Source organism: Mobula birostris, unplaced genomic scaffold (genome assembly GCF_030028105.1).
Source record: "Mobula birostris isolate sMobBir1 unplaced genomic scaffold, sMobBir1.hap1 scaffold_282, whole genome shotgun sequence".
NCBI classification, from domain to species: Eukaryota; Metazoa; Chordata; class Chondrichthyes; order Myliobatiformes; family Myliobatidae; genus Mobula; species Mobula birostris.
The window spans coordinates 676,983-802,470 of NW_027275875.1; the positions used below are offsets into that span (position 1 = coordinate 676,983).

The window sequence follows — 125,488 nt, forward strand, 5'->3', positions numbered from 1 at the left end:
AGTGTAGTGTCGTTCCATTCCCGTGACATGCAAAAATGATTCCGGAGATGAGAGGGTTACTATGAGCAGAGATGGGGGAATATGCTCACTAGAATTCAGAAGAATTGAAGGGATCTTATAAGATTACGAAAGGGATATACAAGATATAGGCAGAATAGTTCCCCCCCCCCCCCCACCGGAGTCCCATATGTTCTCTTAAGGGGTTGTCTGTTGGTGTGTCCTCGTTTAAGTGTAGAGGGAGATCCAGGATCATATATTCTAGTGATGTGAGTAAGAGTAAGTGGTAGATTCAGGGGACTAGACTTAGAACGGAGGTGAGCAGAAACCGCTTTTCCCAGAGATTAATGAATCTGTGGAATTCTCTACCCAGGGAAGCTGTAGGAGACACCTTATCAAATACATCTAATCCACAGTTCGATTGATTTTTGCATAGCAGGAGAATTGCAGGTTCTGGGGGAAAGGCTGCTAACGGGAGCTGAGGCCAACGCCAGATCTACCCTGGTTTTATGAATGGAGGAGCAGGTTCAGGGGGCCAGGTGCCCTTAGTTCGCATGTTGGGCAGGAGTAATTAACGAGACCACGGCCGATCTGATTGTAGCTCCAAACCTGCACCTTACCAGCTCTCGGTACTCTTTCACCCAACACCGATATCAAGTATCTACCAAAGCCTTCCTTAAAAGTATTCAGATGTGAGACCGAGAGATCGACAAACCCTCAGAGGAAAATAAAGCTTTATCCCTGTATGAAGTGACCTTTATTTATAGATCTTTCCACAAGGGGATAACGTGACCTCTCCCCATCTCCTGTCAAGAGCTCACGGATATGTTATCATTCAATGGTGACAATAAGCCTTTCTGGTGCCGCGCCCGCTCCCGCCAACAATCTGTAAACCTCACCCTGTAGAACCTATCACTTGCCAGCTTGTACTCCTTCTCCCATTCCCACCCCGAGTTTATTAATCTGGCTTTAGTCCTCTTCTAGTCCAGTCCTGATGAAGGGTCTCGCCCCGAAACACCCATAGATGCTGAGTAGCTGCAGTATTGTATACGTGTCCCTCTGGCTTCCAGCATTTGCATAATCGCTTCTGTCTAGAATCTCAAAGTTCAACGTGAATTTATTATCAAAGTATTTACATATTGCTCTCAGTTTCATTTCCCTGCAGACATTTACAAGAAAAACAATTAGAATTTTATGAACAAACTACATAAACCGATGGGCTGCCAAACAACTGTGTAAAAGACGACACACCGAAAATTAAAAATAAATAATACCCAGAACAGGATTTGTAAAGGGTGTTGAAGGTGAGGCTGCAGGTTATGGAATCATTTCAGAGTTGTAGCAAAGGAAGTTATCCACACTGCTCCAAGAGCCTAATGGCTCATGAACTTGATGTTAGACTGTGACTGCTGTACCTCCTTCCTGATGGCAGCAGCAAGAAGAGAGCATGGGCTGGGTGGCGGCGGAGGCTCAAAGAAATTTTGTTATCAAAGTACACACACGCTCTTGGCTCCATCCCTCCCCCTCCTGTCGTCTTCTATCATTTTGGATCTCCCCCTCCCACTTTCAAATCTTTTACTAGCTCTTCCTTCAGTTAGTCCTGACGAAGGGTCTCGGCCCGAAACATCGACTGTACCTCTTCCTACAGATGCTGCCTGGCCTGCTGCGTTCACCAGCAACTTTGTGTATTGCACACGTCCCCGAGATTCATTTTCTCGCGGGCATTCACAGGAAACAATAGAATCACTGGAAGACTGCCCCAAGGGAATGAACAAGTGTGCAAAAGTCAAACTGCAAATACAAAAAGGTGACAATAATTCCTGACGGTGGGTACGCCCTTACGGATGTGCTTAATGGCTTTTCCTAGGATGCTCTGTGTTGTATCCGCGACTTTCGGCGGCCTTTTCTGTTCCTGGACATTGGTGTTTCCATACTCGACCGTGATGCAACCAGTTAGGATACTCTCCACTGTACATCTACAGGCGCCTGTCAAGGGGGGGGGGGGGCAGAGAGACTACTCTTCCCAGCTGCTGTCCGCATATGCTTCAAATCAGCCACCATCATCCGTGTACCAAAGAACTCGACACCTTCGGATCTTACCCACTGCCGCTCGATGGCATTGACGCCAATTGCCACGAACGGTGCATAGAAAGATTCCATTCCTGTCAGCCTGGACACCCAGCAATATGCTTATCGCTTAATGACAGTTGCCAAGCATCTGCCATGCACTTGGCTGCCAGGTGTGGGTAAGCGTAAGCGCACCCGACGAGGGCCACCAGACAGACGGCGAGCCGCAACAGCAGTTAGTGCAAAGGGATTTTATTCAGTGCCAGGTGAAAAAAACAAAAGCTGCCTAGAAGTTGTGAAGAAAAAAGTATTTACGAATAGAGAAATGAAAACATACAAATAAACAGAAACACGAGGAATTCTGCAGATGCTGGAAATTCAAGCAACACATCAAAGTTGCTGGTGAACGCAGCAGGCCAGGCAGCATCTCTAGGAAGAGGTATAGGCCGAGACCCAAAACTTTGTTAGCCCTGATGGAAGGGTCTCGGCCCGAAACGTCGACTATATCTCTTCCTATAGATGCTGCCTGGCCTGCTGCGTTCACCAGCAACTTTCATGTGTCACAAATAAACAGAGGTTTTCTCTACGTCACACTGTCGTTAACTTTCCAATATAGCTATTCACCAGCCGTCAAATCCAATCTCCACACCTCTCTGCAAAGCCAGACTGAGGGTTTAAATCTGTCTGCTCCCATTAATCCCGGCATTATTTCAGAATGCCCTAAACTGTCGCTTGGGTCTTTTGGGGCCGTTCGGCTGTCTACAAACCGATGTCACCAATGAAACTGTTTGGAATGCCTGTGTCTGGGATCCTTATTTTTATGAGTTATGAACTAGTAGAGAACTTTAACTGAAGGGATTGCTTTGATTAGCCAAGCTAGTAATTGTTTTACTGTTGGGCTGTGTAAATGGTGAAAGGGAGGGCAAAGTTGGAGAACAGATCCGTATCATGAAGTATCTGAAAGACAAGCTTATTATATAGAATATAGAGAATGCAATTCTTTTCCCTGCTCCTGTTTATCCAACGGTCCACACTCCAGTCTAGCAACTGGCGGTAATGCACCTAAAACCTGGTTTGCCAACCGCAATAAAACACCACAAGCAGCAAGTTGGAGAACTACTGGGGAAACTTGACCATGGACAGTACGAGGAGGGACTAGCCGGGCAAAGGGGCAAGGTTAGCGGGAGAATTAGCATTGCCAGCCTGCTGTCGCATTCAAACACACCTGGAAAACAAGAACCCTCACTGAATGCCGTTTCTGGATTTCAGTTCAGCATTAGCCTACAGACCTTGGTGAGCAAACTCCTCTGTGCATCTGGGTATTGGACTTCCTAACCAACAGACCTCAGGTAGTGACACTACAAAACCGCTCCACCCTCCCCATTACCCTCAACTTGAGCGCCCCCCGCCCTGGGTGCTGGGCCCACTGCTATATGCTCTACTCACCCGCGGCTGCACAGCCAGGCCCCGAGTTACCAAGTCTGCCGATGGCACGACGGCGGTAGGACTCATCAGCAACAAGATGGCCAGCAGAGAGAGGGGGGGGGGGGGTGGAAACGCTCGAGGCTTGGCCCAGACACACAATCTCTTCCTCAATGTCAATAAGAGGAAGGAGATGGTTGTTGACTTCAGGAGAACTCACACCACTCACTCCCCACCTCTTTACTTTGGCGGCCCAGAAGTTGTTCCTTAAGATTGTTATAGCCGGAGATGGTAATGGAATAAGCTCCCATTACCTATTAAATGCTCCCAATGACGCGCGCCTCAAATAGCCTCTGACAACCAAGTCCAGCTCCTGCCCTTCCCGTGCGGCTTAGCTACTAAAGCCCTAGCGGAACCATTTCTCCTAACCGGAGACGGGTTACTGGCGCTTTAAAACCTGCTGTTCCGGGCAGAGGGGGCTCGTCAGCCGTGGTTAGCAGCTCGTCTAGGAGAAGGAAAACTCTGATCCAATCGCAGACCCAGTACTGTGCACACAGTGATATTAACTGAGTAACACATCCCGAAGTACAAACAAAGTCGGCGTCAAAGTTCAGGCAGAGATCAAAACATCCAGAGAAATCCAAAAATCAGAATCGGGAAACAGGCAGAGTCGACATTCAGATCGACAGAGCACAGATACAAATACTGGAAAGGCTCAAGAAAATTCACTGGCACAATCTGGTAACAAATAGGTGAAAACACAGGACTGAAATACACTGAGCAATAAACAGAGAGGCAGATGATAGGTGGAGCACAATGAGACACAGGTGGCAGCAATACAGGTAATAATGAGAAACAGGTGAGGGACGGAGTACTCAGTAATACAGGGGCCGGAGTAGAGCAGGAGCAGGGACAGGAGCACATGGCAATACAAAACCACAGACTGACAGCTAGGGTGGGGGAAACACACAAAAAGACAGAGCTCAACTGGAGGTATTGACTTGCACCTATACCTGCTGATGGGGAAGGCTTTGGGAGTAAACCCTGAGGGAAAAATCCGGAGCTGGAGTCCCTGACGCAGTCCTACATTGAGTTCAATGCTGACTGACAACTCCTGCAACGCTGCTGGTGCCAAACTGTATCGGTCTCTGCCATTTCTCTGGGTTCATCAGATGTGTGGAGAGGGGGAGCCTGCAACATGGGCACAGCCTGTTTTCCATATCGTACTGCCCAGGCTTGCGTACCTAGACAGCTAGGACACAACATCCATGGTCAACTCTGACCGCCCGTCGCCTCAACCTCAACCACCGTGGAAACTGCGAGCCGTTTCAAACCCCTGGGAGTGAACACCCCACACAACCTCGCATCGTCCCAGAACACATTCTACACCAGCAAAGGAGCTCACCCCACACACCTCTGCGTGTTGAGGAGGATGAGGAGAATTGGACACCCACGCACTTCCACTGATGATGCGTAGAGAACAACGGAACACGCCGCGCGGTACCTAAGGTGCACAGTGGCGGACAGGAAGGGTAGTTACCGAGCACCAGCGCACCTACCATTAAGGACATCTATACGGGAAGGTGCCAAAAAAAAGGGGGTCAGTAACATCACGAAGGGTCCCAGTCACCCTGATCACGTCCCGCTCCCACAAGAGGGAACACTACGGTAGCATCCGCGCCGGGTCGCGGGGAGAAGGCAGGAGAATGGGAGTGAGGGGGATAATAAGTCAGCAGTGATGGAACGGCGGAGCAGAGCTGATGGGCCGAACGGCCTGATTCTGCCGCGTGTTTTACTCGGGATTCTGGTGTCTCTGGCGTGGAGTCCAACCCGGAAAAGTCTTCAGGGAGGTTGAACTTGGAGGCAGAATCCTGGTTTGGTGTCAAAGTGTATTAGAGCACTGCAGGCTAGAATCGGGCCCTTTGGCCCGTCTATTCCGTCCCAACTTGATCGAGGCGCACAAGGTGATAAGAGGCACACATTGAGCAGAGTGCCAGAGACTCCCTCCCAGGACGGAAATGGCTAATTCGAGGTCGCATAAGACGTTCGGAGGAAAGCACAGGCGGAAGTGAGAAGTAAGCTTCTTTTCAGAGAGTGGTGGCTGCGTGATGGTAGAGACAGATAGGTTAATGACATTTAAGAGACTCTTAGATAGGCTCATGGATAGAAGAGAAGCGGAGGGCGATGTGGGAGGGAAGGCTTGGGATGGGTCAATCACACATTCGCAAGGCCTGTGATGTGTCCACTGAGATGAGGCTGAGTACAGGGCTACGGTGGGAACCTTTGTCACATGGTGTGAGCAGAATTATCTGCAGCTTAATGTGAAAAAGACTAAGGAGCTGGTGGTAGACCTGAGGAGAGCTAAGGTACCGGTGACCCCTGTTTCCATCCAGGGGGTCAGTGTGGACATGGTGGAGGATTACAAATACCTGGGATACGAATTGACGATAAACTGGACTGGTCAAAGAACACTGAGGCTGTCTACAAGAAGGGTCAGAGCCGTCTCTATTTCCTGAGGAGATTGAGGTCCTTTAACATCTGCTGGACGATGCTGAGGATGTTCTACGAGTCTGTGGTGGCCAGTCCTATCATGTTTGCTGTTGTGTGCTGGGGTAGCAGGCTGAGGGTAGCAGACACCAACCGAATCAACAAACTCATTCGTAAGGCCAATGATGTTGTGGGGATGGAACTGGACTCTCTCACGGTGGTGTCTGAAAAGAGGATGCTGTCTAAGTTGCATGCCATCTTGGACAATGTCTCCCATCCACTACATAATGTACTGGGTGGGCACAGGAGTACATTCAGCCTGAGACTCATTCCGCCGGGATGCAGCACAGAGCGTCATAGGAAGTCATTCCTGCCTGTGGCCATCAAACTTTACAACTCCTCCCTTGGAGAGTCAGACACCCTGAGCCAATACGCTGGTCCTGGACTTATTTCCTGGCATAATTTACGTATTACTATTTAACTATTTATGGTTTTATTACTATTTATTCTTTATGGTGCAACTGTAGCAAAAACCAATTTCCCCCGGGATCAATAAAGTATGACTATGACTATTTGTACTTCGGACTCCATTTGTCTGAAGGGAGGGCTGAGGGCAAAAAAGAGTCGGGTGGCTCCTCGCTCTCAACCATGTGATATGTAAAACTTGAAGTAGTTTTGCTCCGAAGGTAGTTTCCACTTCTGTGACCGAGTCACTTCGCGCTGAGCGTCGGGAGGTAAACGGCGCGTTTTGAGTATTCGGGAATGAATGAGGATCGGGAGCTCAGCTGACTGCTCGGCGGGGCTGTAGGCTGACTGTCCGAACTGCCAGCCCCCGATCCTTGGTCCTTCCATCTGTCACTTTAACTCTCCGGGCCCTGGGAGAGTGAGAGCGAGTCCGGTCACTTAGCGACGGCGGCTGAGGCAGCAGGCCGGCGGTGAGAGCTGTCTGCGGAACTGGGAGAATGGCGGAGCTGCGGAAGGGCAGTAAGGCGAGGGCTCTCATCGTCTCGGTGGAAAAGTTTCAGGACCCTTTCGTCCGCAACAGGGCGGGGGCAGGGATAGACAGGGAAAGACTCCATCGAGTGCTGTACAAGCTCGGCTTTGACGTGACAATCACCATGGACTACAGCGCAGAGGACATCTTACAGAAGTACCGGGAAGGTGAGCAACAATTAAGCCTGTGATGCTGGGAACCTCGGGCGACACGCCCGAAATGCTGGAGGAACTCGGCTGTCCGGGAGGGGACAAACAGTTGACGTTTCGGGCCGAGACTGGAAAGGAAGGGGGCGGAAGGAGAGGAGAGAGGGGAAGGATTACAAACTGGCAGGTGATATGAGAGGCCAGGTGATGGGGAAGGGGGTTACCTGGGGTGGGCGTGAGCGCTGGGTTCCGTGTCGGAATCGGAGGTGCCCCCCGCGGTGGGATTACGGGTGATCAGGATTGGAAAGGAAGGGGGCAGAAACCAGAGTGAGAAGGTGGTCTAGAGGGGGGAGAAGCACAAACCGGGGGGGGGGGGTGATAGGCGAGACCAGGTGAGGGGAAAGGTGAAGTGAGAAATGATAGGTGAGACCAGGTGAGCGGAAAGGTGGGTGAAATGAGAAACCGTGGGGTGATAGGTGAGACCAGGTGAGCGGAAAGGTGGGTGAAATGAGAAACCGGGAGGCGATAGGTGAGACTAGGTGAGGAGAAAGGTGGGTGAAATGAGAAACTGTGGGGTGATAGGTGAGACCAGGTGAGCGGAAAGGTGGGTGAATGAGAAACCGTGGGCTGATAGTTGAGACCAGGTGAGGGGAAAGGTGTGTGAAGTGAGAAACCGTGGGGTGATAGGTGAGACCAAGTGAGGGGAAAGGTGGGTGAAGTGAGAAACCGGGAGGTGATAGGTGAGACCAGGTGAGGGGAAAGGTGGGTGAAGTGAGAAACCGTGGGGTGATAGGTGAGACCAAGTGAGGGGAAAGGTGGGTGAAGTGAGAAACCGGGAGGTGATAGGCGAGACCAGGTGAGGGGAAAGGTGGGTGAAATGAGAAACCGTGGGGTGATCGGTGAGACCAGGTGAGGGGAAAGGTGGATGAGAGGTGATAGATGGAGACCAGGTGAGGGGAAAGGTGGGTGAAGTGAGAAACCGTGGGGTGATAGGTGAGACCAAGTGAGGGGAAAGGTGGGTGAAGTGAGAAACCGGGAGGTGATAGGCGAGACCAGGTGAGGGGAAAGGTGGGTGAAATGAGAAACCGTGGGGTGATCGGTGAGACCAGGTGAGGGGAAAGGTGGATGAGAGGTGATAGATGGAGACCAGGTGAGGGGAAAGGTGGGTGAAGTGAGAAACCGGGAGGTGATAGATGGAAAAGGTAACGGGCTGAAGAAGAGGGAATCAGTTGGGAGAGGAGAGTGGACCATGGGGAAAAGGGGAAGAAAGAGGGGCACCAGAGAGGCGTGATGGGCAGGTGAGAAGAGAAAGGTGAGAGAGGGGAGGCAGAATGGGGAATCAAGGAAGAGAAAGAGGGAACGGGTAGAAATGAGCGGAAGTTGGAGAGATCGATGTTGGAATCTACCCGGACGGAATATGCAGTGCTCGTCCAAATCCGTGGCCTCACTGTGTGAGAATGATATTGACGGACACAGGAAGCAGATACGGGGCACTAATGGAAATTGCAGAGATGGATCGAGGACCCACACGCCGGTTTCGATCCCGATCATGGCGCGGCTTTTTGCCGAGTGTGCTCGCTCCCCCTGCGACCGACATCGAACGTGGTCGGCGGGGGTCCGGGAGCCCAGGATCAGGGGAGAGTGCGGAGTTAGAAGAGAGTGTTGGGAGTGTGGGGAGAGTGTTAGGAGTGAAGGGAGAGAGATGAGAGTGAGGGGAGAGTGTTGAAAGTGTGGGGAGAGTGTTGGGAGTGAGGGGAGAGTGTCGATAGTGAAGGGAGAGAGATGAGAGCGAGGGAAGAGTGTTGAGAGTGTGGGGAGAGTGTTGGGAGTGAGGGGAGAGTGTTGGGTGTGAGGGGAGAGTGTTGGGAGTGAGGGGAGAGTGTCGATAGTGAAGGGAGAGAGATGAGAGCGAGGGAAGAGTGTTGAAAGTGTGGGGAGAGTGTTGGGAGAGTGTTGGGAGTGAGGGGAGAGTGTTGGGAGTGAGGGGAGATTGATGAGAGTGAGAGGAGAGTGTTGGGAGTGTAAGGAGAGTGTGGGGAGAGTGATAGTGAGGAGAGAGTGTTGGGAGTGGGGGAGAGTGTTGGGTGTGAGGGGAGAGTTTTGGTGTGAGGGGAGAGTGTTGAGAGAGTGATGAGAGCGTGGGGAGAGTGTTAGGAGTGAGGGGAGAGTGATGAGAGTGAGAGGAGAGTGTTGGGAGTGTAAGGAGAGTGTGGGGAGAGTGATAGTGAGGAGAGGGTGTTGGGAGTGGGGGAGAGTGTTGGGTGTGAGGGGAGAGTGTTGGGAGTGAGGGGAGAGAGTTGGGAGTGTGGGGAGAGTGATGAGAGTGAGGGGAGAGTGTTGGGACTGTAGGGAGAGTGTTGGGAGTGGGTGGAGAGTGATGAGAGTGAGGGGAGAGTGTTGGGAGTGTGGGGAGAGTGTTGGGTGTGAGGGGAGCGTGTTGGGAGTGAGGAGAGAGTCGTGGGAGTGAGGGGAGAGTGTTGGGAGTGTGGGGAGAATGATGAGAGTGAGGGGAGAGTGTTGGGTGTGAGGGAAGAGTGTTGGGAGTAAGGGGAGTGTGGGGAGAGTGAGGGCAGAGTGTTGGGAGTGTGGGGAGAGTGATGAGAGTAAGGGGAGAGTGTTGGGTGTGAGGGAAGAGTGTTGGGAGTGTGGGGAGAGTGGGGGGAGAGTGATGAGAGTGAGAGGAGAGTGTTGGGTGTGAGGGGAGAGTGTTGGGTGTGAGGGGAGAGTCGTGTGAGTGAGGGGAGAGTGTTGGGAGTGAGGGGAGAGAGTTGGGAGTGAGGGGAGAGTGTTGGGTGTGAGGGGAGAGTGTTGAGAGTGAGGGGAGAGTGTTGGAACTGTAGGGAGAGTGAGTGGAGAGTGTTGAGAGTGAGGGGAGAGTCGTGGGAGTGAGGGGAGAGTGTTGGGAGTGTGTTGAGAGTGTGGGGAGAGTGAGGGGAGAGTGTTGAGAGTGAGGGGAGAGTGCTGGGAGAGTGATGAGAGTGTGGGGAGAGTGTTGGGAGTGTGGGGAGAGTGAGGGGAGAGTGCTGGGAGAGTGTTGGGAGTGAGGGGAGAGTGTTGGGAGTGAGGGGAGAGTCGTGGGAGTGTGGGGAGAGTGTTGGGAGTGTGGGGAGAGTGTTGGGAGAGTGTTGGGTGTGAGGGGAGCGTGTTGGGAGTGAGGAGAGAGTCGTGGGAGTGAGGGGAGAGTGTTGGGAGTGTGTTGAGAGTGTGGGGAGAATGATGAGAGTGAGGGGAGAGTGTTGGGTGTGAGGGGAGCGTGTTGGGAGTGAGGAGAGAGTCGTGGGAGTGAGGGGAGAGTGTTGGGAGTGTGTTGAGAGTGAGGGGAGAATGATGAGAGTGAGGGGAGAGTGTTGAGAGAGTGGGAAGAATGTGGGGAGAGTTGGGAGTGAGGGAAGAGTGTTGGGAGTGAGGGGAGAGTGATAGTAGACTGATTGGAATGTGTTGAGAGTGTGGGAGAGTATTGGGTGTGTGGGGAGAGTGATGAGAGTGAGAGGAGAGTGATGAGAGTAAGGGGAGAGTGTTGGGTGTGAGGGAAGAGTGTTGGGAGTAAGGGGAGTGTGGGGAGAGTGAGGGCAGAGTGTTGGGAGTGTGGGGAGAGTGATGAGAGTAAGGGGAGAGTGTTGGGTGTGAGGGAAGAGTGTTGGGAGTGTGGGGAGAGTGAGGGGAGAGTGTTGGGACTGTAGGGAGAGTGTTGGGAGTGTGGGGAGAGTGGGGGGAGAGTGATGAGAGTGAGAGGAGAGTGTTGGGTGTGAGGGGAGAGAGTTGGGAGTGAGGGGAGAGAGTTGGGAGTGAGGGGAGAGTGTTGGGAGTGAGGGGAGAGTGTTGGGTGTGAGGGGAGAGTGTTGAGAGTGAGGGGAGAGTGTTGGAACTGTAGGGAGAGTGAGTGGAGAGTGTTGAGAGTGAGGGGAGAGTCGTGGGAGTGAGGGGAGAGTGTTGGGAGTGTGTTGAGAGTTGGGGAGAGTGAGGGGAGAGTGTTGAGAGTGAGGGGAGAGTGCTGGGAGAGTGATGAGAGTGTGGGGAGAGTGTTGGGAGTGTGGGGAGAGTGAGGGGAGAGTGCTGGGAGAGTGTTGGGAGTGAGGGGAGAGTGTTGGGAGTGTGGGGAGAGTGTTGGGAGAGTGTTGGGTGTGAGGGGAGAGTGTTGGGTGTGAGGAGAGAGTGTTGGGAGTGAGGGGAGAGTGTTAGGAGTGTGTTGAGAGTGTGGGGAGAGTGATGAGAGTGAGGGGAGAGTATTGGGTGTGAGGGGAGAGTGTTGAGAGTGAGGGGAGAGTGTTGGGAGTGTGGCAAGAATGTGGGGAGAGTTGGGAGTGAGGGAAGAGTGTTGGGAGTGAGGGGAGAGTGATGGTAGACTGATTGGAATGTGTTGAGAGTGTTGGGTGTGTGGGGAGAGTGATGAGAGTAAGGGAGAGTGTAGGGTGTGTGGGGAGAGTGTTGAGAGTGAGGGGAGAGTGTTGGGAGTGTGGCAAGAATGTGGGGAGAGTTGGGAGTGAGGGAAGAGTGTTGGGAGTGAGGGGAGAGTGATGGTAGACTGATTGGAATGTGTTGAGAGTGTTGGGTGTGTGGGGAGAGTGATGAGAGTAAGGGAGAGTGTAGGGTGTGTGGGGAGAGTGATGAGAGTGAGGGGAGAGTGATGAGAGTAAGGGGAGAGTGTTGGGTGTGAGGGAAGAGAGTTGTGAGTAAGGGGAGTGTGGGGAGAGTGAGGGCAGAGTGATGAGAGTGTGGGGAGAGAGATGAGAGTGAGGGGAGAGTGTTGGGACTGTAGGGAGAGTGAGGGGAGAGTCGTGGGAGTGAGGAGAGAGTGTTGGGAGTGTGTTGAGAGTGTGGGGAGTGTGTTGAGAGTGAGGGGGGAGTGATGAGAGTGAGGGGAGAATGTTGGGAGTGTGGGGAGAGTGATGAGAGTGAGGGGAGAGTGTTGGGAGTGAGGGGAGAGTGATGAGAGTGTGGGGAGAGTGTTGGGAGTGTGCGGAGAGTGATGGGAGTGAGGGGAGAGTGCTGGGAGAGTGATGAGAGTGAGGGGAGAGTGTTGGGAGTGAGGGGAGAGTTGTGGGAGTGTGGGGAGAGTGTTGGGAGTGTGGGGAGAGTGTTGGGAGTGAGTGTAGAGTCGTGGGAGTGTGGGAAGAGTGTTGGGAGTGTGGGGAGAGTGTTGGGAGTGCGTTGAGAGTGTGGGGAGAGTGGTGAGAGTGAGGGGAGAGTGTTGGGTGTGAGGGGAGAGTGTGGGGAGAGTGATGAGAGTGAGGGGAGAGTGTTGGGTGTGAGGGGAGAGTGTTGGGAGTGTGTTGAGAGTGTGGGGAGAGTGATGAGAGTGTGGGGAGAGTGTTGGGTGTGAGGGGAGAGTGTTGGGAGTGAGGGGAGAGTGTTAGGAGTGTGTTGAGAGTGTGGGGAGAGTGATGAGAGTGAGGGGAGAGTATTGGGTGTGAGGGGAGAGTGTTGAGAGTGAGGGGAGAGTGTTGGGAGTGTGGCAAGAATGTGGGGAGAGTTGGGAGTGAGGGAAGAGTGTTGGGAGTGAGGGGAGAGTGATGGTAGACTGATTGGAATGTGTTGAGAGTGTTGGGTGTGTGGGGAGAGTGATGAGAGTAAGGGAGAGTGTAGGGTGTGTGGGGAGAGTGTTGAGAGTGAGGGGAGAGTGTTGGGAGTGTGGCAAGAATGTGGGGAGAGTTGGGAGTGAGGGAAGAGTGTTGGGAGTGAGGGGAGAGTGATGGTAGACTGATTGGAATGTGTTGAGAGTGTTGGGTGTGTGGGGAGAGTGATGAGAGTAAGGGAGAGTGTAGGGTGTGTGGGGAGAGTGATGAGAGTGAGGGGAGAGTGATGAGAGTAAGGGGAGAGTGTTGGGTGTGAGGGAAGAGAGTTGTGAGTAAGGGGAGTGTGGGGAGAGTGAGGGCAGAGTGATGAGAGTGTGGGGAGAGTGATGAGAGTGAGGGGAGAGTGTTGGGAGTGAGGGGAGAGTGATGAGAGTGTGGGGAGAGTGTTGGGAGTGTGCGGAGAGTGATGGGAGTGAGGGGAGAGTGCTGGGAGAGTGATGAGAGTGAGGGGAGAGTGTTGGGAGTGAGGGGAGAGTTGTGGGAGTGTGGGGAGAGTGTTGGGAGTGTGGGGAGAGTGTTGGGAGTGAGTGTAGAGTCGTGGGAGTGTGGGAAGAGTGTTGGGAGTGTGGGGAGAGTGTTGGGAGTGCGTTGAGAGTGTGGGGAGAGTGGTGAGAGTGAGGGGAGAGTGTTGGGTGTGAGGGGAGAGTGTGGGGAGAGTGATGAGAGTGAGGGGAGAGTGTTGGGTGTGAGGGGAGAGTGTTGGGAGTGTGTTGAGAGTGTGGGGAGAGTGATGAGAGTGTGGGGAGAGTGTTGGGTGTGAGGGGAGAGTGTTGGGTGTGAGGGGAGAGTGTTGAGAGTAAGGGGAGAGTGTTGGGAGTGTGGGAAGAATGTGGGGAGAGTTGGGAGTGAGGGGAGAGTGTTGGGAGTGTGGGGAGAGTGATGAGAGTGAGGGGAGAGTGATGAGAGTGAGGGGAGAGTGTTGGGAGTGTGGGAAGAATGTGGGGAGAGTTGGGAGTGAGGGGAGAGTGTTAGGAGTGAGGGGAGAGTGATGAGAGTGAGGGGAGAGTGTTGGGAGTGTGGGAAGAATGTGGGGAGAGTTGGGAGTGAGGGGAGAGTGTGGGGAGAGTGATGAGAGTGTGGGGAGAGTGTTGAGAGTGAGGGGAGAGTGTTGGGAGTGTGGGAAGAATGTGGGGAGAGTGATGAGAGTGAGGGGAGAGTGTTGGGAGTGAGGGGAGAGAAGGGAGAGGAGCTTCACTGTGGCTTCTGCTGACTTTGGTTAACAACGGTAATCTGTACAGAATCTCAGCGGGCCCACGGATCCTGTTTTGTCTCTGTTCTCTCGAGCCACGGAGATGATGGGCTGATTTACGGAGCAGATGGCAAACCGGTGCACCTCAGGAATATTTACTCCATGTTTACAGAGAAGGCCTGCACGGCACTGGCGGGGAAGCCAAAGATCTTCTTCGTTCAGGTGAGTAAGCTTAGAGCGAAGACCCATGAGCAATGGAAAGCCAGTCCGCACTGCCCCAGAAACCCTGCAGGCATGGTCCCAACAACCGCTCGGTGGAAACCTGCCCTGAACTCTAATGGTTATCACTGGTCCAGCCACGTGGACACAATGGGCAAGACAGACCAGGGTCAAAAAGGCGTTCGGTGTGTCACCAGATGCACGGTAGAAAGAATCCAATCCGGATGCATCTCGGCCGGGTACAACAACTGCAAGTAATTGCAGAGGGTCACGAACACAGCTCAGCAAATCACTGAAGCTATCCTCCCCTCTGCGGACTCTGCCTGCACCTCCCACTGCCTCGATAATTAGTCAGCATAATGAAAGACCCCCTCCCCTCCCCACCCCAGGCACCCTCTTCTCTCCTCCCCTCCATCGGGCAGAGCTTCCGAGAACACATTCAAAGTAAATTTATTATCAAGGACTGAAGTGTTACCACATACTGCCCTGAGATTAATTTTCCTGCAGGCATTTATGGAAACAATAAAGATATACAATAGTTGGCCAGGTTCAAGTGTCCCTTGGTATTGGGACACTTGAACCCATCTCTCAAAAGGTAAAGATTAACTCATGAACTCAAGCCACCCTTATGACCTTGCACGTTATTATCTGTGTGCACTGCATCTTTCTCTGCATTCTGCGCTCTCATCTCCCCCTTTCTCCTCACCTCACCCAGTGTCCCTCCTCCTTCCCTTTCTGCCATGGTCCCCTCTCCTCTGTCAGAGCCCTTTTCCAGGCCTTTACCTTTCCCACCTATCACTCCCCTTCTCCTCATTTCTACCCCCCCACCCACCTTTCTGCTCACCTGATCTCCCCGTCACCTGCCAGCTTGTATTTCTTGCCTCCCACCGCCCCCCCAAACCTTCTTCCTCAGTCCCGATAAAGGGTCACGGTCCAAAATGACGACGATTTGTGCCTCTCCATAGATGCTGTCCAACCTGCTGAGTTTTATTGTATTTTGTGTGTGTCTCCCTGGCTTTCATCTGCAGAATCAGTTCTGTTCAGATTCCACATTCTGTTATTGATTTCCACTGACGAGATGAAGCGATTGTATGGTGGCATGTGACGGTATTGAACCAATAACCCAGCCCCACATCGCACCTGCTCTGCCCTGCCCCACAGGCCTGTCGAGGGATGAAACTGGACGACGGGGTTTGCGTGGGGGAGGTCGAGACTGATAGCTGCCCTGCTGAGCACGACTTCTTCTCTCATTACCTCGCCATTCCTGATGACACGGCCGTCCACTTCTCCAGCAGCCCAGGTAGGCTCCGCTCCCAGATCACGTCCAGTGTGGGATGGATTGGGCGGGGAAGGAGAAAGTGGAGAGGGGGAGGAAGATGAGATGGTGTGAGGGAAGGAGAGGGCCAAGATGGATAAGGGAGGGTTGGAGAGGGTAAGGTGGAGGGAGGGGGACGCTAGAGGTGGTTCGGATGGGTAGGGGAGGGAATGGGGCGTTGGATGGATAGGTGAGGGTTGCGGGAACAAGATGGAGAGGAGAGGGTTGGGGGGTCAGATAGATAGGGGAGGATTTTGGGGGCAAGATGGATAGGAGAGGGTTGGGGTAGTGTACTGGATGGGGAAGGGTGGACAGGGTTATGTTACAGGGGGAAGTAGGGGAGGGTGGGAGAGGGTTAATATGGATAGACATGCAGGAGAAAGATAAAATGGACGGGGCAAGGGTGGAGGGGTTAAGATGGTTGGGGTTGGAGGGGTTCAGATGGAAAGATAGGGGTTTGGAGGGATTCGCATGGATGGATAGGGAGCTTGGAGGGGTTCAGATGGATGGCGGTGTGGGGTGTTCAGATAGATGGGGGTCTGGAGGGGTTCAGATGGAAATATAGGGGATTGGAGGGATTCGCATGGATGGATAGGGAGTTTGGAGGGGTTCAGATGGATGGTGGTGTGGGGGATTCAAATGGATATGGGTCTGGAGCGGTTCAGATGGATGAGGGTCTGGAGGGGTTCAGATGGATGGGTAGGGGTCTGGAGGAGTTCAGATGGATGGGTAGGGATCTAGAGGGGTTCAGATGGATAAGGGTCTGGAGAGGGTTCAGATGGATGGGGGTCTGGAGGGGTTCAGATAGATGGATGGAGGTCTGGAGGGGTTCAGATGGATGAGGGTTTGGAGGGGTTCAGATGGATGGGTAGGGGTCTGGAAGGGTTCAGATGGATGGGGGTCTGGAGGGGTTCAGATGGATGGGGTCTGGAGGGGTTCAGTTGGATGAGGGTCTGGAGGGGTTCAGATGGATGGGAGTCTGGAGAGGTTCAGTTGGATGAGGGTCTGGAGGGGTTCAGATGGATGAGGGTCTGGACGGGTTCAGATGGATGGATGGGGGTCTGGAGGGGTTCAGATGGATGGATGGGGGTCTGGAGGGGTTCAGATGGATGAGGGTCTGGACGGATTCAGATGGATGGATGGGGGTCTGGAGGGGTTCAGATGGTTGGATGAGGGTCTGGAGGGGTACAGATGGATGGGGGTCTGGAGGGGTTCAGATGGATGGATGAGGGTCTGGAGGAGTTCAGATGGATGGATGGGGGTCTGGAGGGGTTCAGATGGATGGATGAGGGTCTGGAGGGGTTCAGATGGATGAGGGTCTGGAGGGGTTCAGTTGGATGAGCGTCTGGAGGGGTTCAGATGGATGGGGGTCGGGAGGGGTTCAGATGGATGGGGGACTGGAGGGGTTCAGTTGGATGAGAGTCTGGATGGGTTCAGATGGTTGGGGGTCTGGATAGGTTCAGTTGGATGGATGAGGGTCTGGAGGGGTTCAGTTGGATGAGGGTTGGAGGAATTCAGATGGATGGGAGTCTGGAGGGATTCAGATGGATAGGGAGTTTGGAGGGGTTCAGATGGATGGTGGTGTGGGGTGTTCAGATAGATGGGGGTCTGGAGGGGTTCAGATGGAAGTATAGGGGTTTGGAGGGATTTGCATGGATGGATAGGGAGTTTGGAGGGGTTCAGATGGATGGCGGTGTGGGGGGTTCAGATGGATGTGGGTCTGCAGGGGTTCAGATGGATGAGGGTCTGGAGGGGTTCAGATGGATGGGTAGGGGTCTGGAGGAGTTCAGATGGATGTGTAGGGATCTAGAGGGGTTCAGATGGATAAGGGTCTGGAGGGGTTCAGATGGATGGGGGTCTGGAGGGGTTCAGATAGATGGATGAGGGTCTGGAGGGGTTCAGATGGATGGGGGTCTAGAGGGGTTCAGATGGATGGGGTCTGGAGGGGTTCAGTTGGATGAGGGTCTGGAGAGGTTCAGATGGATGGGAGTCTGGAGAGGTGCAGTTGGATGAGGGTCTGGGGGGGTTCAGATGGATGACGGCTGGACGGGTTCAGATGGATGGATGGGGGTCTGGAGGGGTTCAGATGGATGGATGGGGGTCTGGAGGGGTTCAGCTGGATGAGGGTCTGGAGGGGTTCAGATGGATGGATGAGGGTCTGGACGGGTTCAGATGGATGGATGAGGGTCTGGAGGAGTACAGATGGATAATGGTCTGGAGGGGTTCAGATGGATGGATGAGGGCCTGGAGGGGTACAGATGGATGGGGGTCTGGAGGGGTTCAGATGGATGGATGAGGGTCTGGAGGAGTTCAGATGGACGAGGGTCTGGAGGGGTTCAGTTGGATGAGGGTCTGGAGGGGTTCAGATGGATGGTGGTCTGGAGGGGTTCAGATGGATGGGGTCTGGAGGGGTTCAGTTGGATGAGGGTCTGGAGGGGTTCAGCTGGATGAGGGTCTGGAGGGGTTCAGATGGATGGATGAGGGTCTGGACGGGTTCAGATGGATGGATGAGGGTCTGGAGGGGTACAGATGGATGGGGGTCTGGAGGGGTTCAGATGGATGGATGAGGGTCTGGAGGAGTTCAGATGGATGGATGGGGGTCTGGAGGGGTTCAGATGGATGGATAAGAGTCTGGAGGGGTTCAGATGGATGAGGGTCTGGAGGGGTTCAGTTGGATGAGGGTCTGGAGGGGTTCAGATGGATGGGGGTCTGGAGGGGTTCAGATGGATGGGGGTCTGGAGGGGTTCAGTTGGATGAGGGACTGGATGGGTTCAGATGGATGGGGGTCTGGAGAGGTTCAATTGGATGGATGAGAGTCTGGAGGAGTTCAGATGGATGGATGGGGGTCTGGAGGGGTTCAGATGGATGGATGAGGGTCTGGAGGGGTTCAGATGGATGAGGGTCTGGAGGGGTTCAGTTGGATGAGGGTCTGGAGGGGTTCAGATGGATGGGGGTCTGGAGGGGTTCAGATGGATGGGGGATTGGAGGGGTTCAGTTGGATGAGAGTCTGGATGGCTTCAGATGGATGGGGGTCTGGAGAAGTTCAGATGGATGGCGGTGTGGGGTGTTCAGATAGATGGGGGTCTGGAGGGGTTCAGATGGAAATATAGGGGTTTGGAGGGATTCGTATGGATGGATAGGGAGTTTGGAGGGGTTCAGATGGATGTCGGTGTGGGGGTTTCAGATGGATGGGGGTCTGGAGGGGTTCAGATGGATGGGGTCTTGAGGGGTTCAGATAGATGGATGGAGGTCTGGAGGGGTTCAGATGGATGAGGGTCTGGAGGGGTTCAGATGGATGAGGGTTTGGAGGGGTTCAGCTAGATGGGTAGGGGTCTGGAGGGGTTCAGATGGATGGATGGGGGTCTGGAGGGGTTCAGATGGATGGTGGTCTGGAGGGGTTCAGAAGGATGGTGTCTGGAGGGGTTCAGTTGGATGAGGGTCTGGAGGGGTTCAGATGGATGGATGAGGGTCTGGAGGGGTTCAGATGGATGGGGGTCTAGAGGGGTTCAGATGGATGGGGTCTGGAGGGGTTCAGTTGGATGAGGGTCTGGAGAGGTTCAGATGGATGGGAGTCTGGAGAGGTGCAGTTGGATGAGGGTCCGGGGGGGTTCAGATGGATGACGGTCTGGACGGGTTCAGATGGATGGATGGGGGTCTGGAGGGGTTCAGATGGATGGATGGGGGTCTGGAGGAGTTCACTGGATGAGGGTCTGGAGGGGTTCAGATGGATGGATGAGGGTCTGGACGGGTTCAGATGTATGGATGAGGGTCTGGAGGGGTACAGATGGATGGGGGTCTGGAGGGGTTCAGATGGATGGATGAGGGTCTGGAGGAGTTCAGATGGATGGATGGGGGTCTGGAGGGGTTCAGATAGATGGATGGGTGTCTGGAGGGGTTCAGATGGATGGATGAGGGTCTGGAGGGGTTCAGATGGATGAGGGTCTGGAGGGGTTCAGTTGGATGAGCGTCTGGAGGGGTTCAGATGGATGGGGGTCGGGAGGGGTTCAGATGGATGGGGGACTGGAGAGGTTCAGTTGGATGGATGAGGGTCTGGAGGGGTTCAGTTGGATGAGGGTTGGAGGAATTCAGATGGATGGGAGTCTGGAGGGATTCAGATGGATAGGGAGTTTGGAGGGGTTCAGATGGATGGTGGTGTGGGGTGTTCAGATAGATGGGGGTCTGGAGGGGTTCAGATGGAAGTATAGGGGTTTGGAGGGATTTGCATGGATGGATAGGGAGTTTGGAGGGGTTCAGATGGATGGCGGTGTGGGGGGTTCAGATGGATGTGGGTCTGCAGGGGTTCAGATGGATGAGGGTCTGGAGGGGTTCAGATAGATGGATGAGGGTCTGGAGGGGTTCAGATGGATGGGGGTCTAGAGGGGTTCAGATGGATGGGGTCTGGAGCGGTTCAGTTGGATGAGGGTCTGGAGAGGTTCAGATGGATGGGAGTCTGGAGAGGTGCAGTTGGATGAGGGTCTGGGGGGGTACAGATGGATGACGGTCTGGACGGGTTCAGATGGATGGATGGGGGTCTGGAGGGGTTCAGATGGATGGATGGGGGTCTGGAGGGGTTCAGCTGGATGAGGGTCTGGAGTATTCAGATGGATGGATGAGGGTCTGGACGGGTTCAGATGGATGGATGAGGGTCTGGAGGAGTACAGATGGATAATGGTCTGGAGGGGTTCAGATGGATGGATCAGGGCCTGGAGGGGTACAGATGGATGGGGGTCTGGAGGGGTTCAGATGGATGGATGAGGGTCTGGAGGAGTTCAGATGGACGATGGTCTGGAGGGGTTCAGTTGGATGAGGGTCTGGAGGGGTTCAGATGGATGGTGGTCTGGAGGGGTTCAGATGGATGGGGTCTGGAGGGGTTCAGTTGGATGAGGGTCTGGAGGGGTTCAGCTGGATGAGGGTCTGGAGGGGTTCAGATGGATGGATGAGGGTCTGGACGGGTTCAGATGGATGGATGAGGGTCTGGAGGGGTACAGATGGATGGGGTCTGGAGGGGTTCAGATGGATGGATGAGGGTCTGGAGGAGTTCAGATGGATGGATGGGGGTCTGGAGGGGTTCAGATGGATGGATGAGGGTCTGGTGGGGTTCAGATGGATGAGGGTCTGGAGGGGTTCAGTTGGATGAGGGTCTGGAGGGGTTCAGATGGATGGGGGTCTGGAGGGGTTCAGATGGATGGGGGATTGGAGGGGTTCAGTTGGATGAGAGTCTGGATGGGTTCAGATCGATGGGGGTCTGGAGAAGTTCAGATGGATGGCGGTGTGGGGTGTTCAGATAGATGGGGGTCTGGAGGGGTTCAGATGGAAATATAGGAGTTTGGAGGGATTCGTATGGATGGATAGGGAGTTTGGAGGGGTTCAGATGGATGTCGGTGTGGGGGTTTCAGATGGATGGGGTCTTGAGGGGTTCAGATAGATGGATGGAGGTCTGGAGGGGTTCAGATGGATGAGGGTCTGGAGGGGTTCAGATGGATGAGGGTTTGGAGGGGTTCAGCTAGATGGGTAGGGGTCTGGAGGGGTTCAGATGGATGGATGGGGGTCTGGAGGGGTTCAGATGGATGGTGGTCTGGAGGGGTTCAGAAGGATGGTGTCTGGAGGGGTTCAGTTGGATGAGGGTCTGGAGGGGTTCAGATGGATGGATGAGGGTCTGGAGGGGTTCAGATGGATGGGGGTTTAGAGGGGTTCAGATGGATGGGGTCTGGAGGGGTTCAGTTGGATGAGGGTCTGGAGAGGTTCAGATGGATGGGAGTCTGGAGAGGTGCAGTTGGATGAGGGTCCGGGGGGGTTCAGATGGATGACGGTCTGGACGGGTTCAGATGGATGGATGGGGGTCTGGAGGGGTTCAGATGGATGGATGAGGGTCTGGAGGAGTTCAGCTGGATGAGGGTCTGGAGGGGTTCAGATGGATGGATGAGGGTCTGGACGGGTTCAGATGTATGGATGAGGGTCTGGAGGGGTACAGATGGATGGGGGTCTGGAGGAGTTCAGATGGATGGATGAGGGTCTGGAGGAGTTCAGATGGATGGATGGGGGTCTGGAGGGGTTCAGATGGATGGATGGGGGTCTGGAGGGGTTCAGATGGATGGATGAGGGTCTGGAGGGGTTCAGATGGATGAGGGTCTGGAGGGGTTCAGTTGGATGAGCGTCTGGAGGGGTTCAGATGGATGGGGGTCGGGAGGGGTTCAGTTGGATGAGAGTCTGGGTGGGTTCAGATGGTTGGGGGTCTGGAGAGGTTCAGTTGGATGGATGAGGGTCTGGAGGGGTTCAGTTGGATGAGGGTTGGAGGAATTCAGATGGATGGGAGTCTGGAGGGATTCAGATGGATAGGGAGTTTGGAGGGGTTCAGATGGATGGTGGTGTGGGGTGTTCAGATAGATGGGGGTCTGGAGGGGTTCAGATGGAAGTATAGGGGTTTGGAGGGATTTGCATGGATGGATAGGGAGTTTGGAGGGGTTCAGATGGATGGCGGTGTGGGGGGTTCAGATGGATGTGGGTCTGCAGGGGTTCAGATGGATGAGGGTCTGGAGGGGTTCAGATGGATGGGTAGGGGTCTGGAGGAGTTCAGATGGATGTGTAGGGATCTAGAGGGGTTCAGATGGATAAGGGTCTGGAGGGGTTCAGATGGATGGGGGTCTGGAGGGGTTCAGATGGATGAGGGTCTGGAGGGGTTCAGATAGATGGATGAGGGTCTGGAGGGGTTCAGATGGATGGGGGTCTAGAGGGGTTCAGATGGATGGGGTCTGGAGCGGTTCAGTTGGATGAGGGTCTGGAGAGGTTCAGATGGATGGGAGTCTGGAGAGGTGCAGTTGGATGAGGGTCTGGGGGGGTACAGATGGATGACGGTCTGGACGGGTTCAGATGGATGGATGGGGGTCTGGAGGGGTTCAGATGGATGGATGGGGGTCTGGAGGGGTTCAGCTGGATGAGGGTCTGGAGTATTCAGATGGATGGATGAGGGTCTGGACGGGTTCAGATGGATGGATGAGGGTCTGGAGGAGTACAGATGGATAATGGTCTGGAGGGGTTCAGATGGATGGATCAGGGCCTGGAGGGGTACAGATGGATGGGGGTCTGGAGGGGTTCAGATGGATGGATGAGGGTCTGGAGGAGTTCAGATGGACGATGGTCTGGAGGGGTTCAGTTGGATGAGGGTCTGGAGGGGTTCAGATGGATGGTGGTCTGGAGGGGTTCAGATGGATGGGGTCTGGAGGGGTTCAGTTGGATGAGGGTCTGGAGGGGTTCAGCTGGATGAGGGTCTGGAGGGGTTCAGATGGATGGATGAGGGTCTGGACGGGTTCAGATGGATGGATGAGGGTCTGGAGGGGTACAGATGGATGGGGTCTGGAGGGGTTCAGATGGATGGATGAGGGTCTGGAGGAGTTCAGATGGATGGATGGGGGTCTGGAGGGGTTCAGATGGATGGATGAGGGTCTGGTGGGGTTCAGATGGATGAGGGTCTGGAGGGGTTCAGTTGGATGAGGGTCTGGAGGGGTTCAGATGGATGGGGGTCTGGAGGGGTTCAGATGGATGGTGGATTGGAGGGGTTCAGTTGGATGAGAGTCTGGATGGGTTCAGATCGATGGGGGTCTGGAGAAGTTCAGATGGATGGCGGTGTGGGGTGTTCAGATAGATGGGGGTCTGGAGGGGTTCAGATGGAAATATAGGAGTTTGGAGGGATTCGTATGGATGGATAGGGAGTTTGGAGGGGTTCAGATGGATGTCGGTGTGGGGGTTTCAGATGGATGGGGTCTTGAGGGGTTCAGATAGATGGATGGAGGTCTGGAGGGGTTCAGATGGATGAGGGTCTGGAGGGGTTCAGATGGATGAGGGTTTGGAGGGGTTCAGCTAGATGGGTAGGGGTCTGGAGGGGTTCAGATGGATGGATGGGGGTCTGGAGGGGTTCAGATGGATGGTGGTCTGGAGGGGTTCAGAAGGATGGTGTCTGGAGGGGTTCAGTTGGATGAGGGTCTGGAGGGGTTCAGATGGATGGATGAGGGTCTGGAGGGGTTCAGATGGATGGGGGTTTAGAGGGGTTCAGATGGATGGGGTCTGGAGGGGTTCAGTTGGATGAGGGTCTGGAGAGGTTCAGATGGATGGGAGTCTGGAGAGGTGCAGTTGGATGAGGGTCCGGGGGGGTTCAGATGGATGACGGTCTGGACGGGTTCAGATGGATGGATGGGGGTCTGGAGGGGTTCAGATGGATGGATGAGGGTCTGGAGGAGTTCAGCTGGATGAGGGTCTGGAGGGGTTCAGATGGATGGATGAGGGTCTGGACGGGTTCAGATGTATGGATGAGGGTCTGGAGGGGTACAGATGGATGGGGGTCTGGAGGAGTTCAGATGGATGGATGAGGGTCTGGAGGAGTTCAGATGGATGGATGGGGGTCTGGAGGGGTTCAGATGGATGGATGGGGGTCTGGAGGGGTTCAGATGGATGGATGAGGGTCTGGAGGGGTTCAGATGGATGAGGGTCTGGAGGGGTTCAGTTGGATGAGCGTCTGGAGGGGTTCAGATGGATGGGGGTCGGGAGGGGTTCAGTTGGATGAGAGTCTGGGTGGGTTCAGATGGTTGGGGGTCTGGAGAGGTTCAGTTGGATGGATGAGGGTCTGGAGGGGTTCAGTTGGATGAGGGTTGGAGGAATTCAGATGGATGGGAGTCTGGAGGGATTCAGATGGATAGGGAGTTTGGAGGGGTTCAGATGGATGGTGGTGTGGGGTGTTCAGATAGATGGGGGTCTGGAGGGGTTCAGATGGAAGTATAGGGGTTTGGAGGGATTTGCATGGATGGATAGGGAGTTTGGAGGGGTTCAGATGGATGGCGGTGTGGGGGGTTCAGATGGATGTGGGTCTGCAGGGGTTCAGATGGATGAGGGTCTGGAGGGGTTCAGATGGATGGGTAGGGGTCTGGAGGAGTTCAGATGGATGTGTAGGGATCTAGAGGGGTTCAGATGGATAAGGGTCTGGAGGGGTTCAGATGGATGGGGGTCTGGAGGGGTTCAGATAGATGGATGAGGGTCTGGAGGGGTTCAGATGGATGGGGGTCTAGAGAGGTTCAGATGGATGGGGTCTGGAGGGGTTCAGTTGGATGAGGGTCTGGAGAGGTTCAGATGGATGGGAGTCTGGAGAGGTGCAGTTGGATGAGGGTCTGGGGGGGTTCAGATGGATGACGGTCTGGACGGGTTCAGATGGATGGATGGGGGTCTGGAGGGGTTCAGATGGATGGATGGGGGTCTGGAGGGTTTCAGCTGGATGAGGGTCTGGAGGGGTTCAGATGGATGGATGAGGGTCTGGACGGGTTCAGATGGATGGATGAGGGTCTGGAGGAGTACAGATGGATAATGGTCTGGAGGGGTTCAGATGGATGGATGAGGGCCTGGAGGGGTACAGATGGATGGGGGTCTGGAGGGGTTCAGATGGATGGATGAGGGTCTGGTGGAGTTCAGATGGACGAGGGTCTGGAGGGGTTCAGTTGGATGAGGGTCTGGAGGGGTTCAGATGGATGGTGGTCTGGAGGGGTTCAGATGGATGGGGTCTGGAGGGGTTCAGTTGGATGAGGGTCTGGAGGGGTTCAGCTGGATGAGGGTCTGGAGGGGTTCAGATGGATGGATGAGGGTCTGGACGGGTTCAGACGGATGGATGAGGGTCTGGAGGGGTACAGATGGATGGGGGTCTGGAGGGGTTCAGATGGATGGATGAGGGTCTGGAGGAATTCAGATGGATGGATGGTCTGGAGGGGTTCAGATGGATGGATGAGAGTCTGGAGGGGTTCAGATGGATGAGGGTCTGGAGGGGTTCAGTTGGATGAGGGTCTGGAGGGGTTCAGATGGATGGGGGTCTGGAGGGGTTCAGATGGATGGGGGTCTGGAGGGGTTCAGTTGGATGAGGGACTGGATGGGTTCAGATGGATGGGGGTCTGGAGAGGTTCAATTGGATGGATGAGAGTCTGGAGGAGTTCAGATGGATGGATGGGGGTCTGGAGGGGTTCAGATGGATGGATGAGGGTCTGGAGGGGTTCAGATGGATGAGGGTCTGGAGGGGTTCAGTTGGATGAGGGTCTGGAGGGGTTCAGATGGATGGGGGTCTGGAGGGGTTCAGATGGATGGGGGATTGGAGGGGTTCAGTTGGATGAGAGTCTGGATGGGTTCAGATGGATGGGGGTCTGGAGAGGTTCAGATGGATGGCGGTGTGGGGTATTCAGATAGATGGGGGTCTGGAGGGGTTCAGATGGAAATATAGGGGTTTGGAGGGATTCGTATGGATGGATAGGGAGTTTGGAGGGGTTCAGATGGATGTCGGTGTGGGGGTTTCAGATGGATGGGGGTCTGGAGTGGTTCAGATGGATGGGGTCTTGAGGGGTTCAGATAGATGGATGGAGGTCTGGAGGGGTTCAGATGGATGAGGGTCTGGAGGGGTTCAGATGGATGAGGGTTTGGAGGGGTTCAGCTAGATGGGTAGGGGTCTGGAGGGGTTCAGATGGATGGATGGGGGTCTGGAGGGGTTCAGATGGATGGGGTCTGGAGGGGTTCAGAAGGATGGTGTCTGGAGGGGTTCAGTTGGATGAGGGTCTGGAGGGTTTCAGATGGATGGGAGTCTGGAGAGGTTCAGTTGGCTGAGGGTCTGGAGGGGTTCAGATGGATGGATGAGGGTCTGGAGGGTTTCAGATGGATGGAGGTCTAGAGGGGTTCAGATGGATGGGGTCTGGAGGGGTTCAGTTGGATGAGGGTCTGGAGAGGTTCAGATGGATGGGAGTCTGGAGAGGTGCAGTTGGATGAGGGTCTGGGGCGGTTCAGATGGATGACGGTCTGGACGGGTTCAGATGGATGGGTGGGGGTCTTGAGGGGTTCAGATGGATGGATGGGGTTCTGGAGGAGTTCAGCTGGATGAGGGTCTGGAGGGGTTCAGATGGATGGATGAGGGTCTGGACGGGTTCAGATGTATGGATGAGGGTCTGGAGGGGTACAGATGGATGTGGGTCTGGAGGTGTTCTGATGGATGGATGAGGGTCTGGAGGGGTTCAGATGGATGAGGGTCTGGAGGGGTTCAGTTGGATGAGGGTCTGGAGGGGTTCAGATGGATGGGGGTCTGGAGGGGTTCAGATGGATGGGGGTCTGGAGGGGTTCAGTTGGATGAGGGACTGGATGGGTTCAGATGGATGGGGGTCTGGAGAGGTTCAATTGGATGGATGAGGGTCTGGAGGGGTTCAGATGAATGGGGGTCGGGAGGGGTTCAGATGGGTAGGGATCTGAAGCGGTTGAGATGGGTGGGGGTCTGGAGGGGTTCAGATGGATGGGGGTCTGGAGAGGTTCAATTGGATGGATGAGGGTCTGGAGGGGTTCAGATGGATGGCGGTGTGGGGTGTTCAGATAGATGGGGGTCTGGAGGGGTTCAGATGGAAATATAGGGGTTTGGAGGGATTTGCATGGATGGATAGGGAGTTTGGAGGGGTTCAGATGGATGCCGGTGTGGGGGGTTCAGATGGATTTGGGTCTGGAGGGGTTCAGATGGATGAGGGTCTGGAGGGGTTCAGATGGATGGGTAGGGGTCTGGAGGAGTTCAGATGGATGTGTAGGGATCTAGAGGGGTTCAGCTGGATAAGGGTCTGGATGGGTTCAGATGGATGGGGGTCTGGAGGGGTTCAGATGGATGGATGTCTGGTGGGGTTCAGATGGATGAGGGTCTGGAGGGGTTCAGATGGATGAGGGTTTGGAGGGGTTCAGCTAGATGGGTAGGGGTCTGGAGGGGTTCAGATGGATGGATGGGGGTCTGGAGGGGTTCAGATGGATGGGGGTCTGGAGGGGTTCAGATGGATGGAGTCTGGAGGGGTTCAGTTGGATGAGGGTCTGGAGGGGTTCAGATGGATGGGAGTCTGGAGAGGTTCAGTTGGCTGAGGGTCTGGAGGGGTTCAGATGGATGAGGGTCTGGACGGGTTCAGATGGATGGGTAGGGGTCTGGAGGGGTTCAGATGGATGGATGAGGGTCTGGAGGGGTTCAGATGGATGGGGGTCTAGAGGGGCTCAGATGGATGGGGTCTGGAGGGGTTCAGTTGGTTGAGGGTCTGGAGAGGTTCAGATGGATGGGAGTCTGGAGAGGTTCAGTTGGCTGAGGGTCCAGAGGGGTTCAGATGGATGGGTAGGGGTCTGGAGGGGTTCAGATGGGTGGATGAGGGTCTGGAGGGGTTCAGATGGATGGGGGTCTAGAGGGGTTCAGATGGATGGGGTCTGGAGGGGTTCAGTTGGATGAGGGACTGGATGGGTGCAGATGGATTGGGGTCTGGAGAGGTTCAATTGGATGGATGAGGGTCTGGAGGAGTTCAGATGGGTGGATGGGTGTCTGGATGGGTTCAGATGGATGAGGGTCTGGCGGGGTTCAGTTGGATGAGGGTCTGGAGAGGTTCAGATGGATGGGGGTCTGGAGGGGTTCAGATGGATGGGGGACTGGAGGGGTTCAGTTGGATGAGAGTCTGGATGGGTTCAGATGGATGGGGGTCTGGAGAGGTTCAGTTGGATGGATGAGGGTCTGGAGGGGTTCAGTTGGATGAGGGTTGGAGGGATTCAGATGGATGGGAGTCTGGAGGGATTCAGATGGATAGGGAGTTTGGAGGGGTTCTGATGGATGGCGGTGTGGAGTGTTCAGATAGATGGGGGTCTGGAGGGGTTCAGATGGAAATATAGGGGTTTGGAGGGATTTGCATGGATGGATAGGGAGTTTGGAGGGGTTCAGATGGATGGCGGTGTGGGGGGTTCAGATGATTTGGGTCTGGAGGGGTTCAGATGGATGAGGGTCTGGACGGGTTGAGATGGATGAGGGTCTGGAGGGGTTCAGCTAGATGGGTAGGGGTCTGGAGGGGTTCAGATGGATGGATGGGGTCTGGAGGGGTTCAGTTGCATGAGGGTCTGGAAAGGTTCAGTTGGATTGGTAGGGATCTGGAGGGGGTCAGATGGATGGGGGTCTGGAGTGGTTCAGATGGATGAGGGTCTGGAGGGGTTCAGTTGGATGAGGGTCTGGAGGGGTTCAGATGGATGAGGGTCTGGACGGGTTCAGATGGATGGATGAGGGTCTGGAGAGGTACAGATGGATGGGGGTCTGGAGGGGTTCAGATGGATGGATGAGGGTCTGGAGGGGTTCAGATGGATGGGGGTCTGGCGAGGTTCAGATGGATGGATGAGGGTCTGGAGAGGTTCAGATGGATGAGGGTCTGGAGGGGTTCAGATGGATGGGGGTCTGGAGGGGTTCATTTGGATGAGGGACTGGATGGGTTCAGATGAATGGGGGTCTGGAGAGTTTCAATTGGATGGATGAGGGTCTGGAGGAGTTCAGATGGATGGATCGGGGTCTGGAGGGGTTCAGATGGATGGATGAGGGTCTGGAGGGGCTCAGATGGATGAGGGTCTGGAGGGGTTCAGTTGGATGAGGGTCTGGAGGGGTTCAGATGGATGGGGGACTGGAGGGGTTCAGTTGGATGAGAGTCTGGATGTGTTCAGATGGATGGGGGTCTGGAGAGGTTCAGTTGGATGAGGGTTGGAGGGATTCAGATGGATGGGAGTCTGGAGGGATTTAGATGAATAGGGAGTTTGGAGGGGTTCTGATGGATGGCGGTGTGGGGTGTTCAGATAGATGGGGGTCTGGAGGGGTTCAGATGGAAATATAGGGGTTTGGAGGGATTTGCATGGATGGATAGGGAGTTTGGAGGGGTTCAGATGGATGGCGGTGTGGGGGGTTCAGATGGATTTGGGTCTGGAGGGGTTCAGATGGATGAGGGTCTGGAGGGGTTCAGATGGATGGGTAGGGGTCTGGAGGAGTTCAGATGGATGTGTAGGGATCTAGAGGGGTTCAGATGGATAAGGGTCTGGAGGGGTTCAGATGGATAGGGGTCTGGAGGGGTTCAGATGGATGAGGGTTTGGAGGGGTTCAGCTAGATGGGTAGGGGTCTGGAGGGGTTCAGATGGATGGATGGGGGTCTGGAGGGGTTCAGATGGATGGGGGTCTGGAGGGGTTCAGATGGATGGGGTCTGGAGGGGTTCAGTTGGATGAGGGTCTGGAGGGGTTCAGATGGATGGGAGTCTGGAGAGGTTCAGTTTGCTGAGGGTCTGGAGGGGTTCAGATGGATGAGGGTCTGGACGGGTTCAGATGGATGGATGAGGGTCTTGAGGGGTACAGATGGATGGGGGTCTGGAGGGGTTCAGATGGATGGGGGTCTGGAGGGGTTCAGATAGATGGATGGAGTTCTGGAGGGGTTCAGATGGATGAAGGTCTGGAGGGGTTCAGATGGATGAGGGTTTGGAGGGGTTCAGCTAGATGGGTAGGGGTCTGGAGGGGTTCCGATGGATGGATGGGGGTCTGGAGGTGTTCAGATGGATGGTGGTCTGGAGGGGTTCAGATGGATGGGGTCTGGAGGGGTTCAGTTGGATGAGGGTCTGGAGGGGTTCAGTTGGATGGGAGTCTGGAGAGGTTCAGTTGGCTGAGGGTCTGGAGGGGTTCAGATTGATGGATGAGGGTCTGGAGGGGTTCAGATGGATGGGTGTCTAGAGGGGTTCAGATGGATGGGGTCTGGAGGGGTTCAGTTGGATGAGGGTCTGGAGAGGTTCAGATGGATGGGAGTCGGGAGAGGTGCAGTTGGATGAGGGTCTGGGGGGGTTCAGATGGATGACGGTCTGGACGGGTTCAGATGGATGGATGGGGGTCAGGAGGGGTTCAGATGGATGGATGGGGGTCTGGAGGCGTTCAGCTGGATGAGGGTCTGGAGGGATTCAGATGGATGGATGAGGGTCTGGAAGGGTTCAGATGGATGGATGAGGGTCTGGAGGAGTTCAGATGGATGGATGGGGGTCTGGAGGGGTTCAGATGGATGGGGGTCTGGAGGGGTTCAGTTGGATGAGGGACTGGATGGGTTCAGATGAATGGGGGTCTGGAGAGGTTCAATTGGATGGATGAGGGTCTGGAGGAGTTCAGATGGATGGATGGGGGTCTGGAGGGGTTCAGATGGATGGATGAGGGTCTGGAGGGGTTCAGATGGATGAGGGTCTGGAGGGGTTCAGTTGGATGAGGGTCTGGAGGGGTTCAGATGGATGGGGGTCTGGAGGGGTTCAGATGGATGAGAGTCTGGATGTGTTCAGATGGATGGGGGTCTGGAGAGGTTCATTTGGATGGATGAGGGTCTGGAGGGGTTCAGTTGGATGAGGGTTGGAGGGATTCAGATGGATGGGAGTCTGGAGGGATTCAGATGGATAGGGAGTTTGGAGGGGTTCTGATGGATGGCGGTGTGGGGTGTTCAGATAGATGGGTGTCTGGAGGGGTTCAGATGGAAATATAGGGGTTTGGAGGGATTTGCATGGATGGATAGGGAGTTTGGAGGGGTTCAGATGGATGGCGGTGTGGGGGGTTCAGATGGATTTGGGTCTGGAGGGGTTCAGATGGATGAGGGTCTGGAGGGGTTCAGATGGATGAGGGTTTGGAGGGGTTCAGCTAGATGGGTAGGGGTCTGGAGGGGTTCAGATGGATGGATGGGGGTCTGGAGGGGTTCAGATGGATGGGGGTCTGGAGGGGTTCAGATGGATGGGGTCTGGAGGGGTTCAGTTGGATGAGGGTCTGGAGAGGTTCAGATGGATGGGAGTCTGGAGAGGTGCAGTTGGATGAGGGTCCGGGGGGGTTCAGATGGATGACGGTCTGGACGGGTTCAGATGGATGGATGGGGGTCTGGAGGGGTTCAGATGGATGGATGGGGGTCTGGAGGAGTTCAGCTGGATGAGGGTCTGGAGGGGTTCAGATGGATGGATGAGGGTCTGGACGGGTTCAGATGTATGGATGAGGGTCTGGAGGGGTACAGATGGATGGGGGTCTGGAGGGGTTCAGATGGATGGATGAGGGTCTGGAGGAGTTCAGATGGATGGATGGGGGTCTGGAGGGGTTCAGATAGATGGATGGGGGTCTGGAGGGGTTCAGATGGATGGATGAGGGTCTGGAGGGGTTCAGATGGATGAGGGTCTGGAGGGGTTCAGTTGGATGAGCGTCTGGAGGGGTTCAGATGGATGGGGGTCGGGAGGGGTTCAGATGGATGGGGGACTGGAGGGGTTCAGTTGGATGAGAGTCTGGATGGGTTCAGATGGTTGGGGTTCTGGAGAGGTTCAGTTGGATGGATGAGGGTCTGGAGGGGTTCAGTTGGATGAGGGTTGGAGGAATTCAGATGGATGGGAGTCTGGAGGGATTCAGATGGATAGGGAGTTTGGAGGGGTTCAGATGGATGGTGGTGTGGGGTGTTCAGATAGATGGGGGTCTGGAGGGGTTCAGATGGAAGTATAGGGGTTTGGAGGGATTTGCATGGATGGATAGGGAGTTTGGAGGGGTTCAGATGGATGGCGGTGTGGGGGGTTCAGATGGATGTGGGTCTGCAGGGATTCAGATGGATGAGGGTCTGGAGGGGTTCAGATGGATGGGTAGGGGTCTGGAGGAGTTCAGATGGATGTGTAGGGATCTAGAGGGGTTCAGATGGATAAGGGTCTGGAGGGGTTCAGATGGATGGGGGTCTGGAGGGGTTCAGATAGATGGATGAGGGTCTGGAGGGGTTCAGATGGATGGGGGTCTAGAGGGGTTCAGATGGATGGGGTCTGGAGCGGTTCAGTTGGATGAGGGTCTGGAGAGGTTCAGATGGATGGGAGTCTGGAGAGGTGCAGTTGGATGAGGGTCTGGGGGGGTTCAGATGGATGACGGTCTGGACGGGTTCAGATGGATGGATGGGGGTCTGGAGGGGTTCAGATGGATGGATGGGGGTCTGGAGGGGTTCAGCTGGATGAGGGTCTGGAGGGGTTCAGATGGATGGATGAGGGTCTGGACGGGTTCAGATGGATGGATGAGGGTCTGGAGGAGTACAGATGGATAATGGTCTGGAGGGGTTCAGATGGATGGATGAGGGCCTGGAGGGGTACAGATGGATGGGGGTCTGGAGGGGTTCAGATGGATGGATGAGGGTCTGGAGGAGTTCAGATGGACGATGGTCTGGAGGGGTTCAGTTGGATGAGGGTCTGGAGGGGTTCAGATGGATGGTGGTCTGGAGGGGTTCAGATGGATGGGGTCTGGAGGGGTTCAGTTGGATGAGGGTCTGGAGGGGTTCAGCTGGATGAGGGTCTGGAGGGGTTCAGATGGATGGATGAGGGTCTGGACGGGTTCAGATGGATGGATGAGGGTCTGGAGGGGTACAGATGGATGGAGGTCTGGAGGGGTTCAGATGGATGGATGAGGGTCTGGAGGAGTTCAGATGGATGGATGGGGGTCTGGAGGGGTTCAGATGGATGGATGAGGGTCTGGAGGGGTTCAGATGGATGAGGGTCTGGAGGGGTTCAGTTGGATGAGGGTCTGGAGGGGTTCAGATGGATGGGGGTCTGGAGGGGTTCAGATGGATGGGGGATTGGAGGGGTTCAGTTGGATGAGAGTCTGGATGGGTTCAGATCGATGGGGGTCTGGAGAAGTTCAGATGGATGGCGGTGTGGGGTGTTCAGATAGATGGGGGTCTGGAGGGGTCCAGATGGAAATATAGGAGTTTGGAGGGATTTGTATGGATGGATAGGGAGTTTGGAGGGGTTCAGATGGATGTCGGTGTGGGGGTTTCAGATGGATGGGGTTCTGGAGGGGTTCAGATAGATGGATGGAGGTCTGGAGGGGTTCAGATGGATGAGGGTCTGGAGGGGTTCAGATGGATGAGGGTTTGGAGGGGTTCAGCTAGATGGGTAGGGGTCTGGAGGGGTTCAGATGGATGGATGGGGGTCTGGAGGGGTTCAGATGGATGGTGGTCTGGAGGGGTTCAGAAGGATGGTGTCTGGAGGGGTTCAGTTGGATGAGGGTCTGGAGGGGTTCAGATGGATGGATGAGGGTCTGGAGGGGTTCAGATGGATGGGGGTCTAGAGGGGTTCAGATGGATGGGGTCTGGAGGGGTTCAGTTGGATGAGGGTCTGGAGAGGTTCAGATGGATGGGAGTCTGGAGAGGTGCAGTTGGATGAGGGTCCGGGGGGGTTCAGATGGATGACGGTCTGGACGGGTTCAGATGGATGGATGGGGGTCTGGAGGGGTTCAGATGGGTGGATGGGGGTCTGGAGGAGTTCAGCTGGATGAGGGTCTGGAGGGGTTCAGATGGATGGATGAGGGTCTGGACGGGTTCAGATGTATGGATGAGGGTCTGGAGGGGTACAGATGGATGGGGGTCTGGAGGGGTTCAGATGGATGGATGAGGGTCTGGAGGAGTTCAGATGGATGGATGGGGGTCTGGAGGGGTTCAGATGGATGGATGGGGGTCTGGAGGGGTTCAGATGGATGGATGAGGGTCTGGAGGGGTTCAGATGGATGAGGGTCTGGAGGGGTTCAGTTGGATGAGCGTCTGGAGGGGTTCAGATGGATGGGGGTCGGGAGGGGTTCAGATGGATGGGGGACTGGAGGGGTTCAGTTGGATGAGAGTCTGGATGGGTTCAGATGGTTGGGGGTCTGGAGAGGTTCAGTTGGATGGATGAGGGTCTGGAGGGGTTCAGTTGGATGAGGGTTGGAGGAATTCAGATGGATGGGAGTCTGGAGGGATTCAGATGGATAGGGAGTTTGGAGGGGTTCAGATGGATGGTGGTGTGGGGTGTTCAGATAGATGGGGGTCTGGAGGGGTTCAGATGGAAGTATAGGGGTTTGGAGGGATTTGCATGGATGGATAGGGAGTTTGGAGGGGTTCAGATGGATGGCGGTGTGGGGGGTTCAGATGGATGTGGGTCTGCAGGGGTTCAGATGGATGAGGGTCTGGAGGGGTTCAGATGGATGGGTAGGGGTCTGGAGGAGTTCAGATGGATGTGTAGGGATCTAGAGGGGTTCAGATGGATAAGGGTCTGGAGGGGTTCAGATGGATGGGGGTCTGGAGGGGTTCAGATAGATGGATGAGGGTCTGGAGGGGTTCAGATGGATGGGGGTCTAGAGGGGTTCAGATGGATGGGGTCTGGAGCGGTTCAGTTGGATGAGGGTCTGGAGAGGTTCAGATGGATGGGAGTCTGGAGAGGTGCAGTTGGATGAGGGTCTGAGGCGGTTCAGATGGATGACGGTCTGGACGGGTTCAGATGGATGGGTGGGGGTCTTGAGGGGTTCAGATGGATGGATGGGGTTCTGGAGGAGTTCAGCTGGATGAGGGTCTGGAGGGGTTCAGATGTATGGATGAGGGTCTGGAGGGGTACAGATGGATGTGGGTCTGGAGGTGTTCTGATGGATGGATGAGGGTCTGGAGGGGTTCAGATGGATGAGGGTCTGGAGGGGTTCAGTTGGATGAGGGTCTGGAGGGGTTCAGATGGATGGGGGTCTGGAGGGGTTCAGATGGATGGGGGTCTGGAGGGGTTCAGTTGGATGAGGGACTGGATGGGTTCAGATGGATGGGGGTCTGGAGAGGTTCAATTGGATGGATGAGGGTCTGGAGGGGTTCAGATGAATGGGGGTCGGGAGGGGTTCAGATGGGTAGGGATCTGAAGCGGTTCAGATGGGTGGGGGTCTGGAGGGGTTCAGATGGATGGGGGTCTGGAGAGGTTCAATTGGATGGATGAGGGTCTGGAGGGGTTCAGATGGATGGCGGTGTGGGGTGTTCAGATAGATGGGGGTCTGGAGGGGTTCAGATGGAAATATAGGGGTTTGGAGGGATTTGCATGGATGGATAGAGAGTTTGGAGGGGTTCAGATGGATGGCGGTGTGGGGGGTTCAGATGGATTTGGGTCTGGAGGGGTTCAGATGGATGAGGGTCTGGAGGGGTTCAGATGGATGGGTAGGGGTCTGGAGGAGTTCAGATGGATGTGTAGGGATCTAGAGGGGTTCAGCTGGATAAGGGTCTGGATGGGTTCAGATGGATGGGGGTCTGGAGGGGTCAGATGGATGAGGGTTTGGAGGGGTTCAGCTAGATGGGTAGGGGTCTGGAGGGGTTCAGATGGATGGATGGGGGTCTGGAGGGGTTCAGATGGATGGGGGTCTGGAGGGGTTCAGATGGATGGGTGTCTGGAGGGGTTCAGATGGATGGGGTCTGGAGGGGTTCAGTTGGATGAGGGTCTGGAGGGGTTCAGATGGATGGGAGTCTGGAGAGGTTCAGTTGGCTGAGGGTCTGGAGGGGTTCAGATGGATGAGGGTCTGGACGGGTTCAGATGGATGGGTAGGGGTCTGGAGGGGTTCAGATGGATGGATGAGGGTCTGGAGGGGTTCAGATGGATGGCGGTCTAGAGGGGCTCAGATGGATGGGGTCTGGAGGGGTTCAGTTGGTTGAGGGTCTGGAGAGGTTCAGATTTATGGGAGTCTGGAGAGGTTCAGTTGGCTGAGGGTCCGGAGGGGTTCAGATGGATGGGTAGGGGTCTGGAGGGGTTCAGATGGGTGGATGAGGGTCTGGAGGGGTTCAGATGGATGGGGGTCTAGAGGGGTTCAGATGGATGGAGTCTGGAGGGGTTCAGTTGGATGTGGGACTGGATGGGTGCAGATGGATTGGGGTCTGGAGAGGTTCAATTGGATGGATGAGGGTCTGGAGGAGTTCAGATGGGTGGATGGGTGTCTGGATGGGTTCAGATGGATGAGGGTCTGGCGGGGTTCAGTTGGATGAGGGTCTGGAGAGGTTCAGATGGATGGGGGTCTGGAGGGGTTCAGATGGATGGGGGACTGGAGGGGTTCAGTTGGATGAGAGTCTGGATGGGTTCAGATGGATGGGGGTCTGGAAAGGTTCAGTTGGATGGATGAGGGTCTGGAGGGGTTCAGTTGGATGAGGGTTGGAGGGATTCAGATGGATGGGAGTCTGGAGGGATTCAGATGGATAGGGAGTTTGGAGGGGTTCTGATGGATGGCGGTGTGGAGTGTTCAGATAGATGGGGGTCTGGAGGGGTTCAGATGGAAATATAGGGGTTTGGAGGGATTTGCATGGATGGATAGGGAGTTTGGAGGGGTTCAGATGGATGGCGGTGTGGGGGGTTCAGATGATTTGGGTCTGAAGGGGTTCAGATGGATGAGGGTCTGGACGGGTTGAGATGGATGAGGGTCTGGAGGGGTTCAGCTAGATGGGTAGGGGTCTGGAGGGGTTCAGATGGATGGATGGGGTCTGGAGGGGTTCAGTTGCATGAGGGTCTGGAAAGGTTCAGTTGGATGGGTAGGGATCTGGAGGGGGTCAGATGGATGGGGGTCTGGAGTGGTTCAGATGGATGAGGGTCTGGAGGGGTTCAGTTGGATGAGGGTCTGGAGGGGTTCAGTTGGATGAGGGTCTGGAGAGGTTCAGATGGATGGGAGTCTGGAGAGGTGCAGTTGGATGAGGGTCTGAGGCGGTTCAGATGGATGACGGTCTGGACGGGTTCAGATGGATGGGTGGGGGTCTTGAGGGGTTCAGATGGATGGATGGGGTTCTGGAGGAGTTCAGCTGGATGAGGGTCTGGAGGGGTTCAGATGTATGGATGAGGGTCTGGAGGGGTACAGATGGATGTGGGTCTGGAGGTGTTCTGATGGATGGATGAGGGTCTGGAGGGGTTCAGATGGATGAGGGTCTGGAGGGGTTCAGTTGGATGAGGGTCTGGAGGGGTTCAGATGGATGGGGGTCTGGAGGGGTTCAGATGGATGGGGGTCTGGAGGGGTTCAGTTGGATGAGGGACTGGATGGGTTCAGATGGATGGGGGTCTGGAGAGGTTCAATTGGATGGATGAGGGTCTGGAGGGGTTCAGATGAATGGGGGTCGGGAGGGGTTCAGATGGGTAGGGATCTGAAGCGGTTCAGATGGGTGGGGGTCTGGAGGGGTTCAGATGGATGGGGGTCTGGAGAGGTTCAATTGGATGGATGAGGGTCTGGAGGGGTTCAGATGGATGGCGGTGTGGGGTGTTCAGATAGATGGGGGTCTGGAGGGGTTCAGATGGAAATATAGGGGTTTGGAGGGATTTGCATGGATGGATAGGGAGTTTGGAGGGGTTCAGATGGATGGCGGTGTGGGGGGTTCAGATGGATTTGGGTCTGGAGGGGTTCAGATGGATGAGGGTCTGGAGGGGTTCAGATGGATGGGTAGGGGTCTGGAGGAGTTCAGATGGATGTGTAGGGATCAAGAGGGGTTCAGCTGGATAAGGGTCTGGATGGGTTCAGATGGATGGGGGTCTGGAGGGGTCAGATGGATGAGGGTTTGGAGGGGTTCAGCTAGATGGGTAGGGGTCTGGAGGGGTTCAGATGGATGGATGGGGGTCTGGAGGGGTTCAGATGGATGGGGGTCTGGAGGGGTTCAGATGGATGGGTGTCTGGAGGGGTTCAGATGGATGGGGTCTGGAGGGGTTCAGTTGGATGAGGGTCTGGAGGGGTTCAGATGGATGGGAGTCTGGAGAGGTTCAGTTGGCTGAGGGTCTGGAGGGGTTCAGATGGATGAGGGTCTGGACGGGTTCAGATGGATGGGTAGGGGTCTGGAGGGGTTCAGATGGATGGATGAGGGTCTGGAGGGGTTCAGATGGATGGCGGTCTAGAGGGGCTCAGATGGATGGGGTCTGGAGGGGTTCAGTTGGTTGAGGGTCTGGAGAGGTTCAGATTTATGGGAGTCTGGAGAGGTTCAGTTGGCTGAGGGTCCGGAGGGGTTCAGATGGATGGGTAGGGGTCTGGAGGGGTTCAGATGGGTGGATGAGGGTCTGGAGGGGTTCAGATGGATGGGGGTCTAGAGGGGTTCAGATGGATGGAGTCTGGAGGGGTTCAGTTGGATGTGGGACTGGATGGGTGCAGATGGATTGGGGTCTGGAGAGGTTCAATTGGATGGATGAGGGTCTGGAGGAGTTCAGATGGGTGGATGGGTGTCTGGATGGGTTCAGATGGATGAGGGTCTGGCGGGGTTCAGTTGGATGAGGGTCTGGAGAGGTTCAGATGGATGGGGGTCTGGAGGGGTTCAGATGGATGGGGGACTGGAGGGGTTCAGTTGGATGAGAGTCTGGATGGGTTCAGATGGATGGGGGTCTGGAAAGGTTCAGTTGGATGGATGAGGGTCTGGAGGGGTTCAGTTGGATGAGGGTTGGAGGGATTCAGATGGATGGGAGTCTGGAGGGATTCAGATGGATAGGGAGTTTGGAGGGGTTCTGATGGATGGCGGTGTGGAGTGTTCAGATAGATGGGGGTCTGGAGGGGTTCAGATGGAAATATAGGGGTTTGGAGGGATTTGCATGGATGGATAGGGAGTTTGGAGGGGTTCAGATGGATGGCGGTGTGGGGGGTTCAGATGATTTGGGTCTGAAGGGGTTCAGATGGATGAGGGTCTGGACGGGTTGAGATGGATGAGGGTCTGGAGGGGTTCAGCTAGATGGGTAGGGGTCTGGAGGGGTTCAGATGGATGGATGGGGTCTGGAGGGGTTCAGTTGCATGAGGGTCTGGAAAGGTTCAGTTGGATGGGTAGGGATCTGGAGGGGGTCAGATGGATGGGGGTCTGGAGTGGTTCAGATGGATGAGGGTCTGGAGGGGTTCAGTTGGATGAGGGTCTGGAGGGGTTCAGATGGATGAGGGTCTGGACGGGTTCAGATGGATGGATGAGGGTCTGGAGGGGTACAGATGGATGGGGGTCTGGAGGGGTTCAGATGGATGGATGAGGGTCTGGTGGGGTTCAGATGGATGGGGGTCTGGCGTGGTTCAGATGGATGGATGAGGGTCTGGAGAGGTTCAGATGGATGAGGGTCTGGAGAGGTTCAGTTGGATGAGGGTCTGGAGGGGTTCAGATGGATGGGAGTCTGGAGGGGTTCATTTGGATGAGGGACTGGATGGGTTCAGATGAATGGGGGTCTGGAGAGGTTCAATTGGATGGATGAGGGTCTGGAGGAGTTCAGATGGATGGATCGGGGTCTGGAGGGGTTCAGATGGATGGATGAGGGTCTGGAGGGGCTCAGATGGATGAGGGTCTGGAGGGGTTCAGTTGGATGAGGGTCTGGAGGGGTTCAGATGGATGGGGGACTGGAGGGGTTCAGTTGGATGAGAGTCTGGATGTGTTCAGATGGATGGGGGTCTGGAGAGGTTCAGTTGGATGAGGGTTGGAGGGATTCAGATGGATGGGAGTCTGGAGGGATTTAGATGAATAGGGAGTTTGGAGGGGTTCTGATGGATGGCGGTGTGGGGTGTTCAGATAGATGGGGGTCTGGAGGGGTTCAGATGGAAATATAGGGGTTTGGAGGGATTTGCATGGATGGATAGGGAGTTTGGAGGGGTTCAGATGGATGGCGGTGTGGGGGGTTCAGATGGATTTGGGTCTGGAGGGGTTCAGATGGATGAGGGTCTGGAGGGGTTCAGATGGATGGGTAGGGGTCTGGAGGAGCTCAGATGGATGTGTAGGGATCTAGAGGGGTTCAGATGGATAAGGGTCTGGAGGGGTTCAGATGGGTAGGGGTCTGGAGGGGTTCAGATGGATGAGGGTTTGGAGGGGTTCAGCTAGATGGGTAGGGGTCTGGAGGGGTTCAGATGGATGGATGGGGGTCTGGAGGGGTTCAGATGGATGGGGGTCTGGAGGGGTTCAGATGGATGGGGTCTGGAGGGGTTCAGTTGGATGAGGGTCTGGAGGGGTTCATGGATGGGAGTCTGGAGAGGTTCAGTTTGCTGAGGGTCTGGAGGGGTTCAGATGGATGAGGGTCTGGACGGGTTCAGATGGATGGATGAGGGTCTTGAGGGGTACAGATGGATGGGGGTCTGGAGGGGTTCAGACGGATGGGGGTCTGGAGGGGTTCAGATAGATGGATGGAGTTCTGGAGGGGTTCAGATGGATGAAGGTCTGGAGGGGTTCAGATGGATGAGGGTTTGGAGGGGTTCAGCTAGATGGGTAGGGTCTGGAGGGGTTCCGATGGATGGATGGGGGTCTGGAGGTGTTCAGATGGATGGTGGTCTGGAGGGGTTCAGATGGATGGGGTCTGGAGGGGTTCAGTTGGATGAGGGTCTGGAGGGGTTCAGTTGGCTGAGGGTCTGGAGGGGTTCAGATTGATGGATGAGGGTCTGGAGGGGTTCAGATGGATGGGTGTCTAGAGGGGTTCAGATGGATGGGGTCTGGAGGGGTTCAGTTGGATGAGGGTCTGGAGAGGTTCAGATGGATGGGAGTCTGGAGAGGTGCAGTTGGATGAGGGTCTGGGGGGGTTCAGATGGATGACGGTCTGGACGGGTTCAGATGGATGGATGGGGGTCTGGAGGGGTTCAGATGGATGGATGGGGGTCTGGAGGCGTTCAGCTGGATGAGGGTCTGGAGGGATTCAGATGGATGGATGAGGGTCTGGAAGGGTTCAGATGGATGGATGAGGGTCTGGAGGAGTTCAGATGGATGGATGGGGGTCTGGAGGGGTTCAGATGGATGGATGAGGGTCTGGAGAGGTTCAGATGGATGAGGGTCTGGAGGGGTTCAGATGGATGGGGGTCTGGAGGGGTTCAGTTGGATGAGGGACTGGATGGGTTCAGATGAATGGGGGTCTGGAGAGGTTCAATTGGATGGATGAGGGTCTGGAGGAGTTCAGATGGATGGATGGGGGTCTGGAGGGGTTCAGATGGATGGATGAGGGTCTGGAGGGGTTCAGATGGATGAGGGTCTGGAGGGGTTCAGTTGGATGAGGGTCTGGAGGGGTTCAGATGGATGGGGGTCTGGAGGGGTTCAGATGGATGAGAGTCTGGATGTGTTCAGATGGATGGGGGTCTGGAGAGGTTCATTTGGATGGATGAGGGTCTGGAGGGGTTCAGTTGGATGAGGGTTGGAGGGATTCAGATGGATGGGAGTCTGGAGGGATTCAGATGGATAGGGAGTTTGGAGGGGTTCTGATGGATGGCGGTGTGGGGTGTTCAGATAGATGGGTGTCTGGAGGGGTTCAGATGGAAATATAGGGGTTTGGAGGGATTTGCATGGATGGATAGGGAGTTTGGAGGGGTTCAGATGGATGGCGGTGTGGGGGGTTCAGATGGATGAGGGTTTGGAGGGGTTCAGCTAGATGGGTAGGGGTCTGGAGGGGTTCAGATGGATGGATGGGGGTCTGGAGGGGTTCAGATGGATGGGGGTCTGGAGGGGTTCAGATGGATGGGGTCTGGAGGGGTTCAGTTGGATGAGGGTCTGGAGAGGTTCAGATGGATGGGAGTCTGGAGAGGTGCAGTTGGATGAGGGTCCGGGGGGGTTCAGATGGATGACGGTCTGGACGGGTTCAGATGGATGGATGGGGGTCTGGAGGGGTTCAGATGGATGGATGGGGGTCTGGAGGAGTTCAGCTGGATGAGGGTCTGGAGGGGTTCAGATGGATGGATGAGGGTCTGGACGGGTTCAGATGTATGGATGAGGGTCTGGAGGGGTACAGATGGATGGGGGTCTGGAGGGGTTCAGATGGATGGATGAGGGTCTGGAGGAGTTCAGATGGATGGATGGGGGTCTGGAGGGGTTCAGATAGATGGATGGGTGTCTGGAGGGGTTCAGATGGATGAGCGTCTGGAGGGGTTCAGATGGATGGGGGTCGGGAGGGGTTCAGATGGATGGGGGACTGGAGGGGTTCAGTTGGATGAGAGTCTGGATGGGTTCAGATGGTTGGGGGTCTGGAGAGGTTCAGTTGGATGGATGAGGGTCTGGAGGAGTTCAGTTGGATGAGGGTTGGAGGAATTCAGATGGATGGGAGTCTGGAGGGATTCAGATGGATAGGGAGTTTGGAGGGGTTCAGATGGAAGTATAGGGGTTTGGAGGGATTTGCATGGATGGATAGGGAGTTTGGAGGGGTTCAGATGGATGGCGGTGTGGGGGGTTCAGATGGATGTGGGTCTGCAGGGGTTCAGATGGATGAGGGTCTGGAGGGGTTCAGATGGATGGGTAGGGGTCTGGAGGAGTTCAGATGGATGTGTAGGGATCTAGAGGGGTTCAGATGGATAAGGGTCTGGAGGGGTTCAGATGGATGGGGATCTGGAGGGGTTCAGATAGATGGATGAGGGTCTGGAGGGGTTCAGATGGATGGGGGTCTAGAGGGGTTCAGATGGATGGGGTCTGGAGCGGTTCAGTTGGATGAGGGTCTGGAGAGGTTCAGATGGATGGGAGTCTGGAGAGGTGCAGTTGGATGAGGGTCTGGGGGGGTTCAGATGGATGGATGGGGGTCTGGAGGGGTTCAGATGGATGGATGGGGGTCTGGAGGGGTTCAGCTGGATGAGGGTCTGGAGGGGTTCAGATGGATGGATGAGGGTCTGGACGGGTTCAGATGGATGGATGAGGGTCTGGAGGAGTACAGATGGATAATGGTCTGGAGGGGTTCAGATGGATGGATGAGGGCCTGGAGGGGTACAGATGGATGGGGGTCTGGAGGGGTTCAGATGGATGGATGAGGGTCTGGAGGAGTTCAGATGGACGATGGTCTGGAGGGGTTCAGTTGGATGAGGGTCTGGAGGGGTTCAGATGGATGGTGGTCTGGAGGGGTTCAGATGGATGGGGTCTGGAGGGGTTCAGTTGGATGAGGGTCTGGAGGGGTTCAGCTGGATGAGGGTCTGGAGGGGTTCAGATGGATGGATGAGGGTCTGGACGGGTTCAGATGGATGGATGAGGGTCTGGAGGGGTACAGATGGATGGGGGTCTGGAGGGTTTCAGATGGATGGATGAGGGTCTGGAGGAGTTCAGATGGATGGATGGGGGTCTGGAGGGGTTCAGATGGATGGATGAGGGTCTGGAGGGGTTCAGATGGATGAGGGTCTGGAGGGGTTCAGTTGGATGAGGGTCTGGAGGGGTTCAGATGGATGGGGGTCTGGAGGGGTTCAGATGGATGGGGGATTGGAGGGGTTCAGTTGGATGAGAGTCTGGATGGGTTCAGATCGATGGGGGTCTGGAGAAGTTCAGATGGATGGCGGTGTGGGGTGTTCAGATAGATGGGGGTCTGGAGGGGTTCAGATGGAAATATAGGAGTTTGGAGGGATTCGTATGGATGGATAGGGAGTTTGGAGGGGTTCAGATGGATGTCGGTGTGGGGGTTTCAGATGGATGGGGGTCTGGAGGGGTTCAGATGGATGGGGTCTTGAGGGGTTCAGATAGATGGATGGAGGTCTGGAGGGGTTCAGATGGATGAGGGTCTGGAGGGGTTCAGATGGATGAGGGTTTGGAGGGGTTCAGCTAGATGGGTAGGGGTCTGGAGGGGTTCAGATGGATGGATGGGGGTCTGGAGGGGTTCAGATGGATGGTGGTCTGGAGGGGTTCAGAAGGATGGTGTCTGGAGGGGTTCAGTTGGATGAGGGTCTGGAGGGGTTCAGATGGATGGATGAGGGTCTGGAGGGGTTCAGATGGATGGGGGTCTAGAGGGGTTCAGATGGATGGGGTCTGGAGGGGTTTAGTTGGATGAGGGTCTGGAGAGGTTCAGATGGATGGGAGTCTGGAGAGGTGCAGTTGGATGAGGGTCCGGGGGGGTTCAGATGGATGACGGTCTGGACGGGTTCAGATGGATGGATGGGGGCCTGGAGGGGTTCAGATGGATGGATGGGGGTCTGGAGGAGTTCAGCTGGATGAGGGTCTGGAGGGGTTCAGATGGATGGATGAGGGTCTGGAGGGGTTCAGATGTATGGATGAGGGTCTGGAGGGGTACAGATGGATGTGGGTCTGGAGGTGTTCTGATGGATGGATGAGGGTCTGGAGGGGTTCAGATGGATGAGGGTCTGGAGGGGTTCAGTTGGATGAGGGTCTGGAGGGGTTCAGATGGATGGGGGTCTGGAGGGGTTCAGATGGATGGGGGTCTGGAGGGGTTCAGTTGGATGAGGGACTGGATGGGTTCAGATGGATGGGGGTCTGGAGAGGTTCAATTGGATGGATGAGGGTCTGGAGGGGTTCAGATGAATGGGGGTCGGGAGGGGTTCAGATGGGTAGGGATCTGAAGCGGTTCAGATGGGTGGGGGTCTGGAGGGGTTCAGATGGATGGGGGTCTGGAGAGGTTCAATTGGATGGATGAGGGTCTGGAGGGGTTCAGATGGATGGCGGTGTGGGGTGTTCAGATAGATGGGGGTCTGGAGGGGTTCAGATGGAAATATAGGGGTTTGGAGGGATTTGCATGGATGGATAGGGAGTTTGGAGGGGTTCAGATGGATGGCGGTGTGGGGGGTTCAGATGGATTTGGGTCTGGAGGGGTTCAGATGGATGAGGGTCTGGAGGGGTTCAGATGGATGGGTAGGGGTCTGGAGGAGTTCAGATGGATGTGTAGGGATCTAGAGGGGTTCAGCTGGATAAGGGTCTGGATGGGTTCAGATGGATGGGGGTCTGGAGGGGTTCAGATAGATGGATGGATGTCTGGTGGGGTTCAGATGGATGAGGGTCTGGAGGGGTTCAGATGGATGAGGGTTTGGAGGGGTTCAGCTAGATGGGTAGGGGTCTGGAGGGGTTCAGATGGATGGATGGGGGTCTGGAGGGGTTCAGATGGATGGGGGTCTGGAGGGGTTCAGATGGATGGGGGTCTGGAGGGGTTCAGATGGATGGGGTCTGGAGGGGTTCAGTTGGATGAGGGTCTGGAGGGGTTCAGATGGATGGGAGTCTGGAGAGGTTCAGTTGGCTGAGGGTCTGGAGGGGTTCAGATGGATGAGGGTCTGGACGGGTTCAGATGGATGGGTAGGGGTCTGGAGGGGTTCAGATGGATGGATGAGGGTCTGGAGGGGTTCAGATGGATGGCGGTCTAGAGGGGCTCAGATGGATGGGGTCTGGAGGGGTTCAGTTGGTTGAGGGTCTGGAGAGGTTCAGATTTATGGGAGTCTGGAGAGGTTCAGTTGGCTGAGGGTCCGGAGGGGTTCAGATGGATGGGTAGGGGTCTGGAGGGGTTCAGATGGGTGGATGAGGGTCTGGAGGGGTTCAGATGGATGGGGGTCTAGAGGGGTTCAGATGGATGGAGTCTGGAGGGGTTCAGTTGGATGTGGGACTGGATGGGTGCAGATGGATTGGGGTCTGGAGAGGTTCAATTGGATGGATGAGGGTCTGGAGGAGTTCAGATGGGTGGATGGGTGTCTGGATGGGTTCAGATGGATGAGGGTCTGGCGGGGTTCAGTTGGATGAGGGTCTGGAGAGGTTCAGATGGATGGGGGTCTGGAGGGGTTCAGATGGATGGGGGACTGGAGGGGTTCAGTTGGATGAGAGTCTGGATGGGTTCAGATGGATGGGGGTCTGGAAAGGTTCAGTTGGATGGATGAGGGTCTGGAGGGGTTCAGTTGGATGAGGGTTGGAGGGATTCAGATGGATGGGAGTCTGGAGGGATTCAGATGGATAGGGAGTTTGGAGGGGTTCTGATGGATGGCGGTGTGGAGTGTTCAGATAGATGGGGGTCTGGAGGGGTTCAGATGGAAATATAGGGGTTTGGAGGGATTTGCATGGATGGATAGGGAGTTTGGAGGGGTTCAGATGGATGGCGGTGTGGGGGGTTCAGATGATTTGGGTCTGAAGGGGTTCAGATGGATGAGGGTCTGGACGGGTTGAGATGGATGAGGGTCTGGAGGGGTTCAGCTAGATGGGTAGGGGTCTGGAGGGGTTCAGATGGATGGATGGGGTCTGGAGGGGTTCAGTTGCATGAGGGTCTGGAAAGGTTCAGTTGGATGGGTAGGGATCTGGAGGGGGTCAGATGGATGGGGGTCTGGAGTGGTTCAGATGGATGAGGGTCTGGAGGGGTTCAGTTGGATGAGGGTCTGGAGGGGTTCAGATGGATGAGGGTCTGGACGGGTTCAGATGGATGGATGAGGGTCTGGAGGGGTACAGATGGATGGGGGTCTGGAGGGGTTCAGATGGATGGATGAGGGTCTGGTGGGGTTCAGATGGATGGGGGTCTGGCGTGGTTCAGATGGATGGATGAGGGTCTGGAGAGGTTCAGATGGATGAGGGTCTGGAGAGGTTCAGTTGGATGAGGGTCTGGAGGGGTTCAGATGGATGGGAGTCTGGAGGGGTTCATTTGGATGAGGGACTGGATGGGTTCAGATGAATGGGGGTCTGGAGAGGTTCAATTGGATGGATGAGGGTCTGGAGGAGTTCAGATGGATGGATCGGGGTCTGGAGGGGTTAAGATGGATGGATGAGGGTCTGGAGGGGCTCAGATGGATGAGGGTCTGGAGGGGTTCAGTTGGATGAGGGTCTGGAGGGGTTCAGATGGATGGGGGACTGGAGGGGTTCAGTTGGATGAGAGTCTGGATGTGTTCAGATGGATGGGGGTCTGGAGAGGTTCAGTTGGATGAGGGTTGGAGGGATTCAGATGGATGGGAGTCTGGAGGGATTTAGATGAATAGGGAGTTTGGAGGGGTTCTGATGGATGGCGGTGTGGGGTGTTCAGATAGATGGGGGTCTGGAGGGGTTCAGATGGAAATATAGGGGTTTGGAGGGATTTGCATGGATGGATAGGGAGTTTGGAGGGGTTCAGATGGATGGCGGTGTGGGGGGTTCAGATGGATTTGGGTCTGGAGGGGTTCAGATGGATGAGGGTCTGGAGGGGTTCAGATGGATGGGTAGGGGTCTGGAGGAGTTCAGATGGATGTGTAGGGATCTAGAGGGGTTCAGATGGATAAGGGTCTGGAGGGGTTCAGATGGGTAGGGGTCTGGAGGGGTTCAGATGGATGAGGGTTTGGAGGGGTTCAGCTAGATGGGTAGGGGTCTGGAGGGGTTGAGATGGATGGATGGGGGTCTGGAGGGGTTCAGATGGATGGGGGTCTGGAGGGGTTCAGATGGATGGGGTCTGGAGGGGTTCAGTTGGATGAGGGTCTGGAGGGGTTCAGATGGATGGGAGTCTGGAGAGGTTCAGTTTGCTGAGGGTCTGGAGGGGTTCAGATGGATGAGGGTCTGGACGGGTTCAGATGGATGGATGAGGGTCTTGAGGGTTACAGATGGATGGGGGTCTGGAGGGGTTCAGACGGATGGGGGTCTGGAGGGGTTCAGATAGATGGATGGAGTTCTGGAGGGGTTCAGATGGATGAAGGTCTGGAGGGGTTCAGATGGATGAGGGTTTGGAGGGGTTCAGCTAGATGGGTAGGGGTCTGGAGGGGTTCCGATGGATGGATGGGGGTCTGGAGGTGTTCAGATGGATGGTGGTCTGGAGGGGTTCAGATGGATGGGGTCTGGAGGGGTTCAGTTGGATGAGGGTCTGGAGGGGTTCAGTTGGCTGAGGGTCTGGAGGGGTTCAGATTGATGGATGAGGGTCTGGAGGGGTTCAGATGGATGGGTGTCTAGAGGGGTTCAGATGGATGGGGTCTGGAGGGGTTCAGTTGGATGAGGGTCTGGAGAGGTTCAGATGGATGGGAGTCTGGAGAGGTGCAGTTGGATGAGGGTCTGGGGGGGTTCAGATGGATGACGGTCTGGACGGGTTCAGATGGATGGATGGGGGTCTGGAGGGGTTCAGATGGATGGATGGGGGTCTGGAGGCGTTCAGCTGGATGAGGGTCTGGAGGGATTCAGATGGATGGATGAGGGTCTGGAAGGGTTCAGATGGATGGATGAGGGTCTGGAGGAGTTCAGATGGATGGATGGGGGTCTGGAGGGGTTCAGATGGATGGATGAGGGTCTGGAGAGGTTCAGATGGATGAGGGTCTGGAGGGGTTCAGATGGATGGGGGTCTGGAGGGGTTCAGTTGGATGAGGGACTGGATGGGTTCAGATGAATGGGGGTCTGGAGAGGTTCAATTGGATGGATGAGGGTCTGGAGGAGTTCAGATGGATGGATGGGGGTCTGGAGGGGTTCAGATGGATGGATGAGGGTCTGGAGGGGTTCAGATGGATGAGGGTCTGGAGGGGTTCAGTTGGATGAGGGTCTGGAGGGGTTCAGATGGATGGGGGTCTGGAGGGGTTCAGATGGATGAGAGTCTGGATGTGTTCAGATGGATGGGGGTCTGGAGAGGTTCATTTGGATGGATGAGGGTCTGGAGGGGTTCAGTTGGATGAGGGTTGGAGGGATTCAGATGGATGGGAGTCTGGAGGGATTCAGATGGATAGGGAGTTTGGAGGGGTTCTGATGGATGGCGGTGTGGGGTGTTCAGATAGATGGGTGTCTGGAGGGGTTCAGATGGAAATATAGGGGTTTGGAGGGATTTGCATGGATGGATAGGGAGTTTGGAGGGGTTCAGATGGATGGCGGTGTGGGGGGTTCAGATGGATGAGGGTTTGGAGGGGTTCAGCTAGATGGGTAGGGGTCTGGAGGGGTTCAGATGGATGGATGGGGGTCTGGAGGGGTTCAGATGGATGGGGGTCTGGAGGGGTTCAGATGGATGGGGTCTGGAGGGGTTCAGTTGGATGAGGGTCTGGAGAGGTTCAGATGGATGGGAGTCTGGAGAGGTGCAGTTGGATGAGGGTCCGGGGGGGTTCAGATGGATGACGGTCTGGACGGGTTCAGATGGATGGATGGGGGTCTGGAGGGGTTCAGATGGATGGATGGGGGTCTGGAGGAGTTCAGCTGGATGAGGGTCTGGAGGGGTTCAGATGGATGGATGAGGGTCTGGACGGGTTCAGATGTATGGATGAGGGTCTGGAGGGGTACAGATGGATGGGGGTCTGGAGGGGTTCAGATGGATGGATGAGGGTCTGGAGGAGTTCAGATGGATGGATGGGGGTCTGGAGGGGTTCAGATAGATGGATGGGTGTCTGGAGGGGTTCAGATGGATGAGCGTCTGGAGGGGTTCAGATGGATGGGGGTCGGGAGGGGTTCAGATGGATGGGGGACTGGAGGGGTTCAGTTGGATGAGAGTCTGGATGGGTTCAGATGGTTGGGGGTCTGGAGAGGTTCAGTTGGATGGATGAGGGTCTGGAGGAGTTCAGTTGGATGAGGGTTGGAGGAATTCAGATGGATGGGAGTCTGGAGGGATTCAGATGGATAGGGAGTTTGGAGGGCTTCAGATGGAAGTATAGGGGTTTGGAGGGATTTGCATGGATGGATAGGGAGTTTGGAGGGGTTCAGATGGATGGCGGTGTGGGGGGTTCAGATGGATGTGGGTCTGCAGGGGTTCAGATGGATGAGGGTCTGGAGGGGTTCAGATGGATGGGTAGGGGTCTGGAGGAGTTCAGATGGATGTGTAGGGATCTAGAGGGGTTCAGATGGATAAGGGTCTGGAGGGGTTCAGATGGATGGGGATCTGGAGGGGTTCAGATAGATGGATGAGGGTCTGGAGGGGTTCAGATGGATGGGGGTCTAGAGGGGTTCAGATGGATGGGGTCTGGAGCGGTTCAGTTGGATGAGGGTCTGGAGAGGTTCAGATGGATGGGAGTCTGGAGAGGTGCAGTTGGATGAGGGTCTGGGGGGGTTCAGATGGATGGATGGGGGTCTGGAGGGGTTCAGATGGATGGATGGGGGTCTGGAGGGGTTCAGCTGGATGAGGGTCTGGAGGGGTTCAGATGGATGGATGAGGGTCTGGACGGGTTCAGATGGATGGATGAGGGTCTGGAGGAGTACAGATGGATAATGGTCTGGAGGGGTTCAGATGGATGGATGAGGGCCTGGAGGGGTACAAATGGATGGGGGTCTGGAGGGGTTCAGATGGATGGATGAGGGTCTGGAGGAGTTCAGATGGACGATGGTCTGGAGGGGTTCAGTTGGATGAGGGTCTGGAGGGGTTCAGATGGATGGTGGTCTGGAGGGGTTCAGATGGATGGGGTCTGGAGGGGTTCAGTTGGATGAGGGTCTGGAGGGGTTCAGCTGGATGAGGGTCTGGAGGGGTTCAGATGGATGGATGAGGGTCTGGACGGGTTCAGATGGATGGATGAGGGTCTGGAGGGGTACAGATGGATGGGGGTCTGGAGGGTTTCAGATGGATGGATGAGGGTCTGGAGGAGTTCAGATGGATGGATGGGGGTCTGGAGGGGTTCAGATGGATGGATGAGGGTCTGGAGGGGTTCAGATGGATGAGGGTCTGGAGGGGTTCAGTTGGATGAGGGTCTGGAGGGGTTCAGATGGATGGGGGTCTGGAGGGGTTCAGATGGATGGGGGATTGGAGGGGTTCAGTTGGATGAGAGTCTGGATGGGTTCAGATCGATGGGGGTCTGGAGAAGTTCAGATGGATGGCGGTGTGGGGTGTTCAGATAGATGGGGGTCTGGAGAGGTTCATTTGGATGGATGAGGGTCTGGAGGGGTTCAGTTGGATGAGGGTTGGAGGGATTCAGATGGATGGGAGTCTGGAGGGATTCAGATGGATAGGGAGTTTGGAGGGGTTCTGATGGATGGCGGTGTGGGGTGTTCAGATAGATGGGTGTCTGGAGGGGTTCAGATGGAAATATAGGGGTTTGGAGGGATTTGCATGGATGGATAGGGAGTTTGGAGGGGTTCAGATGGATGGCGGTGTGGGGGGTTCAGATGATTTGGGTCTGAAGGGGTTCAGATGGATGAGGGTCTGGACGGGTTGAGATGGATGAGGGTCTGGAGGGGTTCAGCTAGATGGGTAGGGGTCTGGAGGGGTTCAGATGGATGGATGGGGTCTGGAGGGGTTCAGTTGCATGAGGGTCTGGAAAGGTTCAGTTGGATGGGTAGGGATCTGGAGGGGGTCAGATGGATGGGGGTCTGGAGTGGTTCAGATGGATGAGGGTCTGGAGGGGTTCAGTTGGATGAGGGTCTGGAGGGGTTCAGATGGATGAGGGTCTGGACGGGTTCAGATGGATGGATGAGGGTCTGGAGGGGTACAGATGGATGGGGGTCTGGAGGGGTTCAGATGGATGGATGAGGGTCTGGTGGGGTTCAGATGGATGGGGGTCTGGCGTGGTTCAGATGGATGGATGAGGGTCTGGAGAGGTTCAGATGGATGAGGGTCTGGAGAGGTTCAGTTGGATGAGGGTCTGGAGGGGTTCAGATGGATGGGAGTCTGGAGGGGTTCATTTGGATGAGGGACTGGATGGGTTCAGATGAATGGGGGTCTGGAGAGGTTCAATTGGATGGATGAGGGTCTGGAGGAGTTCAGATGGATGGATCGGGGTCTGGAGGGGTTCAGATGGATGGATGAGGGTCTGGAGGGGCTCAGATGGATGAGGGTCTGGAGGGGTTCAGTTGGATGAGGGTCTGGAGGGGTTCAGATGGATGGGGGACTGGAGGGGTTCAGTTGGATGAGAGTCTGGATGTGTTCAGATGGATGGGGGTCTGGAGAGGTTCAGTTGGATGAGGGTTGGAGGGATTCAGATGGATGGGAGTCTGGAGGGATTTAGATGAATAGGGAGTTTGGAGGGGTTCTGATGGATGGCGGTGTGGGGTGTTCAGATAGATGGGGGTCTGGAGGGGTTCAGATGGAAATATAGGGGTTTGGAGGGATTTGCATGGATGGATAGGGAGTTTGGAGGGGTTCAGATGGATGGCGGTGTGGGGGGTTCAGATGGATTTGGGTCTGGAGGGGTTCAGATGGATGAGGGTCTGGAGGGGTTCAGATGGATGGGTAGGGGTCTGGAGGAGTTCAGATGGATGTGTAGGGATCTAGAGGGGTTCAGATGGATAAGGGTCTGGAGGGGTTCAGATGGGTAGGGGTCTGGAGGGGTTCAGATGGATGAGGGTTTGGAGGGGTTCAGCTAGATGGGTAGGGGTCTGGAGGGGTTCAGATGGATGGATGGGGGTCTGGAGGGGTTCAGATGGATGGGGGTCTGGAGGGGTTCAGATGGATGGGGTCTGGAGGGGTTCAGTTGGATGAGGGTCTGGAGGGGTTCAGATGGATGGGAGTCTGGAGAGGTTCAGTTTGCTGAGGGTCTGGAGGGGTTCAGATGGATGAGGGTCTGGACGGGTTCAGATGGATGGATGAGGGTCTTGAGGGTTACAGATGGATGGGGGTCTGGAGGGGTTCAGACGGATGGGGGTCTGGAGGGGTTCAGATAGATGGATGGAGTTCTGGAGGGGTTCAGATGGATGAAGGTCTGGAGGGGTTCAGATGGATGAGGGTTTGGAGGGGTTCAGCTAGATGGGTAGGGGTCTGGAGGGGTTCAGATGGATGGATGGGGGTCTGGAGGTGTTCAGATGGATGGTGGTCTGGAGGGGTTCAGATGGATGGGGTCTGGAGGGGTTCAGTTGGATGAGGGTCTGGAGGGGTTCAGTTGGCTGAGGGTCTGGAGGGGTTCAGATTGATGGATGAGGGTCTGGAGGGGTTCAGATGGATGGGTGTCTAGAGGGGTTCAGATGGATGGGGTCTGGAGGGGTTCAGTTGGATGAGGGTCTGGAGAGGTTCAGATGGATGGGAGTCTGGAGAGGTGCAGTTGGATGAGGGTCTGGGGGGGTTCAGATGGATGACGGTCTGGACGGGTTCAGATGGATGGATGGGGGTCTGGAGGGGTTCAGATGGATGGATGGGGGTCTGGAGGCGTTCAGCTGGATGAGGGTCTGGAGGGATTCAGATGGATGGATGAGGGTCTGGAAGGGTTCAGATGGATGGATGAGGGTCTGGAGGAGTTCAGATGGATGGATGGGGGTCTGGAGGGGTTCAGATGGATGGATGAGGGTCTGGAGAGGTTCAGATGGATGAGGGTCTGGAGGGGTTCAGATGGATGGGGGTCTGGAGGGGTTCAGTTGGATGAGGGACTGGATGGGTTCAGATGAATGGGGGTCTGGAGAGGTTCAATTGGATGGATGAGGGTCTGGAGGAGTTCAGATGGATGGATGGGGGTCTGGAGGGGTTCAGATGGATGGATGAGGGTCTGGAGGGGTTCAGATGGATGAGGGTCTGGAGGGGTTCAGTTGGATGAGGGTCTGGAGGGGTTCAGATGGATGGGGGTCTGGAGGGGTTCAGATGGATGAGAGTCTGGATGTGTTCAGATGGATGGGGGTCTGGAGAGGTTCATTTGGATGGATGAGGGTCTGGAGGGGTTCAGTTGGATGAGGGTTGGAGGGATTCAGATGGATGGGAGTCTGGAGGGATTCAGATGGATAGGGAGTTTGGAGGGGTTCTGATGGATGGCGGTGTGGGGTGTTCAGATAGATGGGTGTCTGGAGGGGTTCAGATGGAAATATAGGGGTTTGGAGGGATTTGCATGGATGGATAGGGAGTTTGGAGGGGTTCAGATGGATGGCGGTGTGGGGGGTTCAGATGGATGAGGGTTTGGAGGGGTTCAGCTAGATGGGTAGGGGTCTGGAGGGGTTCAGATGGATGGATGGGGGTCTGGAGGGGTTCAGATGGATGGGGGTCTGGAGGGGTTCAGATGGATGGGGTCTGGAGGGGTTCAGTTGGATGAGGGTCTGGAGAGGTTCAGATGGATGGGAGTCTGGAGAGGTGCAGTTGGATGAGGGTCCGGGGGGGTTCAGATGGATGACGGTCTGGACGGGTTCAGATGGATGGATGGGGGTCTGGAGGGGTTCAGATGGATGGATGGGGGTCTGGAGGAGTTCAGCTGGATGAGGGTCTGGAGGGGTTCAGATGGATGGATGAGGGTCTGGACGGGTTCAGATGTATGGATGAGGGTCTGGAGGGGTACAGATGGATGGGGGTCTGGAGGGGTTCAGATGGATGGATGAGGGTCTGGAGGAGTTCAGATGGATGGATGGGGGTCTGGAGGGGTTCAGATAGATGGATGGGTGTCTGGAGGGGTTCAGATGGATGAGCGTCTGGAGGGGTTCAGATGGATGGGGGTCGGGAGGGGTTCAGATGGATGGGGGACTGGAGGGGTTCAGTTGGATGAGAGTCTGGATGGGTTCAGATGGTTGGGGGTCTGGAGAGGTTCAGTTGGATGGATGAGGGTCTGGAGGAGTTCAGTTGGATGAGGGTTGGAGGAATTCAGATGGATGGGAGTCTGGAGGGATTCAGATGGATAGGGAGTTTGGAGGGGTTCAGATGGAAGTATAGGGGTTTGGAGGGATTTGCATGGATGGATAGGGAGTTTGGAGGGGTTCAGATGGATGGCGGTGTGGGGGGTTCAGATGGATGTGGGTCTGCAGGGGTTCAGATGGATGAGGGTCTGGAGGGGTTCAGATGGATGGGTAGGGGTCTGGAGGAGTTCAGATGGATGTGTAGGGATCTAGAGGGGTTCAGATGGATAAGGGTCTGGAGGGGTTCAGATGGATGGGGATCTGGAGGGGTTCAGATAGATGGATGAGGGTCTGGAGGGGTTTAGATGGATGGGGGTCTAGAGGGGTTCAGATGGATGGGGTCTGGAGCGGTTCAGTTGGATGAGGGTCTGGAGAGGTTCAGATGGATGGGAGTCTGGAGAGGTGCAGTTGGATGAGGGTCTGGGGGGGTTCAGATGGATGGATGGGGGTCTGGAGGGGTTCAGATGGATGGATGGGGGTCTGGAGGGGTTCAGCTGGATGAGGGTCTGGAGGGGTTCAGATGGATGGATGAGGGTCTGGACGGGTTCAGATGGATGGATGAGGGTCTGGAGGAGTACAGATGGGTAATGGTCTGGAGGGGTTCAGATGGATGGATGAGGGCCTGGAGGGGTACAGATGGATGGGGGTCTGGAGGGGTTCAGATGGATGGATGAGGGTCTGGAGGAGTTCAGATGGACGATGGTCTGGAGGGGTTCAGTTGGATGAGGGTCTGGAGGGGTTCAGATGGATGGTGGTCTGGAGGGGTTCAGATGGATGGGGTCTGGAGGGGTTCAGTTGGATGAGGGTCTGGAGGGGTTCAGCTGGATGAGGGTCTGGAGGGGTTCAGATGGATGGATGAGGGTCTGGACGGGTTCAGATGGATGGATGAGGGTCTGGAGGGGTACAGATGGATGGGGGTCTGGAGGGTTTCAGATGGATGGATGAGGGTCTGGAGGAGTTCAGATGGATGGATGGGGGTCTGGAGGGGTTCAGATGGATGGATGAGGGTCTGGAGGGGTTCAGATGGATGAGGGTCTGGAGGGGTTCAGTTGGATGAGGGTCTGGAGGGGTTCAGATGGATGGGGGTCTGGAGGGGTTCAGATGGATGGGGGATTGGAGGGGTTCAGTTGGATGAGAGTCTGGATGGGTTCAGATCGATGGGGGTCTGGAGAAGTTCAGATGGATGGCGGTGTGGGGTGTTCAGATAGATGGGGGTCTGGAGAGGTTCATTTGGATGGATGAGGGTCTGGAGGGGTTCAGTTGGATGAGGGATGGAGGGATTCAGATGGATGGGAGTCTGGAGGGATTCAGATGGATAGGGAGTTTGGAGGGGTTCTGATGGATGGCGGTGTGGGGTGTTCAGATAGATGGGTGTCTGGAGGGGTTCAGATGGAAATATAGGGGTTTGGAGGGATTTGCATGGATGGATAGGGAGTTTGGAGGGGTTCAGATGGATGGCGGTGTGGGGGGTTCAGATGATTTGGGTCTGAAGGGGTTCAGATGGATGAGGGTCTGGACGGGTTGAGATGGATGAGGGTCTGGAGGGGTTCAGCTAGATGGGTAGGGGTCTGGAGGGGTTCAGATGGATGGATGGGGTCTGGAGGGGTTCAGTTGCATGAGGGTCTGGAAAGGTTCAGTTGGATGGGTAGGGATCTGGAGGGGGTCAGATGGATGGGGGTCTGGAGTGGTTCAGATGGATGAGGGTCTGGAGGGGTTCAGTTGGATGAGGGTCTGGAGGGGTTCAGATGGATGAGGGTCTGGACGGGTTCAGATGGATGGATGAGGGTCTGGAGGGGTACAGATGGATGGGGGTCTGGAGGGGTTCAGATGGATGGATGAGGGTCTGGTGGGGTTCAGATGGATGGGGGTCTGGCGTGGTTCAGATGGATGGATGAGGGTCTGGAGAGGTTCAGATGGATGAGGGTCTGGAGAGGTTCAGTTGGATGAGGGTCTGGAGGGGTTCAGATGGATGGGAGTCTGGAGGGGTTCATTTGGATGAGGGACTGGATGGGTTCAGATGAATGGGGGTCTGGAGAGGTTCAATTGGATGGATGAGGGTCTGGAGGAGTTCAGATGGATGGATCGGGGTCTGGAGGGGTTCAGATGGATGGATGAGGGTCTGGAGGGGCTCAGATGGATGAGGGTCTGGAGGGGTTCAGTTGGATGAGGGTCTGGAGGGGTTCAGATGGATGGGGGACTGGAGGGGTTCAGTTGGATGAGAGTCTGGATGTGTTCAGATGGATGGGGGTCTGGAGAGGTTCAGTTGGATGAGGGTTGGAGGGATTCAGATGGATGGGAGTCTGGAGGGATTTAGATGAATAGGGAGTTTGGAGGGGTTCTGATGGATGGCGGTGTGGGGTGTTCAGATAGATGGGGGTCTGGAGGGGTTCAGATGGAAATATAGGGGTTTGGAGGGATTTGCATGGATGGATAGGGAGTTTGGAGGGGTTCAGATGGATGGCGGTGTGGGGGGTTCAGATGGATTTGGGTCTGGAGGGGTTCAGATGGATGAGGGTCTGGAGGGGTTCAGATGGATGGGTAGGGGTCTGGAGGAGTTCAGATGGATGTGTAGGGATCTAGAGTGGTTCAGATGGATAAGGGTCTGGAGGGGTTCAGATCGATAGGGGTCTGGAGGGGTTCAGATGGATGAGGGTTTGGAGGGGTTCAGCTAGATGGGTAGGGGTCTGGAGGGGTTGAGATGGATGGATGGGGGTCTGGAGGGGTTCAGATGGATGGGGGTCTGGAGGGGTTCAGATGGATGTGGTCTGGAGGGGTTCAGTTGGATGAGGGTCTGGAGGGGTTCAGATGGATGGGAGTCTGGAGAGGTTCAGTTTGCTGAGGGTCTGGAGGGGTTCAGATGGATGAGGGTTTGGAGGGGTTCAGCTAGATGGGTAGGGGTCTGGAGGGGTTCAGATGGATGGATGGGGGTCTGGAGGTGTTCAGATGGATGGTGGTCTGGAGGGGTTCAGATGGATGGGGTCTGGAGGGGTTCAGTTGGATGAGGGTCTGGAGGGGTTCAGTTGGATGGGAGTCTGGAGAGGTTCAGTTGGCTGAGGGTCTGGAGGGGTTCAGATTGATGGATGAGGGTCTGGAGGGGTTCAGATGGATGGGTGTCTAGAGGGGTTCAGATGGATGGGGTCTGGAGGGTTCAGTTGGATGAGGGTCTGGAGAGGTTCAGATGGATGGGAGTCTGGAGAGGTGCAGTTGGATGAGGGTCTGGGGGGGTTCAGATGGATGACGGTCTGGACGGGTTCAGATGGATGGATGGGGGTCTGGAGGGGTTCAGATGGATGGATGGGGGTCTGGAGGCGTTCAGCTGGATGAGGGTCTGGAGGGATTCAGATGGATGGATGAGGGTCTGGAAGGGTTCAGATGGATGGATGAGGGTCTGGAGGAGTTCAGATGGATGGATGGGGGTCTGGAGGAGTTCAGCTGGATGAGGGTCTGGAGGGGTTCAGATGGATGGATGAGGGTCTGGACGGGTTCAGATGTATGGATGAGGGTCTGGAGGGTACAGATGGATGGGGGTCTGGAGGGGTTCAGATGGATGGATGAGGGTCTGGAGGAGTTCAGATGGATGGATGGGGGTCTGGAGGGGTTCAGATAGATGGATGGGTGTCTGGAGGGGTTCAGATGGATGAGCGTCTGGAGGGGTTCAGATGGATGGGGGTCGGGAGGGGTTCAGATGGATGGGGGACTGGAGGGGTTCAGTTGGATGAGAGTCTGGATGGGTTCAGATGGTTGGGGGTCTGGAGAGGTTCAGTTGGATGGATGAGGGTCTGGAGGAGTTCAGTTGGATGAGGGTTGGAGGAATTCAGATGGATGGGAGTCTGGAGGGATTCAGATGGATAGGGAGTTTGGAGGGGTTCAGATGGAAGTATAGGGGTTTGGAGGGATTTGCATGGATGGATAGGGAGTTTGGAGGGGTTCAGATGGATGGCGGTGTGGGGGGTTCAGATGGATGTGGGTCTGCAGGGGTTCAGATGGATGAGGGTCTGGAGGGGTTCAGATGGATGGGTAGGGGTCTGGAGGAGTTCAGATGGATGTGTAGGGATTTAGAGGGGTTCAGATGGATAAGGGTCTGGAGGGGTTCAGATGGATGGGGATCTGGAGGGGTTCAGATAGATGGATGAGGGTCTGGAGGGGTTCAGATGGATGGGGGTCTAGAGGGGTTCAGATGGATGGGGTCTGGAGCGGTTCAGTTGGATGAGGGTCTGGAGAGGTTCAGATGGATGGGAGTCTGGAGAGGTGCAGTTGGATGAGGGTCTGGGGGGGTTCAGATGGATGGATGGGGGTCTGGAGGGGTTCAGATGGATGGATGGGGGTCTGGAGGGGTTCAGCTGGATGAGGGTCTGGAGGGGTTCAGATGGATGGATGAGGGTCTGGACGGGTTCAGATGGATGGATGAGGGTCTGGAGGAGTACAGATGGATAATGGTCTGGAGGGGTTCAGATGGATGGATGAGGGCCTGGAGGGGTACAGATGGATGGGGGTCTGGAGGGGTTCAGATGGATGGATGAGGGTCTGGAGGAGTTCAGATGGACGATGGTCTGGAGGGGTTCAGTTGGATGAGGGTCTGGAGGGGTTCAGATGGATGGTGGTCTGGAGGGGTTCAGATGGATGGGGTCTGGAGGGGTTCAGTTGGATGAGGGTCTGGAGGGGTTCAGCTGGATGAGGGTCTGGAGGGGTTCAGATGGATGGATGAGGGTCTGGACGGGTTCAGATGGATGGATGAGGGTCTGGAGGGGTACAGATGGATGGGGGTCTGGAGGGTTTCAGATGGATGGATGAGGGTCTGGAGGAGTTCAGATGGATGGATGGGGGTCTGGAGGGGTTCAGATGGATGGATGAGGGTCTGGAGGGGTTCAGATGGATGAGGGTCTGGAGGGGTTCAGTTGGATGAGGGTCTGGAGGGGTTCAGATGGATGGGGGTCTGGAGGGGTTCAGATGGATGGGGGATTGGAGGGGTTCAGTTGGATGAGAGTCTGGATGGGTTCAGATCGATGGGGGTCTGGAGAAGTTCAGATGGATGGCGGTGTGGGGTGTTCAGATAGATGGGGGTCTGGAGAGGTTCATTTGGATGGATGAGGGTCTGGAGGGGTTCAGTTGGATGAGGGTTGGAGGGATTCAGATGGATGGGAGTCTGGAGGGATTCAGATGGATAGGGAGTTTGGAGGGGTTCTGATGGATGGCGGTGTGGGGTGTTCAGATAGATGGGTGTCTGGAGGGGTTCAGATGGAAATATAGGGGTTTGGAGGGATTTGCATGGATGGATAGGGAGTTTGGAGGGGTTCAGATGGATGGCGGTGTGGGGGGTTCAGATGATTTGGGTCTGAAGGGGTTCAGATGGATGAGGGTCTGGACGGGTTGAGATGGATGAGGGTCTGGAGGGGTTCAGCTAGATGGGTAGGGGTCTGGAGGGGTTCAGATGGATGGATGGGGTCTGGAGGGGTTCAGTTGCATGAGGGTCTGGAAAGGTTCAGTTGGATGGGTAGGGATCTGGAGGGGGTCAGATGGATGGGGGTCTGGAGTGGTTCAGATGGATGAGGGTCTGGAGGGGTTCAGTTGGATGAGGGTCTGGAGGGGTTCAGATGGATGAGGTCTGGACGGGTTCAGATGGATGGATGAGGGTCTGGAGGGGTACAGATGGATGGGGGTCTGGAGGGGTTCAGATGGATGGATGAGGGTCTGGTGGGGTTCAGATGGATGGGGGTCTGGCGTGGTTCAGATGGATGGATGAGGGTCTGGAGAGGTTCAGATGGATGAGGGTCTGGAGAGGTTCAGTTGGATGAGGGTCTGGAGGGGTTCAGATGGATGGGAGTCTGGAGGGGTTCATTTGGATGAGGGACTGGATGGGTTCAGATGAATGGGGGTCTGGAGAGGTTCAATTGGATGGATGAGGGTCTGGAGGAGTTCAGATGGATGGATCGGGGTCTGGAGGGGTTCAGATGGATGGATGAGGGTCTGGAGGGGCTCAGATGGATGAGGGTCTGGAGGGGTTCAGTTGGATGAGGGTCTGGAGGGGTTCAGATGGATGGGGGACTGGAGGGGTTCAGTTGGATGAGAGTCTGGATGTGTTCAGATGGATGGGGGTCTGGAGAGGTTCAGTTGGATGAGGGTTGGAGGGATTCAGATGGATGGGAGTCTGGAGGGATTTAGATGAATAGGGAGTTTGGAGGGGTTCTGATGGATGGCGGTGTGGGGTGTTCAGATAGATGGGGGTCTGGAGGGGTTCAGATGGAAATATAGGGGTTTGGAGGGATTTGCATGGATGGATAGGGAGTTTGGAGGGGTTCAGATGGATGGCGGTGTGGGGGGTTCAGATGGATTTGGGTCTGGAGGGGTTCAGATGGATGAGGGTCTGGAGGGGTTCAGATGGATGGGTAGGGGTCTGGAGGAGTTCAGATGGATGTGTAGGGATCTAGAGGGGTTCAGATGGATAAGGGTCTGGGGTCTGGAGGGTTCAGATGGGTAGGGGTCTGGAGGGGTTCAGATGGATGAGGGTTTGGAGGGGTTCAGCTAGATGGGTAGGGGTCTGGAGGGGTTCAGATGGATGGATGGGGGTCTGGAGGGGTTCAGATGGATGGGGGTCTGGAGGGGTTCAGATGGATGGGGTCTGGAGGGGTTCAGTTGGATGAGGGTCTGGAGGGGTTCAGATGGATGGGAGTCTGGAGAGGTTCAGTTTGCTGAGGGTCTGGAGGGGTTCAGATGGATGAGGGTCTGGACGGGTTCAGATGGATGGATGAGGGTCTTGAGGGTTACAGATGGATGGGGGTCTGGAGGGGTTCAGACGGATGGGGGTCTGGAGGGGTTCAGATAGATGGATGGAGTTCTGGAGGGGTTCAGATGGATGAAGGTCTGGAGGGGTTCAGATGGATGAGGGTTTGGAGGGGTTCAGCTAGATGGGTAGGGGTCTGGAGGGGTTCCGATGGATGGATGGGGGTCTGGAGGTGTTCAGATGGATGGTGGTCTGGAGGGGTTCAGATGGATGGGGTCTGGAGGGGTTCAGTTGGATGAGGGTCTGGAGGGGTTCAGTTGGCTGAGGGTCTGGAGGGGTTCAGATTGATGGATGAGGGTCTGGAGGGGTTCAGATGGATGGGTGTCTAGAGGGGTTCAGATGGATGGGGTCTGGAGGGGTTCAGTTGGATGAGGGTCTGGAGAGGTTCAGATGGATGGGAGTCTGGAGAGGTGCAGTTGGATGAGGGTCTGGGGGGTTCAGATGGATGACGGTCTGGACGGGTTCAGATGGATGGATGGGGGTCTGGAGGGGTTCAGATGGATGGATGGGGGTCTGGAGGCGTTCAGCTGGATGAGGGTCTGGAGGGATTCAGATGGATGGATGAGGGTCTGGAAGGGTTCAGATGGATGGATGAGGGTCTGGAGGAGTTCAGATGGATGGATGGGGGTCTGGAGGGGTTCAGATGGATGGATGAGGGTCTGGAGAGGTTCAGATGGATGAGGGTCTGGAGGGGTTCAGATGGATGGGGGTCTGGAGGGGTTCAGTTGGATGAGGGACTGGATGGGTTCAGATGAATGGGGGTCTGGAGAGGTTCAATTGGATGGATGAGGGTCTGGAGGAGTTCAGATGGATGGATGGGGGTCTGGAGGGGTTCAGATGGATGGATGAGGGTCTGGAGGGGTTCAGATGGATGAGGGTCTGGAGGGGTTCAGTTGGATGAGGGTCTGGAGGGGTTCAGATGGATGGGGGTCTGGAGGGGTTCAGATGGATGAGAGTCTGGATGTGTTCAGATGGATGGGGGTCTGGAGAGGTTCATTTGGATGGATGAGGGTCTGGAGGGGTTCAGTTGGATGAGGGTTGGAGGGATTCAGATGGATGGGAGTCTGGAGGGATTCAGATGGATAGGGAGTTTGGAGGGGTTCTGATGGATGGCGGTGTGGGGTGTTCAGATAGATGGGTGTCTGGAGGGGTTCAGATGGAAATATAGGGGTTTGGAGGGATTTGCATGGATGGATAGGGAGTTTGGAGGGGTTCAGATGGATGGCGGTGTGGGGGGTTCAGATGGATGAGGGTTTGGAGGGGTTCAGCTAGATGGGTAGGGGTCTGGAGGGGTTCAGATGGATGGATGGGGGTCTGGAGGGGTTCAGATGGATGGGGGTCTGGAGGGGTTCAGATGGATGGGGTCTGGAGGGGTTCAGTTGGATGAGGGTCTGGAGAGGTTCAGATGGATGGGAGTCTGGAGAGGTGCAGTTGGATGAGGGTCCGGGGGGGTTCAGATGGATGACGGTCTGGACGGGTTCAGATGGATGGATGGGGGTCTGGAGGGGTTCAGATGGATGGATGGGGGTCTGGAGGAGTTCAGCTGGATGAGGGTCTGGAGGGGTTCAGATGGATGGATGAGGGTCTGGACGGGTTCAGATGTATGGATGAGGGTCTGGAGGGGTACAGATGGATGGGGGTCTGGAGGGGTTCAGATGGATGGATGAGGGTCTGGAGGAGTTCAGATGGATGGATGGGGGTCTGGAGGGGTTCAGATAGATGGATGGGTGTCTGGAGGGGTTCAGATGGATGAGCGTCTGGAGGGGTTCAGATGGATGGGGGTCGGGAGGGGTTCAGATGGATGGGGGACTGGAGGGGTTCAGTTGGATGAGAGTCTGGATGGGTTCAGATGGTTGGGGGTCTGGAGAGGTTCAGTTGGATGGATGAGGGTCTGGAGGAGTTCAGTTGGATGAGGGTTGGAGGAATTCAGATGGATGGGAGTCTGGAGGGATTCAGATGGATAGGGAGTTTGGAGGGGTTCAGATGGAAGTATAGGGGTTTGGAGGGATTTGCATGGATGGATAGGGAGTTTGGAGGGGTTCAGATGGATGGCGGTGTGGGGGGTTCAGATGGATGTGAGTCTGCAGGGGTTCAGATGGATGAGGGTCTGGAGGGGTTCAGATGGATGGGTAGGGGTCTGGAGGAGTTCAGATGGATGTGTAGGGATCTAGAGGGGTTCAGATGGATAAGGGTCTGGAGGGGTTCAGATGGATGGGGATCTGGAGGGGTTCAGATAGATGGATGAGGGTCTGGAGGGGTTCAGATGGATGGGGGTCTAGAGGGGTTCAGATGGATGGGGTCTGGAGCGGTTCAGTTGGATGAGGGTCTGGAGAGGTTCAGATGGATGGGAGTCTGGAGAGGTGCAGTTGGATGAGGGTCTGGGGGGGTTCAGATGGATGGATGGGGGTCTGGAGGGGTTCAGATGGATGGATGGGGGTCTGGAGGGGTTCAGCTGGATGAGGGTCTGGAGGGGTTCAGATGGATGGATGAGGGTCTGGACGGGTTCAGATGGATGGATGAGGGTCTGGAGGAGTACAGATGGATAATGGTCTGGAGGGGTTCAGATGGATGGATGAGGGCCTGGAGGGGTACAGATGGATGGGGGTCTGGAGGGGTTCAGATGGATGGATGAGGGTCTGGAGGAGTTCAGATGGACGATGGTCTGGAGGGGTTCAGTTGGATGAGGGTCTGGAGGGGTTCAGATGGATGGTGGTCTGGAGGGGTTCAGATGGATGGGGTCTGGAGGGGTTCAGTTGGATGAGGGTCTGGAGGGGTTCAGCTGGATGAGGGTCTGGAGGGGTTCAGATGGATGGATGAGGGTCTGGACGGGTTCAGATGGATGGATGAGGGTCTGGAGGGGTACAGATGGATGGGGGTCTGGAGGGTTTCAGATGGATGGATGAGGGTCTGGAGGAGTTCAGATGGATGGATGGGGGTCTGGAGGGGTTCAGATGGATGGATGAGGGTCTGGAGGGGTTCAGATGGATGAGGGTCTGGAGGGGTTCAGTTGGATGAGGGTCTGGAGGGGTTCAGATGGATGGGGGTCTGGAGGGGTTCAGATGGATGGGGGATTGGAGGGGTTCAGTTGGATGAGAGTCTGGATGGGTTCAGATCGATGGGGGTCTGGAGAAGTTCAGATGGATGGCGGTGTGGGGTGTTCAGATAGATGGGGGTCTGGAGAGGTTCATTTGGATGGATGAGGGTCTGGAGGGGTTCAGTTGGATGAGGGATGGAGGGATTCAGATGGATGGGAGTCTGGAGGGATTCAGATGGATAGGGAGTTTGGAGGGGTTCTGATGGATGGCGGTGTGGGGTGTTCAGATAGATGGGTGTCTGGAGGGGTTCAGATGGAAATATAGGGGTTTGGAGGGATTTGCATGGATGGATAGGGAGTTTGGAGGGGTTCAGATGGATGGCGGTGTGGGGGGTTCAGATGATTTGGGTCTGAAGGGGTTCAGATGGATGAGGGTCTGGACGGGTTGAGATGGATGAGGGTCTGGAGGGGTTCAGCTAGATGGGTAGGGGTCTGGAGGGGTTCAGATGGATGGATGGGGTCTGGAGGGGTTCAGTTGCATGAGGGTCTGGAAAGGTTCAGTTGGATGGGTAGGGATCTGGAGGGGGTCAGATGGATGGGGGTCTGGAGTGGTTCAGATGGATGAGGGTCTGGAGGGGTTCAGTTGGATGAGGGTCTGGAGGGGTTCAGATGGATGAGGGTCTGGACGGGTTCAGATGGATGGATGAGGGTCTGGAGGGGTACAGATGGATGGGGGTCTGGAGGGGTTCAGATGGATGGATGAGGGTCTGGTGGGGTTCAGATGGATGGGGGTCTGGCGTGGTTCAGATGGATGGATGAGGGTCTGGAGAGGTTCAGATGGATGAGGGTCTGGAGAGGTTCAGTTGGATGAGGGTCTGGAGGGGTTCAGATGGATGGGAGTCTGGAGGGGTTCATTTGGATGAGGGACTGGATGGGTTCAGATGAATGGGGGTCTGGAGAGGTTCAATTGGATGGATGAGGGTCTGGAGGAGTTCAGATGGATGGATCGGGGTCTGGAGGGGTTCAGATGGATGGATGAGGGTCTGGAGGGGCTCAGATGGATGAGGGTCTGGAGGGGTTCAGTTGGATGAGGGTCTGGAGGGGTTCAGATGGATGGGGGACTGGAGGGGTTCAGTTGGATGAGAGTCTGGATGTGTTCAGATGGATGGGGGTCTGGAGAGGTTCAGTTGGATGAGGGTTGGAGGGATTCAGATGGATGGGAGTCTGGAGGGATTTAGATGAATAGGGAGTTTGGAGGGGTTCTGATGGATGGCGGTGTGGGGTGTTCAGATAGATGGGGGTCTGGAGGGGTTCAGATGGAAATATAGGGGTTTGGAGGGATTTGCATGGATGGATAGGGAGTTTGGAGGGGTTCAGATGGATGGCGGTGTGGGGGGTTCAGATGGATTTGGGTCTGGAGGGGTTCAGATGGATGAGGGTCTGGAGGGGTTCAGATGGATGGGTAGGGGTCTGGAGGAGTTCAGATGGATGTGTAGGGATCTAGAGTGGTTCAGATGGATAAGGGTCTGGAGGGGTTCAGATCGATAGGGGTCTGGAGGGGTTCAGATGGATGAGGGTTTGGAGGGGTTCAGCTAGATGGGTAGGGGTCTGGAGGGGTTGAGATGGATGGATGGGGGTCTGGAGGGGTTCAGATGGATGGGGGTCTGGAGGGGTTCAGATGGATGTGGTCTGGAGGGGTTCAGTTGGATGAGGGTCTGGAGGGGTTCAGATGGATGGGAGTCTGGAGAGGTTCAGTTTGCTGAGGGTCTGGAGGGGTTCAGATGGATGAGGGTTTGGAGGGGTTCGGCTAGATGGGTAGGGGTCTGGAGGGGTTCAGATGGATGGATGGGGGTCTGGAGGTGTTCAGATGGATGGTGGTCTGGAGGGGTTCAGATGGATGGGGTCTGGAGGGGTTCAGTTGGATGAGGGTCTGGAGGGGTTCAGTTGGATGGGAGTCTGGAGAGGTTCAGTTGGCTGAGGGTCTGGAGGGGTTCAGATTGATGGATGAGGGTCTGGAGGGGTTCAGATGGATGGGTGTCTAGAGGGGTTCAGATGGATGGGGTCTGGAGGGGTTCAGTTGGATGAGGGTCTGGAGAGGTTCAGATGGATGGGAGTCTGGAGAGGTGCAGTTGGATGAGGGTCTGGGGGGGTTCAGATGGATGACGGTCTGGACGGGTTCAGATGGATGGATGGGGGTCTGGAGGGGTTCAGATGGATGGATGGGGGTCTGGAGGCGTTCAGCTGGATGAGGGTCTGGAGGGATTCAGATGGATGGATGAGGGTCTGGAAGGGTTCAGATGGATGGATGAGGGTCTGGAGGAGTTCAGATGGATGGATGGGGGTCTGGAGGAGTTCAGCTGGATGAGGGTCTGGAGGGGTTCAGATGGATGGATGAGGGTCTGGACGGGTTCAGATGTATGGATGAGGGTCTGGAGGGGTACAGATGGATGGGGGTCTGGAGGGGTTCAGATGGATGGATGAGGGTCTGGAGGAGTTCAGATGGATGGATGGGGGTCTGGAGGGGTTCAGATAGATGGATGGGTGTCTGGAGGGGTTCAGATGGATGAGCGTCTGGAGGGGTTCAGATGGATGGGGGTCGGGAGGGGTTCAGATGGATGGGGGACTGGAGGGGTTCAGTTGGATGAGAGTCTGGATGGGTTCAGATGGTTGGGGGTCTGGAGAGGTTCAGTTGGATGGATGAGGGTCTGGAGGAGTTCAGTTGGATGAGGGTTGGAGGAATTCAGATGGATGGGAGTCTGGAGGGATTCAGATGGATAGGGAGTTTGGAGGGGTTCAGATGGAAGTATAGGGGTTTGGAGGGATTTGCATGGATGGATAGGGAGTTTGGAGGGGTTCAGATGGATGGCGGTGTGGGGGGTTCAGATGGATGTGGGTCTGCAGGGGTTCAGATGGATGAGGGTCTGGAGGGGTTCAGATGGATGGGTAGGGGTCTGGAGGAGTTCAGATGGATGTGTAGGGATCTAGAGGGGTTCAGATGGATAAGGGTCTGGAGGGGTTCAGATGGATGGGGATCTGGAGGGGTTCAGATAGATGGATGAGGGTCTGGAGGGGTTCAGATGGATGGGGGTCTAGAGGGGTTCAGATGGATGGGGTCTGGAGCGGTTCAGTTGGATGAGGGTCTGGAGAGGTTCAGATGGATGGGAGTCTGGAGAGGTGCAGTTGGATGAGGGTCTGGGGGGGTTCAGATGGATGGATGGGGGTCTGGAGGGGTTCAGATGGATGGATGGGGGTCTGGAGGGGTTCAGCTGGATGAGGGTCTGGAGGGGTTCAGATGGATGGATGAGGGTCTGGACGGGTTCAGATGGATGGATGAGGGTCTGGAGGAGTACAGATGGATAATGGTCTGGAGGGGTTCAGATGGATGGATGAGGGCCTGGAGGGGTACAGATGGATGGGGGTCTGGAGGGGTTCAGATGGATGGATGAGGGTCTGGAGGAGTTCAGATGGACGATGGTCTGGAGGGGTTCAGTTGGATGAGGGTCTGGAGGGGTTCAGATGGATGGTGGTCTGGAGGGGTTCAGATGGATGGGGTCTGGAGGGGTTTAGTTGGATGAGGGTCTGGAGGGGTTCAGCTGGATGAGGGTCTGGAGGGGTTCAGATGGATGGATGAGGGTCTGGACGGGTTCAGATGGATGGATGAGGGTCTGGAGGGGTACAGATGGATGGGGGTCTGGAGGGTTTCAGATGGATGGATGAGGGTCTGGAGGAGTTCAGATGGATGGATGGGGGTCTGGAGGGGTTCAGATGGATGGATGAGGGTCTGGAGGGGTTCAGATGGATGAGGGTCTGGAGGGGTTCAGTTGGATGAGGGTCTGGAGGGGTTCAGATGGATGGGGGTCTGGAGGGGTTCAGATGGATGGGGGATTGGAGGGGTTCAGTTGGATGAGAGTGTGGATGGGTTCAGATCGATGGGGGTCTGGAGAAGTTCAGATGGATGGCGGTGTGGGGTGTTCAGATAGATGGGGGTCTGGAGGGGTTCAGATGGAAATATAGGAGTTTGGAGGGATTCGTATGGATGGATAGGGAGTTTGGAGGGGTTCAGATGGATGTCGGTGTGGGGGTTTCAGATGGATGGGGGTCTGGAGGGGTTCAGATGGATGGGGTCTTGAGGGGTTCAGATAGATGGATGGAGGTCTGGAGGGGTTCAGATGGATGAGGGTCTGGAGGGGTTCAGATGGATGAGGGTTTGGAGGGGTTCAGCTAGATGGGTAGGGGTCTGGAGGGGTTCAGATGGATGGATGGGGGTCTGGAGGGGTTCAGATGGATGGTGGTCTGGAGGGGTTCAGAAGGATGGTGTCTGGAGGGGTTCAGTTGGATGAGGGTCTGGAGGGGTTCAGATGGATGGATGAGGGTCTGGAGGGGTTCAGATGGATGGGGGTCTAGAGGGGTTCAGATGGATGGGGTCTGGAGGGGTTTAGTTGGATGAGGGTCTGGAGAGGTTCAGATGGATGGGAGTCTGGAGAGGTGCAGTTGGATGAGGGTCCGGGGGGGTTCAGATGGATGACGGTCTGGACGGGTTCAGATGGATGGATGGGGGTCTGGAGGGGTTCAGATGGATGGATGGGGGTCTGGAGGAGTTCAGCTGGATGAGGGTCTGGAGGGGTTCAGATGGATGGATGAGGGTCTGGACGGGTTCAGATGTATGGATGGGGGTCTGGAGGGGTACAGATGGATGGGGGTCTGGAGGGGTTCAGATGGATGGATGAGGGTCTGGAGGAGTTCAGATGGATGGATGGGGGTCTGGAGGGGTTCAGATGGATGGATGGGGGTCTGGAGGGGTTCAGATGGATGGATGAGGGTCTGGAGGGGTTCAGATGGATGAGGGTCTGCAGGGGTTCAGTTGGATGAGCGTCTGGAGGGGTTCAGATGGATGGGGGTCGGGAGGGGTTCAGATGGATGGGGGACTGGAGGGGTTCAGTTGGATGAGAGTCTGGATGGGTTCAGATGGTTGGGGGTCTGGAGGGATTCAGATGGATAGGGAGTTTGGAGGGGTTCTGATGGATGGCGGTGTGGAGTGTTCAGATAGATGGGGGTCTGGAGGGGTTCAGATGGAAATATAGGGGTTTGGAGGGATTTGCATGGATGGATAGGGAGTTTGGAGGGGTTCAGATGGATGGCGGTGTGGGGGGTTCAGATGATTTGGGTCTGGAGGGGTTCAGATGGATGAGGGTCTGGACGGGTTGAGATGGATGAGGGTCTGGAGGGGTTCAGCTAGATGGGTAGGGGTCTGGAGGGGTTCAGATGGATGGATGGGGTCTGGAGGGGTTCAGTTGCATGAGGGTCTGGAAAGGTTCAGTTGGATGGGTAGGGATCTGGAGGGGGTCAGATGGATGGGGGTCTGGAGTGGTTCAGATGGATGAGGGTCTGGAGGGGTTCAGTTGGATGAGGGTCTGGAGGGGTTCAGATGGATGAGGGTCTGGACGGGTTCAGATGGATGGATGAGGGTCTGGAGGGGTACAGATGGATGGGGGTCTGGAGGGGTTCAGATGGATGGATGAGGGTCTGGAGGGGTTCAGATGGATGGGGGTCTGGCGTGGTTCAGATGGATGGATGAGGGTCTGGAGAGGTTCAGATGGATGAGGGTCTGGAGAGGTTCAGTTGGATGAGGGTCTGGAGGGGTTCAGATGGATGGGGGTCTGGAGGGGTTCATTTGGATGAGGGACTGGATGGGTTCAGATGAATGGGGGTCTGGAGAGTTTCAATTGGATGGATGAGGGTCTGGAGGAGTTCAGATGGATGGATCGGGGTCTGGAGGGGTTCAGATGGATGGATGAGGGTCTGGAGGGGCTCAGATGGATGAGGGTCTGGAGGGGTTCAGTTGGATGAGGGTCTGGAGGGGTTCAGATGGATGGGGGACTGGAGGGGTTCAGTTGGATGAGAGTCTGGATGTGTTCAGATGGATGGGGGTCTGGAGAGGTTCAGTTGGATGAGGGTTGGAGGGATTCAGATGGATGGGAGTCTGGAGGGATTTAGATGAATAGGGAGTTTGGAGGGGTTCTGATGGATGGCGGTGTGGGGTGTTCAGATAGATGGGGGTCTGGAGGGGTTCAGATGGAAATATAGGGGTTTGGAGGGATTTGCATGGATGGATAGGGAGTTTGGAGGGGTTCAGATGGATGGCGGTGTGGGGGGTTCAGATGGATTTGGGTCTGGAGGGGTTCAGATGGATGAGGGTCTGGAGGGGTTCAGATGGATGGGTAGGGGTCTGGAGGAGTTCAGATGGATGTGTAGGGATCTAGAGTGGTTCAGATGGATAAGGGTCTGGAGGGGTTCAGATCGATAGGGGTCTGGAGGGGTTCAGATGGATGAGGGTTTGGAGGGGTTCAGCTAGATGGGTAGGGGTCTGGAGGGGTTGAGATGGATGGATGGGGGTCTGGAGGGGTTCAGATGGATGGGGGTCTGGAGGGGTTCAGATGGATGTGGTCTGGAGGGGTTCAGTTGGATGAGGGTCTGGAGGGGTTCAGATGGATGGGAGTCTGGAGAGGTTCAGTTTGCTGAGGGTCTGGAGGGGTTCAGATGGATGAGGGTCTGGACGGGTTCAGATGGATGGATGAGGGTCTTGAGGGGTACAGATGGATGGGGGTCTGGAGGGGTTCAGATGGATGGGGGTCTGGAGGGGTTCAGATAGATGGATGGAGTTCTGGAGGGGTTCAGATGGATGAAGGTCTGGAGGGGTTCAGATGGATGAGGGTTTGGAGGGGTTCAGCTAGATGGGTAGGGGTCTGGAGGGGTTCAGATGGATGGATGGGGGTCTGGAGGTGTTCAGATGGATGGTGGTCTGGAGGGGTTCAGATGGATGGGGTCTGGAGGGGTTCAGTTGGATGAGGGTCTGGAGGGGTTCAGTTGGATGGGAGTCTGGAGAGGTTCAGTTGGCTGAGGGTCTGGAGGGGTTCAGATTGATGGATGAGGGTCTGGAGGGGTTCAGATGGATGGGTGTCTAGAGGGGTTCAGATGGATGGGGTCTGGAGGGGTTCAGTTGGATGAGGGTCTGGAGAGGTTCAGATGGATGGGAGTCTGGAGAGGTGCAGTTGGATGAGGGTCTGGGGGGGTTCAGATGGATGACGGTCTGGACGGGTTCAGACGGATGGATGGGGGTCTGGAGGGGTTCAGATGGATGGATGGGGGTCTGGAGGCGTTCAGCTGGATGAGGGTCTGGAGGGATTCAGATGGATGGATGAGGGTCTGGAAGGGTTCAGATGGATGGATGAGGGTCTGGAGGAGTTCAGATGGATGGATGGGGGTCTGGAGGGGTTCAGATGGATGGATGAGGGTCTGGAGAGGTTCAGATGGATGAGGGTCTGGAGGGGTTCAGATGGATGGGGGTCTGGAGGGGTTCAGTTGGATGAGGGACTGGATGGGTTCAGATGAATGGGGGTCTGGAGAGGTTCAATTGGATGGATGAGGGTCTGGTGGAGTTCAGATGGATGGATGGGGGTCTGGAGGGGTTCAGATGGATGGATGAGGGTCTGGAGGGGTTCAGATGGATGAGGGTCTGGAGGGGTTCAGTTGGATGAGGGTCTGGAGGGGTTCAGATGGATGGGGGTCTGGAGGGGTTCAGATGGATGAGAGTCTGGATGTGTTCAGATGGATGGGGGTCTGGAGAGGTTCATTTGGATGGATGAGGGTCTGGAGGGGTTCAGTTGGATGAGGGTTGGAGGGATTCAGATGGATGGGAGTCTGGAGGGATTCAGATGGATAGGGTGTTTGGAGGGGTTCTGATGGATGGCGGTGTGGGGTGTTCAGATAGATGGGTGTCTGGAGGGGTTCAGATGGAAATATAGGGGTTTGGAGGGATTTGCATGGATGGATAGGGAGTTTGGAGGGGTTCAGATGGATGGCGGTGTGGGGGGTTCAGATGGATTTGGGTCTGGAGGGGTTCAGATGGATGAGGGTCTGGAGGGGTTCAGATGGATGAGGGTTTGGAGGGGTTCAGCTAGATGGGTAGGGGTCTGGAGGTGGTTCAGATGGATGGATGGGGGTCTGGAGGGGTTCAGATGGATGGGGGTCTGGATGGGTTCAGATGGATGGGGTCTGGAGGGGTTCAGTTGGATGAGGGTCTGGAGGGGTTCAGATGGATGGGAGTCTGGAGAGGTTCAGTTGGCTGAGGGTCCGGAGGGGTTCAGATGTATGAGGGTCTGGACGGGTTGAGATGGATGGGTAGGGGTCTGGAGGGGTTCAGATGGGTGGATGAGGGTGTGGAGGGGTTCAGATGGATGGGGGTCTCGAGGGGTTCAGATGGATGGATGGGGGTCTGGAGGGGTTCAGATGGAAATATAGGGGTTTGGAGGGATTTGCATGGATGGATAGGGAGTTTGGAGGGGTTCAGATGGATGAGGGTCTCGAGGGGTTCAGATGGATGGATAGGGGTCTGGAGGAGTTCAGATGGATGTGTAGGGATCTAGAGTGGTTCAGATGGATAAGGGTCTGGAGGGGTTCAGATCGATAGGGGTCTGGAGGGGTTCAGATGGATGAGGGTTTGGAGGGGTTCAGCTAGATGGGTAGGGGTCTGGAGGGGTTGAGATGGATGGATGGGGGTCTGGAGGGGTTCAGATGGATGGGGGTCTGGAGGGGTTCAGATGGATGTGGTCTGGAGGGGTTCAGTTGGATGAGGGTCTGGAGGGGTTCAGATGGATGGGAGTCTGGAGAGGTTCAGTTTGCTGAGGGTCTGGAGGGGTTCAGATGGATGAGGGTCTGGACGGGTTCAGATGGATGGATGAGGGTCTTGAGGGGTACAGATGGATGGGGGTCTGGAGGGGTTCAGATGGATGGGGGTCTGGAGGGGTTCAGATAGATGGATGGAGTTCTGGAGGGGTTCAGATGGATGAAGGTCTGGAGGGGTTCAGATGGATGAGGGTTTGGAGGGGTTCAGCTAGATGGGTAGGGGTCTGGAGGGGTTCAGATGGATGGATGGGGGTCTGGAGGTGTTCAGATGGATGGTGGTCTGGAGGGGTTCAGATGGATGGGGTCTGGAGGGGTTCAGTTGGATGAGGGTCTGGAGGGGTTCAGTTGGATGGGAGTCTGGAGAGGTTCAGTTGGCTGAGGGTCTGGAGGGGTTCAGATTGATGGATGAGGGTCTGGAGGGGTTCAGATGGATGGGTGTCTAGAGGGGTTCAGATGGATGGGGTCTGGAGGGGTTCAGTTGGATGAGGGTCTGGAGAGGTTCAGATGGATGGGAGTCTGGAGAGGTGCAGTTGGATGAGGGTCTGGGGGGGTTCAGATGGATGACGGTCTGGACGGGTTCAGACGGATGGATGGGGGTCTGGAGGGGTTCAGATGGATGGATGGGGGTCTGGAGGCGTTCAGCTGGATGAGGGTCTGGAGGGATTCAGATGGATGGATGAGGGTCTGGAAGGGTTCAGATGGATGGATGAGGGTCTGGAGGAGTTCAGATGGATGGATGGGGGTCTGGAGGGGTTCAGATGGATGGATGAGGGTCTGGAGAGGTTCAGATGGATGAGGGTCTGGAGGGGTTCAGATGGATGGGGGTCTGGAGGGGTTCAGTTGGATGAGGGACTGGATGGGTTCAGATGAATGGGGGTCTGGAGAGGTTCAATTGGATGGATGAGGGTCTGGTGGAGTTCAGATGGATGGATGGGGGTCTGGAGGGGTTCAGATGGATGGATGAGGGTCTGGAGGGGTTCAGATGGATGAGGGTCTGGAGGGGTTCAGTTGGATGAGGGTCTGGAGGGGTTCAGATGGATGGGGGTCTGGAGGGGTTCAGATGGATGAGAGTCTGGATGTGTTCAGATGGATGGGGGTCTGGAGAGGTTCATTTGGATGGATGAGGGTCTGGAGGGGTTCAGTTGGATGAGGGTTGGAGGGATTCAGATGGATGGGAGTCTGGAGGGATTCAGATGGATAGGGAGTTTGGAGGGGTTCTGATGGATGGCGGTGTGGGGTGTTCAGATAGATGGGTGTCTGGAGGGGTTCAGATGGAAATATAGGGGTTTGGAGGGATTTGCATGGATGGATAGGGAGTTTGGAGGGGTTCAGATGGATGGCGGTGTGGGGGGTTCAGATGGATTTGGGTCTGGAGGGGTTCAGATGGATGAGGGTCTGGAGGGGTTCAGATGGATGAGGGTTTGGAGGGGTTCAGCTAGATGGGTAGGGGTCTGGAGGTGGTTCAGATGGATGGATGGGGGTCTGGAGGGGTTCAGATGGATGGGGGTCTGGATGGGTTCAGATGGATGGGGTCTGGAGGGGTTCAGTTGGATGAGGGTCTGGAGGGGTTCAGATGGATGGGAGTCTGGAGAGGTTCAGTTGGCTGAGGGTCCGGAGGGGTTCAGATGTATGAGGGTCTGGACGGGTTGAGATGGATGGGTAGGGGTCTGGAGGGGTTCAGATGGGTGGATGAGGGTGTGGAGGGGTTCAGATGGATGGGGGTCTCGAGGGGTTCAGATGGATGGATGGGGGTCTGGAGGGGTTCAGATGGATGGATGGGGGTCTGGAGGCGTTCAGCTGGATGAGGGTCTGGAGGGATTCAGATGGATGGATGAGGGTCTGGAAGGGTTCAGATGGATGGATGAGGGTCTGGAGGAGTTCAGATGGATGGATGGGGGTCTGGAGGGGTTCAGATGGATGGATGAGGGTCTGGAGAGGTTCAGATGGATGAGGGTCTGGAGGGGTTCAGATGGATGGGGGTCTGGAGGGGTTCAGTTGGATGAGGGACTGGATGGGTTCAGATGAATGGGGGTCTGGAGAGGTTCAATTGGATGGATGAGGGTCTGGTGGAGTTCAGATGGATGGATGGGGGTCTGGAGGGGTTCAGATGGATGGATGAGGGTCTGGAGGGGTTCAGATGGATGAGGGTCTGGAGGGGTTCAGTTGGATGAGGGTCTGGAGGGGTTCAGATGGATGGGGGTCTGGAGGGGTTCAGATGGATGAGAGTCTGGATGTGTTCAGATGGATGGGGGTCTGGAGAGGTTCATTTGGATGGATGAGGGTCTGGAGGGGTTCAGTTGGATGAGGGTTGGAGGGATTCAGATGGATGGGAGTCTGGAGGGATTCAGATGGATAGGGAGTTTGGAGGGGTTCTGATGGATGGCGGTGTGGGGTGTTCAGATAGATGGGTGTCTGGAGGGGTTCAGATGGAAATATAGGGGTTTGGAGGGATTTGCATGGATGGATAGGGAGTTTGGAGGGGTTCAGATGGATGGCGGTGTGGGGGGTTCAGATGGATTTGGGTCTGGAGGGGTTCAGATGGATGAGGGTCTGGAGGGGTTCAGATGGATGAGGGTTTGGAGGGGTTCAGCTAGATGGGTAGGGGTCTGGAGGTGGTTCAGATGGATGGATGGGGGTCTGGAGGGGTTCAGATGGATGGGGGTCTGGATGGGTTCAGATGGATGGGGTCTGGAGGGGTTCAGTTGGATGAGGGTCTGGAGGGGTTCAGATGGATGGGAGTCTGGAGAGGTTCAGTTGGCTGAGGGTCCGGAGGGGTTCAGATGTATGAGGGTCTGGACGGGTTGAGATGGATGGGTAGGGGTCTGGAGGGGTTCAGATGGGTGGATGAGGGTGTGGAGGGGTTCAGATGGATGGGGGTCTCGAGGGGTTCAGATGGATGGGGTCTGGAGGGGTTCAGTTGGATGAAGGTCTGGAGAGGTTCAGATGGATGGGAGTCTGGAGAGGTGCAGTTGGATGAGGGTCTGGGGGGGTTCAGATGGATGGATGGGGGTCTGGAGGGGTTCAGATGGATGGATGGGGGTCTGGAGGGGTTTAGCTGGATGAGGGTCTGGAGGGGTTCTGATGGATGGATGAGGGTCTGGAGGGGTTCAGATGGATGGATGAGGGTCTGTAGGGGTACAGATGGATGGTGGTCTGGAGGGGTTCAGATGGATGGATGGGGATCTGTAGGGGTTCAGATGGATGGATGAGGGTCTGGAGGGGTACAGATGGATGGGGGTCTGGAGGGGTTCAGATGGATGGATGAGGGTCTGGAGGGGTTCAGATGGATGGGGGTCTGGCGTGGTTCAGATGGATGGATGGGGGTCTGGAGGGGTTCAGTTGAATGAGGGTCTGAAGGTGTTCAGTTGGATGAGGATCTGGAGGGGTTCAGATGGATGGGGGTCTGGAGGGTTTCAGATGGATGGGTAGGGGTCTGGAGGAGTTCAGTTGGATGAGGGTTTGGAGGGGTTCAGATGGATGAGGGTCTGGATGGGTTCAGATGGATGGATGGGGGTCTGGAGGGGTTCAAATGAATGGATGGGGGTCCCGAGGGGTTCAGGTGGATGAGGGTCTGGAGTGGTTCAGATGGATCAGAATCTGGAGGGGTTCAGTTGGGTGAGGGTCTGGAGGGGTTCAGATGCATGAGGATCTGGAGGGGTTCAGATGGATGAGGGTCTGGAGGTGTTCAGATGGATGGATGGGGGTCCGGAGGGGTTCAGTTGGATGAGGGTCTGGATGGGTTCAGATGGATGGGGGTCTGGAGAGGTTCAGTTGGATGGATGAGGGTCTGGAGGCATTCAGATGGATGAGGGTCTGGAGGGGTTCAGATGGATGGGGGTCTGGAGGGGTTCAGATGGATGGGGTCTGGAGGGGTTCAGATGGATGAGGGTCTGGAGGAGTTTAGATGGATGGGGTCTGGAGTGGTTCAGATGGGTAGGGGTCTGGAGGCATTCAGATGGATGAGGGTCTGGAGGGGTTCAGATGGATGGATGGCGGTCTGGAGGGGTTCGTTTTGATGAGGGTCTGGATGGGTTCAGATGGGTGAGGGTCTGGAGGGGTTCAGATGTTTGAGGGTCTGGAGGGATTCAGATGGATGGGGGTCTGGAGAGGTTCAGTTGGATGGTTGAGGATCTGGAGTGGTTCAGATGGATGAGGGTGTGGAGGGGTTCAGATGGATGGATGGGTGTCTGGAGGGTTTCAGTTGGATGAGGGTCTAGAGGGGTTCAGTTGGATGAGGATCTGGAGGGGTTCAGATGGATAGGTATGGATCTGGAGGGGTTCAGATGGATGAGTGTCTGGAGCGGTTCAGATGGATGGGGGTCTGGAGGGGTTCAGATGGATGGATGGTGGTCTGGAGGGGTTCAGTTGGATGAGGGTCTGGAGGGATTTAGATGCATGAGGATCTGGGGGGGTTTAGATGGATGGATGGGGGCTGGAGGAGTTCAGTTGGATGAGGGTCGGGATGGGTTCAGATGGATGGGGCTCTGGAGAGCTTCAGTTGGATGGATGAGGGTCTGGAGGGGTTCAGATGGATGGGGGGCTGGAGGGGTTCAGATGGATGAGGGTCTGGAGGCATTCAGATGGATGAGGGTCTGGAGGGCTTCAGATGGATGGGGGTCTGGAGGGGTTCAGATGGATGGGGTCTGGAGTGCTTCAGATGGGTAGGGGTCTGGAGGGGTTCAGATGGATGAGGGTCTGGAGGAGTTCAGATGGATGGGGTCTGGAGTGGTTCAGATGGGTAGGGGTCTGGAGGGTTTGAGATGGATGGGTAGGGGTCTGGAGGAGTTCAGTTGGATGAGGGTTTGGAGGGGTTCAGATGGATGAGGGTCTGGATGGGTTCAGATGGATGGATGGGGGTCTGGAGGGGTTCAAATGGATGGATGGGGGTCCCAAGGGGTTCAGGTGGATGAGGGTCTGGAGTGGTTCAGATGGATCAGAATCTGGAGGGGTTCAGTTGGGTGAGTGTCTGGAGGGGTTCAGATGCATGAGGATCTGGAGGGGTTCAGATGGATGAGGGTCTGGAGGTGTTCAGATGGATGGATGGGGGTCCGGAGGGGTTCAGTTGGATGAGGGTCTGGATGGGTTCAGATGGATGGGGGTCTGGAGAGGTTCAGTTGGATGGATGAGGGTCTGGAGGGGTTCAGATGGATGGGGGGGCAGGAGGGGTTCAGATGGATGAGGGTCTGGAGGGGTTCAGATGGATGGATGGGGGTCTGGAGCGGTTCAGATGGATGAGGGTCTGGAGGCATTCAGATGGATGAGGGTCTGGAGGGGTTCAGATGGATGGGGGTCTGGAGGGGTTCAGATGGATGGGGTCTGGAGGGGTTCAGATGGATGAGGGTCTGGTGGAGTTCAGATGGATGGGGTCTGCAGTGGTTCAGATGGGTAGGGGTCTGGAGGCATTCAGATGGATGATGGTCTGGAGGGGTTCAGATGGATGGGGGTCCGGAGGGGTTCAGATGGATGGGGTCTGGAGGGGTTCAGATGGATGAGGGTCTGGAGGAGTTCAGATGGATGGGGTCTGGAATGGTTTAGTTGGGTAGGGGTCTGGAGGGGTTCAGATGGATGAGGGTCTGGAGGAGTTCAGGTGGATGGGGGTTTGGAGTGGTTCAGATGGCTAGGGGTCTGGAGGAGTTCAGATGGATGAGGGTCTGGAGGGGTTCAGATGGATGGGTAGGGGTCTGGAGGGGTTTAGATGGATGGGGGTCTGGAGGGGTTCAGTTGGATGGGGGTCTGGAGGGGTTCAGTTGGATGAGTAAGGGTCTGGAGGGGTTTAGATGGATGGGCAGGGATCTGGAGGGGTTCACATGGATGAGAGTCTGGAGGGGTTCAGATGCATCAGGATCTGGAGGGGTTCAGAAGGATGAGGGTCTGGAGGGGTTCAGATGGATGGATGGCGGTCTGGAGGGGTTCGTTTTGATGAGGGTCTGGATGGGTTCAGATGGATGAGGGTCTGGAGGGGTTCAGATGTTTGAGGGTCTGGAGGGGTTCAGATGGATGAGGGTCTGGAGAGGTTCAGTTGGATGGATGAGGATCTGGAGTGGTTCAGATGGATGAGGGTGTGGAGGGGTTCAGATGGATGGATGGGGTCTGGAGGGTTTCAGTTGGGTGAGGGTCTAGAGGGGTTCAGTTGGATGAGGATCTGGAGGGATTCAGATGGATAGGGAGTTTGGAGGGGTTGAGATGGATGGCTGTGTGGGGGGTTCAGATGGATGGGGGCTGGAGTGGTTCAGATGGAAATATAGGGGTTTGGAGGGATTCGCATGGATGGATAGGGAGTTTGGAGGGGTTCAGATGGATGGCGGTGTGGGGGGTTCAGATGGATGGGGGTCTGGAGGGGTTTAAATGGATGAGGGTCTGGAGGAGTTCAGATGGATGGGGATCTGGGGAGGTTCCGTTGGATGGATGAGGGTCTGGAGTCGTTCAGATGGATGAGGGTCTGGAAGGGTTCAGATGGATGGATTGGGGTCTGGAGGGGTTCAGTTGGATGAGGGTCTGGAGGGGTTCAGATGGATGGGTACGGATCTGGAGGGGTCCAGATGGATGAGGGTCTGGAGGGGTTCAGATGGATGGGGGTCTTGAGGGGTTCAGATAGATGGATGGAGGTCTGGAGGGGTTCAGATGGATGGGGGTCTGGAGAGGTTCAGTTGGATGAGGGTCTGGAGGGGTTTAGATGGATGAGGGTCTGGATGGGTTCAGATGGATGGATGGGGGTCTGGAGGGGTTCAAATGGATGGATGGGGTCTGGAGGGGTTTAGTTGGATGAACGTCTGGAGGGATTCCGATGGATCAGGATCTGGAGGGGTTCAGATGGATGGATGGGGGCTGGAGGGGTTCAGTTGGATGAGGGTCTGGATGGGTTCAGATGGATGGGGCTCTGGAGAGCTTCAGTTGGATGGATGAGGATCTGGAGGGGTTCAGATGGATGGGGGCTGGAGGGGTTCAGTTGGATGAGGGTCTGGATGGGTTCAGATGGATGGGGCTCTGGAGAGCTTCAGTTGGATGGATGAGGGTTTGGAGGGGTTCAGATGGATGGGGGGCTGGAGGGCATTCAGGTGGATGAGGGTCTGGATGGGTTCAGATGGATGGGGGTCTGGAGGAGTTCAGATAGATGGGGTCTGGAGGGGTTCAGATGGATGAGGGTCTGGAGGAGTTCAGATGGATGGGGTCTGGAGTGGTTCAGATGGGTAGGGGTCTGGAGGGTTTCAGATGGATGGGTTGGGGTCTGGAGGAGTTCACTTGGATAAGGGTCTGGAGGGGTTCAGATGGATGAGGGTCTGGATGGGTTCAGATGGATGGATGAGGGTCGGGAGGGGTTCAAATGGATGGATGGGGATCCCGAGGGGTTCAGATGCTTGAGGATCTGGAGGGGTTCAGATGGATGAGGGTCTAGAGGGGTGCAGATGGATGGTTGGAGTCAGAAGGGGTTCAGTTGGATGAGGGTCTGGATGGGTTCAGATGGATGGGGCTCTGGAGAGGTTCAGTTGGATGGATGAGGGTCTGGAGGGGTTCAGATGGATGAGGGTCTAGAGGGGTGCAGATGGATGGTTGGGGTCAGAAGGGGTTCAGTTGGATGAGGGTCTGGATGGGTTCAGATGGATGGGGCTCTGGAGAGGTTCGGTTGGATGGATGAGGGTCTGGAGGGGTTCAGTTGGATGAGGGTCTGAAGGTGTTCAGTTGGATGAGGGTCTGGAGGAATCCAGATGGATGAGGGTCTGGAGGTGTTCAGATGGATGAATGGGGTCTGGAGGGGTTCAGGTGGAAAGATAGGGGTTTGGAGGGATTCACATGGATGGATAGGGAGTTTGGAGGGGTTCAGATGGATGGCGGTGTGGGGGGTTCAGATGGATGGGGGGCTGGAGGGGTTTAGATGGATGAGGGTCTGGAGGGGTTCAGATGGATGGGGATCTGGGGAGGTTCCGTTGGATGGATGAGGGTCTGGAGTCGTTCAGATGGATGAGGGTCTGGAGGGGTTCAGATGGATGCATTGGGGTCTGGAGGGGTTCAGTTGGATGAGGGTCTGGAGGGGTTCAGATGGATGGGTAGGGATCTGGGGGGTCCAGATGGATGAGGGTCTGGAGGGGTTCAGATGGATGGATGGGGTCTGGAAGGGTTTCGATGGAAAGATAGGGGTTTGGAGGGATTCACATGGATGGATAGGGAGTTTGGAGGGGTTCAGATGGATTGCTGTGTGGGGGGGTTCAGATGGATGGGGGGCTGGAGGGGTTCAGATGGAAATATACGGGTTTGGAGGGATTTGCATGGATGGATAGGGAGTTTGGAGGGGTTCAGTTGGATGGCGGTGTGGGGGGTTCAGATGGATGGGGGTCTGGAGGGGTTCAGATGGATGAGGGTCTGGAGGAGTTCAGATGGATGTGTAGGGATCTAGAGGGGTTCAGATGGATAAGAGTCTGGAGGGGTTCAGATGGATGGGTATGGGTCTAGAGGGGTTTAGATGGATAAGGGTCTGGAGAGGTTCAGATGGATGGGGATCTGGAGGGGTTCAGATAGATCAATGGCGATTTGGAGGGGTTCAGATGGATGGGGGTCTGGAGAGGTTCAGTTGGATGAGGGTTTGGAGGGGTTCAGATGGATGAGGTTCTGGATGGGTTCAGATGGATGGGGGTCTGGAGAGGTTCAGTTGGATGAGGGTTTGGAGGGGTTCAGATGGATGAGGTTCTGGATGGGTTCAGATGGATGGATGGCGGTCTGGAGGGGTTCAGTTGGATGAGGGTCTGGAGGGATTTAGATGCATGAGGATCTGGAGGGGTTCAGATGGATGGATGGGGGCTGGAGGGGTTCAGTTGGATGAGCGTCTGGATGGGTTCAGATGGATGGGGCTCTGGAGAGCTTCAGTTGGATGGGGTCTGGGGGGGTTCAGATGGATGAGGGTCTGGAGGAGTTCAGATGGATGGGTAGGGGTCTGGAGGGGTTCAGATGGATGGGTAGGGGTCTGGAGGAGTTCAGTTGGATGAGGGTCTGGAGGGGTTCAGATGGATGAGGGTCTGGATGGGTTCAGATGGATGGTTGGGGGTCTGGAGGGGTTCAAATGGATGGATGGTGGTCCAGAGGGGTTCAGGTGGATGAGGGTCTGGAGGAGTTCAGATGGATCAGAATCTGGAGGGGTTCAGTTGGGTGAGGTTCTGGAGGGGTTCAGATGTATGGGGGGCAGGAGGGGTTCAGATGGATGCGGGTCTGGAGGCATTCAGATGGATGAGGGTCTGGCGGAGTTCAGATGGATGGGGGTCTGGAGTGGTTCAGATGGGTAGGGGTCTGGACGGGTTCAGATGGATGAGGGTCTGGAGGAGTTCAGATGGATGGGGTTTGGAGTGGTTCAGATGGATGAGGGTCTGGATGGGTTCAGATGCATGAGGATCTGGAGGAGTTCAGTTGGATGAGGGTCTGGATGGGTTCAAATGGATGGGGCTCTGGAGAGGTTCAGTTGGATGGATGTGGGTCTGGAGGGGTTCAGATGGATGAGGGTCTTGTGGGGTTCAGATGGATGGATGAGGGTCTGGAGGCATTCAGATGGCTGAGGGTCTGGAGGGGTTCAGATGGATGGGGGTCTGGAGGTGTTCAGATGAATGGGGTCTGGGGGGGTTCAGATGGATGAGGGTCTGGAGGAGTTCAGATGGGTAGGGGTCTGGAGGTGTTCAGATGGATGAGGGTCTGGTGGAGTTCAGATGGATGGGGGTCTGGAGTGGTTTAGATGGGTAGGGGTCTGGAGGGGTTCAGATGGATGGGGGTCTAGAGGGGTTCAGTTGGATGGGGGTCTGGAGGGGTTCAGTTGGATGAGTAGGTGTCTGGAGGGGTTCAGATGGATGGGTAGAGATCTGGAGGGGTTCATATGGATGAGGGTCTGGAGGGGTTTAGATGGATCAGGATCTGGAGGGGTTCAGATGGATGAGGGTCTGGAGGGGTTCAGATGGATGGATGGCGGTCTGGAGGGGTTCAGTTGGATGAGGGTCTGGAGGGGTTCAGACGCATGAGGATCTGGAGGGGTTCAGATGGATGAGTGTCTAGAGGGCTGCAGATGGATGGTTGGGGTCAGGAGGGGTTCAGTTGGAGAGGGTCTGGATGGGTTCAGATGGATGGGGCTCTGGAGAGGTTCAGTTGGATGGATGAGGGTCTGGAGGGGTTCAGTTGGATGAGGGTCTGAAGGGATTCAGTTGGATGAAGGTCTGGAGAGGTTCAGATGGATGAGGGTCTGGAGGAGTTCAGATGGATGGGGGTCTGGCGTGGTTCAGATGGATGGATGGGGGTCTGGAGGGGTTCAGTTGAATGAGGGTCTGAAGGTGTTCAGTAGGATGAGGGTCTGGAGGGGTCCAGATGGATGAGGGTCTGGAGGGGTTCAGATGGATGGATGGGGTCTGGAGGGGTTCAGATGTTAAGATAGGGGTTTGGAGGGATTCACGTGGATGGATAGGGAGTTTGTAGGGGTTCAGATGGATGGCGGTGTGGGGGGTTCAGATGGATGGGGGTCTGGAGGGGTTCAGATGGATGAGGGTCTGGAGGAGTTCATATTGATGGGTAGGGATCTAGAGGGGTTCAGATGGATAAGAGTCTGGAGGGGATCAGATGGATGGGTAGGGGTCTGGAGGAGTTCAGATTGATGGGTAGGGGTCTAGAGGGGTTCAGATGGATAAGGGTCTGGAGGGGTTCAGATGGATGTGGATCTGGAGAGGTTCAGATAGATGGATGGGGGTCTGGAGGGGTTCAGATGGATGAGGGTCTGGATGGGTTCAGATGGATGGATGGGGGTCTGGAGGGGTTCAGTTGGATGAGGGTCTGGAGGGGTTCAGATGGATCAGGATCTGGAGGGGTTCAGATGGATGAGGGTCTGGAGGGGTTCAGATGGATGGATGGCGGTCTGGAGGGGTTCAGTTGGATGAGGGTCTGGAGGGATTTAGATGCATGAGGATCTGGAGGGGTTCAGATGGATGAGGGTCTGGAGGAGTTCAGATGGATGGGGTCTGGAGTGGTTCAGATGGGTAGGGGTCTGCAGGGTTTCAGATAGATGGGTAGGGGTCTGGAGGTGTTTAGTTGGATGAGGGTCTGGAGGGGTTCAGATGGATGAGGGTGTGGATGGGTTCAGATAGATGGATGGGGGTCTGGAGGGGTTCAGATGGATGGATGGGGGTCTGGAGGGGTTCAGTTGGATGAGGGTCTGGAGGGGTTCAGATGGATGAGTGTCTGGAGGGGTTCAGATGGATGGATGGCGGTCTGGAGGGGTTCAGTTGGATGAGGGTCTGGATGGGTTCAGATGGATGGGGTTCCAGAGAGGTTCAGTTCGATGGATGAGGGTCTGGCGGGGTTCAGATGGATGGGGGGCTGGAGGGGTTCAGATGGATGAGGGTCTGGAGGGGTTCAGATGGATGGATGGTGGTCTGGAGCGGTTTAGATGGATGAGGGTCTGGAGGCATTCAGATGGATGAAGGTCTGGAGGGGTTCAGATGGATGGGGGTCCGGAGGGGTTCAGATGGATGAGGGTCTGGAGGCATTCAGATGGATGGCGGTCTGGAGGGGTTCAGTTGGATGAGGGTCTGGATGGATTCAGATGGATGGGGTTCCGGAGAGGTTCAGTTGGATGGATGAGGGTCTGGCGGGGTTCAGATGGATGGGGGGCTGGAGGGGTTCAGATGGATGAGGGTCTGGAGGGGTTCAGATGGATGGATGGTGGTCTGGAGCGGTTTAGATGGATGAGGGTCTGGAGGCATTCAGATGGATGAGGGTCTGGAGGGGTTCAGATGGATGGGGGTCCGGAGGGGTTCAGATGGATGGGGTCTGGAGGGGTTCAGATGGATGGGGGTCTGGGAGGGTTCAGATGGAAGGGGGTTTGGAAGGGTTCAGATGGATGGGGGTTGGGAGCAGTTCAGATGGGTAGGGATCTGAAGCAGTTCAGATGGGTGGGGGTCTGGAGGGGTTCAGTTGGATGGGTAGGGGTTTGGAGGGGGTCAGATGGGTAGGGGTCTGGAGTGGTTCAGATGGATGGGGGTCTGGAGGGGTTCAGATAGATGGACAGGAGTCTGGAGGGGTTCAGATGGATGAGGGTCTGGAGGGGTTCAGTTGGATGAGGGTCTGGAGGGGTTCAGATGGATGAGGGTCTGGAGGGGTTCAGATGGATGAGGGTCTGGAGGTGTTCAGTTGGATGAGGGTCTGGAGGAGTCCAGATGGATGAGGGTCTGGAGGGGTTCAGATGGATGGCTGGGGTCTGGAGGGGTTCCGATGGAAAGATAGGGGTTTGGAGGGATTCACATGGATGGATAGGGAGTTTGGAGGGGTTCAGATGGATGGCTGTGTTGGGGGTTCAGATGGATGTGGGAGCTGGAGGGTTCATATGGAAATATAGGGGTTTGGAGGGATTCGCATGAATGGATAGGGAGTTTGGAGGGGTTCAGATGGATGGCGGTGTGGGGGGTTCAGATGGATGGGGGTCTGGAGGGGTTCAGATGGATGAGGGTCTGGAGGGGTTCAGATGGATGGGTAGGGATCTAGAGGGGTTCAGATGGATAAGAGTCTGGAGGGGTTCAGATGGATGGGTAGGGGTCTAGAGGGGTTTAGATGGATGAGGGTCTGGATGGTGGATGGGTTCAGATGGATGGGGCTCTGGAGAGATTCAGTTGGATGGATGAGGGTCTGGAGGGGTTCAGATGGATGGGGGTCCGGAGGGGTTCAGATGGATGAGGGTCTGGAGGCATTCAGATGGATGGCGGTCTGGAGGGGTTCAGTTGGATGAGGGTCTGGATGGATTCAGATGGATGGGGTTCCGGAGAGGTTCAGTTGGATGGATGAGGGTCTGGCGGGGTTCAGATGGATGGGGGGCTGGAGGGGTTCAGATGGATGAGGGTCTGGAGGGGTTCAGATGGATGGATGGTGGTCTGGAGCGGTTTAGATGGATGAGGGTCTGGAGGCATTCAGATGGATGAGGGTCTGGAGGGGTTCAGATGGATGGGGGTCCAGAGGGGTTCAGATGGATGGGGTCTGGAGGGGTTCAGATGGATGGGGGTCTGGGAGGGTTCAGATGGAAGGGGGTTTGGAAGGGTTCAGATGGATGGGGGTTGGGAGCAGTTCAGATGGGTAGGGATCTGAAGCAGTTCAGATGGGTGGGGGTCTGGAGGGGTTCAGTTGGATGGGTAGGGGTTTGGAGGGGGTCAGATGGGTAGGGGTCTGGAGTGGTTCAGATGGATGGGGGTCTGGAGGGGTTCAGATAGATGGACAGGAGTCTGGAGGGGTTCAGATGGATGAGGGTCTGGAGGGGTTCAGTTGGATGAGGGTCTGGAGGGGTTCAGATGGATGAGGGTCTGGAGGGGTTCAGATGGATGAGGGTCTGGAGGTGTTCAGTTGGATGAGGGTCTGGAGGAGTCCAGATGGATGAGGGTCTGGAGGGGTTCAGATGGATGGCTGGGGTCTGGAGGGGTTCCGATGGAAAGATAGGGGTTTGGAGGGATTCACATGGATGGATAGGGAGTTTGGAGGGGTTCAGATGGATGGCTGTGTTGGGGGTTCAGATGGATGGGGAGCTGGAGGGGTTCATATGGAAATATAGGGGTTTGGAGGGATTCGCATGAATGGATAGGGAGTTTGGAGGGGTTCAGATGGATGGCGGTGTGGGGGGTTCAGATGGATGGGGGTCTGGAGGGGTTCAGATGGATGAGGGTCTGGAGGGGTTCAGATGGATGGGTAGGGATCTAGAGGGGTTCAGATGGATAAGAGTCTGGAGGGGTTCAGATGGATGGGTAGGGGTCTAGAGGGGTTTAGATGGATGAGGGTCTGGATGGTGGATGGGTTCAGATGGATGGGGCTCTGGAGAGATTCAGTTGGATGGATGAGGGTCTGGAGGGGTTCAGATGGATGGGGAGCTGTGGGGTTCAGATGGATGAGGGTCTGCAGGCATTCAGATGGATGAGGGTCTGGAGGGGTTCAGATGGATGGGGGTCTGGAGGGGTTCAGATGGATGGGGTCTGGAGGGGTTCAGATGGATGAGGGTCTGGAGGAGTTCAGATCGATGGGGTCTGGAGTGCTTCAGATGGGTAGGGGTCTGGAGGGGTTCAGATGGATGAGGGTCTGGAGGAGTTCAGATGGATGGGGTCTGGAGTGGTTCAGATGGGTAGGGGTCTGGAGGGTTTCAGATGGATGGGTAGGGGTCTGGAGGAGTTCTGTTGGATGAGGGTCTGGAGGGGTTCAGATGGATGAGGGTCTGGATGGGTTCAGATGGATGGATGGAGGTCTGGAGGGGTTCAAATGGATGGATGGGGGTACCGTGGGGTTCAGGTGGATGAGGGTCTGGAGGGGTTCAGATGGATCAGAATCTGGAGGGGTTCAGTTGGGTGAGTGTCTGGAGGGGTTCAGATGCATGAGGATCTGGAGGGGTTCAGATGGATGGGGGGTAGGAGGGGTTCAGATGGATGGGCAGGAGGGGTTCAGATGGATGAGGGTCTGGAGGGGTTCAGATGGATGGATGGGGGCCTGGAGCGGTTCAGATGGATGAGGGTCTGGAGGCATTCAGATGGATGGGGGACTGGAGGGGTTCAGATAGATGGATGGGGGTCTGGAGGGGTTCAGATGGATGGGGGTCTGGAGAGGTTCAGTTGGATGAGGGTCTGGAGGGGTTCAGATGGATGAGGGTCTGGATGGGTTCAGATGGATGGATGGCGGTCTGGAGGGGTTCAGTTGGATGAGGGTCTGGAGGGATTTAGATGCATGAGGATCTGGGGGGTTTAGATTGATGGATGGGGGCTGGAGGGGTTCAGTTGGATGAGGGTCTGGAGGGGTTCTGATGGATGGGGGGCAGGAGGGGTTCAGATGGATGAGGGTCTGGAGGCATTCAGATGGATGAGGGTCTGGAGGCATTCAGATGGATGAGGGTCTGGAGGAGTTCAGATGGATAGGGGTCTGGAGTGGTTCAGATGGATAGGGGTCTGGAGGGGTCCAGATGGATCAGAATCTGGAGGGGTTCAGTTGGGTGAGGGTCTGGAGGGGTTCAGATGCATGAGGATCTGGAGGGGTTCAGATGGATGAGGGTCTGGAGGGGTTCAGAGGGATGGATGGGGGTCCGGAGGGGTTCAGTTGGATGAGGGTCTGGATGGGTTCAGATGGATGGGGGTCTGGAGAGGTTCAGTTGGATGGATGAGTGTCTGGAGGGGTTCAGATGGATTGGGGGCAGGAGGGGTTCAGATGGATGAGGGTCTGGAGGGGTTCAGATGGATGGATGGGGGTCTGGAGCGGTTCAGATGGATGAGGGTCTGGAGGAGTTCAGATGGATGGGGTCTGGAGTGGTTCAGATGGGTAGGGGTCTGGAGGCATTCAGATGGATGAGGGTCTGGAGAGGTTCAGTTGGATGGATGAGTGTCTGGAGGGGTTCAGATGGATGGGGGGCAGGAGGGGTTCAGATGGATGAGGGTCTGGAGGGGTTCAGATGGATGGATGGGGGTCTGGAGCGGTTCAGATGGATGAGGGTCTGGAGGAGTTCAGATGGATGGGGTCTGGAGTGGTTCAGATGGGTAGGGGTCTGGAGGCATTCAGATGGATGAGGGTCTGGAGGGGTTTAGATGGATGGGTAGGGGTCTGGAGGGGTCTAGATGGATAAGGGTCTGGAGAGGTTCGGATGGATGGGGGTCTGGAGGGGTTCAGATAGATGGATGGGGGTCTGGAGGGGTTCAGATGGATGCGGGTCTGGAGAGGTTCAGTTGGATGAGAGTCTGGAGGGGTTCAGATGGATGAGGGTCTGGATGGGTTCAGATGGATGGATGGGGGTCTGGAGGGTTTAGTTGGATGAAGGTCTGGGGGGGTTCAGATGGATGGATGGCGGTCTGGAGGGGTTCATTTGGATGAGGGTCTGGAGGGATTTAGATGCATGAGGATCTGGGGGGGTTTAGATGGATGGATGGGGGCTGGAAGCGTTCAGTTGGTTGAGGGTCTGGATGGGTTCAGATGGATGGGGCTCTGGAGAGCTTCAGTTGGATGGATGAGGGTCTGGAGGGGTTCAGATGGATGGGGGGCAGGAGGGGTTCAGATGGATTAGGGTCTGGAGGCATTCAGATGGATGAGGGTCTGGAGGCATTCAGATGGATGAGGGTCTAGAGGAGTTCAGATGGATGGGGGTCTGGAGTGGTTCAGATGGGTAGGGGTCTGGAGAGGTTCTGATGGATGGGGGTCTGGAGTGGTTCAGATGGGTAGGGGTCTGGAGGGGTTCAGATGGATGAGGGTCTGGAGGAGTTCAGATGGATGGGGTTTGGATTGGTTCAGATGGGTAGAGGTCTGGAGGGTTTCAGATGGATGGGTAGGGGTCTGGAGGAGTTCAGTTGGATGAGGGTCTGGAGGGGTTCAGATGGATGAGGGTCTGGATGGGTTCAGATGGATGGATGGGGGTCTGGAGGGGTTCAAATGGATGGATGGGGGTCCGGAGGGGTTCAGTTGGATGAGGGTCTGGAGGTGTTCAGATGGATGGATGGGGGTCCGGAGGGGTTCAGTTGGATGAGGGTCTGGATGGGTTTAGATGGATGGGGGTCTGGAGAGGTTCAGTTGGATGGATGAGGGTCTGGAGGCATTCAGATGGATGAGGGTCTGGAGGGGTTCAGATGGATGGGGGTCTGGAGGGGTTCAGATGGATGGGGTCTGGAGGGGTTCAGATGGATGAGGGTCTGGAGGAGTTCAGATGGATGGGGTCTGGAGTGGTTCAGATGGGTAGGGGTCTGGAGGCATTCAGATGGATGAGGGTCTGGAGGGGTTCAGATGGATGGATGGCGGTCTGGAGGGGTTCGTTTTGATGAGGGTCTGGATGGGTTCAGATGGGTGAGGGTCTGGAGGGGTTCAGATGTTTGAGGGTCTGGAGGGGTTCAGATGGATGGGGGTCTGGAGAGGTTCAGTTGGATGGATGAGGATCTGGAGTGGTTCAGATGGATGAGGGTGTGGAGGGGTTCAGATGGATGGATGGGTGTCTGGAGGGTTTCAGTTGGATGAGGGTCTAGAGGGGTTCAGTTGGATGAGGATCTGGAGGGGTTCAGATGGATAGGTATGGATCTGGAGGGGTTCAGATGGATGAGTGTCTGGAGCGGTTCAGATGGATGGGGGTCTGGAGGGGTTCAGATGGATGGATGGCGGTCTGGAGGGGTTCAGTTGGATGAGGGTCTGGAGGGATTTAGATGCATGAGGATCTGGGGGGGTTTAGATGGATGGATGGGGGCTGGAGGAGTTCAGTTGGATGAGGGTCTGGATGGGTTCAGATGGATGGGGCTCTGGAGAGCTTCAGTTGGATGGATGAGGGTCTGGAGGGGTTCAGATGGATGGGGGGCTGGAGGGGTTCAGATGGATGAGGGTCTGGAGGCATTCAGATGGATGAGGGTCTGGAGGGCTTCAGATGGATGGGTAGGGGTCTGGAGGAGTTCAGTTGGATGAGGGTTTGGAGGGGTTCAGATGGATGAGGGTCTGGAGGCATTCAGATGGATGAGGGTCTGGAGGGGTTCAGATGGATGGGGTCTGGAGTGCTTCAGATGGGTAGGGGTCTGGAGGGGTTCAGATGGATGAGGGTCTGGAGGAGTTCAGATGGATGGGGTCTGGAGTGGTTCAGATGGGTAGGGGTCTGGAGGGTTTCAGATGGATGGGTAGGGGTCTGGAGGAGTTCAGTTGGATGAGGGTTTGGAGGGGTTCAGATGGATGAGGGTCTGGATGGGTTCAGATGGATGGATGGGGGTCTGGAGGGGTTCAAATGGATGGATGGGGGTCCCAAGGGGTTCAGGTGGATGAGGGTCTGGAGTGGTTCAGATGGATCAGAATCTGGAGGGGTTCAGTTGGGTGAGTGTCTGGAGGGGTTCAGATGCATGAGGATCTGGAGGGGTTCAGATGGATGAGGGTCTGGAGGTGTTCAGATGGATGGATGGGGGTCCGGAGGGGTTCAGTTGGATGAGGGTCTGGATGGGTTCAGATGGATGAGGGTCTGGAGGGGTTCAGATGGATGAGGGTCTGGAGGGGTTCAGATGGATGGATGGGGGTCTGGAGCGGTTCAGATGGATGAGGGTCTGGAGGCATTCAGATGGATGAGGGTCTGGAGGGGTTCAGATGGATGGGGGTCTGGAGGGGTTCAGATGGATGGGGTCTGGAGGGGTTCAGATGGATGAGGGTCTGGTGGAGTTCAGATGGATGGGGTCTGCAGTGGTTCAGATGGGTAGGGGTCTGGAGGCATTCAGATGGATGATGGTCTGGAGGGATTCAGATGGATGGGGGTCCGGAGGGGTTCAGATGGATGGGGTCTGGAGGGGTTCAGATGGATGAGGGTCTGGAGGAGTTCAGATGGATGGGGTCTGGAATGGTTTAGTTGGGTAGGGGTCTGGAGGGGTTCAGATGGATGAGGGTCTGGAGGAGTTCAGGTGGATGGGGGTTTGGAGTGGTTCAGATGGGTAGGGGTCTGGAGGAGTTCAGATGGATGAGGGTCTGGAGGGGTTCAGATGGATGGGTAGGGGTCTGGAGGGGTTTAGATGGATGGGGGTCTGGAGGGGTTCAGTTGGATGGGGGTCTGGAGGGGTTCAGTTGGATGAGTAGGGGTCTGGAGGGGTTTAGATGGATGGGCAGGGATCTGGAGGGGTTCACATGGATGAGAGTCTGGAGGGGTTCAGATGCATCAGGATCTGGAGGGGTTCAGAAGGATGAGGGTCTGGAGGGGTTCAGATGGATGGATGGCGGTCTGGAGGGGTTCGTTTTGATGAGGGTCTGGATGGGTTCAGATGGATGAGGGTCTGGAGAGGTTCAGTTGGATGGATGAGGATCTGGAGTGGTTCAGATGGATGAGGGTGTGGAGGGGTTCAGATGGATGGATGGGGGTCTGGAGGGTTTCAGTTGGGTGAGGGTCTAGAGGGGTTCAGTTGGATGAGGATCTGGAGGGATTCAGATGGGTAGGGAGTTTGGAGGGGTTGAGATGGATGGCTGTGTGGGGGGTTCAGATGGATGGGGGCTGGAGTGGTTCAGATGGAAATATAGGGGTTTGGAGGGATTCGCATGGATGGATAGGGAGTTTGGAGGGGTTCAGATGGATGGCGGTGTGGGGGGTTCAGATGGATGGGGGTCTGGAGGGGTTCAGATGGATGGCGGTGTGGGGGGTTCAGATGGATGGGGGTCTGGAGGGGTTTAAATGGATGAGGGTCTGGAGGAGTTCAGATGGATGGGGATTTGGGGAGGTTCCGTTGGATGGATGAGGGTCTGGAGTCGTTCAGATGGATGAGGGTCTGGAAGGGTTCAGATGGATGGATTGGGGTCTGGAGGGGTTCAGTTGGATGAGGGTCTGGAGGGGTTCAGATGGATGGGTACGGATCTGGAGGGGTCCAGATGGATGAGGGTCTGGAGGGGTTCAGATGGATGGGGGTCTTGAGGGGTTCAGATAGATGGATGGAGGTCTGGAGGGGTTCAGATGGATGGGGGTCTGGAGAGGTTCAGTTGGATGAGGGTCTGGATGGGTTCAGATGGATGGGGCTCTGGAGAGCTTCAGTTGGATGGATGAGGGTTTGGAGGGGTTCAGATGGATGGGGGGCTGGAGGGATTCAGATGGATGAGAGTCTGGAGGCATTCAGGTGGATGAGGGTCTGGATGGGTTCAGATGGATGGGGGTCTGGAGGGGTTCAGATAGATGGGGTCTGGAGGGGTTCAGATGGATGAGGGTCTGGAGGGTTTCAGATGGATGGGTTGGGGTCTGGAGGAGTTCACTTGGATGAGGGTCTGGAGGGGTTCAGATGGATGAGGGTCTGGATGGGTTCAGATGGATGGATGAGGGTCGGGAGGGGTTCAAATGGATGGATGGGGATCCCGAGGGGTTCAGGTGGATGAGGGTCTGTAGGGGTTCAGATGGATCAGTATCTGGAGGGGTTCAGTTGGATGAGGGTCTGCAGGTGTTCAGATGCATGAGGATCTGGAGGGGTTCAGATGGATGGGGGGTAGGAGGGTTCAGATGGATGAGGGTCTGGAGGGGTTCGAATGGATGGATGGGGGTCTGGAGGCATTCAGATGGGTGAGAGTCTGGAGGAGTTCAGATGGATGGGGTCTGGAGTGGTTCAGATGAGTAGGGGTCTGCAGGGGTTGAGATGGATGGATGGCAGTCTGGAGGGGTTCAGTTGGATGAGGGTCTGGAGGGGTTCAGATGCTTGAGGATCTGGAGGGGTTCAGATGGATGAGGGTCTAGAGGGGTGCAGATGGATGGTTGGGGTCAGAAGGGGTTCAGTTGGATGAGGGTCTGGATGGGTTCAGATGGATGGGGCTCTGGAGAGGTTCAGTTGGATGGATGAGGGTCTGGAGGGTTTCAGATGGATGAGGGTCTAGAGGGGTGCAGATGGATGGTTGGGGTCAGAAGGGGTTCAGTTGGATGAGGGTCTGGATGGGTTCAGATGGATGGGGCTCTGGAGAGGTTCGGTTGGATGGATGAGGGTCTGGAGGGGTTCAGTTGGGTGAGGGTCTGACGGTGTTCAGTTGGATGAGGGTCTGGAGGAATCCAGATGGATGAGGGTCTGGAGGTGTTCAGATGGATGAATGGGGTCTGGAGGGGTTTAGGTGGAAAGATAGGGGTTTGGAGGAATTCACATGGATGGATAGGGAGTTTGGAGGGGTTCAGATGGATGGTGGTGTGGGGGGTTCAGATGGATGGGGGGCTGGAGGGGTTTAGATGGATGAGGGTCTGGAGGGGTTCAGATGGATGGGGATCTGGGGAGGTTCCGTTGGATGGATGAGGGTCTGGAGTTGTTCAGATGGATGAGGGTCTGGAGGGGTTCAGATGGATGCATTGGGGTCTGGAGGGGTTCAGTTGGATGAGGGTCTGGAGGGGTTCAGATGGATGGGTAGGGATCTGGGGGGTCCAGATGGATGAGGGTCTGGAGGGGTTCAGATGGATGGATGGGGTCTGGAAGGGTTTCGATGGAAAGATAGGGGTTTGGAGGGATTCACATGGATGGATAGGGAGTTTGGAGGGGTTCAGATGGATTGCTGTGTGGGGGGGTTCAGATGGATGGGGGGCTGGAGGGGTTCAGATGGAAATATACGGGTTTGGAGGGATTTGCATGGATGGATAGGGAGTTTGGAGGGGTTCAGTTGGATGGCGGTGTGGGGGGTTCAGATGGATGGGGGTCTGGAGGGGTTCAGATGGATGAGGGTCTGGAGGAGTTCAGATGGATGTGTAGGGATCTAGAGGGGTTCAGATGGATAAGAGTCTGGAGGGGTTCAGATGGATGGGTATGGGTCTAGAGGGGTTTAGATGGATAAGGGTCTGGAGAGGTTCAGATGGATGGGGATCTGGAGGGGTTCAGATAGATCAATGGCGATCTGGAGGGGTTCAGATGGATGGGGGTCTGGAGAGGTTCAGTTGGATGAGGGTTTGGAGGGATTCAGATGGATGAGGTTCTGGATGGGTTCAGATGGATGGGGGTCTGGAGAGGTTCAGTTGGATGAGGGTTTGGAGGGGTTCAGATGGATGAGGTTCTGGATGGGTTCAGATGGATGGCGGTCTGGAGGGGTTCAGTTGGATGAGGGTCTGGAGGGATTTAGATGCATGAGGATCTGGAGGGGTTCAGATGGATGGATGGGGGCTGGAGGGGTTCAGTTGGATGAGCGTCTGGATGGGTTCAGATGGATGGGGCTCTGGAGAGCTTCAGTTGGATGGGGTCTGGAGGGGTTCAGATGGATGAGGGTCTGGAGGAGTTCAGATGGATGGGTAGGGGTCTGGAGGGGTTCAGATGGATGGGTAGGGGTCTGGAGGAGTTCAGTTGGATGAGGGTCTGGAGGGGTTCAGATGGATGAGGGTCTGGATGGGTTCAGATGGATGGATGGGGGTCTGGAGGGGTTCAAATGGATGGATGGTGGTCCAGAGGGGTTCAGGTGGATGAGGGTCTGGAGGGGTTCAGATGGATCAGAATCTGGAGGGGTTCAGTTGGGTGAGGTTCTGGAGGGGTTCAGATGTATGGGGGGCAGGAGGGGTTCAGATGGATGCGGGTCTGGAGGCATTCAGATGGATGAGGGTCTGGCGGAGTTCAGATGGATGGGGGTCTGGAGTGGTTCAGATGGGTCGGGGTCTGGACGGGTTCAGATGGATGAGGGTCTGGAGGAGTTCAGATGGATGGGGTTTGGAGTGGTTCAGATGGGTAGGGGTCTGGAGGGTTTCAGATGGATGGGTAGGGGTCCCGAGGGGTTCAGTTGGATGAGGGTCTGGAGGGGTTCAGATGGATCAGAATCTGGAGGGGTTCAGTTGGATGAGGGTCTGGAGGGGTTCAGATGGATGGGGTCTGGAGTGGTTCAGATGGGTAGGGGTCTGGAGGGGTTCAGATGGATGGGGGTCTAGAGGGGTTCAGTTGGATGGGGGTCTGGAGGGGTTCAGTTGGATGAGTAGGGGTCTGGAGGGGTTCAGATGGATGGGTAGAGATCTGGAGGGGTTCATATGGATGAGGGTCTGGAGGGGTTTAGATGGATCAGGATCTGGAGGGGTTCAGATGGATGAGGGTCTGGAGGGGTTCAGATGGATGGATGGCGGTCTGGAGGGGTTCAGTTGGATGAGGGTCTGGAGGGGTTCAGACGCATGAGGATCTGGAGGGGTTCAGATGGATGAGTGTCTAGAGGGCTGCAGATGGATGGTTGGGGTCAGGAGGGGTTCAGTTGGAGAGGGTCTGGATGGGTTCAGATGGATGGGGCTCTGGAGAGGTTCAGTTGGATGGATGAGGGTCTGGAGGGGTTCAGTTGGACGAGGGTCTGAAGGGATTCAGTTGGATGAAGGTCTGGAGAGGTTCAGATGGATGAGTGTCTAGAGGGCTGCAGATGGATGGTTGGGGTCAGGAGGGGTTCAGTTGGAGAGGGTCTGGATGGGTTCAGATGGATGGGGCTCTGGAGAGGTTCAGTTGGATGGATGAGGGTCTGGAGGGGTTCAGTTGGACGAGGGTCTGAAGGGATTCAGTTGGATGAAGGTCTGGAGAGGTTCAGATGGATGAGGGTCTGGAGGAGTTCAGATGGATGGGGGTCTGGCGTTGTTCAGATGGATGGATGGGGGTCTGGAGGGGTTTGGTTGAATGAGGGTCTGAAGGTGTTCAGTAGGATGAGGGTCTGGAGGGGTCCAGATGGATGAGGGTCTGGAGGGGTTCAGATGGATGGATGGGGTCTGGAGGGGTTCAGATGTTAAGATAGGGGTTTGGAGGGATTCACGTGGATGGATAGGGAGTTTGGAGGGGTTCAGATGGATGGCGGTGTGGGGGGTTCAGATGGATGGGGTCAGGAGGGGTTTAGATGGAAATATAGGGGTTTGGAGGGATTCGCATGAATGGATAGGGAGTTTGTAGGGGTTCAGATGGATGGCGGTGTGGGGGGTTCAGATGGATGGGGGTCTGGAGGGGTTCAGATGGATGAGGGTCTGGAGGAGTTCATATTGATGGGTAGGGATCTAGAGGGGCTCAGATGGATAAGAGTCTGGAGGGGATCAGATGGATGGGTAGGGGTCTGGAGGAGTTCAGATTGATGGGTAGGGGTCTAGAGGGGTTCAGATGGATAAGGGTCTGGAGGGGTTCAGATGGATGTGGATCTGGAGAGGTTCAGATAGATGGATGGGGGTCTGGAGGGGTTCAGATGGATGAGGGTCTGGATGGGTTCAGATGGATGGATGGGGGTCTGGAGGGGTTCAGTTGGATGAGGGTCTGGAGGGGTTCAGATGGATCAGGATCTGGAGGGGTTCAGATGGATGAGGGTCTGGAGGGGTTCAGATGGATGGATGGCGGTCTGGAGGGGTTCAGTTGGATGAGGGTCTGGAGGGATTTAGATGCATGAGGATCTGGAGGGGTTCAGATGGATGAGGGTCTGGAGGAGTTCAGATGGATGGGGTCTGGATTGGTTCAGATGGGTAGGGGTCTGGAGGAGTTCAGATGGATCAGGGTCTGGAGGAGTTCAGATGGATGGGGTCTGGAGTGGTTCAGATGGGTAGAGGTCTGCAGGGTTTCAAATGGATGGGTAGGGGTCTGGAGGTGTTTAGTTGGATGAGGGTCTGGAGGGGTTCAGATGGATGAGGGTGTGGATGGGTTCAGATAGATGGATGGGGGTCTGGAGGGGTTCAGATGGATGGATGGGGGTCTGGAGGGGTTCAGTTGGATGAGGGTCTGGAGGGGTTCAGATGGATGAGGGTCTGGAGGGGTTCAGATGGATGGATGGCGGTCTGGAGGGGTTCAGTTGGATGAGGGTCTGGATGGGTTCAGATGGATGGGGTTCCAGAGAGGTTCAGTTCGATGGATGAGGGTCTGGCGGGGTTCAGATGGATGGGGGGCTGGAGGGGTTCAGATGGATGAGGGTCTGGAGGGGTTCAGATGGATGGATGGTGGTCTGGAGCGGTTTAGATGGATGAGGGTCTGGAGGCATTCAGATGGATGAAGGTCTGGAGGAGTTCAGATGGATGGGGGTCCGGAGGGGTTCAGATGGATGAGGGTCTGGAGGGGTTCAGATGGATGGATGGTGGTCTGGAGGGGTTCAGTTGGATGAGGGTCTGGATGGGTTCAGATGGATGGGGTTCCGGAGAGGTTCAGTTGGATGGATGAGGGTCTGGCGGGGTTCAGATGGATGGGGGGCTGGAGGGGTTCAGATGGATGAGGGTCTGGAGGGGTTCAGATGGATGGATGGTGGTCTGGAGCGGTTTAGATGGATGAGGGTCTGGAGGCATTCAGATGGATGAGGGTCTGGAGGGGTTCAGATGGATGGGGGTCCGGAGGGGTTCAGATGGATGGGGTCTGGAGGGGTTCAGATGGATGGGGGTCTGGAAGGGTTCAGATGGAAGGGGGTTTGGAAGGGTTCAGATGGATGGGGGTTGGGAGCAGTTCAGATGGGTAGGGATCTGAAGCAGTTCAGATGGGTGGGGGTCTGGAGGGGTTCAGTTGGATGGGTAGGGGTTTGGAGGGGGTCAGATGGGTAGGGGTCTGGAGTGGTTCAGATGGATGGGGGTCTGGAGGGGTTCAGATAGATGGACAGGAGTCTGGAGGGGTTCAGATGGATGAGGGTCTGGAGGGGTTCAGTTGGATGAGGGTCTGGAGGGGTTCAGATGGATGAGGGTCTGGAGGGGTTCAGATGGATGAGGGTCTGGAGGTGTTCAGTTAGATGAGGGTCTGGAGGGGTTCAGATGGATGGATCGGGGTCTGGAGGGGTTCAGATGGATGGATGGGTGTCTGGAGGGGTTCAGATGGATGGATGAGGGTCTGGAGGAGTTCAGATGGATGGGGGTCTAGCGTGGTTCAGATGGATGGATGGGGGTCTGGAGGGGTTCAGTTGAATGAGGGTCTGAAGGTGTTCAGTTGGATGAGGGTCTGGAGGAGTCCAGATGGATGAGGGTCTGGAGGGGTTCAGATGGATGGCTGGGGTCTGGAGGGGTTCCGATGGAAAGATAGGGGTTTGGAGGGATTCACATGGATGGATAGGGAGTTTGGAGGGGTTCAGATGGATGGCTGTGTTGGGGGTTCAGATGGATGGGGAGCTGGAGGGGTTCATATGGAAATATAGGGGTTTGGAGGGATTCGCATGGATGGATAGGGAGTTTGGAGGGGTTCAGATGGATGGCGGTGTGGGGGGTTCAGATGGATGGGGGTCTGGAGGGGTTCAGATGGATGAGGGTCTGGAGGGGTTCAGATGGATGGGTAGGGATCTAGAGGGGTTCAGATGTATAAGAGTCTGGAGGGGTTCAGATGGATGGGTAGGGGTCTAGAGGGGTTTAGATGGATAAGGGTCTGGAGAGGTTCAGATGGATGGGGGTCTGGAGGGGTTCAGATGGATGGGGGTCTGGAGAGGTTCAGTTGGATGAGGGTTTGGAGGAGTTCAGATGGATGAGGGTCTGGATGGGTTCAGATGGATGAATGGGGGTCTGGAGGGGTTCAAATGGATGGATGGGGGTCTGGAGGGGTTTAGTTGGATGAGGGTCTGGAGGGGTTCAGATGGATCAGGATCTGGAGGGGTTCAGATGGATGAGGGTCTGGAGGGATTTAGATGCATGAGGATCTGGAGGGGTTCAGATGGATGGATGGGGGCTGGAGGGGTTCAGTTGGATGAGGGTCTGGATGGTGGATGGGTTCAGATGGATGGGGCTCTGGAGAGATTCAGTTGGATGGATGAGGGTCTGGAGGGGTTCAGATGGATGGGGAGCTGAGGGGTTCAGATGGATGAGGGTCTGCAGGCATTCAGATGGATGAGGGTCTGGAGGGGTTCAGATGGATGGGGGTCTGGAGGGGTTCAGATGGATGGGGTCTGGAGGGGTTCAGATGGATGAGGGTCTGGAGGAGTTCAGATCGATGGGGTCTGGAGTGCTTCAGATGGGTAGGGGTCTGGAGGGGTTCAGATGGATGAGGGTCTGGAGGAGTTCAGATGGATGGGGTCTGGAGTGGTTCAGATGGGTAGGGGTCTGGAGGGTTTCAGATGGATGGGTAGGGGTCTGGAGGAGTTCTGTTGGATGAGGGTCTGGAGGGGTTCAGATGGATGAGGGTCTGGATGGGTTCAGATGGATGGATGGAGGTCTGGAGGGGTTCAAATGGATGGATGGGGGTACCGTGGGGTTCAGGTGGATGAGGGTCTGGAGGGGTTCAGATGGATCAGAATCTGGAGGGGTTCAGTTGGGTGAGTGTCTGGAGGGGTTCAGATGCATGAGGATCTGGAGGGGTTCAGATGGATGGGGGGCAGGAGGGGTTCAGATGGATGGGGGGCAGGAGGGGTTCAGATGGATGAGGGTCTGGAGGGGTTCAGATGGATGGATGGGGGCCTGGAGCGGTTCAGATGGATGAGGGTCTGGAGGCATTCAGATGGATGAGGGTCTGGAGGGGTTTAGATGGATGGGTAGGGGTCTGGAGGGGTTTAGATGGATAAGGGTCTGGAGAGGTTCAGATGGATGGGGGTCTGGAGGGGTTCAGATAGATGGATGGGGGTCTGGAGGGGTTCAGATGGATGGGGGTCTGGAGAGGTTCAGTTGGATGAGGGTCTGGAGGGGTTCAGGTGGATGAGGGTCTGGATGGGTTCAGATGGATGGATGGCGGTCTGGAGGGGTTCAGTTGGATGAGGGTCTGGAGGGATTTAGATGCATGAGGATCTGGGGGGTTTAGATTGATGGATGGGGGCTGGAGGGGTTCAGTTGGATGAGGGTCTGGAGGGGTTCAGATGGATGGGGGGCAGGAGGGGTTCAGATGGATGAGGGTCTGGAGGCATTCAGATGGATGAGGGTCTGGAGGCATTCAGATGGATGAGGGTCTGGAGGAGTTCAGATGGATAGGGGTCTGGAGTGGTTCAGATGGATAGGGGTCTGGAGGGGTCCAGATGGATCAGAATCTGGAGGGGTTCAGTTGGGTGAGGGTCTGGAGGGGTTCAGATGCATGAGGATCTGGAGGGGTTCAGATGGATGAGGGTCTGGAGGGGTTCAGAGGGATGGATGGGGGTCCGGAGGGGTTCAGTTGGATGAGGGTCTGGATGGGTTCAGATGGATGGGGGGCAGGAGGGGTTCAGATGGATGAGGGTCTGGAGGCATTCAGATGGATGAGGGTCTGGAGGAGTTCAGATGGATAGGGGTCTGGAGTGGTTCAGATGGATAGGGGTCAGGAGGGGTCAGGAGGGGTCCAGATGGATCAGAATCTGGAGGGGTTCAGTTGGGTGAGGGTCTGGAGGGGTTCAGATGGATGAGGGTCTGGAGGGGTTCAGATGGAGTTTGGAGTGGTTCAGACGGATGTGGGTCTGAAGAGGTTCAGATGGATGCCGGAATTGGGAGAAAGATAAAATGCATGAGGCAAGTTTGGAGGCAGATGTTGAGATAGATGGGAGAGGGGAAGCATCAGTTACCCTGCTGAGATTTCGATCATGTAACCTGTTTGGAGTGTTGACAGTAATGATGCATTTCAGGTTTGATGTTTCGATGTACATGTGGAAAACCTTTAAATGTTTTACAATTTCCATCTCCGCCCTCTGCCACTGCTACAGACTACGGCTCCTTCCTGCGTGCATCCGGATCTGCATTCCTGCAGACGCTGTGCGATCTGCTGCATGGCGATCAGAAACACTGGGAGCTGCTGAGAATCATGACTCATGTGAACCGCCTGGTTGCCCTGTGGTTTGAGTCCAAGGGTGCCTATGGGTGCAAGAAGCAGATGCCTTGTTTCGTCAGCAAGTTGCGACATGAGGTCTACCCCTTCTCCGACCGGCCCTCAGCAGAGAGCAACCCAGGTCCCTCTGAGAACACCAGCCTCAGCCACAGCGAGTCATTGAGCACTGCTGTGCAGGGACAGGTGCCTCGGCCCATCTAGTCCATGCTGAACCAAGCCCTGCTGGAACCACTGTCCTCTATACCCATCCCTCCCACCCACCTATCCAAACTTTGCCTAAGTGTTGCAATTGCACTCCAGTCCACCCTTGGGAAAACAAAATGCCTGAAAAATTGACAAAAGGGGACGCCCCTCTTGACACATTCTCCCTCGTGTAAACCAGGACTCTCCCTATCACGCTAGAGATGATCCAAAGGGAAACCAGAAGAGACCCCACACTATGTCTGTCTTGCAACCCAGAATGTGGAGCAGAAATTCCAGTTCCACATTTTTAACAGTGCCGGGATGGACTTGTCCTGTTTGGGGCTTGACTTGAGTGGGGATAGAGAGTCTTCGAACCATCCACGGTGAGAACTGAGGTGTTGGGGGAGCTACGTGCCAGTCTTCTAGGCGTGGTCAGAAACAAAGAGTTGGCTCGAAGCTTTGACCTGGTGGCCTGGGATCAACCAGCAGATCAAGCAGTTTGCCATGCACTGTTCGGGGTGCCAAAACATCCAGAAGATGCCAACAGCAGCGCCTCTCCATCCCTGGGAGGGGCCTGCATTACCTCGGCAGAGGATTCATGCGGAGTTTGTCATGGGCACAAATTCCTTGGTCGTGACTGCAGCTGTAAAGTGACCAGATGTGTCCCCAATTGCCTCCACTACAGCCTCGCACACTGCCGATGTGTTGAGAAACCTCTTCCTAAGGACTGGTGTTCCAGAACACTTAGTGAGTGCCAATGGACTGCAGTTTGTTGCAAAGCAGTTTCAATCACTCCTGAAAGTGAAATTACACCTGCACCGTACCACCCAGCCTGGCGAAAATGTTTGTCTGGGTCTAAAGAATGCACTGCATGCAAACTCAGCAGAACACTACACTGAATCAAAACCTTGCCAGTATCCTCCTTGCATATTGAAATGCAGCACACTCCGCGACCAATGGCTCACCAGTTGTGTTGTTCCTGGGTCGTCCCTTGTGCTTGTGATCTCCTCAGACCCAGACTCAGAAAGAGTACGCAGAATAAACAGTTGAGGCAAATTGAGAGCTCCTCAAGCAAGGAGGTTCAACGTCCCACTCCTGGTGAGGGATTGCAGAGGTGATCAAAAGTTGGTACTCTGAAAGAGTAAGGACAGAGTGGAGATTGTGTCTGATGTTGTCTGGAGACGACACGTCGATCAGTTGAGAGCAGAACCAATTGTTGGAGAAAAAAGGTGTCCAGAGCTGTCAGAACCACTTCCTGCAGTCCCAGAGACAACTCCTGCATCCACCACAGAACCCGAGATTCTTTCACAGCCACAAGTCTGTCTCACCTGCCAAGCAGAGTGAACCCCCTTGTCAGGAACAACATTATCCCACAAGAGAAGGAATTCCTTCCTCCACAGTGATTAAATCATTAGGCCTGAATGGGACGATTTTAAATTTACCATGCGGTATTATAAAACTGTAATTGTAGAATACTGTAAAATATATTTATATATAAAGCATATCACTCCCTAGACATCTTGTGTGTGTGTATGTAGATATATATATCTCTATATCTATCTACACACACAAAACACTCCGGTTCTGTTGGCTGTATAAGTCTGGGGAAGACTATCGCCGGCCTTGCCAAACGTGTGAGATTGAGGTGCAAAACCCCGAAACACGCTATATGTGTGGATGCTATGTGACTCGTTACAAGTCTGTACCAGAAAATACCAGACACTACACCGCATACAGTTAAACGATTTAGCTTTATAACTCTTAATTTGACTACAGGGTTAGTGAAGAAAAAGCAAAAAAAGGAAAGGGCCCATTTTAATGAAACAGTCTAATATGCTCAAGTTGGAGCTCATGGCTTCCCCTTCGCCGATCCTCCCTCGATCTCCCCGGGCTTCATTGGACCATGGTCCCACTCCGGGTTGAGTCCTTCGACCTCTTCTCTCCAGTGTCTTCTCCCTTCATCTCCCACCCAGCTCACACCAGTGTCAGGCACACAGCACGAAAACACGCTCTCTTCATTGGACAGCTCACATTCCAAAGTACCCATTAACCCAAATACTGCTTCTACAGAAAGACCATTACGTTAACAGTGAAACGTTACCTGCCTATTACTTCCCCTGGATCATCGTCTCCTTCCCTCTCTCCGATGGTCCACTCCCCTGTCCTATCAAATAGCTTCTCCATCTCTAAAGCATCCGTTATCTCTAACCATAACCCAAACACTGCTTCTACAGAAAGACCATTACGTTAACAGTGAAACCTTCCCCAGGGTGTTTTATTTATTTTTAATTACACACACACACACACACACACACACACACACACACACACACACACACACACACACACACACACACACACACACACAATGACCAGAGAGCATTATATTACATATTAATTTGATATATTGAGTTGGAGTTTGCAGCTAAGCAGGGAGGAGTGTCGCATATTTAATTTTTCAGTAATATTTTAAATATGTTGTTGGATTACGGGTTATATGCATAAAGTATGTAAAAATGGCATTCGTCATTACCCCCACCCTACATCACAAGTGTGTGCCTCACTAAAGTAAAACTGAATTCCCACATCACTGGGCTCCTGTGTTTTACTTTCTTTCTTTTCCAATATTGTTATTGATTACCTACATAAAAGAATACAGAGTACAGTAGGATATGTAATATATATCGATTACAATATATTGGAATCATAAATATAGTTTCATTACCCCATATCCGTATACATTAAGTTTAAACATAATATTGAAAAGAGATAATTTTATTATACAAAAAAAATCTAAACCCACTACCAGAAAAAACCCAGCTGTTTGGTTAAAAAAAAGAAAAGGAAAAAGTCTTTATCATATAATAAAACATATGATGGCCTGTTCCCGTGCTGTAAATGCTATATGGTTATATTGTTAGCCAACATCTGTGCTTAATAGCAAATCAAAGATTTTGAAAATAATTCAAAAAAGGTCCCCACTTTCGATGATATTCTGGAGTTACAGAATCTAACACAGAGGACAACCCACAGCAGGTCAGCACCTGGGCAACAAGCCAAAGGTTGGAGATACTCAGTGGGTCAGGCAGCATCTGTGGAGGGAAACAGGCAGTTGATGTTTTATATCGGACTGAGTGATTGGGGGGGATAGCTAGTAGAAAGAGGTGGAGCAAAGGGTTTTCAGGTGTGGGGAGGGTTTACAGTCACGTGGAAGGAATGGGGTGGGGAGAGCTGGGTGGTACAGGGTTTCAGGTGGGGGGGTGACAGGCAGGTAGAGGAAGGAATGGGGTGGAGAGAGTTGGTGGGTGACAGATGGATCGAGGTGTGTTGGGGTGAGGGACAGTGGCAGAGGGGAGAGTGGGAGTAGTCCCAGAGGCTGGGAGGGGCGAGGTGGAATTTGATGGGAAAGGAAGGTGGAACACGTACCCAAGTGAGGGAAGTAGGGAGAGAGGGGGAGAGAGAGGGGGAGGAAGGGAGAGAGAGAGATAGATAGATAGATACATACATACATACCTGACACTAGAGAATTCAATGTTCATGCCAGTGGGCTATAGACCACCCTGTGTGAATACGAGGGGCTTTTCCTCCAGGGTGTGTTTAGCCTCACCCTGACAGTGGATGAGACAAAGAACAGACATGGCCAGTGTGGGAACAGGGAGGGGTCTAAAATGGCTGCAAAAGGGGGCTCCAGACGGCCATGGCAGATGGAGTGTAGGTGCTCGGTGGAGCGGTCCTGCAGTCTGTATCTGCTCTCACAGATGGAGAGGGGGCCACGTCAAGAGGCCTGGATGTATAAACAAATGTAATGCTTTCACTGGGGTCGTACACAAACTCGGCTGGATGGCCGGGTCATTGGCACTCCGGCAAACTTGGGGGTTCCCATCACTCCAAAACCCGTCCAGGATGTCACATGACAGGTTTGGACCGGGCTCGCGCCAGTGAGGGTGAAAACAGGATGATCTGGCAGATTAATGTGTGGCTGAGAAGCTGGGCTTCAGGTTCTTGGATCATTGGGATCTCTTCTGGGGGAGGTATGACCTGTTCAAAAGTGGTGGGTTCCTCCTGGACCCGAGGGGGACCAATATTCTCGTGGGCAAGTTTGTTAGAGCTGTTTGGGTGGGTTTAAACTAATTTGGCAGGGGGGTAGGAACTAGAGTGATAGGAGTCAGGGTAGGATGGATGGACAGCGTGAAGTCAGACGGGACAAAACTGCAGCCAGCAGGATAAGTATCAGTGCATTAGGGATACAGAATCAAAAAAGGGTAGCAAATACAGTACCCACTGTTATATCTCAATGCACGGAGTATCAGAAATAATGTGGATGATCTTGTTGCACTATTACAGATGGTCAGGTATGATGTTGTGGCCATCACTGAATCGTGGCTAAAGGATGGTTGTAGTTGAATGTCCAAGGTTACACGTTGTATCAGAGGGATGGGAAGGTAGGCAGAGGGGTTCGCGTGGCTCTGCTGGTAAAGAATGACATCGAATCAGTAGAAAGATGTGACATAGGATTGGAAGATGTTCAATCCTTGTGGGTTGAGTTCAGAAACTGCAAGGGTAAAACGTCTCTGATGGCAGCTATACACAGGCCTCCCAACAGTAGCTGGAATGTGGACCACAGGTTACAGCAGGAAATAGAAAAGGCATGTGAACAAGGCAATGTTGTGATCGACCTGGGAGATTTCAATGTAACACTCGCTTTGTCAAGTGGATGATCTTGGGGTGATAACCCCTGCCCGGCCAAACCTTAGCACTCTGGTTTGGGTGGATGCTGTGTGTTGTGTCCCCTGTGTAACATCAGTACCCCAAAATAACATTCAGTCCACAATGAGCGGTTAAACGATTAAGATTTTATATTTAAGTATGGGGTTAGTAGAGAAACAAAAGAAAAGGAAAACAAATAAAAGACATCAATAATCTCATAAACGTGTCCAGTGCACAAATGTTGGAGCTCACGGATTCCCTTTCACTGATCCTCCTCCGCTGATCGTCGACCCCTGGGCTCCTGCCCCGAGCCCAGGCCCAGCGGGTCCGGCAACCATCTCCTCAAGGCACCTCTTCTCTTTTCATCCTCTTCACGCCTTCTTCCTGAAGCCTGCGCAAACAACAGCTTTCACACAGACAGAAAGAATAACATCTATCCCAATTGGTTTGTAAATGAATACAAGTCCCGTTATCACTAATTATAACCCAAACATGCTGCTACAGAGAACCACTGTCTCAGCAGTTAACAGGACAGAGAAGCCATTTTATTCACCTTGGCAGTAACATAAAAGAAGAAACTCTTACATCAACATGCAGGTCGGTTGGGGAAATCTGGTTGGTAATGGATCACAAGAGAGTGAGCTTGTTCAATGCCTACAAGATGGTCTTTTAGAGCAGTTTGTCATTGAGCCTACTAGGGGATCAGCTATACCGGATTAGGTGTTATGTAATGAATCAAAGGTGAGTAGGGAGCTTATGGTAAAAGAACCCTTAGGAAGCAGTGATCACAATGTGATTGAGTTCAACTGGACATCAGTGTTCTACGAGTCTGTGGTGGCCAGTGCGATCATGTTTGCTGTTGTGTGCTGGGGCAGCAGGCTGAGGGTAGCAGACACCAACAGAATCAACAAACTCATTCGTAAGGCCAGTGATGTTGTGGGGATGGAACTGGACTCTCTCACGGTGGTGTCTGAAAAGAGGATGCTGTCCAAGTTGCATGCCAGCTTGGACAATGTCTCCCATCCACTACATAATGTACTGGCTGGGCACAGGAGTACATTCAGCCAGAGACTCATTTCACCGAGATACAACGCAGAGCGTCATAGGAAGTCATTCCTGCCTGTGGCCATCAAACTTTACAACTCCTCCCTTGGAGGGTCAGACACCCTGAGCCAATAGGCTGGTCCTGGACTTATTTCCTGGCACGATTTACATATTACTATTTAACTATTTGTGGTTTTATTACTACTTAATTATTTGTGTGCAACTGTATCGAAAACCAATTTCCCCCGGGATCAATAAAGTATGACTATGACTATGACTATTTGATAGGGAGAAAGTAAAGTCTGACATAGCAGTATTTCAGTGGAGTAAAGGAAATTACAGTGGTATGAGAGAAGCGTGGACTAAAGTTAATTGGAAGGAGATGCTGGCAGGGACAACAGCAGAGTAGCAATGACATGCAATTCTGGGAAAAATGAGGAAGATGCAAGATAGATGTATTCCAAAAATGAAGAAATACTCAAATGGCAAAATAGTATAACTGTGGCTGACAAGGGAAGTCAACGCTAATGTAAAAGAAAAAGAAAGGGCATGCAACTAAGCAAACATTTGTGGGAAGATGAGATTGGGAAGCTTTTCAAGCACTACAGAGAACAACTAAAAGAATCATTAGGAGGGAAAAGATGAAATATGAAAAGCAAGCTAGCAACCAATATCAAAGTGAAGAGTAAAAGCTTTTTCAAGTAAGTTAAAAAATAAAAAAAGAGATGAGAGTGGGTATAGGACCGCTAGAAAATGAGGCAGGAGAAACAATAACGGGGGACAAGGAAATGGCTGATGAACTAAATGAGTATTGTGCATCAGTCTTCACTGTGAAGACACTAGCAGTGTGACAGGTGTTGAAGGGTGTGAGGGAAGAGAGTGAGTGCAGTTACTATTACAAGGGAGAAGGTGCTCAAAAAGCTGAAAGACCTAAAAGTACACAAGTCACCCAGACCAGATGAACTGCACCCTAGGCTTCTGAAAGAAGTAGCAGTACAGTTTGTGGAGGTATTCATAATGATCTTTCAAAAATCATTGGACTCTGGCATGGTACCAGAGGACTGAAAAACTGGCAAATGTCACTCCACTTTTTAAGAAAGGAGGAAGGCAGCAGAAAGGAAATTACAGACCAGTTAGCCTGACCTCAGTGGTTGAGAAGATGTTGGAGTCAGTTGTTAAAGATGAGGTGATGGAGTACTTGGTGACACAGGACAAGATAAGAAAAAATCAGCATAGTTTCCTTCCGGGAAAATCCTGTCTGACGAACCTGTTGGAATTCTTTGAGGTTATTACAAGTAAGATAGATAAAGGGGATGCAGTGGATGCTGTATATTTGGACTTTCAGAAGGCCTTTGACAAGGTGCCACACATGAGGCTGCTTACCAAGTTAAGAGCCCATGGTCTTACTGGAAGGTTACTGGCATGGTTAGGGCACTGGCTGATTGGTAGGAGGCAGCGAGTGGGGATAAAATAATCCTGTGAGTAGAAGTGTTCCGCAGGGGTCAGTGTTCAGACCGCTTCTTTCAATGATGCATATCAATGATTGAGATGATGGAATAGATGGCTTTGTTGCCAAGTTTGCAGATGATACAAAGATTGGTGGAAGGGCAGGTAGTGTTGAGGAAACAGGAAGGCTGCAGAAGGACTTAGACAGATTAGGAAAATGGGCAAGAGAGTGGCAAATGAAATACAATGTTGGAAAATGCATGGTCATGTACTTTGGTAGAAGAAATAAATGTGCAGACTATTTTCTAAATGGGGAGGAAATCCAAAAATCTTGGGAGTCGTTGTGCAGAATACCCTAAAGGTTAATTTGCAGGGTAGAGTCAGTGGTGAGGAAGGCAAATGCATTGTTAGCATTGATTTCAAGAGGTCTAGGATACAAGAATAGGGATGTGATGCTGAGGCTTTATAAGGCACTGGTGAGGCCTCACCTTGAGTATTGTGAACTGTTTTGGGCTCTTCATCTAAAAAAGGATGTGCTGGCATTGGAGAGGGTTCAGAGGAGATTCACAATGGTGATTCTGGGAATGAAAGGGTTATCATATGAGTCATTCTATAATTGGGGATACATTTCATTCCATTGATGATAATGATATTTTTTCTAATTATTTTCTTCTAAAATATATATTATCGATTAAGTGAAAGCATATTATAAAATCAGACAAACATTTTGTGCACACTATGTTTCATTTAGCTTGAAATTGTCATGATGTTCCTAAATTGACAATTTTTGCAATGTCCATTTTTCAATTGAGTGGGATTTGGCCTCAAAATAATGATTAAAACCCACTAAAGTTAGCATTATCTATTTGCTATGTATTTAAAAATTCCAAATACTTTAGAAAAATATAATTTTTAAAATTATGTTTCACATTTAAATGAAATAAATATCTCAGTGTATTAATGTCTGTAAAAGTTCTGTCAACTATGTTACTAACAGAAACCTCCCCCCCGCCATAACTAAAAAATCAACATGACAGGATGTCATTTCACTCAGTGGCGGCCATTTTGAAGACATTCTGGTGTGTGTTGTGACGAGAATACACATAGATTAAGATGTTAGCTGTCCTGTGCTGGCACCAGTGGGATCAGCAGTTGGTCTGCCACCTGTCTTCAGGAGAGAGAGATAAGGAAAACAATGAAGCAGCATTTGGAGATGTTAATGAAGGGACGGGAGAGAGTAACGGAAGGAGAGCTGTCAAGATTGGCACCGCCTTTGAACCCTGAACTGTTTGAAGTGATGGACAGGCGATACCCAGCAGGGGGATGAAAAGGGCCAGGTTCGCTAAGACAGGACACATGACACTTGAGGTAACGAGACCCTGGAAGCGGTGTGTCTCTCACAAGTCGGTGGGAAGTTTTGGAAGGCCAGTTGCGGGACCAGGCCATAGACGCACAGGGTGGAAAGGCACGATCGGCGGGAACCTGGTGTGTGTCCACCTTTGCCTGGGAGCTGGGTTCACCGCAGAGAAACGATCGTATCTGGAAACAGAGGGGTCACAGTCGGTGACCTCAGATGACATCACAAAGGGCTCGCTCGAAAGCTGACTGCGAAGGTATGTGTGGAAGCCATTTGAATATTCATTCGTTTTGCTCTCTCTCTCCTTCCCCCCATTGTCCATCTCTCACGGCAGCGATTACTGCGAACTGAACTGAACTAAATTGAACTGAACTTTGCGTCACTTTGAAATTAGTCATTTACCCCTAGACAACGATAGAGCTTGATTGATCCTGTTATCTTAATTCTGTGTACATGTGTGTTTATCATTGCTGAATTGTTGCATTTATTATCCTTTTGATTAGAGTACTGTGTTGCTTGTTTCTTTAATAAAACTTTCTTAGTTCTAGTAATCCAGACTCCAACTGAGTGATCCATTTCTGCTGGTTTGGCAACCCGGTTACGGGGTACGTAACAGTGTCCTCCCATTTTTTAAAATATTTTATCTGTAATAGCGCATTGTCAAGGAGTATATTAATTGACCATCAACTATGTTGGGTACGTTGTTATGGTTTACAATTCTTTTATAATTTTAATTAAAATATATGTTGAAATTTAAGGTTAACCTGATAAAGAAAATGACATGTGGTCAACCATGCAAGGCCTACCATTGAAATTAGGGGCTAAAATAGGGAAATTGTCAACTATGTTACCTGTCAACTAAGTTACCCAGTAGGGCCAACTTGTGAGTAACATAGTTGACGTGACTCTACTGGGTAACATTGTTCACTGATGATAATGAATCAGTTGCCATAGATCAGTATATTTTGTCATAGTTTAGGCCTGTATGTGCCAGAGGAGACTGAGGATTAAAGGGATATTTGCCAATGATTTTAAACAGATGCCAGCAGCTGAGAAACAGCGGAGATACAGGGCTCGGCGGGATGCTGGTCCTGCCAGAAGGTCAACGTACTTGGATAAGCAGAGAGAGGCATGGCACTGGCTTAGAGCACAAGGCAAGGTCAAAACAGTGATGGAGATGAGTGAGAGACAAAAAAGAAGCAAGGGGGCCTAGTGGAGGAAAGCACAACAAAGACGCAGAGAAAGCAAGCGCCGGCTTGAGAACTTAGCTATGCCACCAGGAGAAATCACGTACCGAGATGTAAGCTGCCCTTGCACCGCCAAACCAAGTTATGAGTGTCAGTGTGACAACACCAATAACTTTAGTTTTGGAGTTCAGCAAAAAACCCCTGCACTGCCTGAAGCACACAAAAGCAAGGATGACGAAATCTAGTCGGGTCCTCATTTGATTGCTCTGAAATAGGAATGGTATGGCGCATCTGGAGTTTCTGCAGTTAGTGGGCAAGTTCCCTCCACATCTCTCTGACGTAGTGGGGAACCGTGTACGAGGCAAGTTTCAGCAGTGGTTTGCCATTGCCTTCTGCCGGGTGAGCTTCCAAAGAGATCAGCAGCTCGTAACCCTTACAATGGTAAAATTTACCCAGGAGTCATTCAGGAAGTCACTGAGACACACGTGCAGGTAAAGTGCATGCACCACATAGGAGTCAGCTGTTTCTTCGGACCACTAAGAGATGATGTGCTGTGGTACCTGTTTGAGGACATTGTGAGAATGATTCGTCCTCCAAACCCCTGGGTAGGTCTGTAGTCTAGTGTAGTTTTTGTGTTGTTTTACGTAGTTCATTATAGTTTTTGTATTATTTCATGTAGCACCATAGTCCTGAAAAACGTCGTCTTGTTTTTACTGTGTACTGTACCAGCAGTTATGGTTGAAATGACAATAAAAACTGACTTGACTTGACATGGTGTCACGTCGAAATCGATAAAGATATCTGGTCTAGTTTCTAAAAGGTCCAACTGACTGTTGTAGTTAATACTGTTCTGTTCAATATTGATTTTACTGTACTATTTTTAGGTTGGGTTTCACTTGGACCCCTGCTGCCTCAGTTGTTTGAACCCATTACTTTAAAAAAGCTTTACTTAAAAAAACTGTTGTCTTCTATCATTCACCAGTTAGTCAAACCAAAGCTTGTACCTCTACTACGTGTTTGCTTTTTGCCTCACGTCTGTCAAATTCCTAAATGTCAACGTAAAATTTTACACTTTACACCACACACTGTCGGAGCAGTGCTGCCAGGATAATCAAGGTCACGACCCACCCAGCCAACACACTTTTCGTCCCTCTTCCCTCCGGGAGAAGGCTCAGGAGCTTGAAGACTCGTACGGCCAGATTTGGGAACAGCTTCTTTCCAAGTGTGATAAAAACTGCTGAACGGATCCTGACCCGGATCTGGGCCGTACCCTCCAAATATCCGGACCTGCCTCTCAGTTTTCTTGCACTACCTTACTTTCCCTTTTCTATTTTCTACTTACGATTTATAATTTAAATTTTTAATATTTACTATCGATTTGTAATCCAGGGAGTGCGAAGCGCAGTATCAAATATCGCTGTGATGATTGTACGCTCAAGTATCAATTGTTTGGCGACAATAAAGTAAAATAATACATTATATTGACTGTTTTGTATGAATTTTGTTAGTTAACATTTAATTCTGATTAATTGTGTGAATTGAAAGCACTTTGTTTGAACCCTTCACCAGTTACTGGTCAATAGGAATGTTTTATTCACACTGTACGAAAGCTTGTTCCTCTACAACGTGTTTGTTTTAAGTAAATGAAAATGTATTGTGTTCTGTATTCCTTTAATTAATCATTGAATTCTGTATCTATGAATTGAAAGTTTCAATTGAATGCCACTTCTGCCTTGAAATAAACACTGTGCTGAAGGTTAATAATTATGTCCAGTCAACTATGTTACTTGTGTGAACTATGTGACTTTTATTGTTAACTATGTTAAACCTGACTTTTTAACATTTAAACTAACTAAAATGCTGCTTCTGATATCCTTTAAGGTATATCGTACATCCACACAGGTTGGAATTTTGCATAACATCTCTTAAAACTATCAAAATGACCTGTAAGGCAGATTTATGATTAAAAAAATACTCCTGACCTTAATGACAATGCTGAGCATATCACATACATATCTGCAAAATATTAAATTCTTTAAAAACTTTTAAAAAATCATTGTACATATGGCAGAATAAACACAAGAACTCCTAAAAATGTATGTTACCTAAAGTAAAGCATTTAGTCAAAGTCTGTAATGGCATACAGTTTGTCCATAACATAGTTGACAAACTAACTAGCAAAAATATCCTTTCCCTTAAAATATCAAAAAAGTTGTTAATGATTAAGCTTTACAACTAGTGGATATATTACACTGAAGGAATATTTTAACTTAAACCACTGATTGTTTTATTGAGAAAGCATATTAGTTTTGTACTTTTTTGTTTATGTGAAATGTACCCCCAATTACAGAATGACTCATATGAGGAACATTTGATGGCTCTGGGTCTGTACTCGTTGGAATTTAGAAGTATGAGGGGGGATCTTTTGAATGTTGAAAGGCCCAGACAGAGTAGATGTGGAAAGGATGTTTCCCATGGTGGGTGAGTCTAGGACAAGAGGGCACAGCCTCAGGATAGAGGAGCGTCCATTCAAAACAGAGATGCTGAGAAATTTCTTCAGCCAGAGTGCGGTAAATTTGTTACCACAGGCAGCTGTGGAGGCCAGGTTGTTGGGTGTATTTAAGGCAGAGATTGACAGGTTCTTGATTGGACATGGCATCAAAGGTTACGGGGAGAAGGATGAGGAATGGGGCTGAGGAGGGCAAAAAAGGATCAGCCATGATTGAAAGGTGGAGCAGACTCGATGGGCCAAATGGCCTAATTCTGCTCTTATGTCTTATAGTCTAATACCAGTCGCCTTTCCAGTCAAGCACGTGGCTAAGTGGTTAAGGCGTTCGTCTAGTGATCTGAAGGTCACTAGTTCGAGCCTTAGCTGTGGCAGCGTGTTTGTGTCCTTGAGCAAGGCACTTAACCACACATTGCTCTAAAGGTTAACCTCCAGGATGAGCTGGTGGTGAAGAAGGTGAATGCAATGTTGGCATTCATTTCTAGAGGTATAGAATATAACAGCAGGGATGTGATGTTGAGGCTCTGTAAGGCACTCGTGAGACCACATTTGGAGTATTGTGTGCGGTTTTGGGCTCCTTATTTTAGAAAGAATATACTGACATTGGAGAGGGTTTAGAGAAGATTCACAAAAATGATTCCAGAAATGGAAGGGTTACCGTATGAAGAACGTCTGGCAGCTCTTGGGCTGTATTCCCTGCAGTTCAGGAGAGTGAGGGGGAGATCTCATAGAAACATTCCAAATATTAAAAATCCTGAACAGATTAGACAAGACAAAGTTATTTCCCATGGTAAGGGATTCTAGGACAAGAGGGCAAGACTTCAGGATTGAAGGACGTCCATTTAGAACTGAGATGTGGAGAAATTACTTTAGTCAGAGGGTGGTAAATCTATGGAATTTGCTGCCATGAGTGACTGTGGAGGCCAAGTCATTGGGTGTATTTGAGGCAGAAATAGATAGGTTCTTGATTAGCCAGGGCATCAAAGGGTATGGGGAGAAGGCAGGGGAGTGGGGATGACTGGAAGACTTGGATCAGCCCATGATTGAATGGCGGAGCAGACTTGATGGGCCGAATGGCCTACTTCTGCTCCTATATCTTATGGTCTTACAGACTTCAATCACATCACTACTAGTCTGGACTAACACGTCATCCTTAGCAGCTGATTGGTCAAAACACCATTCAATCAGCGTATATTTCCTCAACACTTTTACAGAACTCAGCACTCTGAGTAGCAGTTCATTGGGAATTCAAATATCCACCCCACTCAGAACATAGAACATAGAATAGTACAGCACAGTACAGGCCCTTCGGCCCACAATGTTGTGCCGACCCTCAAACCCTGCCTCCCATATAAGCCCCCACCTTAGATTCCTCCATATACCTGTCTAGTAGTCTCTTAAACTTCACTAGTGTATCTGCCTCCACCACTGACTCAGGCAGTGCATTCCACGCACCAACCACTCTCTGAGTAAAAAACCTTCCTCTAATATCCCTCTTGAACTTCCCACCCCTTACCTTAAAGCCATGTCCTCTTGTATTGAGCAGTGGTGCCCTGGGGAAGAGGCGCTGGCTATCCACTCTATCTATTCCTCTTATTATCTTGTACACTTCTATCATGTCTCCTCTCATCCTCCTTCTCTCCAAAGAGTAAAGCCCTAGCTCCCTTAATCTCTGATCATAATGCATACTCTCTAAACCAGGCAGCATCCTGGTAAATCTCCTCTGTACCCTTTCCAATGCTTCCATATCCTTCCTATAGTGAGGTGACCAGAACTGGACACAGTACTCCAAGTGTGGCCTAACCAGAGTTTTATAGAGCTGCATCATTACATTGCGACTCTTAAACTCTATCCCTCGACTTATGAAAGCTAACACCCCATAAGCTTTCTTAACTATCCTATCCACCTGTGAGGCAACTTTCAGGGATCTGTGGACATGTACCCCTAGATCCATCTGCTCCTCCACACCACCAAGTATCCTGCCATTTACTTTGTACTCTGTCTTGGAGTTTGTCCTTCCAAAGTGTACCAGCTCACACTTCTCCGGGTTGAACTCCATCTGCCACTTCTCAGCCCACTTCTGCATCCTATCAATGTCTCTCTGCAATCTTCGACAATCCTCTACACTATCTACAACACCACCAACCTTTGTGTTGTCTGCAAACTTGCCAACCCACCCCTCTACCCCCACATCCAGGTCGTTAATAAAAATCACAGAAAGTTGAGGTCCCAGAACAGATCCTTGTGGGACACCACTAGTCACAATCCTCCAATCTGAATGTACTCCCTCCACCACCACCCTCCACCTTCTGCAGGCAAGCCAATTCTGGATCCACCTGGCCAAACTTCCCTGGATCCCATGCCTTCTAACTTTCTGAATAAGCCTACCGTGTGGAACCTTGTCAAATGCCTTACTAAAATCCATGTAGATCACATCCACTGCACTACCCTCAACTATATGCCTGGTCACCTCCTCAAAGAACTCTATCAGGCTTGTTAGACACGATCTGCCCTTCACAAAGCCATGTTGACTGTCCCTGATCAGACCATGATTCTCTAAATGCCTATAGATCCTATCTCTAAGAATCTTTTCCCACAGCTTTCCCACCATAGATGTAAGGCTCACTGATCTATAATTACCCAGACTATCCCTACTACCTTTTTTGAACAAGGGAACAACATTTGCCTCCCTCCAATCCTCCGGTACCATTCCCGTGGACAACGAGGACATAAAGATCCTAGCCAGAGGCTCAGCAATCTCTTCCCTCGCCTCGTGGAGCAGCCTGGGGAATACTCCGTCAGGCCCCGGGGACTTATCTGTCCTAATGTATTTTAACAACTCCAACACCTCCTCTCCCTTAATATCAACATGCTCCAGAACATCAACCTCACTCATATTGTCCTCACCATCATCAAGTTCCCTCTCATTGGTGAATACCAAAGAGAAGTGTTCATTGAGGACCTCGCTCACTTCCACAGCCTCCAGGCACATCTTCCCACCTTTATCTCTAATCAGTCCTACCTTCACTCCTGTCATCCTTTTTTTCTTCACATAATTGAAGAATGCCTTGGGGTTTTCCTTTACCCTACTCGCCAAGGCCTTCTCATGCCCCCTTCTTGCTCTTCTCTGCCCCTTCTTAAGCTCCTTTCTTGCTTCCCTATATTCCTCAATAGACCCATCTGATCCTTGCTTCCTAAACCTCATGTATGCTGCCTTCTTCCACCTGACTAGATTTTCCACCTCACTTGTCACCCATGGTTCCTTCACCCTACCATTCTTTATCTTCCTCACTGGGACAAATTTATCCCTTACATCCCGCAAGAGATCTCTAAACATCGACCACATGTCCATAGTACATTTCCCTGCAAAAACATCATCCCAATTCACACCCGCAAGTTCTAGCCTTATAGCCTCATAATTTGCCTTTCCCCAATTAAAAATTTTCCTGTCCTCTTTGATTCTATCCTTTTCCATGATAGTTATAAAGGCCAGGGAGCGGTGGTCACTGTCCCCCAGATGCTCACCCACTGAGAGATCTGTGACCTGACCCGGTTCATTACCTAGTACTAGATCTAGTATGGCATTCCCCCTGGTCGGCCTGTCCACATACTGTGACAGGAATCCATCCTGGACACACTTAACAAATTCTGCTCCATCTGAACCCTTGGAACTAATCAGGTGCCAATCAATATGAGGGAAGTTAAAGTCACCCATGATAACAACCCTGTTATTTTTGTACCTTTCCAAAATCTGCCTCCCAATCTGCTCCTCTGTATGAACATTATTTGTGGATAATCTCTTTGAATCGCACCAAACCTCAGTCCCTGCAGCGTCCATAATGAAGTACCTTAGTCACTTTCCCCGACACTAGTTTAACCACAGGCTTAAACACATAACCAGCTCAATCAATCCTAAAACAGCAGTCACACAGCATCTGAGAAATCCCCAGACGATGGTCTCCACAGATGTAACCCTCTCACCAGGCTGGTACACAAACTCAGCTCGTTAGTGAATTCTGCTAACAGCCAAGTGACTCAGTGGTGAGCAGGCTCCCTTTCATGGTGTGCATGCAGCCTGGTACAGCCATTCCGATCAGTATTCTTACTTTCTTCTTCTTACTTTTTAACTTATGTTATTTTTTGTTTTTTTTTCACGGTAACCTGTCGAAGCTGCACCCTCTCTAACATGCTGGTAGAGAGAGTTTTATTTGGGTTTTTAGTGCTGGAAATAGTTACATCCCGATACGCGGGACAGAAGCATGGTCGCATTGTTCATTCCAGGGACCAGCTGCTTGCGCTAATGCCAGCCGGTTTAGCGAGCAGAGCGGCGGACACCCCTGCTGAAATCTGGAGGAAAACACACAGAGGATGCAGAGGGGAATCACAAAGTCGAGGAAAGAGGACCAGGTCGAGACAACAGAGACTTACGGAGAAGAGGAGTTCGGTGGGTAACAAAATGGACAAGTTCACGGCGCTAGCCGGGCGTCAGAGAACATTTCGGGAGTGCAGTGTTATGTGTTTCACTGGAACGGGGCTGCACGAGGACATACCCGATCAAAACTTCTCCATGGACGGCTTCCAGACTGTTCGGGCTGACCGGAAGTGCACTGAGAGCGGTAAGTGTAAAGGAGTTGGGTGCTTACTGTTCTGGTTAACAACAGATAGTGCAATCCGGGTCATATTACGATCAAGGAACGTGTTTGTAGACCAGATATTGAATGTTTTACTGTTGGACTTCGGCCACATTCCACCGTGATACAACACTTGGCGGCACGGGAGGTCACTCCTGCCTGTGGCCATCGAACTTGCAGCTCCTCCCGTGGAGGGTCAGACACTCTGAGCCAAATAGACTGGTCCTGGACTTATTTTCCATCTGGCATAGTTTGCATTTGTTGTTTGATTGTTTGTGGTTTTTGTATTGCTAAATTTACGCTCTATTCTTGTTTGGTGCAGCTGTAACGAAACCCAATTTCCCTCAGGATTAATAAAGTATATCTATCTATCTATAAACAATACATGTCCAGGATCAGTATGATTTGGGGTTCAGCCTAACAGGAAAGTCGTGATGTTCTGATTAAAGAAACCTTGATTTGATCGAATGCTGTGTAAATACCGCCCATACACAATTATCAGTCGGCAAGAAGTAACAGATCTTACACCGTGTAAAATTATAAAGAAAGTATATTTACTAATTTCAGCTTTATGGAATAGTTATTAGGAGAAAGAAAGAAGAGAAAAGAATAAAAGGGCCCATTACAGTTAGACCAGTCTAAATGTGTACATAGACGTTGGAGCTCATCTCTTCCAAACCTGGGTATAACAGTTACTCATGGTGCCAAACCCATGGTCTGTGTGCATGCACCCGTCACATTCTGAACTTCGCTCAAAGGCCATCCTGAACAAACTGGCTCTCTCTCAGGAATATTGGCCCTCCTCCTTGGAGACATTCATCTGCACAAAACACTTCTTACAAAGGGCATTCTCCTCCCCACGGCACCTTCCTTTCTGACACGTTCCGCAGCTCCCATCAAAAGATCCCAAGCCAGACCACTTTCCATCTGCAAATCTCTCTCTGCCCCACTCTCTCTAGAACCTTCTGCGTACCCCATCATCCTGATTGGCTGACACAACATCCCTAAGTTAAACAGCAGGACTTCTTATCTATTTTTTTCTAAAACATTCTACCAGCAGGACCCACTGCTTTCACAGAAACTGCTAAATTTAAATACCTACAGCATAGCAGTAGAATCCTTAACCAGGGCATCACACAAGGTTGGAGGAGGTGTGCATGAAGGTCTGCCTCACCCGGAAGGGCTGTTTCGGAGTTGTGAATGGGGACTGAGGGAGGAGATGGAGGGACAGGAGACAAAGGAGGTGAGAGGAGGGGAATGAGCAGACTGATGGATTACACTCAGAGCAGTCCCTGCGGAAAGCAGGAAGGGGTGGGGAGGGGGTGACGTGGCTCATAGCTGACAGAGGCTGTGCTGGATGCCGAGGCTAATGAGGTGGAAGGTGAGAACTGGAGGGAACCCCATTTCTGTTCGGCTTGGGGGAGGGAGGAGGTGGAGTGAGAGGAGACATGTAAGAAATAGAGTTGTGTGTGAAGGCTTTGGGGAGGAAACACCATTTTATGAAAAAGGGACACACTGCTTTGCGTTCCCTTCCTTTTCTCTACATCTCTTTGTTGCCTTCTGTGAAATCACAGACAGCCCTTCCGTCTTCACCCTGAGCTCATCTTGTTGCTGATGTGATGGCTGATTTCAACAGGACCATACCAGCTGGGTACCATTTGAGCGACACCCTGACAGTCAGGCCCTGTCTTCTGGACAGCAAGGTAGGTGGGTTTGGTGTGGAGGGCAACGTCTGATTAGCTGACAAACAAATTTTAATGATTTGGATGGTAATGTGGTAAACTGGATCAGCAAATTTGTAGATGACTCCAAGGCTAGGCCGTGGACAGAGGGGAGGCCGTCAAAGCCTGCAGCAGGATCTGGACCCAATGGAAACAGGGACTGACAATGGCAGCTGGAAGTTAACAGGGGCAAATGTGAAGTGTTGCTTCTTGGGAGGCCAAACCAGTCTACGTCCTACACAGTGAACAGTGGGACACTGAGGAGTGAGGTAGGAGAGAAGGAGCTGGGAATACAGAACCATAATTCCTTGATAAGGTTGTAAAGAGCTTTAAGCACATCGTCTTTAATCAATCAGAGCAGAGATTATAGGAGATGGGATGTTATGTTGAAGTTGTACAAGACATTGGTGAGGCCTAATTGGAGTGTCGTGAGCAGATCTCATCGCCTGCCAACAGGAAAGGTACCAATAAGATTGAAAGAGTTCAGGGAAAATTTACAAGGATGTTGCCGGGACTTGACCTGAGCTAGAGGGAACAGTTGAACAGGTTAGAACTTTATTCCCTGGAGTGTAGGAGAACGAGATCTTGCAGAGCTATGGATAAGGTATAGAGTAGGCTTTTCCCCTGAGCTTGGGTGAGACTCGAACTAGAGGTCATAGGTTAATGATGAAAAGTGAAATATTTAAGAGGAAGTTGTGGGGGATCTTCTTCATTCAGAGGGTGGACGTTTAAGAGAAATTTGGGTAGGTACATAGATGGCAGAGGTATGGAGGGAGATGGTCCTGGAGCAGGTCAATGGGACTAGGCAGAAAAGCAATCTGGGATGGACAAGTTGGGTTCTATGACTCCATGCGCCTTGCACAGGAAAGGAACTGCAGTGTGTGTGTGTGTAAACACGAGATTCTGCAGATCCTGGTCCTGACGCAGGACCACACCGCTGTCACCAGAGTCGACGAATCCCAGTCCCACCAGGAAGTAAACAAGCTAGTGTCCTGGAGCAATCAAAGCAACTTGGAGCTGAATGACTCAAAACGATAAAGACTTCAGGAGAAATGTGTCTCTTCAACCACTCATCGTCAACTGTACAGTCGGCACCATTTCAAAAACATTCAGGTACCTAGCCAAAAAGTTGAAGAAGTTTATTTGTTTATATAATTCTTTATTCTTATAGTGAATATTGTTACATGTCATGCCAACACACCTAATACATAGAGCTTAGAGAGGTACAGCACAGAAACAGGCCATTCAGCCCATCTAGTCCATGCCAAAACCATTTAAACTGCCTACTCCCAATGGCCTGCTCTGGGACCATAGCTCTCCATATTCCTACTATCCATGTAACTATCCAAACTTCTCTTAAATGTTGAAATTGAGCTCACATGCACCTCTTGAGCTGGCAGCTCATTCCACACTCACGACCCTCTGAGTGAAGAAGTTACCCCTCATGACCCCCTTAAACTTCTCACCTTTCACCCATAACCCATGACCTCTGGTTGTAGCCCCACCCAACCTCAGTGGAAAAAGCCTGCTTGCATTTACCCTATCTATACCCCTCATAATTTTGTATACCTCTATCAAACCTTCTCTCAATCTTCTAGATTCTAAGGAATACAGTCCTAACCTATTCAATCTTTCCTTATAACTCAGGTCCTCCAGACCCGGCAACATCCTTGTAACTTTTCTCTGTACTCTTCCAAACTTAATGATATTTTTCCTGGAGTTAGGTGACCAGAACTGCACACAATACTCCAAATTAGGCATCACCAATACCTTATACAACTTCAGCATAACATCCCATCTCCTGTATTGAATACATTGATTTATGAAGGCCAATGTACCAAAAACTTTCCTTACAACCCTATCTACCTGCGACACCACTTTCAACAAGTTATGGACCTATATTACCAGACCTCTGTTATCTGGCACTCCTCAGTGCCCTGCAGTTCATTCTGAGAAGACCTACCCTGGCTGGTCCTACCAAAGTGCAAACTCTTCCATTTTTCTGCATTAAATTCCATCTGGCTTTTTTTACAGCTGGTGCAGATCCCTCTGCAAGCCATGATTATCTTCCTCACTGTCCACTACACCGCCCCCCTACTCCAAACTTGGTGTGATCTGCAAATTTGCTGATCCAGTTAACCGCATGGTCATCCAGATCATTGATATAGATGACAAACAACAAAAGACCCAGCACTGATCCCTGCAGCACTCCACTAGTCACAGGCCTCCAGTCAGAGAGGCAATTGACTACTACCACTCTCTGGCTTCTCCCACAACGCCAATGTCTAATCCAATTTACTACCTCATTCTGAATACCGAGTGGCTGAACCTTCTTGACCAACCTCCCATGCTGGACCTTGTCACATGCCTCGTCCACATAGACAACATACACTGCCTTACCTTCATCCATTTTCCTGGTGGAGAACATCGACTCACACATGGTTAACTTCCTTGAAAAACTATGAGATTGGTTAGACATGACCTAACACAAACAAAGCCATGCTGACTATCCCTAATCAGTCTCTGTCCCTGTCTATCCAAATACTCATATATCTGGTCCCTTAGAATACCTTCCAATAACTTTCCCACTACTGATGCCAGACTTGACAGCCTATAATTTCCTGATTTATATTTAGAGCCTTTCTTAAACAGCAGAATGACATTGGCTATCCTCCAATCTTCTGGTATCTCTCTTGTCACTAAGGATGATTTCAACATCTCTGATGGGGCCCCAGAAATTTCTGCACTTACCTCCCACAGGGTCCAAGGGAACACCTTGTTAGGTGCAAAGAATTAATTAACATCTCCCCCATCTTTTGGTTCCACACATGGATTACTATACTGATCTTCCAGAGGACCAATCTTGTCCCTTGCAATCCTTTTGCTCTTAACAGATCTGTAGAGTCCCTTAGGATTCTCCTTCACCTTGTCTGCTGGAACAACTTCATGCCTTCTTTTATCCCTCTTGGTTTCATTTTTAAGTGTTCTCTTGCATTTTTATACTCCATAAGCACCTCATTTGTTCCTACGTGCCGAAACCTGCGAGGCACCTCCTTTTTTATCTTAACCAGGACCTCAATATCACTTGAAAACCAAGGTTCACTACACTGTTATCCTCACCTTTTATTCTGACAGGCACATACAAGCTTTGTACTCCCAGGATTTCGCTTTTAAAGGCCTCCCACTTACCAAGGTCACCTTTGCCAGAAAACAGCTTGTCCCAATCCACACTTGTCAGATCATTTCTGACACCATTAAAATTGGCCTTTCTCCAATTTCGAATCTCAACCTGCAGACCAGACTTTTCTCTTTGCATATTTACAGTACTTTTAAACTAATGGCATTGTGGTCACTGGATGCAAAGTGTTACCCTGCACAAACTTCTGTCACCTGCCCTGTCTCATTCCCCAATAGCAGATCCAGCATCGCCCGCTCTCTCATTGGGACTTCTATGTACTGATGAAGGAAACTTTCCCGAACACATTTGACAAACTCTATCCCACCCAGTCCTTTTACACTATGGGAGTCCAGAGTTAATATGTGGAAAGTTAAAATCATCTACTATAACAACGTACTGCTTCTTCTAACAGTGTGCACTCTTTCCACAAATCTGTTTCTTTGAACCACCTCGGACTGTTGGGTGGTCTGTAATATAGCTCCATTAATGTGGTCATACCCTTCTTATTTCTCAGTTTCACCCATAAAGTCTCACTAGACAAGTTATCTCCCGCTCTGTCGCATCTAAAGCAACAGAACCCTGGAATATTGAGCTGCCAGTCCTGCCCCTCCTGCTACCAAGTCACACTAATGGCTACAATGTCATTATTCCAGGTGTTGATCCAAGCCCTGAGCTCATCCGCCTTTTCTACGACACTTCCTGCATTGAAATATTCACAGCTCAGGACATTAGTCGTACCATGCTCAACCTTTCAATCCCTAAATTTGTCTGAAGTCTCAACAACATCTGTCTCCACAACCTGTCCACCAACTGTTCTGGCACTCTGGTTCCCATCCCCCTGCAACTCTAGTTTAAACCCCCCCTCTGTGCAGTACTAGCAAAACTTCCCACTAGGATATTAGTCCACCTCCAGTTCAGGTGAAAAAAATACCTTCTGTGCAGGTCCCACCTTCCCTGGAAGAGAGCCCAATGATCCAAAAATCTTATGCCCTCCCTCCTACACCGACTCCTTAGCCATGTATTAAACTGTATAATCTTCCTAGTTCTGGCCTCAGTAGCATGTGGCACGGGATCACAACCCTGGAGGCCCTGCTTTTTAACTTAGCACCCAACTCCCTGAACTCCCAGTGCAGAACCTCGTCACTTGTCCTACCCACGTCATTGGTACATACATGGACCACGACTTCTGGCTGTTCACCCTCCCACTTAAGAATGCTGAGGACTCGATCTGAGATGTTCCTGGCACCTAGGAGGCAAGATACCATCTAGAAGGTTTAAGGCAGAGATTGATAGGTATCTGAGTAGCCAGGGCATCAAAGGTTATGGTGAGAAGGCAGGGGAGTGAGACTAAATAGGAGAATGGATCAGCTCATGATAAAATGGCAGAGCAGACTCGATGGGCCGAATGGCCTACTTCTGCTCCCTTGTCTTATGGTCTAGAGATCTCATTCTTGCCCACAGAACCTCCTTTATTCCCTAACTAACAAATCCCCTATCACCACACCATGCCTCTTCTCCACACGTCCCTCCTGAGTCACAGAGGCAGACACAACGCCAGAGACCCGACCACTGTGACTTTCCTCTGTTAGGTCATTCCCCCCCCCCACGCACCCCACAGAACAGTATCCAAAGTGATATACCCGTTGTTGAAGGGGTACTCTGCACTGACTTCTTAACCCCTTTCCCCTTCCTGACTGTCAAACAGTTTCCTCTGTCCTGCACCTTGGGTGTAACTACTTCTCTATTTGTCCTTTCTATTCAGACTCTTCAACCTCCCGAATGATCCAGAGTTCATCCAGTTCCAGCTCCAACTCCTTAATGCGGAGTGTAAGAAGCTGCAGCTGGATGCACTTCTCACAGTTGTAGTCGTCAAGAGGAGCATTCAGCTATCCTGTCTGGCATCTCCACTGTCCTTACTGAGCAGATCTAAGGAGGGGAAGGTGAAGAACTTTACCTGGAGCTTTGCTTTTTTACCTTCACTGACCGAAGCCTTGAAGAGTTAGAGCCCCTAACTCTACCTACACCCACGATGACTGCTGTGCTTTCCCCTGCTTTCCTTTAACCTGCTCCTGCTAATCACTCCCAAACGGCAACAGGTCGCCGGTCAGAGCTCTCAAACCCCAAGTGCTCACTGCTCAGAGCTCCGAATTAGCTGCCGCGCTCCACTGCTGCCTTCTCCTCCTCGGGCAGCAGACCGGAGTGAAATTCCATTCCCTCAATGCCTGGATTATTCACCGGTCAGAGCTCACAAACGCCAGTTGGCCACTGGTCAGGGCTCCAAACAAAAGTACGCCTGAACGCGTACGGGAAATAAAGCTGATCCTTGATCCCGATATCTCCAGGTGATTCAAGTATTCGAAGACTCAACATTTCCTCCCACCACATTTCATTGGTTCTCTCAAACTATGTTGTGTTTAAACTTAGAAAAAATTAGAAGTGTTATTTATGATCCCTCTATTAAATTCGAAGAGACTTGGAGGCCATTTAATCAACACTTCCATATGATGTGATTTGACCTTTTCCAAACCTATTTCCTTTTTATATGTTGAGGGAAGCAGAGTCGACGACACTAATGGGTCTTTTTTTAGAGTCGACGACACTAATGGGTCTTTTTCTTTCCTTTTTCATGTTTTTTTTGTACATTATATTTGTATCCAGTATGATTGGGAGGTTTACTACCCATGTGTCAACTGGGTTTATATTTAAATATGTTAACTACAACAATGTAATCCCAATAACTTTGTATCAATACTATGTTATGTTTATTATTATTATGAAATCAATAAAAAGATTTAAAAAGAAAGAAAAAGACTCAACATTGAACTAAGGTATAACGGCTCCAAATTCCGCCGGACGCAATGCCTTGCATCGCCAGGGTCGACTGATCGGAGTTCAAACCGCGCCATTCTCCGTAAGGAGCTTTGATAGGCTTCCCGCGACCAG

General features: G+C 53.6%; 1 protein-coding gene across 1 annotated transcript; it reads left to right on the plus strand.

Moving 5' to 3' along the window:
* Positions 1-6,797: 6,797 nt before the first annotated feature.
* On the plus strand, positions 6,798-101,025 carry LOC140192847 (caspase-3-like). The gene is made up of 4 exons (XM_072250333.1): positions 6,798-7,134; positions 13,925-14,097; positions 15,256-15,394; positions 100,464-101,025. The coding sequence occupies exons 1-4, from the start codon at positions 6,936-6,938 to the stop codon at positions 100,784-100,786; spliced, it is 834 nt and encodes a 277-aa protein (XP_072106434.1). The 5' UTR covers positions 6,798-6,935; the 3' UTR covers positions 100,787-101,025.
* The last annotated feature ends 24,463 nt before the right edge of the window (positions 101,026-125,488 follow it).

What these genes read in the sequence shown, in the direction of transcription:
- LOC140192847 (XM_072250333.1), top strand. Translation starts at nt 6,936, where the DNA reads ATGGCGGAGCTGCGGAAGGGCAGTAAGGCGAGGGCTCTCATCGTCTCG. An exon ending in CAAAGATCTTCTTCGTTCAG is followed by an intron (nt 14,098 to 15,255) that starts GTGAGTAAGCTT and finishes CCTGCCCCACAG; the next exon opens with GCCTGTCGAGGGATGAAACT. An exon ending in CCACTTCTCCAGCAGCCCAG is followed by an intron (nt 15,395 to 100,463) that starts GTAGGCTCCGCT and finishes CCACTGCTACAG; the next exon opens with ACTACGGCTCCTTCCTGCGT.